This window comes from Ruditapes philippinarum, unplaced genomic scaffold (genome assembly GCF_026571515.1).
Source record: "Ruditapes philippinarum isolate M1 unplaced genomic scaffold, ASM2657151v2 ctg5386_1_1_1_1, whole genome shotgun sequence".
Taxonomy (NCBI): domain Eukaryota; kingdom Metazoa; phylum Mollusca; class Bivalvia; order Venerida; family Veneridae; genus Ruditapes; species Ruditapes philippinarum.
The window spans coordinates 47,196-169,672 of record NW_026860746.1 but is presented as its reverse complement, the minus strand read 5'-3'; the positions used below and the strand labels follow the sequence as shown (position 1 = coordinate 169,672).

General features: G+C 32.8%; 2 protein-coding genes and 1 pseudogene across 7 annotated transcripts; 2 read left to right on the top strand and 1 right to left on the bottom strand.

The window, feature by feature from the left end:
- Positions 1-13,592: 13,592 nt before the first annotated feature.
- LOC132713256 (vitamin K-dependent gamma-carboxylase-like) lies at positions 13,593-72,829 on the top strand. Of its 5 annotated transcripts, none has more exons than XM_060695766.1 (17): positions 13,593-13,616; positions 19,820-19,948; positions 30,898-31,091; positions 31,676-31,831; positions 37,753-37,918; positions 40,624-40,702; positions 42,343-42,449; positions 45,088-45,251; positions 45,992-46,170; positions 47,483-47,614; positions 50,831-50,962; positions 52,216-52,367; positions 55,655-55,833; positions 56,936-57,066; positions 60,615-60,762; positions 69,629-69,794; positions 71,397-72,829. In XM_060695766.1, the coding sequence occupies exons 3-17, from the start codon at positions 30,905-30,907 to the stop codon at positions 71,527-71,529; spliced, it is 2,211 nt and encodes a 736-aa protein (XP_060551749.1). In that variant the 5' UTR covers positions 13,593-13,616; positions 19,820-19,948; positions 30,898-30,904; the 3' UTR covers positions 71,530-72,829. The 5 variants fall into 5 exon arrangements, with proteins under 5 accessions (XP_060551749.1, XP_060551748.1, XP_060551747.1 ...); XM_060695765.1 differs by lacking the exon at positions 13,593-13,616 and adding an exon at positions 19,124-19,146; XM_060695764.1 differs by lacking the exon at positions 13,593-13,616 and adding an exon at positions 19,298-19,501.
- Positions 34,246-34,401, top strand: LOC132713257 (U2 spliceosomal RNA; annotated as a pseudogene).
- A 25,047-nt stretch (positions 72,830-97,876) lies between the features above and the next one.
- On the bottom strand, positions 97,877-110,342 carry LOC132713255 (transcription factor MafK-like). Of its 2 annotated transcripts, XR_009623423.1 has the most exons (3): positions 109,893-110,342; positions 101,071-103,001; positions 97,877-100,998 (listed from the first exon to the last, which is right to left on the bottom strand). XR_009623423.1 is itself a non-coding variant. In XM_060695762.1 (2 exons), the coding sequence occupies exons 1-2, from the start codon at positions 109,902-109,904 to the stop codon at positions 102,465-102,467; spliced, it is 549 nt and encodes a 182-aa protein (XP_060551745.1). In that variant the 5' UTR covers positions 109,905-110,342; the 3' UTR covers positions 97,877-102,464. The 2 variants fall into 2 exon arrangements, 1 of the variants encoding a protein (XP_060551745.1); XM_060695762.1 differs by having other exon boundaries at positions 97,877-103,001.
- Between the last annotated feature and the right edge of the window lie 12,135 nt (positions 110,343-122,477).

Sequence of the window (122,477 nt, the reverse complement as noted above, 5' to 3'; positions counted from 1 at the left end):
TAATGATGTCTATCAAGTTTGTTCAAATAAAAGCCCTGGGGTCAAAATTGGCCCCGTCCCGGGGTGTCATTAATTTATCCTGATATGTGTATAGCAAAAACTTAAAAAATCTTCTTTGAAAAAAACCCAAAATAGCTAGAGTTAGATATAAAAGCATGGAACATCTTTCAGTAAGTGTCTACCCAAGTTTGTTCAAATAAAAGCTCTGGGTCAAAACATGACCCCGCCCTTTGGGTGTCATTGTTTTTTAGATATATTTGTTATAGTAAAAACATAAAAAATCTTCTTTTAAAAAAACCCCCAATGAGCTAGAGCTTAGATATTTAGCATGAAACATCTTCTTATGGGGCCCTACCAAGTTTGTTCAAATAAAAGCCCTTGGTTAAAATGGCCCTGCCGGAGGGGGGGGGGGAAGGTCATTGTTTTTCATTATATGTGGTATAAAAACTAAACAACGTGAACATCTTCAAAGGGTGTCTTCCTTTGTTCAAATAAAAAGCCTTAGGGTTTAAAACTGGCCCCGCTGCGGGGCCACTTTACAGGTGAGGCGCTCCAGGGCCATCATGGCCCTCTTGTTTATTAAAAAGTGAAAATATGAAGCGTAAACTATTCCTTTTTCCCATCTATAACTACTCAAATATTTTCTACTTTAGTTTTGACATAATACATAATAGAAAATATACAACATGTACCACTTACAACAGGGTATTATGGTTATTATAGAATGAAAATTGTTTTGATATTTTTAGACTAACTTTTTTGAGAAAAAATTTCATGCTATTTCTTCAGTCATATCCCAAGTTTCTGTTCCCTTTCCTTTGCACTAGAAACTTGTCATTATTTTTTCATTTCTTTAATAGATTGTCCATATACTTAGACCCAACAACCTTTGGTCAAAGATCTTCAAGTAGAACCAGACTGAACTTGATCTTGACTCATAAATGACCTTGACCATTTAACGCTAAATTTTTTAATGTGCTTGAAATGTTTACTACTGTAAAAGCTTAACTATGTTTTTATGAACAGATTCATCACTCATACTTGAACATCAGACTACCTTTAGGACAATTGTCTTATATATATCAAACTAACATTTAACCTTGACACAACATTACCTCTCTGGCGTGTTCTGATCCCGGAGATGCTTTTGGTAGTTTAGTGAGATGGAATGTAGTCTAGTACTGGGAACTCGCCAGGAACGATGGTTAGGATCTACCCGTCGCCTATATGACTAAAAATATGTTGGAAAAGGCATAAATGAAACAAACAAACAAAAACAAAAAACATAACAAGACCTTCACCGTGAATGTCAAATTTTTTGTAAATTAACTTTTTAGAGTAAAGAACGGATTGTTTTAACACTAAAGAGCAACAATCCTTCAAGAAAAGACGTTTTAAGAAGATTTAATTAAGTTGATTTGATCCTTTTTTGCTTCTTCAACTTAAGTTCAATTTATTGAATTTTTTTAGAAAGTCATAACATTGTTATTCATTTATTTATGGATTTAATTTATACTATGGATAAAATAACTATTGAAAACTTGACATGTTTAATTAAAAAAAGGCCTTACCTTAATATGAATACAATGACAAAAACTGACATTGTGAATAATTCATATATGACCCTTGACATGAAATGTCCTTGACCATCAAGTTAAAATTATTAAATTTAGCTTAAATTGTCTCAACTCTCAACTTTGTCATGCAATTTACAGATTTGATTTAACTTAATAATACAATATAACTTATAACAACAATAATATTTAGACAAAACAGACATTTTGAAAAATAAAAAGAATGACCTTGACCTTTAAATGACATTGACCATTATGGTCAAATTATTGTATTTTGCTTAAATTTTCAACTTTGTTATTTATTTATGTTCTTGATTCATTCTTGGGTCAAATAAAAAACAAACAAAAGAAACAATACTTATGATAAAACTGGCATGATGAATATTCCATATTATGACTTTGAACTTTTAATGACTTTGATCTGTAAATGACCTTGACTTTTAAAGTCAAATATGAAATTTTTAGTTTATTTTTTACAAGAAAATTATGGGTTTTTTACATTTCTTTCCTCTTAAGTTTTTGATTTAGAAATAAGACTAAGTTGAGCATTACCTGCACTTGGCAATGGCTTTTTGTATGTAAAATTTATGTTAAAAGTGATATCCTTTACACTAGAATGAACTATTTATTATTCAAAGCTTGGTAAATCAAATACATAATTAAAAGCAGGTAAAGAATGGCTAGACTATAAATCCTTTTTGTCACCTTAAAAACCAATTCATAACAAGGGACCTGCTTTTTATTTTCCCATACTAAGCTTTAGTTAAATCTGTAATTTTCAAAATCTTAAGCTATATCAACTTAATTGAAGTCTAAATGGTAAAATTAATTATTATTCGGAAATCTTATGTTGTTTTTGATCAGAAGGGATTGCAATTTGTCATATATTAGAACATTAGAACACTGAATATTAAACTATTTCAAAACTGCTGAAAAACTATGCTCTCTAGATAATTATAGAACAGTATGATGTGATGCTATTAAAAAAAAAAAACATCAATTTTCAGTAAGTTTCTATTTAAGTTTCTATCTAATCAGGCACAGACACCAGTATGTACACTTATCATATAGATCAATAAAATTTAATGCAAGCTGTTTTGAAAAAAAATCATAATTCAACCTCCACACAAGATAACTTTATAGTTATCTTTTGTCCAAGATCATAATATCATTATAGATGTTGAAATATTAATTTTTTTCAAAACAGCGTATTTTAAATTTTATTGATATAACTGATAAGTTTATGTACTGAGATTGACAAATAAACAATTAACTACGATATTAAGCCTGCACACCTCAAGGGTCTGTGTAATCAAGGTCTCTCTATTTGTAAGGCTGTAAGAAATTATCTAAGATGGAAGATTAACATGAGTGGGGAGATGTAACAATTATCATATTTACAACTGTTCAATGATTCTTTTCACAAAACGAAGTGTATAAATTTAATTGTTTTTTATGACATGGTCAGGTTCTGGAGGAAAAAAATATTTCTTGTGGTTTATTCTCTTTGGCGTTTTAAAATGAGTTACTTCCCTTCTTATATACTCTTCTCAAAGGAGAATTTCACAAAAATCTGTCAAAAATTCCCGTCAAAATCTGGAGGTACTGTCCGGTAATTATCTTATTTCAATTATCCGAATTTAAGGTATAATATTTAATAACAATTCGTGTCCTTTACCTTAAGTATCAACAAATGTAGTAAATGTTCACATCTTTACTCGTGTCATGTCCTCTTTCGCCCGAATTTTAGCTTTAGGTAGATCACTAGTTCAATAAACATGTTGCAAGTGTGGTAAATTACTAAATAGATGTAACAGACTCATTGGTTTGATTAAGAGATCTTTTCAATTTATGAACAAGAAACTTTTTCTAACACTGTACAAAAGTCTGGTACGATCCATCATTGACTACAGGTGCATTGTTTGGTTCCCAAGTACGAAGAAAAATAGTCAACTCATAGAGAATATTCAGAATCAGAGACGTGCGACTAGTATACTTCCAGAGTTGAAAGGACTTTCTTATTCTGAAAGAACTTAATCTCCCAACGATGCTGTATAGGAGAAAATGGTACGATATGATTGAGTTGTATAAACTAATTAATGGTCTAGAAGATTTTGACTGTGAAAAGTTACTCTCGTTCAATGACAATCCCACTCGGGGGCACATATATAAACCCCGCTTTGTAAAATCTGTACGCTTAAATGCTTTTCCTGCTTGTGCAATCGACAACTGAAATGACCTGGACAAAAGGATAGTTTGTAGCACTAGTGTCGACTCCTTCAAGCGTAAATTGGATAAAGCATGGCAGAATCAAAGGTATGACCTGGAAGATATATATTCCTAGATGCATACTTTTCTGCGTGATTTTTTCAACCGGAAGCGGAACACCAAATATAAACATGAGATCGAGGGAGTCAACAAGCACATAAGTGCTTACGATACTCCAAGGAAACAGTAAACAACAATATGAAATAGAAAAACCTCGTCAGCTCGTTGCTTAATAATTTTTCATTTTTCGTGTCCGAGTTTAAATGTAAGTCATTTAAGATTGTATGTAAGGTAGAAGAAGAATGTTAATGTTTTCTAAATGCATGATGTGTAAAGAGTAGCAAAATAGCTTGTATTGTTACAGAACTTGACATTGTGTTTGTTCCACTGCGTGTCCTAGTAAAGCTCCATAGCGTTACGGCGACTAGGTGACCTTTTCGTAGTAATGGTATATAGGGATTTCGCTCAACCCAGAATAGTTGTTTTGGTTTTATTTTTTATTTTAATTTCAATTTTTTTTTATATGGGCACCAAGACTGGACGAGCACCTATGGACAGGAGAAGTACCATATGAAATTTCAAATGTTACTGTAGCCACATGAGCTTGACATTTTATAAATAATTGAAAAATAATATGAAATTAGGCAAAGCCTATGAATGGGGAAGTCATTAAAGATTCCTTTCATTTTTCTGTTTTAAAGGTGTCATTCGTATTTCATGCACCGCTTCCGTTTTCACTCGGAACACTCTACGTTTATTATTAATCTGGAAAGTTGAGACTTGTTCCGTAATCGGAATACACCGGCTATTATCACTGAAAATTTAATTGATAGGTATAGAATTCTATATATTTTCAATTGTTTTTATTTGATTTTCTTTTAAATATTCACATGTAGTCTATAGCCGGGCAAGCCAAAGAGCTGGCCCAGACTTTGACTTCCCCGTATAAGCAAATAATAAAAAAATAACAGCAAATAAACCAAATCAAATAAATATTTATTTATTGTCGGTATATATATAACATTTCACAAAACATATGAAGCTATGTGCATTTGACCGACATACCTCTCTATACTACAGTGTAACTTCTGAAAACCGAACACCTGTGGGACTAGCCAAAAAGTTCAGAATTTTGAAGTTTCCGGAATTCAGAAGTTCGGAATTATCTGAACAAGTAGAAACATTAGGTTAACATTGAATATCAGATGAAAAATATAGGAAGCTTATTAGATTCATAAAATGGCAAAATTATAGCGCCTTTAAAAAGTTATATCTACATTGTATATTGAATTTCATTATCACCTATAACTGAATTTGTTGATACAAAAGCATAATTTCATGTTGTACCAGCTATTAATAAACTTTATTTTTTATTCATCACAATATACTTCTCATTTTTTATTTTTCACACTTTAATAAAGTGTTTGACTTGCTTGACAGGTTGTGATTGTAATACGTGTCAAGATAAATGGTTTCTGCTAATTGGAAGATACTGACATTTTAAAGGTTTTAAAATCTCAATTATTATATTCCGTCAAACCTTTTTTCAATGTCCGGATTTTTGAAGTAAATTTGAATTGATATAACCCAAATTTTACCCAAAAATTGTTCGGAATTCAGAATTTAGAAGTTCCGGAATTCTGAGGTATTTATTACAAAGAAAACAGAAGGAGAAATTTCGGGACCCTGAAAAATGTTCGGATTTCAGAAGTTTCCGGATTTTAGAAGTTCCGGAATTCAGAAGTTACACTGTATAAATAAACACAAGGAATGCAACGCCATATGCACACTCAATACAAATTTTATCTCATTACACATGTGCATAATCAATGTCAACAAACAAAATACAAAATTATACCTTTTACAACAGCTGATATTTTATATCAAAGCATTACATAATAATCACAGTTGAACATCGTGTGGCCATGACTTACACTATACCCCTGTTCCCCCTCTACAACCTAAAACCCTTAAACATCATCCAAACATCATAAGTATTGACAAAAATAAATTTTATGAAAAAAAATTTTTTATGACTTTAAAAAATTATAAAATGTGATAATAATAGATATCATATGATTAAATATTTGTTAAAATGTCAACAAAATATTTTGTCTGGCACACCATGGACCAGACTTCACCCAAGTTGTCATATGTCGCCGGATTTTCTGAGTTTTGATGCATCCTGGATAAAAGTAGCCAAAGTACGGCCATATTAACTTCCCGGAGGTACATCAACAAAAGAAGGTGAAACTAGGAGACTAGCGGGAATACGCGATTAACACCGAAGCACGCAAAGGATTGTGGGTCTGAATCTGACTATCGTCTTTTTTCTGAGCTTCCTCTGTTGTATATTTATATCTGTGATTATATACATTAGAACATTTTGTGTTCAACTTCAGTTAGTTGATTTTCTTGATGTGTCAAAGTAAAATGATAGTCCTGATTTTCCTACTATAACTTTATTAAAATCTATGTAATATGAGTCGAAGTTTTATGTGTTGATTTTTTGGATGTGTCAAACTTTTTATGTGGTCAGTAAAATTATAATTCAAGAACATTTTACCATAAATAAGTCTAAGTTCATTGATTTATTTGGCACCTTAGATCTCAGGACATTTTTCCCACCTTTTCTGGCTGCCAAAATGATTTCAGATCAACTTGTATTACACAGTTGTGTGTTCTAAAAGCCTTTGTATTAAAAAGTGTAAAAATGTGCTCTGATTGTTACTATTCTAATTGCCATAGTTGTATTTAAAAATAAATAGTATAAATTAATTTTGCTTGAGAACTTCCTTGACCCAGTAATGTGTGATGATCACACATGGTGTATTGCTGGGTAAGTTTAAACCCTTTCCTTTTGTTATGCCTTTTGTAACTCGCTTGCTTGAAAATTTGTCATTAAATTGAGACTGATTCATGAATTGAAGTCCTGATATGTCAAAGTTTTATTGCAAGTCTCTTTAATTTTGACAGCTTGCAATGCATGACATTTTATTTTATTTTTTCTACTTCCGTTTTGAGCGGACGATAGCTGTCAAAAATGCCTGAATGTAAAATAAATGAACTCTATTAGGTATGTCATATTGTAAGGTAAATGTATGTCCCCCACATCTTTTTCAAATCCCCCACATTTTTCAATTGAGTGGGGGACAATCCCCCATAATTTTGAAATTCTAAATGCAACACTGGAATGCATGACATTTTATTCTCTATAATATCTTTCATTAAATCAATTCATGATTAATCAGATTGGACTTCCATAATGGCATTATTTAAGCAATGAATATGTTGTCAATAGTTTTGGTATTTATTGCCTGCAAGAATTATAACTGCTCAATGAATTCATATTTCATTATAATATGTTGGAGTTGTTCCCCTTTGATCACTTTAAGTGTTCAACATTGGCAAAAAAGAATAAAGTGATTGGACACATCAGTGAATATTTTAAAACATGAAATAGGGTCTCACAAAAAAGTCTACTGTGGACTGTACAGTATTTTATTAATTTTGTGTGACAAACAACATGATAAAAAATGATCCATGCTTAAATCTGAAAGAAAGTGTGCACTTCTTAGGTCTTCATATTTTCAGATTTCTCAGACAGAATGGCCTATTGTCTGATCAAGGTGTCATTTTATAGGATATTTATTTATCTTTTCAAATAACGTTATTTTTAACCTTTTTTGTGCTTTAGTGTATAATGCACCTAAAATACAGTTAAAGTTGAAAACTAAAAAAAACGTGAAATCAATAACAAAGAGGAAGATGTCTTGTGTTGATTTGTTGTAATTGGTTCAAAAGTGACAATAACCTTGCATTGATATTATGTGTATCACCTATTCTGCCTTACCATTTGCAAGGTATGTGGTTTAATTGGTATACCAATAAACCACAGTAAACCACAGTGCAAGGCTTCTGCTGTTACAATGTACCAGTGACAGTACAAATTTTAGCCATATACCTAGTACTTTTAGCGCCTTTATTACAGATCTTATATGCAAGCACTGTAAAATGCACAGAATTAAATTATTTTGTTGTGTAATCATACTTATTAGGTCCATTATCCTCTCATGATGTATAGTTTATATTATATATCAAGCGTCCCCCGATGATATGAAATGTGACTTGTAGCTATTTAAAGATTTGGTAAAAATAACCATCCAATGGGATAACAGTCCATGCATGATTGTCCTCATGATTATGCACCTTTGAGTTCTTAAATCTTGCATATGGCTTCAGCATATACAGTTATGCACCTTAGGGTTTGCTTGTGGAATGATTTAGTATTTGTATAGTTATTGCCCTTGACTTAGTAAAACTTTGCAATATTCAACTTGTGTCATGCATAAACTCAAAAAGTATGTAAACTAGTCAAGAAACTTTACAGGAATGTTGGTCAATGTGTAGTTGTGCGTCAGTTGCTTGTTTTTATCTTCTTTAAAACATACTTAAGGATATAAAAAACGAACTTGTCCTAATTATCTATGTTGTGAATAAGAATGCAAACATGAACAGTGTGACTTTAAGTAACAATTAATTTTTTGAAAGAATTAAATGATTGTAACATTGGCTATTAATTCTATTGACTTGGCAACACCTAATAAAATACAAAAATGTAAATTGGGAATAGCTTAAAAACAAATGCATCAGAAAGATAAAAATAAGTATAAGTTGTCTTCGTCTATTATAGATTAAACAACTTGCAGCGGCAATTCATAAAGGTTTTACTTCATGATTGTCGAGCCTGCTTATGTCCGTCCCGTTATGCTTGTCCTTCCTTCATTCTTATGTTGGCCCTCGAGCCGGCCGTGCCATGTATCCCTGCTGGCTACATTTGTTTCTCAAGAGCAAGTTTGGGATATGTCCAAATGTGGTGATTGTAAGCAGTTTGCTGATTGGCTGAAATCAAACTGATGTAAGCAGTTTGCTGATTGGCTGAAATCAAACTGATGTAAGCAGTTTGCTGATTGGCTGAAATCAAACTGATGATTGACAGCTGTCATTTATATCTAAACAAAGATATGCCAGTGAAAGAAGAAGTTAGAAATGAAAAGGGTTGAAATATTCAAGCAATTATTTTCAAGGAGACAAATAAAGGTCACAGCTCTATCATCAGCTACTGAATTTCCATAGATTTAATCATAAACTCTTCAATTGACATTCAAATGACTTTTTTTGTGTGTTATTGAAATATTTTCTGATTCTGTAATCACATTGAAACTGATTAGTTTTTTGGTTTAATACATGTAGCATTATTGGCTTTATTTGACAGCAATCCCATCTGTTTCCATAGTACCAGAATACTAAAATAACAGATATATGACATCTTGCCAGGAAATTAATATTCTAGAGGTATGGCTGCAACTGACACTGCATTTTTCAATGTCTAACATCTCCCGTGTTTTTGTCATTTAAACGCTTGTACATGTATTTATTATTGGCATTCTGGGATGTGATTCTGATATCTACATTTATGAAATTAAAGGTACATGTACACCTAAAAGAATGAATGTAATTTTTCCTATATAATTTTTAAGAAATAGACCTAATACAACAAAAATGGTAGAAAGTAGATAATGTCTGTATGATGCTGTGTCTGTGCATCTGTTTGTCCGGACGGTCATAAGGGCGTAAGTTGGGTACAGGGAGGATTGGATAATTGTAAATTATGTTCATTTTGATACTATTGTTTGTTACATGGGAATACATTGCAGTAATAGAAATACCTCAAAAATGTCCTCTTATGAACTTTGACCTCTCTCTGTGTGTTTGCCTGACTGTCTTTGATCTGGTACAGTCTTTATAAGAAAAACATGTTAATATATGTATATGATTATGTAAACATTATGTAAACATTAGTAAAATGTCCACAGCGACCCAACTTAATAGTAAACATATGACCACCAGGACCGTCTTGTTTTTGAAAAACAAAAATATTGCTTTGTCAACCTATTTTTTTAATGCTCCCAGAAAAATGTCGGGGGAGCATATAGTCGTCGAGTTGTCCGAGCAAACATTTTGGGTTTAGGGGCTATATAACAGTAAAGAGAACAAAAGAGAACAATAGGTTCATTCTGTGATCAAAGGGTTTATGGGCTAGTAGGCCCTTAAGAAAACAATGAAAATAACAAAGAAAATAGCCCCTAAACCCAAAATGTTGGAACGTCCGTCCGTCCGTATGTACGTAAGTCCCGAATTTCATGTCCGGCCCATAACTTTTTTTTATGCCATATGCATTTATTTACTTTTCCTTGGTGTATTTTAACATATTTTTGAAAAATAAAAATAATGCTTGTCAATTTTTTTTAACTGTATTTGGTCTTGGATGAAAATATTAAAATAAGAGAGAACTGTTGAATTAATTTTCCATATGTATTTATTTACTTTTCCTTGATGTATTTTAACATATTTTTACGTGCAAGTATTATAATTATACTAGATTTTTTTTTGTCAATAAGTTAATATTAAGCAAATTAAGCTATGTAAACATGATAACATTATTAAATGACCACAGCAAGCCAACTTAATTGTAAACATATGACCCCCAGGACAGTCTTGTTTTCGAATAACAAAAATATTGCTTTGTCAACTTTTTTTAACTGTATTTGGTCTTGGATGAAAACAAGAGAAAATTGGTGAATTTATTTGCCATATGCATTTAGTTACTTTTCCTATTGATGTATTTTAAAATATTTTTGAAAAATTAAAAAAATTGCTTTGTCAATTTTTTTTTTAACTGTATTTGGTCTTGGATGAAAATAAAAGAGAACTGTTGAATTAATTTTCCATATGCATTTATTTACTTTTCCTTGATTTATTTTAACATATTTTTATGTGCAAGTAATAATACACTAAGATTTTATATTATTAGTTTCTGATCGCCTAGTGTTATAGAGGTAGAATTCTCACCATTGTGTGCAGGCAATTGGTTCGAGTCTCGGTCTGAGTGTTTTATACTAGTGAAATATCCAATAATTTAATATCCAATATATGTATATTAAGCTTTCTTTATCTAGAAGTTAACCCGTTACTGCAGTAAGTTGACGATTTTATATGACCAATAATAACATTTTGTTCTACAATATTTTATTATCTGCTATATAAAATATAATCTGATCATGTATTACACACCATGTATAATTCTTTGGAGATTTGTTGTTATGTCTATTACTAAATACTATCAATTTTATTTAATTAATCATTGTATTACAAACCTTATTATACTGGAAGACCAATTCTTATTAACTTGAATGGACTGCATTTATAATAGGTTTTCTTCTCCAAAACTACAATACCCAGAGCTACGATTTTTGGCATTGAAGACATGATGAAGTTTAAATAATTTATGAACACTGTTAAAGGCCCATTATGCCTCAGAAATGCCATCTTTTTTATTTTTCAAAAACTTTTTAAGTTTGGTATCTTGTTACAGTTTCCAAATAAATACTTATTTGCCACATAGATGAACCATCTTTTGCTTTCTTTGCTCTGTTGGTATAATTATAGTGAATTAGCATTTTGTACAGAAGTCAAAAAACTATTTTGTTTACATTTTGCTACCTTTATAACACATTACTTCACGTTCAGCACTTCTTTCTCCATGTGCGAAAAATCTTACATGCTCTAAATCCAGTATTAAAACATAATTAAACACATTATTGTTTGACATTTCTTGACAATTACAAAGGATATGGATATCTGAGGCATAATGTGCCTTTAATGGATGTGAAACCTTAAGTAAATGACAAGAGACATTGTAATTACGTCTTAAGATATTTGTAGAAGGAAACCTGTTACAGCACAATGGGAGAGTCACACTGACTGGTGATTTATGAAATGCTACCACGGATGACATAACAAAATATGATTGATGATTATTATTATGTTTTCTTTGTGCGACTGATCCCCATGGGCATCCTAACTAATAGAACTTTTGTGACTGGTTGTGATTTACTTGTATGTTGAGGAGAATGATTCTAGTTATTTTGTTGTTGTTTGGTGTGTGAAACAAAAAAGAGTTGGTTGAAAATTAGAAAATGTAACAAAACTAGTTTATTATATAGTTAACATGTGTAAGAAGTAAATCCCAAAAGAAAAGCTTTGTGGAAATTAGAAAATTCTTCAAAAGCCATTTGTTGTTAGTGTCATGTGAAAGAGATATTTCTTAAAGTATTTTGTTAACAGGGCACATTACTGACACAAGACTCATTGCAAGGTTTACAATGTATTTATTGTGCCCCCACTTTAGGGGGGGGGCATTTAGATTTACCCTTGTCCGTCTGTCCATCTGTCTGGCTGTTCTTCTGTATGAATCCAGAGGTACTTGTGTGACTTGGGAGAACAATGGGTAACAGTAAATTTTCTTTGATCCTATTCATTCCGTTTTTACTTGTGTGTCTTTTTTTAGTGCCTTGTGTGACTAAAAATGGCCAAAAAGATCAAAGGAAAAGTCACATAAGTACCATTTTGTGAGTACGTCCATCCGTCAGTCCGTTCTCTTTTGTGTTGCACATAGCTCTAAAAGTACATGTATTTGACCTAGAGTCATGAACCTTTATAGAAATGTTGATCAGCATGTGTAGTTGTGCACCTGGGAATTTTCGTGTGGATATATTTAGTATTTTTACATACATTTTTATAATATTTTCAATTTCAATACAATTAAACATGTATGGTAGGTAGCAGAGGCTATCTATAGGGACAGCTTTCTGTCTTCTACCTGATATAAGTCAGATGCTGTTAAGTCATTATTCTGGTGAAAAAGTGCGCAAGGCGTTTTAGGGGAAAAAATTAGCCTATTTAGATTAAAATATACATGTACCTATTTTGGAATAGGAGAAACAGCCTTTATCCGACCGTAAAATACAGGGGGAAAAATAAGTGACTAGCCACATCATATAAGGAATTTACATAACTGTTACCCAGGTTACAGAGGGTTGCGAACCCACAATCTCTGGGTTTGAGAGACATATACCATAACCTCACCTTTAAATTATTCCCCTATACAAACAAATACTCTTTCAATTACAGCTAGACAGCTCAACATACATTTACTTTATAACCCTTTAACAAGAAAGATATATCCATAAGAGAAAAACAATGTCTGCAGGAACATGAGAAGTTAATTTAAAGTTTCTCCTGAAATAAGATAGATCGTGCTATAAAATCATGAAATATCACAGATAATGGTAGCAATGAAAGATTATATTAATTCTCACTGGTTTTCATTCCATATATAGAATAATAGAATTCAATCCTGTCGATTGATGTCAATTGCAAAACATCCGGTTGAAATGTTTCATGATAAAATTTGTTTCATCCTACAGAGTTTCAGGTTCAATTACCAAAATAGCCTTTCAATATCTATTTAACATTGTGTAATAATCTAGTGCCTGAAATAATGCCAGGAAAGAAGATGTTTTAATTTTAGTCCTAAGGTTCCTTATTATGTCTGAAATAACGCAAGTTAAAGCTAGCTAATAGTTTTGCCCTGCAGTTCGGGTCATGCCTGAAATAATGCAAGTGATAGTTTTGCCCTGCAGTTCTGCTCATGCCTGAAATAATGCTAGTGATTGCTGAAAGTTTTTGCCCTGCAGTTCTGCTTATGCCTGAAAAAATGTAAGCGATAGTTTTGCCCTGTAGTTCTACTCATGGCTGAAATAATGCAAGTAATAGTTGATAGTTTTGCCTTGCAGATCTGCTCATGCCTAAAATAATGCAAGTGAAAGCTGAAAGTTTTTGCCCTGCAGTTCTGCTCATACCTGAAGTAATGTAAGTGATAGTTTTGTCCTGGAGTTCTACACATGCCTGAAATAATGCAAGTAAAAGTTGATAGTTTTGCCCTTCAGTTCTGCTTCTGCCCGAAATAGTGCAAGTGATAGCTGATAGTTTTGCCCTGCAGTTCTGCTCATGCCTGAAATAATGCAAGTGATAGTTTTGCCCTGCAGTTCTGCTCGTGCCTGAAATAATGCAAGTGATAGGTTTGCCCTGCAGTTCTTGTCATGCCTGAAATAATGCAAGTGATAGCTGATAGTGTTTTCCTGCAGTTCTGTATCTGACTGAAATAAAGCAAGTGATAGCTGAGTTTTGCTCTGCAGTTCTGCAAATGCCTGAAATAATGCAACTGATAGTTTTGCCCTACATTTCTTCTCAGGCTTGAAATAATGGAAGTGATAGCTAATATTTTTGCCCTGGGGTTTTCTGCTTCTGCATGAAATCAAGCAAATGATGGCTGAAAAGTTTGCCCTGCAGTTCTGCTCATGCCTGAAATAATTATTATGCAAGAAGATGTTAATTTTGCCATGTAATTTTGCTTGATTTATTTTTTTCTTTAAATTCTGTAAAAACTTTAAGGTTTACATATTATTTTCAGTTTATTGCAAATGAGTGAATAATAAGAGCTAAATAAAGTAGAGTAAATACCTGGTTTTATTCCAATTTTCTCTTACTTATTTTATGCCCAAAAAGACATATCAGATTATGCTCCAGGTGATCTGCCCACTTTGCATACTTATCAAGAACTGCATATTTTTAGCTCACCTGACCACGAAGTGGTCATGGTGAGGTATAGTGATGGGGCTATGTCCGGCGTCCGTCGTCGTGCGTTGTGCGTCGTGCGTCGTGCGTCGTGCGTTGTGCGTCGTTCGTCGTCAACAATTGGGTTGTTAACAGTCTAGCAGTCACAGTTTTGATTGGATCATCATCAAACTTTGTCAGAATGTTTGTCTCAATGAAATACAGATCGAGTTCGAAGATGGGTTATCTCGGGTCAAAAACTAGGTCACAGGAGCTAAAAATAGAAAAAGCTTGTTAACACTCTAGAGGCTGCAGTTTTCATACAAATATTCTGGAAATTTGTCAGGAAGGTTGTTTTAATGATATCTAGGTCAAGTTCGAAGATGGGTCATCTCCGGTCAAAAACTAGGTCACAGGAGCTAAAAATAGAAAAAGCTTGTTAACACTCTAACAATTGGGTTGTTAACAGTCTAGCAGTCACAGTTTTGATTGGATCATCATCAAACTTTGTCAGAATGTTTGTCTCAATGAAATACAGATCGAGTTCGAAGATGGGTTATCTCGGGTCAAAAACTAGGTCACAGGAGCTAAAAATAGAAAAAGCTTGTTAACACTCTAGAGGCTGCAGTTTTCATCCAAATATTCTGGAAATTTGTCAGGAAGGTTGTTTTGATGATATCTAGGTCAAGTTCGAAGATGGGTCATCTCTGGTCAAAAACTAGGTCACGAGCTAAAAATAGAAAAAGCTTGTTAACACTCTAATAATTGGGTTGTTAACAGTCTAGCAGTCACAGTTTTGATTGGATCATCATCAAACTTTGTCAGAATGTTTGTCTCAATGAAATACAGATCGAGTTCGAAGATGGGTTATCTCGGGTCAAAAACTAGGTCACAGGAGCTAAAAATAGAAAAAGCTTGTTAACACTCTAGAGGCTGCAGTTTTCATCCAAATATTCTGGAAATTTGTCAGGAAGGTTGTTTTAATGATATCTAGGTCAAGTTCGAAGATGGGTCATCTCCGGTCAAAAACTAGGTCACAGGAGCTAAAAATAGAAAAAGCTTGTTAACACTCTAGTGGCTGCAGTTTTCATCCAAATATTTTGGAAATTTGTCAGGAAGGTTGTTTTGATGATATCTAGGTCAAGTTCGAAGATGGGTCATCTCCGGTCAAAAACTAGGTCACAGGAGCTAAAAATAGAAAAAGCTTGTTAACACTCTAGTGGCCGCAGTTTTCATCCAAATATTCTGGAAATTTGTCAGGAAAGTTGTTTTGATGGTTTCTAGGTCAAGTTCAAAGATGGGTCATCTCTGGTCAAAAACTAGGTCACAGGAGCTAAAAATAGAAAAAGCTTGTTAACACTCTATAGGCTGCAGTTTTCATCCAAATATTCTGGAAATTTGTCAGGAAGGTTGTTTAGATGATATCTAGGTCAAGTTTGAAGATGGATCATGTCTGGTCAAAAACTAGGTCACAGGAGCTAAAAATAGAAAAAGCTTGTTAACACTCTAGTGGCTGCAATTTTCATCCAAATATTTTGGAAATTTGTCAGGAAGGTTGTTTTGATTTTATCTAGGTCAAGTTCGAAGATGGGTCATGTCTGGTCAAAAACTAGGTCACAGGAGCTAAAAATAGAAAAAGCTTGTTAACACTCTATAGGTTGCAGTTTTCATCCAAATATTCTGGAAATTTGTCAGGAAGGTTGTTTAGATGATATCTAGGTCAAGTTTAAAGATGGATCATGTCTGGTCAAAAACAAGGTCACAGGAGCTAAAAATAGAAAAAGCTTGTTAACACTCTAGTGGCTGCAGTTTTCATCCAAATATTCTGGAAATTTGTCAGGAAGGTTGCTTTGATAATATCTAGGTCAAGTTCGAAGTTGGGTCATCTCCGGTCAAAAACTAGGTCACAGGAGCTAAAAATAGAAAAAGTTTGTTAACACTCTAGTGGCTGCAGTTTTCATCCAAATATTCTTGAAATTTGTCAGGAAGGTTGTTTTGATGATATCTAGGTCAAGTTGGAAGATGGATAATGTTCGGTCAAAAACTAGGTCACAGGAGCTAAAACTAGAAAAAGCTTGTTAACACTCTAGTGGCTGCAGTTCTCATCCAAATATTCTGGAAATTTGTCAGGAAGGTTGTTTTGATGATATCTAGGTCAAGTTGGAAGATGGGTCATGTCCGGTCAAAAACTAGGTCACAGGTGCTAAAAATAGAAAAAGCTTGTTAACACTCTAGTGGCTGCAGTTTTCATCCAAATATTTTGGAAATTTGTCAGGAAGGTTGTTTTGATGATTTTCAGGTCAAGTTCGAAGATGGGTTATCACCGGTCAAAAACTAGGTCACAGGAGCTAAAAATAGAAAAAGCTTGTTAACACTCTAGTGGCTGCAGTTTTGATTAAAATATTCTGGAAATTTGTCAGGAAGGTTGTTTTAATGATTTCTAGGTCAAGTTTGAAGATGGGTCATGTCTGGTCAAAAACTAGGTCACAGGAGCTAAAAATAGAAAAAGCTTGTTAACACTCTAATGGTTGCAGTTTTCATCCAAACATTCTGGAAATTTGTCAGAAAAGTTTTGTTTTGATGATTTCTAGGTCAAGTTCGAAGATGGGTCATCTCAGGTCAAAAACTAGGTCACAGGAGCTAAAAATAGAAAAAGCTTGTTAACACTCTAATGGCTGCAGTTTTCATCTAAATGTTCTGGAAATTTGTCAAGAAGGTTGTTTTGATGATATCTAAGTCAAGTTCGAAGATGGGTCATCTCCGGTCAAAAACTAGGTCACAGGAGCTAAAAATAGAAAAGCTTGTTAACACATTAGGGGCTGCAGTTTTCATCCAAATATTCTTGAAATTTGTCAGGAAGGTTGTTTTGATGATGTCTAGGTCAAGTTCGAAGATGGGTTATCTCCGGTCAAAAACTAGGTCACAGGAGCTAAACATAGAAAAAGCTTGTTAACACTCTAGTGGCTGCAGTATTGATTCAAATATTCTGGAAATTTGTCAGGAAGGTTGTTTTGATGATTTCTAGGTCAAGTTCGAAGATGGGCCATCTCAGGTCAAAAACTAGGTCACAGGAGCTAAAAATAGAAAAAGCTTGTTTACACTCTAGTGGCTGCAGTTTTTATTCAAATATTCAGGAAATTTGTCAAGAATGTTGTTTTGATGATTTCTGGGTCAAGTGCTTAGATTGGTCATGTCTGGTCAAAAACTAGGTCACAGGAGCTAAAAATAGAAAAATCTTTTTAACACTCTAGTGGCTGCAGTTTTGATCCAAATTTCCTGGAAATTGGTCAGGAAGGTTGTTTTGATGATTTCTAGGTCAAGTTTGAATATGGGTCGTGTCCAGTCAAAAATTAGGTCACATTGCCCAAATATGGAAAAATCTTTATAACACACTAGAGGTCACATGTTTGACTCAGTCGCATCAAACTTGGTCATGATGCTTGTTTAAGACATTGCTTGAATGCGGTTGTGTCAGGTGAGCGATCCAGGGCCATCATGGCCCTCTTGTTTGTATGTTTTTACCAACTATCTGTGCTTTAGCAAAGCCTCGTTTATTAAATGGCACTATATTTTTTATTTTGAGAAATTGGTAAGAAGGGTGTTGCTTTGGCGAAAAATGCATATATGTACACCCAAAGTCAAAGAGTTGGTTTTCATCACACACGGATATTTTGCATATAAGATTAGTATTAATTTAGTTATATTGATAAAAAAAATGTACCATAACATGGTGGTTTTAAAGCCAAATGTCTCCTGATTTATGCTAATTTTCATGAAAATGTTGAACAAAAAAGTAATTTACACATTGCAAACGTCTTTTTACAATCCATGTAAATTACTAAAAAAGCACAAAATATGCACAAATTGCCCCTACTGCCTTAGTCATACATTTTAACTGTAGAAACAAGGTGATAAATATTGCAAAATTCGTCATTAATCACATATAACATGCAAATTATTACTTGAATCTTGAATTCTTTCGCATTTCTTAAAATCTTAAACAATTTTCATTCCATTATACTTGTTTTTGTTCTGTGTCCCGAGTCCTGAAGGATTCCATTCCGGTGCTCCTGTGTGGCTTGAATTGTAATATCACTATTATGTTGCTGCTACCCTGTAGAGGATCATATAGGGATCACTTCTTCGACGTCTGTCCGTCCGTCTGTCACAAAATTTGTCTACACTACTCCTCAGAAACTACTGATGCAATTTCATCCAAACATTACAGGAATGATCAATACCAAGTCTAGTTTCGCATATACTCAGCATTTTCTTGTTCACTGATTTTTGTCAGTTATGGCCCTTTAATGATTTTTATTTTTAAAGTTTGTCCAGACTACTGGAGTCTCCTCTTAAACCACTAAAGCAATTTCATTTAAACTTTACAGGATTGATCTGTAGCTCAAACACTGGCACATATATTACACAGGTTTTCCGCTTGAATGATTTATGGCTGAGTTACAGCCTTTGAATAAAAATGGTTTTTCTTTTTTTGTGTTGCCAGTTACACAGAAGCTTGTCAGGATTACTTCTCAGAAATTACTGGTGCAATTTCATCCAAATTTTACAGGAATTATAAGTACTAAGTCTAGTTGTTCACAATATCGGTTTTTTTTTAAGGTTTTTGTCAGAGTTATGGCCCTTTAATTATTTTAATTTTTTAAATTTTTGTTTTACGAAGTCTCTTATACTTCTCATGCTATTTCAATGAATTTTTACAGGATTGATAGGTACCTCAAGTACTTGCATATATTAAATGGGAGGGCAGCTCTGCACAGGTTACACTGTAAGGCTTAGTATAAGTTGATTTTTGTACAATAATTATTGTTTTACTAGATTAACAGCTGTTGCTACAATTAATTATATAGTCTTCAGTTGTTGTATAAGTGCAGAATATTATCCTGTGCTTATAAAAGGATTTTAAAGGATTTTGTGTGCCAAGGAAAAATTAAACTTAATACACATTTGTACTTTTATATGAAAACATTATTTATCATTGAACTTAAAATGTATCTTTAAGTTTTGCTGTCTACGATAATAATTAAAATAAGTTAGTTTTGAATATGATACTTATTATGTCTGTTTGATTATTTATAATACAAAGATTAAATTCTGGGAGAAATGATGAAACCTATTCAAATGTAAGTAGAGATTCCTCGTTTTATGTTTGATAACAAATTCTGGTTTAATGTTTGATTAAAGAAGCAATATCAAATTCTGACTTCTAATTGGAAACCAGCATTCTACTTATAGACCTGAATGCCCAGTTTCAGCTATTTTAGTCATTATTGTATCTAAGTAATGTAGCATATAATTTGAGCTTTAATGATGTATGACATGGCAGGACAGGAATAAAATTGTTCTGAATAGGAAAAAAAAATATCATTGTCATCCATATCAATAGAGTGTCATTAGGGAAAATCCATTTACTTTATAGTTTTCTCATTTGTACATTAAAGGTTTCCAATCGCTTTTGCCCTGTTTGTAATGACTTCGGTTCTTACGTGACAGTTGCCGTCATGCAAAGACATCGGGACATTATTGTGTGGGATTTTCTCGACAGCGCAACGCTCTGACACAAAATACAGGTTTGTTAATTTATATCTTTTTTCTTCACTTGATAGTTTAATTAAATACAGCATTTTTTCTAATGAATAATTTTAATGATGACAGTGTCTTGTGTTTTATCATATTGCATCAAATTTTCGTGCCTGTTATGTTTAATTCTTTTTTTAATTTTTTTTATTTTTCTTATTTTTATTTTTAGTTTGTTAATTATTTTTTATATTCAATTTATTTTATAATCTAATTATTATTGTATTTAATATTTAAAATGATACATTGTTTTCTATATTTTTCATTACAATTGAGCAATCGATGGAAAATTATTAAAATATAAAGGATGATAATTATGTTATATAGAAATATGCGAGTTTGATTGAGAATTTTATTGGAAATGTTCAATTATTTAGCTTGTCTGTTCCAAAGAAAAAGTCAAGCTATTAATATGATCATTGGGTCATCGTTGTCATGCAAAATCTTTAATGCAGCCCATTATTCAAACATTTTAAAACTTTGAATCAACATGAAACTTGGAATGTTTGATTATCATTACATTAGGGACGGTTATTTAGATAAGGGATATTATCCTAAAAGCTATAATTATTTCGGAGTTTAATGTTCCTTTTTTTAACTTAGCATATTAATAAGAAATAAGTATTGATAGTTTTTCCCCCCATAACAGATGAGCCTCAATGCCAAATGTCATGCTCTTGTTTATAGCTCACCTTTTTCAAAGAAAAAATTCGAGCTATTGTTACAGTCAGGTTTCGTTCCTTCCAGAAACTTTAACATAGGCCATTATTTTTCAATTTCTGAATGGATTGTCTTCAAACTTGGACACAACAAATTAAGTAAGGTTGTAAAGAGGTTATCACTCGAAAAAAGACTTGCTCTAAATAGTTTGGTCACCCCCTTTAGCTCAGTAGGGTCAGAGCTATAGTTTATAGTCAAGAGGACACTGCGGTTTGATTCATGGCTTAAGTGGAATATCTTTATGACAATTGATCTCGGACATTGGGTTTAATGGTGATTTGTCTCTCACCTTTGATTAAGAAATCATATGAGATTAGTATATGGTAACTTATAAAGAAATTGTTAATTACTCAGGTTAGTTATAATCCAGGACAGATTGTTGCGTGGACAGGCCCTCAAGATATGACCCAAAGAATGCTTTTAAATCTGCGTAAAAACAAACAACAACCACAAAACTGAAGAGGTTGTACAATATTTGTAGTTCTTTGCTTAATTTTACCTCTAAATTTAACCTCTAAATTCATTTAAATTGCAATTTCCAAGTTCAACTGTTTGCTTCTTTATTACGCAGTTATTATTTTAAAACAAAACAATAGTTAGCAATACAGTTTAGGATAATGTTTTATTCCACAATTCACCTGGGTAAAGGCAAATAGACAATGTTGTCAAATGCACCATTAGGAAAAATAATTATTTTGTCTCGTAAACTATTATCATGTGTTTCGAGGGAAAAGTTTTGCTGACATTTCACTGTATTGTTATCGTAAGATGATGTAGAGTTCCCGACAATATCTGACGGTCCAGGTTACAAATATTTGGACTCAATTTGACAGATGAGTCGTCTTCTCAGGAAATGGTCGCACCATATCTGACCTTTTTGCTAATGGCTTCAGACAATATTGTTGACAGTGATTCTAAGTTATTGTTCATAGGTTTCAATTAATGTCCAGAGATGGAGTAAGAAATGTTCTCTGTGGATTAAAATGGACTCGCCATTAACCCATACACTTGACGTGCTTTCAATCTCCAACTGTCCATTGATAATTTATGATAAAAGGGAAAGCTTTACTGTACAGAAATGCTGTATAAATTAGGTAGTCTGGGTGCTTTCCTACCTGCTGGCTGCAACTTAATATACCCATGTCATCAGTTCAGACCAAGATCAGGTGACACATTTTCCTTATTCCGTCAATAGTTATTTCAAAGTTTTCCCAAAAATGCTGAATGGTTTTGTCCAGAATTAAAGATGGGCAAGTCCTTTAAAGATATTTTGCATGTTAATAATGAAATATTATAGTAAAGGCAAGTAAATTTTCATACTTGAAGCTTCCAAGTATTCAAAGAGCCATTGTGATAAATAGGACACTGAGTTTTATTGTCAGCATAATTCAGGTCAATGTTAATTATATGCATTAGTCACAAAAGATGTTTCAATGTAATGATAAGTTCAGAGCATAATTATCTTCTGCATGCCTGGAGGATTGGCACAAATGTTCACCATTATGAGAATTAGTGTTGCACAATTGAAGCAGGTCAAAGGTCAAGGTCACACTTACAGGTCAGAGGATGTCCATATTAAAACCTCTACATATATTAAGGAATTGTTTTATGTTTAACACGAAGAGGCATAGTGGTGTTCTCAAAATCCAGGTCCCTTAGGCCAACGTGAAGGTAACATGCAGATTTCCAAGGTGATATATAAGAAAATGAAAATGTGAGTATCGGTCCCTTAGGCCAACGTGAAGGTCACATGCAGATTTCCAAGGTAATAAATATATAAGAAAATGAAAATGTGAGTATTGATCATTTAGACATCATGGATTGTAGGATTATAATTGAAATGTTCAGTTTTAATAAGACTGAGTGTTTGTGATAGGCGTATTTTGTGACAAATAGGCACTCTTGTCTATTTACTCAGGCGCGCAATACTGTCCCCCCTCAAGGATCTATATTAACAATTAAATTAAATATTAATTTTTCTGTTTTTGCAATTACATTTTTTAATATGGGATATGTGTCCAATACATTTAGTTGTGTTTGTTAAAAGGTCGTTTCTCAGAAATTATATTTGTTTTTGAGTATGTTATCAAAATAGAAGGTATTTCATGTGACAGTGACAAAAGCAAAGATAAATTTAATTTGCTATATTGCTTCAAGCTGATGCATTGATAATATGCATGATATTTACACAATGTGATCACATATCATTTACAATTTGTATTTTCTCTAATATGAAAATTTCATCTAGAAATATATATTGATTTGGCTGCATGATAAAGTGTACTAAGCTTGATTTTATTATTTAAACCAGCGATGAGTTTACCTGTTTAGATGGCTGTCACAATAGATATTGATTGTTGTAATTAGCAATATGATAGATCGTCAACAGTTGATGTCACTATTGCAGTACTTTAATGATAACAACAGTTATAGACTTATATACCTATTGCAATACTTTAATGATTACAAAATTTATAAAGTGATATACCTATTGCAATACTATAATCATTATATAACAGTCTTGATATTCCTATTGCAATACTTATGATACTCATTGTAACAGTTATAAACTGATATACATTTTGCAATACTTTATTGATTGCAACAGTTTTGATATACCTATTGCAATACTATAATGATATGACAGTTATAAACTGATATACATATTGCAATACAATAATGATCACAACAGTAATAAATAGAGGATATTCAAGTTTTTTCTATAAATACATGATTTATTTTCATCGAGTGGTATGAAAATAAATATTTCATGAGTGGCGGTAGCCACGAGTGAAATATGGTAATTTTCATGCCACAAGATGAAAATAAATCATGTATTTATAGAAAAAACTTGAATTTTCTGTTTATTATATACATTTTTACTCTTTTTTGACATTAAAATTTGAAAGACTTTCCCTTAAATTTTGTGTACAGGCAGAATTTAAAAGAAAGTAGTCCGGCAAGACACCAGTGAAAATACGGAAAATATGTTTCACTGCAGTGAAAAATAAATTTTTACAGTGAAAATACGGAAAATGAAAATACGCATTTTATTTCATCAATATTTCTCAATATTTCATTTATAAGTATATAATAAACTGATTTACCTATTGCAATACTTTAATGATGTCATGAGTTATAAACTGATATACCTATTGCAATACTTTAATGATGTCACCAGTTATAAACTGATATACCTATTGGAATACTTTAATGATGTCACCAGTTATAAACTGATATACCTATTGCAATACTTTAATGATGACACCAGTTATAAACTGATATACCTATTGCAATACTTTAATGATGTCAACAGTTATAAACTGATATACCTATTGCAATACTTTAATGATGACACCAGTTACAAACTGATATACCTATTGCAATACTTAAATGATGTCACCAGTTATAAACTGATATACATATTGCAATACAATAATGATCACAACAGTAATAAACTGATTTACCTATTGCAATACTTTAATGATGACACCAGTTATAAACTGATATACCTATTGCAATACTTAAATGATGACACCAGTTATAAACTGATATACCTATTGCAATACTTAAATGATGACAACAGTTATAAACTGATATACCTATTGCAATACTTTCACAATATATCATTAGTTGTAGATATCACTATTGCTATACTATCACGAGTTATAGATATTTGTAGGTACAGAGTCATGAAAGATCATTTGCAGTAGGTAAACCTATTGCAATACTATAACAAATTATTGATAGTTGTAAGTGCAGTATTAACCAGCTGGCAGTGGATAAATCTACCCCTGCAACCAATGCAGACCAAAATTAGATGCTCATCTGTACCACTGATTATGGTGTCAGTACAAATTTTGAAAATTTCCCCTTAACTCTGAATGGATTTGTCCAGATTAAAAAATGGACAAGTCCATTTAGAATATTTAGTAGGTTAATGGTCAAAATGCCAGATTATCTTAAAAATTGAAGAAGAAATAAATGACATTGTTTCTCTGATTGTATTTTGGGAAGGGATTTGATTAATAGTTTGACAAAATTGATTGGCATATGGGAAAATTTTGTTATTCCACGTTGAGAGTTCTTAAAGTAAAAAGAGAAATTGACGCCCCATGTGGGGGATAAAATCAAGATCGTATAACTTCATTCTATTCATTGTAAGGAATTGTTACTAATTTCTGTAATAGAAAATGTATTTGGTGTCTTGATTTATTCATAATATAGACAGGGACTGAGTGAATAGATTAAGATTTTATTTGACAAATGATGACTTGTGCACAATAGATTATATATTGTCTTGTTGAGAGAGACTGGCTGAACAGTTAATCAGCGGTTTGCCACCAAGATTCTTAGTGATTTTTATTTCTCTTTGGCAATTATGTAATAGATAATCAAAGATATACTACGCCCTTCCTTGAGTAAAGTATTTTAATCACAGTAATTTATTGAAACCTATGAAATTCTTACTGAATATGTCTAGTTTGAATAAAAGAAGGAATAAACTAGGTATGGGAAGCTGTTTACCTTATTACAGGTAAAGTAAAGTTAGCCTTTTTTGCAGTATTTTTCACTATCTTTCTACTGCGTTACTAATGCAGTAAGGGCAAATTTTGCATATTTTGACTTTTTGTGGTAATTTTTATTGTCTGTAAGTGCTGTTTGAAATTTGAAAATTATTTACTTTGTTCACTTTGCAATATTTTACTTTTTAATACATTTTTAAAATTTTCATGAAAATCAGAATGAATCTGGAGGGGTGCTGCTTTAAGTCAAAACATGTTTATTTTATATTTACAAAAAACTGTGTAGCAGTTATTAATATTTTCTAATATCAAATTTGAGTATAGTATATATTTAATTTTGTGTGAATAATTTTTTTATCCTAATTTCTGCTACTGATTTAAGAGAAGTTGTAAAGAACTACTGGTGAAAACTTCATAACTTTATATGAATAACAAAAAAATGGATCACATGCAATCTGATCAAACTATACGGTCCTAGTGATTTCGTCCTGAAATACCTTACACTAGAAATGGATTATTCCATATTGAAAGCATGACAAGTTCATTATGTAAATTTAGGAGGGTATAAGGGATAAAGGATCAATATATCATGAAATGATAATCTTGAATAAAACTGATAAAGGAATTATTGCAATATAGGAAGTTGTAACACGGTTAAATACCATACTCTAAATTTAGCATATTATCTAAAAATACAGGTTTGATTTTTCAATGTTTGCAAAATTACAAGAAAGTAGGATAAAGATAACAAGTAAAGTATTTATAGTTGGGATTTTTAAAAAGGGAAGAAGATATTACTGTTATTAAGGTATGCTATGTCATTATGGTAGAATTATTAAATTAAAAAACATGATGTTTTAAATTTTTGTTTTTCATGAAATTAGTTGTTTTTATAAAAAAAAAATTCATGAAAATAGTTATTTTTTCTTAAATGTATTTGTTTCATCAATTTGATGTATAATTTAAGCCAACCTTGTTTCTTTATTTGTATAACATGACACGGAATGTTAGAATCTAGATAACATAATAAGGAGAATAATGGAGTTTAATAATATCATCTAGCACACCTGTTATATCAGTGCCAGTCAATATTGCATTTTGGAGTGAATCTGCTACCACACAGCGGGTTGGGGATTATAAGAATGGCGTCCGTCTGTCTGTCAGTCCGTTTGTAGCATTTTGGTGGCAACTCAGTTGTTGCACTTTGAACTTCTTGCCATAATGGTGCTTATTTGTGCCAAGTTAAATTAAAAATTGTTCAGTATTTTAAAAAGTTATAGAGAGGACACAGAAATGTTACACTGACAGACAGATGGACAGGCAGATGGAAACAGTTCCTATAATTTCCTTCCTGCTTTGAGCTGGAGAATAATATGGAATAATTTAAACCAGTCTAAGAATAAGTTTGGTCAACTTGCACAAATGTGCAGACTGGTTTGACTGTATAATGATGCTATTGTCTGCATAATTCAGGGTAAGAATTTCCCTATTTTCAATTGCAACTTTCTCCTGAACTGGCAAAATGAGATATTACTTTGAAAGTTTGAATGTACTAAATGTTTTGAATTTCAGCTTGAACTGGCTATGAACCTTTTTATTGAAATTGTGCAAATTGTGTAAATATCATACACCATTGTAAATTACCAATAGTCTCAGTTTGCATTTATATCAACATAATGCAATTTTTTGAATTTTTGGGTCATCTATGATGTGGTTTTCTCAGCTGCCGCGTACTCTGGGTTTTTTTTTTATTTATTTATTTTTTTTCAAAGAAAGAACATCAGAGATTTTTTTAAATGCTCTCTACTTAACAGCTTGCAAAAATATGAGTTTGAATTAAAAACACTAGCAATATTGAAAGTTTACTTGAATTTTGCAAACAAAAGTTTCAACTGTGTGGTCATTTAAACATTAAAGATTAGAGTTTGGCCAAACTGTGCCAATATGCAGACAGGGTCAGGCTCAGCTGTATAGTAAGACAATTTCTGTAAGTTTTAAAACCAGTCTAATAATAGATTTTGTTCAGATCAAGCAGTTTGTACAGGCTAGGCATTGTCTCCCTTTATTAAAAAACATCAGCAAAAGATAATATTAATGAATACAGCTAACATAGATCTGTTATTTCTTAAAGCATAACTATTCAAAGAATAGAGAAAGCTATTTATCACTCTGGCATCACACTTAGGTAAAGTTTTTGCATGCAAGTTGGTATCTCCAAAACTGCTAAAGGGAATGGATTGAAACTTGTTACACTTATGTGAGAATATAATAGAAGAATATAAAAGAAGGTAATTTTTCAAAGCCCAAAACTCTTAACATGAATTTGAACAGAATAGATTTGGCCTTTATTAAACTTAAAAAATTCTACCATTTATTACGTCATACTTCTGTCGGTCTCAAATTGGATGGGTGCCGGACCATATCATATAAATCAGTGCGCCTTTCGTACATGTAGCTCTTGTTTTACTACCAAGCACTAAGAATGGTTGAGTACAATGCCTAATTGACAGCTCTTGTTTTACTATCAAGCACTAAGAATGGTTTAGCACAATGCCTTATTGACAGCTCTTGTTTTACTATTAAGCTCTAAGAATGGTTGAGCACAATGCCTTATTGACAGCTCTTGTTTTACTATCAAGCACTGAGAATGGTTGAGCACAATGCCTTATTGACAGCTCTTGTTTTACTTTGTTTGTTTGGATTTTACGGCACGTCCACACATAAATGGCCATATCGTGCCGAATGCTAAAATAGGCTTAAACTTTTATGTAAAACGTTGTAAATAAAAATAAACAAGAAATATCTTTAAAAAAGATAATCGGCGTAAATTCAGTGCAAAATGTCTCATAGCTTTAGAATATTTTCAAAATTAATGATAATGACTGCAAAGGCCACAATCAGCTGACAACTTGTATTTTATTGTTAAATAATATTAACTTATATGTATCAGACCTTCATTTTGTAAAAGTACTTCTGTGCATAAAATGCTGCAATTATTAGGTCATGATAATAACACCAAAATCTTTTGTTGTTTATATCTTTTATTTATGAAAGAATACAAACTGTAATAAACAATCAATGGAACATATCAACTCTGAACTATATACTATTTATAATGCCTTCTTATCTATCTGGCAATGAAAATGAATAATTGAAGACTAAAATCAAAAGTTAAACATAACACTGATTATCAAGTGAGACAGTTTCAGATTGTGGTAGTCAATTGGGGTGTATTTCGGTAAATTTACCTACCGGTGTAAACAAACGCCGAATAACTATGAATAATTTAATTTGTTATTATTACGCACAGAAAATAATACTTAAAGTTTTGCGATAATGTTGCATTTTAAATATATTAATTATCGCAATTCATATCAGCTCTGGAGAATCTTTTTGTTGATCAAAAATACCGTTCATTTTCATAGAAAACAGAAAAGCTACGGCAAATAAAGTACGAGTGAGTAGTAATCGAATGTTTAAGTAAAGGCTGAAAAACAAAAAGTTGGGTTTGTTGTTAATATTATCAACAAAATAAATTGTACATGAAATCATATGTACTGTATATTTTTGTATTTTGATATATCTTTGTTTTGGTCATAACGTTGTGATATTTAGTTTACGATTGTATAAATATTTTTAATACAACTTTATTCTTAGAGACAAGTAAACTAAAGATTACGAATTTGTCCTTAAATTTCATAACAGCCAGTCTTTCCACCAATGAAAAACACCCTCTTTTAGCTGAAGATTTTGTAACTTACAATTTCATTTGTTAAAAATCTAGGTCAAAATCCATTTTAATACAGCTACGCCGAAAAAAGAGCCAATCAGATCTTTGAATACAAGTTGATCTCTTTCAAATAATCGATGATGTTTTTTGATGGAATTGTATTAAAGAGTTCTTTGAGTGAGTTTACATTATAAAATCTTGTTTTACTATCAAGCTCTAAGAATGGTTGAGCACAATGCCTTATTGACAGCTCTTGTTTTACTATCAAGCACTGAGAATGGTTGAGCACAATGCCTTATTGACAGCTCTTGTTTTACTATCAAACACTGAGAATGGTTGAGCACAATGCCTTATTGACAGCTCTTGTTTTACTATCAAGCACTAAGAATGGTTGAGCACAATGCCTTATTGACAGCTCTTGTTTTACTATCAAGCACTGAGAATGGTTGAGCACAATGCCTTATTGACAGCTCTTGTTTTACTATCAAGCACTGAGAATGGTTGAGCACAATGCCTTATTGACAGCTCTTGTTTTACTATCAAGCACTAAGAATGGTTGAGCACAATGCCTTATTGACAGCTCTTGTTTTACTATCAAGCACTAAGAATGGTTGAGCACAATGCCTTATTGACAGCTCTTGTTTTACTATCAAGCACTAAGAATGGTTGAGTACAATGCCTTATTGACAGCTCTTGTTTTACTATCAAGCTCTATGAATGGTTGAGCACAATGCCTTATTGACAGCTCTTGTTTTACTATCAAGCACTAAGAGTGGTTGAGCACAATGCCTTATTGACAGCTCTTGTTTTACTATCAAGCTCTAAGAATGGTTGAGCACAATGCCTTATTGACAGCTCTTGTTTTACTATCAAGCTCTAAGAATGGTTGAGCACAATGCCTTATTGACAGCTCTTGTTTTACTATCAAGCACTGAGATTATGGTTGAGCACAATGCCTTATTTACAGCTCTTGTTTTACTATCAAGCACTAAGAATGGTTGAGCACTATGCCTTATTTACAGCTCTTGTTTCAATGTCTTATTGACAGCTCTTGTTTCATTTACATTTTTCTCTCTAAATGTCTCTGTATTGATTGTTATAATTTGGTATGTAATTATCTTGATATTAATTATGATATGATATTATTTGCAGTGCAACATTGTGCTGTTCTACTTTTGCAGCTTAGTTATTTAATGGACATATATGATTATGAAAGCATCTAAACAGGTGTTAGTGCCACTCACAAATATTATAAATTATCTGTGAATCTGCATGGTAACATTACATAAAAGATTGTTCAATATATGGATTTTAGATTTGAAGTAGGTTGATTATTATTCTTTATATATAATTCATATTTGGATGAAAAAAAGGTAAGAAAAAGTTTATTTGAAGAAGTAATAAATATCAATTTTCATAGATATGGTTCAAGATTCCATTGTCAAATTATACCTCCACTTGTTTGCCTACTTTCTGCACATGTTTTAAATAAAGATAAGAAGAAAGTGCAGAAGTACAACACATCAACACCAGAGATGGTGTATGTTATTTATTTTCTACCAGTTTCGTTTTTTTATCAAACCTTTTAAATAAATTTAGTGAAATTGAATGAAATTAAATAAATTTGATAAAATTTAGATAAATTTAAATGATGTTACAAATGATCAGTGGAAATTGACTATGATATCTTAACTTTTGTCTTAACAAGGAAAGTGATGGGATCTAATTTGCTAGATTTTAGTTATTGAATAAGTATTTAACATTTGCCACAATGGAAATGAAAAACTATTTGAAATGTGAAATATTTTGTATGCAATTTTGTCAGTGCTTGTCTGGCATCTGGCTAGTTATTCAAAATTAGATATATATAATGATTCTTTCATGTTGGGAAGCTGACCAGTCAAGTTACTGAATAATACTGAGTGTTAATAAATACATGTTACGATGTAGTTGTAATAAATTTTAGGCTGAGAATGGGTAAACAGAAAGCAAGTAAAGATCAGACAGCTAGTGTTGTGGTGGACAAGCAGGATAGAGGTCAGATGTTTGAGTCTTTGTTTGGCTTCAAGACGTCAGATCTCACTAGCATGGACTCTTTGCTCAAACTGCTGTGTCGGCCCACAGATCCCTCTGGACTTGGAGTTATGCGCATGGTCTTTGGTAAGTTTTGGTATAGAAATTTTGTGTAATATTTGTCCTTCTTTTTAATTATCATATCAAAATATGATCTGTGTATGCTGAGGTATGTGGTCAAGGGCAACAAATCTTGTCTTTCATTTTTGTCAAGAGTTATGTAGAGATTTGACATGCATATATTGTAAACATTTATACTCGTGCAAACTTACAAAATAAATTATTTCATAAATGTATAGAAAATTTCAATGGTTTGAGTGTAATAATGATGTACATTTTTAAATGATAAAGGGAAACAATTTCTGTTTTTAAAGTGCCATCAGAGTTATGGCCCTTTTAGAGTAAAAGAGATTTTGCTGGTATATAAGATAATATTATTATAGACATGTTTATACATGTATATTGAGCTATGGATTAACTGAGGTCAGCAGTCACAAGATTTCAACCAATCCTTCACAGAATGCTTGTTATCATAGAGAGCATATAGTCAGGATATTGTGATTGGATCACATCTGGCAGAGTTACAGACCTTTATTTTTCGCATATGTAATATTGGCAGAAACTGTAATTTGTGACAATAAACTGTATGTAACTGGTTTTATATATTTCAGGATTACTAATGGTGTTTGATATATGGCAGGAACGTGGTCTAAGTAATGCAGTGGAGGAATTTGGTGACCCATTTCTCTGTAGATTTCCACTTTTTGACTTCCTGAAACCGTTACCCCTTGTCTGGATGTACATTGTCTACCTACTTATGTTTTTAGGTATGATACATATAATATGTACTTGATGAGTAATAATTATATACTTCATGCTTTTTTTGCAACTTTAATGTCCTAAGCTTTTTTTTTAAAATTCTCTGACATTGAAACAATTCTTTAAGCTTAATATATTTAATGTTTTTCTACTGTTTACAATATTTTCAAAGCTTGTCTGACGCAAAAAAAGGTCAGTGTTGAGATTTTGAGAATACCCGATGACTATTGTAGTCAGTTTTCTGTTCTTTTCTGCAATTCATTTTACTCACCTTATGGTAGAATTTGATCAGTCTAAATACTGTCATGGAGTTCACATTTTTTCATTGACTAAGTGGATTACATCATCGTATAAAATCAAAGGTAGGTTTATTATGTCGTATATAAAATCAAAGGTAGATTTATCACATCACCCTATAAAATCAAAGGTTGGTTTATCACATCATCATAAAATTATAAAATCAAAGGTTGTTTATTACATAATCATATAAAATCAAAGGTAGGTTTATTACATCATCATATAAAATCAAAGGTAGGTTTATTACATCATCATATAAAATCAAAGGTAGGTTTATTGTGTCATCATATAAAATCAAAGGTAGGTTTATTACATCATCATATAAAATCAAAGGTAGGTTTATCACATCATCCTATAAAATCAAATGTAGGTTTATCACATCATCCTATAAAATCAAAGGTAGGTTTATCACATCATCCTATAAAATCAAAGCTAGGTTTATTACATCATCATATAAAATCAAATATAGGTTTATTACATCATCATATAAAATCCAAGGTAGTTTTATCATATCATCCTATAAAATCAAATGTAGGTTCATTGTATCATCATATAAAATCAAAGGTAGGTTTATCACATCATCATATAAAATCAAATGTACGTTTATTACATCATCATATAAAATCCAAGGTAGGTTTATTACATCATCATATGAAATCAAATGTAGGTTTATCACATCATCATCATATAAAATCAAATGTAGGTTTATCACATCATCCTATAAAATCAAAGGTAGGTTTATCACATCATCCTATAAAATCAAAGGTAGGTTTATCACATCATCCTATAAAATCAAAGGTTGGTTTATCACATCATCCTATAAAATCAAAGGTAGGTTTATCACATCATCATATAAAATCAAAGGTTGGTTTATCACATCATCCTATAAAATCAAAGGTAGGTTTATCACATCATCATATAAAATCAAAGGTAGGTTTATCACATCATCCTATAAAATCAAAGGTAAGTTTATTACATCATCATATAAAATTAAATGTAGGTTTATTGTATCATCATGTAAAATCAAAGATAGGTTTATTACATCAACATATAAAATCAAATATAGGTTTATTACATCATCATTAAAATCCAAGGTAGTTTTATCATATCATCCTATAAAATCAAATGTAGGTTTATTACATCATCATATAAAATCAAATGTAGTTTTATCACATCATCATAAAAAATCAAATGTAGGTTTATTACATCATCATATAAAATCAAATGTAGGTTTATTACATCATCATATAAAATCAAATATAGGTTTATCACATCATCCTATAAAATCAAAGCTAGGTTTATTACATCATCATATAAAATCAAATATAGGTTTATTACATCATCATATAAAATCCAAGGTAGTTTTATCATATCATCCTATAAAATCAAATGTAGGTTCATTGTATCATCATATAAAATCAAAGGTAGGTTTATCACATCATCATATAAAATCAAATGTACGTTTATTACATCATCATATAAAATCAAAGGTTGTTTATTACATCATTATATAAAATCCAAGGTAGATTTATTACATCATCATATAAAATCAAAGGTAGGTTTATTACATCATCATATAAAATCCAAGGTAGGTTTATCACATCATCCTATACAATCAAAGGTAGGTTTATCACATCATAATATAAAATCAAAGGTTGTTTATTACATCATCATATAAAATCAAAGGTAGGTTTATTACATATAATATAAAATCAAAGGCAGGCTTATTACATCATCATATAAAATCCAAGGTAGGTTTATAACATCATCATAAAAAATCAAATGTAGGTTTATTACATCATCATATAATTATAAAATCAAAGGTAGGTTTATCACATCATCATATAAAATCAAAGGTAGGCTTACTATGTCTATATTAAATCAAAGTCAGGTTGATAATGTCATAATATAAATTCAAGGGTAGGTTTTTTATGTCCTTAATAAAATCAAAGGTAGGTTTAGTAATCATCATATAAAATAAAAATTTGTGTTCCAAAAATAGCCATGTTAGTTAGGGTCATGACTTGTGACATGTCTTGAGCCTGTACTCCATATTGAAAGCTATTTTTGTGCTTTAACAGGCAAATGGACCATCATTATACATATACTATCTAGCTGAGCTTGTATTGCTTGTCAACCTTTGGCTAAGATTAAATTGTAGTATCTGTTCTTATCAGCCTAATGTTCGATTTTTGGACACAGGTGAGATGTCAGGGATTTCCTTGGCTCTTGCCATTGGTTGGCCGGATACTGCAGTAACACCAGGACTGGCCTGCCTCCCTATGAGAGAAGAAAATACAATACCAATCAGCCAGACCGTCTCCGTGGTCGAGGGGTAAGAGTTGGTGACTTCTAATCCAGTTACCTCTCTGGCATGGATTCGATCCCCGGGAGATGCTTTGGTAGTTTAGCACGAAGGAAGGTAGACCAGTACTGGTGTAACTGTCCAGAAACAATGGTTAGGAAACTACCCGCCTATATGACTGAAATACTGTTGGGAAAACAATGAAAATAAACAAATGAATAAAATGAAACAAACAAACAAACAAAAAACACAAAAGCCAATTTCCTCAGTAAACATGACTTGTGTCTTAAATTTTGTTATCCCACACTTAAATGGGAGGGATATAGATGTCTGTCTTGCTATTTGTTCTTTTGTCCATCTGTGCCAACAAATTTTCATGGTGGATATGGTAACAATAGCTATTTTTGTAATTCCTTATGTGTAAAAATAACCCTATATTTCCATTCCTCAAGGGATTTTAACCAAACTTACTCCTAATGATAGTTATTGTTTAGAGTCCTGGCACACAATGCTAATCTATTTTTAGCTCACCAGAGCACATGCTCAACTTACGCTATTGTGATTACCCTGTGTCAGTTGTCAGTCATATGTTGTCCAGTGTGCATTGTGACCATTTTTAGTTCATCAACATCTCTTTGAAAACCACTTGGCCAAGGGAAATGAAACCGTACAGGAATGATCTTTGGATGGTCTTTTATAAAATTTGCTCAAATTTTTTCCAGTCTGCAGTAAAAAAAGTACACCATCAGATTTAAATTATCTAAAGACTTTAACTGACATATTTTTCTCTGCCATTTGGTACATGTAGATTTGGATGAAACTTAAAAGGAATGACTATTAGGTAGGCATTTTTAAAACTAATCGTTTTTGTCTGTTGAACAAGATGGCCACCAGAGCTAAAAATAGAAATAAGATTTAAGTGACATTATAGAGTCCTCCTTAAAGATCATGTAACACAATTTTTTTTATGGTTTTATATCATAAACATGATGCTCAAATTAAGATTTATCAATATTGTAAGTTCCAAAAAGCATTATTTATTAAGATATTACTGAATTTTCATATTTCATGTTAATAAATGGAGGTTATTGGAAATTTGTTTTCTTTAAAGTCTACATCACATTTTTCAATAAGAAATGAATGCAAATATTTTAATGATTACATATAATGTGCATAAATATTTGCAGTGCATATTTTACATATTCTTAGATGTTTGAATTGTTTTATAAGCATAATTATATACATATATAAAATTTCACTTAAGTGTGGTAACAACCTATGAGCCATACTTTTTGCTCAATAGTAGAGCGTTGGACTGTGAATCGGGCGATGCTGGTTCAATTCCCAGTGGCGCAGGTCATTTTCGTTGTGATTGATCATGATAGAGACAACTTTTTGTCTTTCAGTCAATAAAATTTTTCAACAGCTGATTTAAGTCAGCTGCTGTTAAGTCATGGTTTTGATGAAGAATGGGCACAGGGCATTTTAGGTGAAAATATAAAATTTTGGGGAAATTATACAAATTTTTAGGCTAGGCAAAACATTTATTTTGCTGTAAAATATAGGGGAAAAATCACTGTTTCCCATCAATAATTTTTCCCAGGAAACATCTAGTATTTATGGGTTCCTCACTCAAAACCAGCAGGCTATATTTATCATGTATAAGACTTTAAAATGTTGGTTCATTTTTAGCTCACCTGAGCACAAAGTGTGAGCTTTTGTCATCACTCTGCGTCCGTCGTGCGGCGTGCGTCGTGCGTCCTTCAAAAAATGGCGTCAAACTTTTCAAACAACATCTCCTCCTAAACCACATGGCTAATTGCAACCAAACTTTACAGAAATGATCCTTAGGTGGACCCCTTTCAAAGTTGTTCAAAAATTTAAATTCCATTAAAAACTCTGGTTGCCATGGCAACCAATAGGAAAAACTTAAAAAATCTTCTTTTAAAAAACCCTAAGAGCTAGAGCTTAGATATTTGGCATGAAACATCTTCTAATGAGTGTCTACCAAGTTTGTTCAAATCAAAGCCCTGGGGTCAAAATTGGCCCCGCCCCAGGGGGTCATTGATTTTCCCTATATGCATATAGTAAAAACTTAAAAAATCTTCTTTTAAAGAACTCAAAGAGCTAAAGCTAAGATATTTAGCATGAAACATGTTCTAATGGGTGTCTACCAAGTTTGTTCAAATAAAAGCCCTGGGGTCAAAATTGGCCCCACCCCGGGGGTCATTGATTTTCCTTATATGTGTATAGCTAAAACTTAAAAAATCTTCTTTGAAAAAACCCAAATAGCTGTAGTTTAGATATTAAGCATGAAACATCTTCTAGTGACTGTCTACAAAGTTTGTTCAAATAAAAGCCCTGGGGTCAAAATTGGCCCCGCCCCGGGGGTCATTGATTTTCCGTATATGTGTATAGCAAAAACTTAAAAATCTTCTTTGAAAAAACCCAAATAGCTAGAGTTTAGATATTAAGCATGAAACATCTTCTAGTGAGTGTCTACCAAAAGTGTTCAAATAAAAGCCCTTGGGTCAAAATTGGCCCCGCCCCAGGGGGTCTTTGGTTTTCCCTATATGCATATAGTAAAAACTTAAAAACTCTTCTTTTAAAGAACCCAAAGAGCTAGAGCTAAGATATTTAGCATGAAACATGTTCTAATGGGTGTCTACCAAGTTTGTTCAAATAAAGCCCTAGGGTCAAAATTGGCCCCGCTCCAGGGGGTCATTGATTTTCCTTATATGTGTGTAGTAAAAACTTAAAAACTCTTCTTTGAAAAAACCCAAATAGCTAGAGTTTAGATATTAAGCATGAAACATCTTCTAGTGAGTGTCTACAAAGTTTGTTCAAATAAAAGCCCTGGGGTCAAAATTGGACCCGCCCCGGGGGTCATTGATTTTCCTTATATGTGTATAGCAAAAACTTAAAAACTCTTCTTTGAAAAAACCCAAATAGCTAGAGTTTAGATATTAAGCCATGGGGGTCATAGATTTTCCTTATATGTGTATAGTACAAACTTAAAAAATCGTCTTTTAAAAAACCCAATGAGCTAGAGCTTAGATGTTTAGCATGAAACATCTTCTTATTGGTGTCTACCAAGTTTGTTTTAATAAAAGCCCCTGGATTAAAATTGGTCCTAACGGGGGGAGTAGATCATTGTTTTTCATTATATGTGTGTAGTAAAAACTTAACATTTTGAAACATCTTCTAATGGATGTCTTCCAAGTTTGTTCAAATAAAAGCCCTGGGGTTTAAACTGGCCCCGCTTCGGGTGCCTTTATACAGGTGAGCGACCTCAGGGCCATCATGGCCCTCTTGTTCTAATTTCAGGTGAAGTTGGTATCTTACTGGGCTTGTTTTACCGGTTAAGTTGTTTGGTATTTGTGATGACATATTGGTACCTTTTTCTCCTGGATAAAACAAGTTGGAACAATCACAGTTACCTGTTTGGTCTCATAGGAATTTTACTGTTGCTAACTGATGCTAACAGATATTGGTAAGTTAACCTTTTATGCCCCGGAAGGACAGCATATTAAAGTCGTTCCCTCTGTCTGAGCGTACCACAGCATTTGTGTCCAGACTAACTATGTCATGCATTGCAAGATTTCAAATTAACTTGGCACAAATGTCGACCACATCATTGTGATGTGTCGCGTCTAAGCCCGTGTCCCCTCCTCAAAGGTCAAGGTCACACTTAGAGTTTAAAGGTTCACATCCTCACAATTAGAGTTTAAAGTGAAAAAATTCTTAGGGGACAAGAACAAATTCAGTAGTTATATGACTCATTATTTATTGCATGTCACTGTAATAGAATATCACTTTCAAGGAAACAGTGATAGTTGAAGAACTCTTGTAGCACTGGACTCTTGTAGCACCGGACTCTATGATTGAAGAAATTGTTTAGCAAAGTGTGTCCTTAAAGCTGGATCCCTGCAGATTCATGCTAATTTTCATGAAAATTTTTAAAAATGTATTTAAATATAATTTTTTTTGAAGTTACCAAAGAAAGGAATTCTCACATTGCAAATGGCACCTACAGTCCACTTTAATTACCAAAAAGATGTCAAAATATGCAAAAATTGCCCTTACTGCCATAGTTACACATTAGAAATATGGTGAAAAATACCGCAAAATCAGCCAATAATCACACATAACAAATAAATTATTACTTGAATACTTTTCTTTAAATCTATGTGCATTTTTCTCAAGTTTGATTTTCTTGAAATATTTTTTGCATATCTTGAGGTATTCAGCTTTAAAGAGCTATTGTTGTATGGAACTAAATGGTTATAGAATTCTTTCAATAGAAGCATGAATTTTTAAAGTACATTATAAAGCTCTTTTTTGTGTCACCTCTACGGAGTAGTGGCGACATATAGGGATCACTTCTCCGTCGTCTGTCTGTCCGTCTGTCTGTCTGTCTGTCTGTCTATCTGTCCGTCCGTCCGTCACAAAACTTGTCCGGACTACTCCTCATAAACTACTGGTGCAATTTCATCCAAACTTTACAGGAATGATCAGTACCAAGTCTAGTTGTGCATATTGTCAGCATTTTCCGGTTCAATGATTTTTGTCAGAGTTATGGCCCTTTAATAATTTTTAATTTTAAAGTTTGTCCGGACTACTTCTCTTATACCACTAATGCAATTTCAATGAAACTTTACAGGATTGATCTGTAGCTCAAGTCCTTGCGCATATTGCACGGGTTTTCCGGTTGAATGATTTTTGGCCGAGTTATGGCCCTTTGATAAAAAGGTTTCTTTTTCTGTGTGTTGCCAGATACACAAAAGCTTGTCCGGACTACTCCTCATAAACTACTGGTGCAATTTCATCCAAACTTTACAGGAATGATCAGTACCAAGTCTTGTTGTGCATATTGTCAGCATTTTCCGGTTCAATGATTTTTGTCAGAGTTATGGCCCTTTAATAATTTTTAATTTTAAAGTTTGTCCGGACTACTTCTCTTATACCACTAATGCAATTTCAATGAAACTTTACAGGATTAATCTGTAGCTCAAGTCCTTGCGCATATTGCACGGGTTTTCCGGGTGAATGATTTTTGGCCGAGTTATGGCCCTTTGATAAAAAGGTTTCTTTTTCTGTGTGTTGCCAGATACACAAAAGCTTGTCCGGACTACTCCTCATAAACTACTGGTGCAATTTCATCCAAACTTTACAGGAATGATCAGTACCAAGTCTTGTTGTGCATGTTGTCAGCATTTTCCGGTTCAATGATTTTTGTTTGAGTTATGGCCCTTTAATAATTTTTATTTTTAAAGTTTGTCCGGACTACTTCTCTTATACCACTAATGCAATTTCAATGAAACTTTACAGGATTGATCTGTAGCTCAAGTCCTTGAGCATATTGCACGGGTTTTCTGGTTGAATGATTTTTGGCCGAGTTATGGCCCTTTGATAAAAAGGTGTTTTTTTCTGTGTGTTGCCAGATACGCAAAAGCTTGTCCGGACTACTCCTCATAAACTACTGGTGCAATTTTATCCAAACTTTACAGGAATGATCAGTACCAAGTTTAGTTGTGCACTGTCCGTCTGTCTGTCCGTCTGTCACAAAATTTGTCCAAACATGAAATTGGCCATCATGAGGCGACACATGTGATTACTGATCGCTCTTGTTTTTCTTATATAGCCCAAAGTTAATTTGTACCAAGTTTGGTGCTTTTCCCATTTTCTGAAGTAGAGGGGACTAATATGAGTTTTTTTAAGGAAATGCGTCATTCATGACTTTAAATCATTGTTAACATAAATAGGCAACAGCAAGCCTAGGTGGTAATGACGTAAGTGATTTTGTAAATAGATGTTTCGAAAAGAAGTTATTAATTATTCTTCACAGTTCTAAAAGATTTGATGATGTCATGAATGGGAGCGCATGTCTGTGACAAAAATCAGTAAAAATGACTTTAAACCCATAAAAGCATGAAACAAAGAAAATTCATCTTGCATGTAAGATTGAAATATATTTCACTCGTGAACACTGGTCTAGTTCTTATATTATTTTCACTTGTGGCTATGCCACTTGTTATATACACCACTCTTGAAAATATTACATCTGGTTTTAACTCTGTGAAATATATAACGATCTTAAATGCAAAACAAACATATATCCCCTCTATATTTTTTAAGGTCTTTCTACCTTAGTTTGTCACATGTATAATTGTATCAAAATTATGCTTATTATTACAGGTCACTGGATGGATTGTTGTTCAAAAGGAAAAGGCATACTCATGTACCTATGTGGAACTATGCTATTCTGAGATTCCAGGTATGAACATTAAAAATGGACAACTCTTGTAAAATTTGATAAAACACTTTGTCTTGACTTACCTCCCCTTGAAAGGTTACTTGTTATATTAAAGGTGTTAGATTTAGATTCAAAATTAAGTTTTTGTAAGTTTTCTATGTTAATGAATAGCACAGATAGGAATATATTGTTAAAACTTGCAGTATTCTGTAAAAATAGGAATATATTGTTAAAACTTGCAGTATTCTGTAAAAAATATATATCAGCATTTAAGTAACTGATAGCTAAGCTTATTTTCATAATGTAACACTTTCGTTTTTGATTTATATTTGCCATGTAGTACATTAGTATATTTCGTGGAACTCTTTTTATGATATTTCATATTATATGTATATTATTGTATATGTGACTGATGCCTCTAAGAGGCCCAGCATTTTCAATAAACTGTTCAAACTGTAAACAATTTACTAATTATTGGATACCAGGGTAACAAGTTTTGAATTTTTATCACTCACAGTTTGTTTGTTTGGAATTGTTTGAAGGTAAATTCTCACCACTGAGGCTTCAGTTGATACAGAATTATCTTGAGCTTGAATTTGCAGGAAGTTATAAGCTTAATAGACACACTGTCAACACACTAACACTTTAAAATGTTCTCTTTAGGGCAAGAATGTTTTGGTATTACATGGCTAAATCTTACAAAACATTCTGCTACACAGTGCTTTTTTTACCATCTGGGATTCACCTGCAGGACCTGTCTGTTAGATGTCAGCATTGGTTGTATCTGCTGCGGCCTTGGAAAGCTTCTGGGACAGCATGTTACTGTCCATATAGACCTGTACAAAATTTGTTTTTACTACTTTTAATCTGCACATTAAGCCTTAAATACCTTGTATAGTCTTCAAGTAGATAATGCTGCTCAAGAAAGGACCCTGTAATTTTATGGGTAGAAGAAGAATATTTTTGGCCTGAGAATCAATCCTGCAAAACAATATTGAAAAACAACTCACTACTTTACCAGTGAATACTTCAATCACAAAAGGTTACCTTACGTAAATGCTTTTTAATTGTTTTATGGTAAAGGTTACCTATAGTTGGAAAAGTCAAGTATGTTAGAGAGTAAGAAGTAAGTGAGAAAAAAACAGAACAAGTCTTAAGAGGAGTGTTATATTGCATTCTACATTTGAGCCGTGTCATGACAAAACAAACATAGTGCGTTTGCGACCAGCATGGATCCAAACCAGCCTGCTCATCGGAGCAGTCTGATCAGGATCCATGCTGTTTGCTATAAATTACTCTACTTGCAGTAGGGTTGGTAAGCGAACAGCATGGAGCCTGATCAGTCTGCGCATTCAGAAGAATGAACCTCACTTTTAATTATTCATATAAAATAATTGTACATGGTTTATAATCATTGTACATGGTTTAAACATATAAATTTAAGCTCGATTGCAGAACAACTTCATGCAACCTATATTAAAAAATCACTTCCGAGTCTGCATCCAGGAACTAACCAGTATTGGTGTCATATGAAAAAACATGGTCGTGACCTGATTTAGGCCTGAACCCATGATCCCTGGGTTGAAAGGCAGACACCTTGACCACTAGACCCCCGCTCCCTTTATCACATGATTATATACTTCGACAATTTCTATTTACAGATATTCATTGTGTACCTCATTGCTGGTCTAAAGAAAATGGATCTGGATTGGGTTTCTGGGTATTCCATGCATTCAATTGCTAGTCATTATGTGTTCGCACCTTTCAGGTAAAATTAAGTCATAAACTTTTAACTTTAGGAGGTTTGTGTAACAGATTAGCCCGGTTTTGAATTTTTAACAATCAAACAAAGTTTTTAAGGGATTTGAATATTAAATTGCAAAAACAAAGCTACCTAAGGTATAGTGCCTAGACTAGTCAGTCGGTCGGTCAGTCATACAGTCATGGATGTTCGGGCTGGCGTGGCTATCTACCTATGGCAAAGGAAAATACTGGATGTACAGACTTGCCTAGCTTTATACTGGTGGTAAAGGCAAATCACATCCGGTTTGATCATTTTAAAAGAGTTGAATTTCATGTTTTGGAAGAGTTATGCACCTCCAACCTATTCTTGATTTCCTACTTTTTGGATTTGAGGGGGGAAAACTTGTTTTAAAAACTATAACACTGATAAACTTTCTGGAAAAACATTTTGGAAGATCTCATATGTCTGACTGGATCGGACTGGACTGGACAGGACTGAAGTGGACTGGACCAGAACTGACAGACTGACTGACTGACAAGTATAGTCTCTCAATATTTTTTTTTTCAAAAAGAAGATATTTAAATGTTCCGATCAATTAAAAGTTGCGATTTTTCTAATCAATCCCATTCATGTATACAGGATGATTATAAGAGTTACGCCATTTTGTAGTGTGACTAGGCCCACTAAAGGCTTTTACAGCAGAGCGGTGTCTGCCTCTCAACACAGAGATCATGGGTTTGAGCCCTACTCTGGTCACTACCATGTTTCTTCATATGACACCAGTACTGGTTGGTTTCAGGAAGCAGACTCGAAAGTGATTAATATAAGTTGCAAGAACTTGTTTCGCAATCGAGCTAAAATAGATATGTTTAAACCAAAGGCTTTTACATATGTAAGCTTCATCACTTTGATATGGAAATCCTTTTCAAACAAGGTACCAGTGAAGGTAAATCACATTTTTAGCTCACCTGTCACAAAGTGACAGGGTGAGCTTTTGTGATAGCTTTTCGTCCGGCGTCCGTCCGTCCGTCCGTCCGTCCGTCGTCCGTCGTCCGTCCGTAAACTTTTGCTTTAAATGACATCTCCTCATTAACCACTGAGCCAATTTCATCCAAACTTCACAGGAATGTTCCTTTGGTGGTCACCTTTAAAAATTGTTCAAAGAATTTAATTCCATGCAGAACTCTGGTTGCCATGGCAACCGAAAGAAAAATCTTTAAATATCTTCTTTTAAACAACCCTAAGAGCTAGAGCTTAGATATTTGGCATGAAACAACTTCTAGTGGATGTCTACCAAGTTTGTTCAAATAAAAGCCCTGGGGTCAAAATTGGCCCCGCCCCAGGGGGTCATGGATTTTCCCTATATGCATATAGTAAAAACTTAAAAAATCTTTTTTTAAAGAACCCAAAGAGCTAGAGCTAAGATATTTGGCATGAAACATCTTCTAGTGAGTGTCTACCAAGTTTGTTCAAATAAAAAGCCCTAGGGTCAAAATTGGCCCCGCCCCGGGGGTCATTGATTTTCCCTATATGCATATAGTAAAACCTTAAAAAAATCTTCTTTTAAAGAACCATAAGAGCTAGAGCTTAGATATTTGGCATGAAACATCTTCTAGTGAATGTCTACCAAGTTTGTTCAAATAAAAGCCTGGGTCAAAATTGGCCCCGCCCCTGGGGTCATTGATTTTCCCTATATGCATATAGTAAAACCTTAAAAAATCTTCTTTTAAAGAACCGTAAGAGCTAGAGCTTAGATATTTGGCATGAAAACATCTTCTAGTGAATGTCTACCAAGTTTGTTCAAATAAAAACCCTGGGGTCAAAATTGGCCCCGCCCCAGGGTGTCATTGTTTTTCCCTATATGCATATAGTAAAAGCTTAAAAATCTTCTTTAAAGAACCCAAAGAGCTAGAGCTAAGATATTAAGCATGAAACATCTTCTAGTGAGTGTCTACCATGTTTGTTCAAATTAAAGCCCTCGGGTCAAAAATTGGCCCGGCCCTGGGGGGTCATTGATTTTCCCTATATGCATATAGTAAAAACTTAAAAAATCTTCTTTTAAAGAACCATAAGAGCTAGAGGTTAGATATTTGGCAAGAAACATCTTCTAGTGAATGTCTACCAAGTTTGTTCAAATAAAAGCCCTGGGGTCAAAATTGACCCGCCCCAGGGGGTCATAGATTTTCCCTAAATGCATATAGTAAAAACTTAAAAATTTTCTTTTAAAGAACCCAAAGAGCTAGAGCTAAGATATTTAGCATGAAACGTCTTCTTATGAGTGTCTACCAAGTTTGTTCAAATAAAATCCCTGGGGTCAAAATTGGCCCCGCCCCAGGGGGTCATTGATTTTCCTATATGCATATAGTAAAAACTTAAAAAATCTTCTTTTAAAGAACTCAAAGAGCTAGAGCTAAGATATTTAGCATGAAACATGTTCTAATGGGTGTCTACCCAAGTATGTTCAAATGAAAGCCCTGGGGTCAAAACTGGCCCCGCCCGGGGGGTCATTGATTTTCCTTATATGTGTATAGCAAAAACCAAGTCTGTTCAAATAAACAAATAAAAGCCCTTGGGTAAAAATTGGCCCGGGGGTGGGGGGGGGGCCTATATACAGGTGAGCGACCTCAGGGCCATCATGGCCCTCTTGTATTTTCTATTCTAGGCTGGTACTGAGCCAGGAACAAGTCAGCTTATATATTGTACACCTTGGTGGACTTTCTATTGACCTAGTCTCGGGATTTCTACTTCTGTTTGATAAGACCAGACCCATTGCTTTTGTATTTCTTGGAATGTTTCATCTAATGAACTCACAGCTGTTTAGTATAGGTAGGTTTGCTGAAGAAAATGTTCAACCTTACCTACCTAAATTCCTATAATGGAATTGTCCATATTTCAATCTGGACAAAACCATTCAATTCTTTTAGGGAAGGTTTCAAAATATTAAGTGACTGAAAAGTGAACAGTGCAGACCCTGATCGGATCCCCGAGATGTCATTGTGCATATTTAGTTATGCAGGAACATGAAAACTACGCACAATGATACAAAATCTTTGCAAACCTAGTTATAATAGCTGACCCTAGTACTACAAAAGGTGCATATGGTTGCTATGATATTATAATTTAATCTGCATTGTAAATGTGTGTGTTTATTAATATTTTTGCCATGGAATTATTCATACAATGGTATTAAATCATTTTCTTAAAAAGAAATTTTTGTTTCACTTCACTTAAATAAAAAAAACAAAAAAACAACCACCATACATATCTTAAAATGCCATTTATGAATGATACATGATACAGATGGGTCACCTACTAATCAACCTTATCAAGTCTTTGGTATTCAACAGTCACTGGTCTCCAAAGACATTCTATTGATCGATTATTGTCAACTATATTCTTAATACAAACATTGTTTTTTTATTTTCAAACAATTTTGAAAAGAGTTAAATGTAATGTCTATAAATCATTAAAATTGTCTCTGCAGGAAACCATTTTAATTTGTTTTTTTATATAGGATGAACTAATATTTCTATTGATGATACTTAAATTGATTAATTTATTTTCAGGTATGTTTCCATGGATGATGTTAGCAACAATGCCATTATTTTGCTATCCGGACTGGCCTAGAGGATTGTTACACAAGTTTCCCAATGTTATGAAAATAGTATTACCAGCAGATCTCAGTTTGCAGTCTAGCACACATTGTATATATGATAAGAAATCCATAAAACCTGATGAAAAACAGGTATTGTCACTTAGCACTCAGATTATCTTTAAGAATCATTGTAGAGTGAAAAACAAAAGCTTAGAAAAACATGTTTATATAATTATACATAAATATGAATTTTTTATCAAAACGCAATTTTTGTGACAGTTTTCCTAGCTAAATTTCAAAGCGACTTTCATATTTGAGCATGATTATTGTGCTCATGGTGAGCTTTTAGCCATCGGTAGACATCAGTCATCTACAATTATTTTAAATTGAATTCCATCTCCATATTAACCAGGTGGCGAAATCTAATAAAAATTACCTGGTGTTATACTTACATTGAGATTTTACAAAATTGTTCAAATGGTTCTAGTCCAGTGCATATCTGTGTCACAGAAGCTATGAATAAAGTTAATGATTGTGCTATCTTTCAAAATCTTCTTCTCCCAAACCACAAGATCTTAAGCTTAGATATTTAGTGCACAGTTTTTTTACTAATCCGAAACAAAACAAGATTTTGCAAATCGTACATGTACTTCCACTGAATCAGCAAACTGTTCCAACTTCAATCTGGGAAAAAGGTCCAAAAAAGATTAAGAAAAAATACTTCGGTGCAGGGTTAGCTTGTTTAGATTACAGTAAAAACGAGATCTACTTTCACCCATTTCTTATTTGAAAGTCACTGTTGTCCCCACTTTTTATTCTTTTTAAACATCTAAACACAAGTTTCCATCATTGGTAACTGTTGATCATGTTATGACCATGATGATGGGCGTTTTGTATATATAAAACTGTTAACATGTTTTTCTGATTTAGAAATATTTAGCAAATACATATGTCAGCAAAATATTAAGGCATTTTATTGATAGGACTGCTTATAATTATTTTATAGCCTTGTCTACAAACCTTCCAGACAACCCTCATACTTTACCTTCATTATAACTGTGTTAGCTTTCATTTGTAAGATAATTGCTGAAATAACTTAACAGATAAATTAAATACAAAATCGATCTGATTTACTCGTAGTCACTCTTTTTGGCTCAGAGATTTGCAGGTTCCCGTAAACTCGGAGTCACTCTTTTGTGTCTGAAAAATTTATCAATCACTCGGAGTCACTCTTTTTGGCTGGGAGAGTCCCGCAGAATGAGAGTCACTCTGAAAAATTTATCATCCACTCAATCATCCAAGTTTTGCTCTTTGCGAATACTCAATAATCACAGGAATTTGCATATTCATCATTGTCTGTATTACATCTTTTTATTTTATAGGGCATTCTTTTCTTGTAAAATAATAACCTATAAATTACTTTCTTCATTATTTTTAGTATCTTTCTATGTGCAAATTTCAGAAATCCTCATTACCTCAAGATAAAAATCCCCCACCAACTAGTCCGTCCAGATATCACAAAATAATGGTCGCCATGTTGTTTTCGTATGTCGGCACACAATGTGTTTTGCCCTACTCTCATGGTATAACTAAGGTAAGTCAATTATTTTGGTGTTTGGGTTATGTTTTGTACATGGGTTTTTAGGGGTTGGGGGAGGGGGGGTGTATTACTATTCAATTATCTGTCTGACATATATAAAAGATCCCATGTGATTTGCCATATTGTATATAGAGGATATTGCAGGAGTATAGATTTAATACTTGATTTATTGAACTCGTATTGGACTCCAATAATATGAATTTTAATTCAACTCATTAATAAATTAATTGAGTATTGAATTTACACAAATAAAATAATCTATTTATCACATATCCAAAATAAGAAAGGGTTACAGTTAAAAAGAGTCATTTTGCATTGACATGCCTAGTAGTGTGTAATACTAACATTAGTGGGTTTTACGCTATGTTTGTATAAAACACAAATGACAAGTTCAAGAGGCTAGCTTTATAACAATTGCTTAAAAAGAGTTAAAAACTTTTCTTATTTCATATGACAATGTATTAAGTTTTTTTTTCATGGGATTAAACTCATTGAAATAAATGAAAACAAATTGTTTAAATTTTAAAGGTGTTCTAAGGTAAGTCAATTGTTTTGGTGCCTGGGCTCTGTTTTCTATGTGGATGGGGTGTATGGGTTCTGTTTTATAGATAGATGTGGGGAAAGGGCTCTGATTTGCAGGTGGATGTGGTGTAAGGGTTCTGTTTTATAGATGGATGTGGTGTAAGGGTTCTGTTTTATAGATGGATGGGGTGTAAGGGTTCTGCTTTATAGATGGATGTGGTGTAAGGGTTCTGCTTTATAGATGGATGGGGTGTATGGGTTCTGTTTTATAGATGGATGTGGTGTAAGGGTTCTGATTTGTGGGTGTATGGGTTCTGTTTTATAGATGGATGTGGTGTAAGGGTTCTGATTTGTGGGTGTATGGGGTGTATGGGTTCTGTTTTATAGATGAATGTGGTGTAAGGGTTCTGATTTGTAGGTGTATTGGGTGTTTGGGTTCTGTTTTATAGATGGGTTGGATGTATAGGTTCTGATTTTCTAGGTGTATGGGGTGTATGGGTTCTGTTTTATAGATGGGTGGGATGTATGGGTTCTGATTTGTAGGTGTATGTGTTATGTCTTCCTACTGAGGTTATCTAAACCCGTCTTGTACCTCCCCAGGATGACATCTTGTTGCCATTACAAATTAAGTTGTAAATTCATAGGCTACTTTAAGATAAAAATGCTTAATGTAAATAATTTATATGTGCAAGAAAAAGAATCATTGGTCAACACAGACGCCAATATCTAGCTCTCGGGTAACTGTTTAGGGGAAACTTTGCAGAGCCATATTACTGTCATAAACAGTTTCCTTCCAGCTAGCTATGCCGGTCTGTACCAGCAGTTGTTGTAAAATCCTGATAATCTAACACATGCGTTATAAAAAGAAATACATGTACATAATAGTTATATAACAGGGAAAACAATTAAGTGATGTCATGTGATAATAACAGTAGTACAACAAAAGGGTTAAAAAGAATGTAAATGGTAAAAGAAAAAAAAAATGTTTTTTTTTTTCATGACAGGTTGTAAATGAGTGGATTTTGAAAGCACATTTGAATTTTGCATGAATTTTAGGTTATTTGACATTTAAGCAGGCTAAGACCATTGAACACATGACTTGTATGGATACATGTTTTAATATATGGTTATAGCTGTTGGCCACAGGGCTTGTTAGTCCCCTACCGGTTTACCGGAGGGGACTTTAGGTTTACCCTCCGTCCGTCTGTCCGTCCGTCAGTCCGTCCGTCTGTCTGTCCGTCCGTCCGTCAGTCCGTCCGTCCACAAAACTGGATCCCGCGATAACGCAAAAAGTACTGAAAATATTTTAATGAAACTTGATATATGGATAGATGGCAGTATGGAGATTATGCACGTCTTTTTCTTTTCTTCCTATGTTGAAAATTCTGGTTGCTATGGCAACAAATAGACTGAAAATATGGCAAATTTTACACATAACCTGGATCCCGCGATAACGCAAAAAGTACTGAAAATATTTTTATGAAACTTGATATATGGATAGATGGCAGTATGGAGATTATGCATGTCTTTTTCTTTTCTTCCTATGTTGAAAATTCTGGTTGCTATGGCAACAAATAGACTGAAAATATGGCAAATTTTACACATAACTTGGATCCAGTGATAACACAAAAAGTACTGAAAAATATGTTTATGAAACTTGACATATGGGTAGATGGCAGTATGGAAATTATGCACATCCTTTTTTATCTTCCTATGTTGAAAATTCTGGTTGCTATGGCAACAAATAGACTGAATTTCAAGATTTCTGATTCTAGTTTTTAAGTTTTTTCACTATAAGTTCTTTATTTCTTAAGGTATTTTCTTCAAACTTTAAATATAAGTTGCTTGTCATCAACCACATCATATGTGACAAGGTTTACAACTCTAGCACAAAATTTATCAGAATTACCTCCCTTGAACTTAAAATTTTCATGAAGAAAACATTGTTTTTTTTAATAACTTCTTTTTCTGAATGTATCTACCTCAAACTTCATATAAATGTTTCTTATTGTCACTCAACATTTGTGAGTGTTCAATACTATAGCAAGACTATTTCCAGAATTATGCCCCTTTTGAACTTAGACTTTTTTTTGAGAAATTGGTAATTTTTACTCCAACTTCTTCAATCATGATAGGATTTTAAAAATGTTATATTTTGATAACAGGGATGTTTAAAAAATAACTTTAGAGTGTCCTTCAGTCCGTCTGTCTGTACATAAAAACTGTTTCCTGTGATCACTTTTAAAGAACTTTTTCAACAAATTTACTTAAAATAGGAACCTAAGTGAATGGCCAATGGCCCTTCAGAATGTTGCTTGGGCTCTTACCGGTAGGGGACTTATGGATTGCTTGCAATACTATGATAATTGCTTGTTTATATTATTTAATGGTTATAATAGTTAGGCACAAAGATTGTATGGATATTTGTATTATTACAGGATTATAACCATTGGACACAGGGCTTGTATGGATATTTGTATCATTACTGGGTAATAAGCATCAGACACAGAACTTGTATGGATATTTGTATCATTACAGGATTATAACCATTGGATACAGGGCTTGTATGGATATTTGTATTATTACAGGATTATAACCATTGGACACAGGGCTTGTATGGATATTTGTATCATTACAGGAATATAATCATTGGACACAGGGCTTGTATGAATATTTGTATTATTACAGGGTTACAACCATTGGACACAGGGCTTGTATGGCTATTCCTGGGATATGATGGTACACACTTGGAATCTTCAACATCTTAAAATTACATATGTTGATAAACAAAGTGGGGAAGAAGGGTACCTGAATCCAAAGGTAACAGCATGCAATTTTCCCATATGTTGTTAGTATTGTTTTGTTGATGTAGTTTCTCTTGCTCAAACTCCTTTGTTACCAAACCCAATGTAAGATTGCATCCAAACCAATATGCTTTATTTACCAAGAGACGTGGGCATTTCAAAAAATAGACCAGTGCGATGACGTCACAGGAACAAGCATGGAAATTACCCGAAAATGTTTAACTATTTGTATTCTGCAATGTCATGATCTTTTATGCATCTCTTAAGACTTATTTCAGATTATCTAACTCATTTTATATAGGTACCATTTTGCTTTCACATGCATTTTGCTTTTTCTTGAGTCTTGGCTAAGATGAATGTCAACAGTATTCTAAGAAAACATTTGTCAAATCTCACTGAACTATTTCAAATTACCTCACCAATTTATAAAACATTATATGACTAGTGCCTCCTATTTTTAGCGATTTAGAGAAAGATTTGATTAATTTATTTGGTACTTAAAAGTCCTCAATAAGATCTATAAAAGTTTGTTATCAAACTAAAATTATACAACAAATGATTCCAAAATTTCATTCAAGTTTGATAATGGATTGATAATAGATAAGTTGACGCCGGTGACCCAGTGTAGTTTATATTTCTATAAATAGGTGAGACTTTGTGGGGACCCAAATTTGGCGCGAACTTAAATTAAATTAATTTCAGCCAAACTTCACAGGAATGTTCCTTTGATAGTCAACTTTAGAAATTGACCAAAGAATTTTTTCCATGCAGAACTCTAGTTGCCATGGCAACCGAAAGGAAAAACTTAAAAAATCTTCTTTTAAAAAACCAAAAGAGCTAGAGCTTAAATATTTGGCATGAAACATTGTCTAGTCAATGTTTACAAAGTTTGTTCAAATGAAACCCCTAAGGTCAAAATTGACCCCCGCCCCAGGGTGTCTTTGATTTTTCTTATATGCATATAGTAAAAACTTGTGGACAGTTCAATTTGCAGATAGGTCAAATGTTCGTTTTCCCTCTCTTTTTCTGTCATCTTAAAATTGTACTTCTGGGGTGAAAAGGCGCTACACTTTGACCTTTTGACCTATTTCTCAGGTGAGCAATCTCTTGGCCCTCTTTTTATTTTAAAAGTTTATACTTCTCCTATACTAAACAGGATTGATAGCTAGCTTAAGTACTTGCGGATATTAAATTCACGGCGGGTTTTCGGGTTGAACAATATTTTTTTCCAAAGCATAGGTTCTTACATTACTCTTGAATTTATTCTAGGCATGGGTTCTTGGTGGTCGCTGGAGTTCTCATCCAGACATGATTAAACAGTATGCTCATTGTGTTGAGGAAAGGCTAGCCACGTACAACATAACGGATATAGAGCTTCATGTTGATGTATGGAGGGCACTAAATGATAGATTTCAACAGAGGTAGGTACATTTACCAGTCTAAAGATGAGCCGTGTCACGACAAAACCAACATAGTGCGTTTGCGACCAGCATAGATCCAGACCAGCTTCCGCATACGCGCAGTCTGATCAGGATCCATGCTGTTCGCTTACCAACTCTATTTCAAGTAGAGAAACTGATAGCGAACAGCATGGATCCTGATCAGACTGCAGTGACCTTCGGTGGGAGAAAAGAAGAAAGGTCATTATAGACAGGGAGTCACTGTGGACAGTTTCTACATAATTTGGATATATGAACATATCATACCAATATTTTGTTGAAAAGCAGGATAGTACCATACTTAGGGTTTAATTATATTTTTTATTGATATTAAACACACCAAATATCATTTATAAAATACAAGACAGTATTAAAATTGCATGTATAATTGGTTTAGACTACACCATTACATTAGTATTTAAAAGTTGCATATTGATTAAAAATGTAATTTATATTGATAAATCTGTTTGTAAAAAAATGTTTAATTTCAATTTTACTAATGAGCTGTTAGAGATATTAATTTTGTATAATCAGCCTGTTTACTTTACGGAGTTCAATGTATTAATAAAATATAAGATACAAATCTTCACATAATTTCTACAGATAAGTGCTCCGGATAACATTTTAACAATCGAGGTTCGAACATAACCACACCTTTAAGACGTTGGGCATTGTTTATCTTTACTCGCAAAACACCGCAGCAATTATGTATATGCAGGTGTCTTTAATCATTCAATCTTTATTTCAAAAATTGATTGAATCTGTCGCCATTTTGTGTAATTGTCGCTATACAGGGGGTCACTAAGACAGTCTTTACTGTAGTCAGATACATTACAAAATGGCATCTGGAACCCACCTGGCGGGACACAAAATCTACTGCAGTGAGGAGCTTATGATTTAAAGACAAAAACCTAAACACTCAGCGGCAGACATTTTTCTTAAATCAACAGGAACATGTATATTTGAAACCAAGCAATAGATGATATGTCAATTGTCAAAATATACACAGTATTAAATTGATAAACAATTTTATGCAATTTTTGGATGATTTTAGTGAAAATTGTTGCAACGGTTTTCTTTTCTTTTTTTTTTTGGTCCAATATGCACAATAAAATTGATTGTATCTGGGAAACGGAGTGAGCAAATGATCTAAAAATTTGTACATGAGTTATTGGTTTAGACATACATCAAGTTATACAAAAATCTTGAAAAAATATTTTCAGTCCTTTCACATCAAAAAACCTCAGTTGAGTCCCTTTAAATACCAAAACAAAAAAATGAAATGAATAAGATAAAAATACAGAATTAAAACCAAAATTTTTTTAGTGATTTGAGTTAAATCTGTTTATGTGAAGAAAAATAAGTAAGACAAGATGACGGTATAAATCTGTTAATATTCACTAAAGTACTTAAGATAGGGCCTAAAAGTGATTCATTAACATATCTGTTTTAAGACAAAGGATGGAAAATTAATATCCGGACCCAGGCATTGTGTTAATCAATTATTAGAAATTATTCATTAGCGCATCTGTTTTAATACAAAGGATGGAAATTTAATATCCGGACCAAGGCATTGTGAATGTTAATCATTTATTAGAAATTATTCATTAGCGCACCTGTTTTAATACATAGGATGGAAATTTAATATCCGGACCATGGCATTGTTAGTGTTAATCATTCATGTCATGCAATTAGGGATTTTAAAATAATTTGGCATAAATCTTGAGGATGTGTCCAATCAAAAACACCATGGCTTTACCTCAAAGGCCAAGGACACACTTACAGTTTGAAGGTTCACATTCTCACAATGAAAGTTTTAAGGTACACATTTGTGTCCGGACTTGTTACATTGTCATGCATTGAAGGATTGTGCAAATACCAAAATCTTTAACATTCACAAAATTATTCATTTTACTCAGAAGTGAAGTTGACACTAGCTTGAATTTAATTTTCATAATTGTTGTTTTAAAAGTTGAGCATTGGTACTACATAAAGTGCCCAACACAAGGTGCTCTTGTTGTTTAATGTTTTTGATTAGTACTGAAGAATACAGTAAAGTTGCCTCCCTTTAATAACATCCAACATTTGTACTACACAGTGGAATATATTTTTTTTTAATATTTGATTTTTGGGGGTGGGGGACTCTGAATTGTGATTCTTTGAATAATCTTGTAATCTTGAGCTCGAGCATTCTCAAATAAATTACCAAATAACATTACACAATTCTGCAAAAAGCTGAAAAAATAACTGATGAGGATGCTTATGAATGCAAGTATCAATTTGAATGGTGGTAGAATGGCAAAAGCCTTAACATAGTCTTACTGTAATGCTTTCCCGCCCCCAAAAAATGCTAACATCGGCCAATATCGTAATAAATTGGTCATTTCCTGAATGTTATTTTTCACAATTTTTGGTATTCACTAATTTTTATAACCGGAATTTAGTACATAGGGATAAGGATGAGTGATTGTAAATGATCTAATGCCCAAGATTTTGAAAAAAATAATGTTTTGGAAATAACTGAGTTGCTAAAATAATGGACGATGTTATGATTTTTTTTGGCAGGAAAGCATTACAGTAAGACTACCTTAATATAGAGAAAACAAGAGGATGATACTGGGAGAGGAAAGCCTGAAATTATTAACTTGAAAATAAATGAGCCGCGTCACGACAAAACCAACATAATGGGTTTGCGACCAGCATGAATCCAGACCAGCCTGCGCATCCGCGCAGTCTGATCAGGATCCATGCTGTTCGCTAACAAACCCTATAACATGTAGGGAAACTGATAGCGAACAGCATGGATCCTTATCAGATTGCTCGGATGCGCAGGCTGGTCTGGATCCATGCTGGTGGCAAACCCATTATATTGGTTTTGTCTTGACGCGGCTCAAATGATAAGCACCAATAGATTTCTTGTCTGTAACTAGGAACTCCATTGTCAGAGGTTTGGCAATCAGAAACATCTGCACTGTTGGAAGTTGATCAATCTTAGGAAAACATTAGATTCTGGTAAAAAGACATCTCGAGAATTTAGTTTTGCAACACAGGAAGTGCCGAGAAATTTACTGGACTGACATTGTTGATGTCATTTTTTGTAATCTAAGCACCCCGTGACATATTTGTATACCATACACAGGTTCTTTTATACTACCCGTGTCTTATCACAGCATGGGGGAGTATACATCTTTGTCACAGATATTCTGATGTTTAGGAATAATTTCTGAAATTTATTTGTTCATCAGTTTCAAAAATTGATTTATTTTCAGATCTGTTGATCCTCGTGTAAACCTACTTGAAGCGCCATGGGGAGTTTTTACTGAAACTCCATGGATCTTACCATTGTTAGTTGACCTCTCTGACTGGAGGGGCAAACTTAGCGAGATTGAAAAAGATATATTTGAACGTGATAGTGACACAGATGTTGTTTTTGTTGCAGATTTTCCTGGTAATTAACTTCATTTTTATATACACTTGTTGATGGTAATTACTTGCTTTTTAACCATGTCATTGTAGATATTTGTTATTCAAATTTAACTGACTCGATCAATTTTGAATATTGAGGCAGTCATTCTTGGTTTTTATCTCAAAGTCACGAACGTACAACAAACACTGTTTTATAAGCTGTGAGGCAGCCCAAAATACTTTTTAGGCTGTCATTTTGGCCTCCAGCCAAGTTTTTATGACAACCCTGAACTTTTATATCTTGTATGTTTTTTTTTAACTTACAAGATTGGATTAAAGTAAAAGGCAAAGTGTTACATGAGTCCCTTTACCTGCTGAATGTCTGTATATTTATTCTACTTGCATTTTTGAAACTTTCCATTATTAATAAAATGAATATCAAGATAAAAAATTGAATATAGTGTAGGGTCTGGTCAGACTACACGGATGTGCGGTCTGGCCTGGCTCTATTCTGGTTGCAATGGCTGATCACTTTTTGGTATGGCTTGAAGGGGAAAAGGAAGTAAATACAGTACATGTACTACTTCTTACCTTCCCTGTCTAATTATAAATCAAGGGAGAGTAATCTATTACTCCCTTTCAAAAGTAGCAGTTTCTTCCCTTTTATTTCTTGTACAGTTTCTTGTACAGAATGTTACAGTATTTACATCATCAAATGGCTGACCAGAATTTGTTTTTACGGCTGTAGAATTTTAGAATTTAATATTAAAGTATCTTATTCATAGCAGTACATTAGGAGCATCTGTGGCAGAATGTTTATGGTCATTGACTGCAAACCACTTGCCCCACACTGCTGTGGGTTCGAATCCTGACAGGGACTTTGAATTATTTCATGTGAGGAAGCTCTCAAGCTAGCTTATGGAATGTTAGTGGTTCCTATCAGGTACCTGTTTGTGCCTGAAATAATGCATGAAGGGGCACCTCAGGTCTTCCACCACCAGTAAAATTCATAATTACCAAAATCAGCCATGTTGAATTATGGCAGTTTGTTAAAATTATACTATATTATATAAATAAAATAAGAAGAGAGATTGATGATTTATTTTTGTATAAAAAAAGTCTTCCTATCTTGTTTTTTTAATCAGGACTATATCTTGAAAATTACGTACAAGAGGACCTGGGAAACACAAGTATTACAGTGTTAAAGGGAGAGGTTCTTGTTGAGCTTGTGGATCGACAGAAAAATGTTACACTGCAAGAGGGTAAAAAAATGCAGGTACATATTACATATTAATTATTAAATGCTTTCTTTGAAGTATGAATAAAAAAGCAAGTACTTTCTAATAACAATAAGTTAAAAAATGAAGGTTCTTTCTTTAAATTTCTGATAATTTGTGATATTTTGGAAGGCTGGTGTCTGCTTAGAAGCTGTAGGATAAATTTGCATTTAAATTTCAATATTTTAATTCTTAAATCCATTAGCCAAAGCTAAAGATAGCAAAATTTTGTCCAGCTTTCACAAGTCAAGATGCTGATGGCATTTCAATAAAAACAGCACAGGAGTGTTCAGTACCATCCCTAGTTGTGCATAATGTCAGCATGTTTCACTTCGCTGCACAAAATGAATGCCAGAGCTAAAAATAGAAAAGTCCTGTCCTGCTATCACAGGTCAAACTGCTGGCAGGTTTCCACCAAAATTCACAGGATACATAATTTTGGGACATTATGTTTTTGTGACAAAATCCCTTCATAGTTTCACTATCAGTTGTAAAGACTTTTGACAGGTTATATGGCCTAGAAGAAAATGGTTATAAGCTTATATTATTGAAACAGCTTGGTGATATGGCAACAAAGTAGCCTCTTTTCTGGGGTGCCAGCAAAGCCAAAGTACAACAAAGTTTTCACTTTGTCCTATTGTCATGTTTTTATTTAGCCTTCTGCAAAGTAAAAATATGACAAAGCAGAAATCAATCACCATATGGTGATCTAAATTATGGTTTGTATAGCAAATAACCGTAAATCCAGTAAAACCCTTTACCCACTTAAGCTTTAGAATGGAATTGTCCAGGTTCTTTTTTTGAACAGTCCATTATTAATTTTTTCAGATATTAAAATGAAAATTTATTTTAAATCAGTCAGTAGTGTCGTGCCTGGTCAGACAGCATACATGAAGATACTATAGGCCTTATTGACTTTGTGGTAGAAGCAAAGGTAGAAGCAAAGGCAAATCAATTTCGGCTTGCAAATGTTTATAAAATGGGTACGGGTATTACATATTAATCATTTGAATTAAATTTGTTCATAAATTAGAAGCAGTTGTTGTTATAGGTAATCACTACTGTCTGATGAAAACTAGCAGTGCGTTTTTAGCTTGACATTTTAAAGAATTTATGGCAAGATATTGTACTCATCCAGGTGTTTGCAGCACCATCACACCATGGTTACGTTAATGCATGCAAGTAGGTATCTCTAAAATTGCTGAAGGAAATGGGTTGAAACTTCAGACAGTTGTTCATTGTGATATTATCTTTCATGATGGGCACATGTCCTGTAACTCAGTTACCTTTAAAAAGAGTTACTTCCCTTTTTAGCTCACCTGAGCTTGCTCAGGGTGAGCTATTAGGATCGGTGAATGTCCGTCGTCCGTCGTACGTCCACAATTGCTTGTAAACACACTAGTCCTCAGACTTATGACTCAATCATCATCAAACTTTGTCAGGATGCTTGTTTAGTCAATTGCTCAGATGAGTTCGAAACTGGGTCATTTCGGATGGAAAACTAGGTCAAAGGAGCTAAAAATAGAAAAACCTTGTGAACACTCTAGTGGTCACATTTTTGACCCAATCATCATCAACCTTTGTCAGAATGCTTGTTTAGATTATTGCTTGGATGAGTTCGAACATGGGTCATCTCCGATGAAAATCTAGGTCACAGGAGCTATAAATAGAAAAACCTTTTGAACACTCTAGTGGTCACATTTTTTACCTAATCATAACTTTGTCAGGATGCTTGTTTAGATAATTGCTTTGATGAGTTTGCACATGGTTTATCTCCGATGAAAAACTAGGTCACAGGAGCTATAAATAGAAAAACCTTGTGAACACTCTAGTGGTCACATTTTTGACCCAATTATTAAGAAACCTTGTCAGGATGCTTGTTTAGTCAATTGTTTGGATGAGTTCGAACATGGGTTATCTCGGGTGGAAAACTAGGTCACAGGAGCTAAAAATTGAAAAACCTTGCGAACAGTCTAGTGGTCACATTTTTGACCCAATCATCATCAAACTTTGTCAGAATGCTTGTCTAGTCGATGCTTGGATAAGTTTGAACATGATTTATCTCGGATGGAAAACTAGGTCACAGGAGCTAAAAATAGAAAAACCCTGTGAACACTCTAGTGTCACATTTTTGACTCAATTATCATCAAACTTGGTCAGGATGCTTGTCTAGGTAATTGCTCGAATGTCAAGCTTGAATATGGGTCACCTGGGGTCAAAAACTAGGTCACACTGCTCAAATATGGAAAATCCTTGTTAACACTAGTGGTCACATTTTTGACACACCTGTCATGAAACTTGGTCAGAACGCTTGTCTAGGTAATTGTGCGGATGAGTTTGACGGGTCAGGTGAGCGATCTAGGGCCATCTTGGCCCTCTTGTTTTACTGTTCAGCTCTGAGAATTGTTGTGGGTGCTGTCCATAAACAGCTCTTATTTTTTTAACAAACTTGCATTATTATTAAGTTTAGAAAATAAAACTATGATCAAGAGTTTTAAGAGATGAAAGACTGTTGTTCTTTCGAAGAACTGGTCATTTTTATACAGAGTAAAATTGTTGCCTGTTCTGTGAAATAAAAAAGAATTAAAAAGAAAAGATAAAAAATGGATGTGGATGTAATTGTTTGTCAACATCTTGCAAGTATGGCTAATAAGTTAATAACATGTTGCTGTTCCTTTGGTTATTGATCTATCGGCCATCTTTTTTTGTTTGTCATCATTATATAATATCATGTAATATTTAGAAAAGACTAAAGCTATACCATTTTTCTCAACAAATAAGTTTTCTTTGTCATCAATATAACATAATTATGATGCCTGTATTCACTTAGAGTATATCTTTATATGGCCGCTATACATGTCTAAATTACATTGAAGATAAAAAAAAATTCTATGCACTTTAAATTAAAACCCCTTGTTTTATACATAAAACTATATAGGATACTGAAAAAATATATTTTTTGAACCCATGGTGAATAAAGTAATGAAACTACACAAATATAATAGAAGATTATTGTATTTATCACATTGCCAAAATAACAATTTTCAGTCAAAAAGAATCACTTAAATAGACACACTTATATTGATTTACCATCATTTTAGACCCATTTCTTTATGTTTGGTGAAAATAATTCACTCTACTTTATGTAAAGGGAAAAAGTCACTTTTCTCCTGTTTTCTTGTCTAGTTTGAACACTGGATTAAATTGTCAGAGGACTATAAGATATTATTACAAGGAAACAGACTTTCTTTAAGTATTCTGTGTAAGTGATGTATAAAACATGCTTGCATAAACACCATGATAACAGTTTATTACACATATTCTATTCTAAAAGCTATTGAATTCAAAATATCGATGTATCATTGATATTCAGCTTTAGGTATATCAATACAAAATCCTCCCGCTGCAATGACGGCCCGAATTGTTATGTCTCAAAAATAGCAAAATGTTTGGTGGTCACATTCATACCATACCTTGAGTGTTGAACTTGAACTGTTATTTGTGTTGCATTACTTGGGAAGTTAATTATTGTCTGCTTACATTTCAGTTACCTGCGCATGAGTTTCACAACATTCATACAGTGTCGAATACCCCCTCGTGCTACATGTATATATTTGTTAATACAACAGATGTAGAGTTCAAACAAATGGTCTCAAAATATGAACAGATAATGAATGGAACCTTCAAGGGATCAGGTAAATACAGTAATGATTACAGTGTAACTTCGGAATTCCGGAACTTCTAAAATCCTGAAACATCTGAAATCTGATTATTTTTCAGGGTCCCAAAATTTCTCCTTTTGTTTTCTATGTAATGAAAACCTGTGAATTACGAACTTCTTAATTCTGAATTCGAACTTTTTTGGCTAGTCCCACAGGTGTTGGGTTTACAGAGGTTACACTGTACATTAAAATCAGTATAATTATGTATTGTCAGAAAATATAAATCTGCCCATTTTGCATACATTATCTGGTGGTGGATGGTTGTTTGCAATATTTAAAGCATTATCACTAAGCATGAAAATTGTCATTACCACAAAATTTTGGCTAACCTCTGGTGTTACAAACTTAAAGCAACACCTCACCTGCTGGAACTAAGAGATGCATAGATTCCAGTGATTCTGACCCATTTATTCAGCACTTTTCAGACCCATTTAGTCGGCACTTATGATTATGCAAGGTTAAACGGTGGCTGCAATTCTGGTGCCACAAACCATTTAGTCAACCCCCTCTGTCACAAGGGGCAAAATAGTATGTTCAAGCCACATATAATGTATATAGGCAACCCCTCTGCCACAAGGGGCAAAATAGTATGTTCAAGTCACATATAATGTATCAAAATGGATAGGTTAAAATTTTCTGACCATACTTCTACTGATAATAATTGGGCAGTTTTGATGTTTGATTAAATATCATAGTGATTCTAATTGAAATCCTTTCTACAGATATTTAATGGCACTTTTTATGACCAGGCAAATACCATAGTGATTCTAATTGATGTCCTATCTACAGATATTTAATGGCACCTTCTTGTGACCAGAAAAATACCTTAGTGATTCTAATGGATGTCCTTTCTACAGATATTTAATGGCACCTTCTTGTGACCAGGCAAAATTCCATAGTGATTCTAATTGATATCCTTTATACAGATATTTGATGGCACATTTTTATGACCAGGAAAATACCATAGTGATTCTAATGGATGTCCTTTCTACAGATACTTAATGACCAGGAAAATACCATAGTGATTCTAATGGATGTCCTTTCTACAGATACTTAATGACCAGGAAAATACCATAGTGATTCCAATTGATGTCCTCTCTACAGATATTTAATGGCATCTTCTTGTGACCAGGCAAATACCATAGTGATTCTAATGGATGTCCTTTCTACAGATATTTAATGGCATCTTCTTGTGACCAGGCAAATGCCATAGTGATTCTAATGGATGTCCTTTCTACAGATATTTAATGGCATCTTCTTGTGACCAGGCAAATACCATAGTAATTCTAATTAATGTTCTTTCTAAAGATATTTAATGGCATCTTCTTATGACCAGGCAAATGCCATAGTGATTCTAATGGATGTCCTTTCTACAGATATTTAATGGCATCTTCTTGTGACCAGGCAAATGCCATAGTGATTCTAATGGATGTCCTTTCTACAGATATTTAATGGCATCTTCTTGTGACCAGGCAAATACCATAGTGATTCTAATGGATGTCCTTTCTACAGATATTTAATGGCATCTTCTTGTGACCAGGCAAATACCATAGTGATTCTAATTGATGTCCTTACTACAGATATTTAATGGCATCTTCTTGTGACCAGGCAAATGCCATAGTGATTCTAATTGATGTCCTCTCTACAGATATTTAATGGCACATTTTTATGACCAGGCAAATACCATAGTGATTCTAATGGATGTCCTTTCTACAGATATTTAATGGCATCTTCTTGTGACCAGGCAAATGCCATAGTGATTCTAATGGATGTCCTTTCTACAGATATTTAATGGCATCTTCTTGTGACCAGGCAAATACCATAGTGATTCTAATTGATATCCTTTATACAGATATTTAATGGCACATTTTTATGACCAGGAAAATACCATAGTGATTCTAATTGATGTCCTCTCTACAGATATTTAATGGCATCTTCTTGTGACCAGGCAAATGCCATAGTGATTCTAATGGATGTCCTTTCTACAGATATCTAATGGCATCTTCTTGTGACCAGGCAAATATTATAGTGATTCTAATTGATGTCCTCTCTACAGATATTTAATGGCACCTTCTTGTGACCAGGCAAATGTCATAGTGATTCTAATGGATGTCCTTTCTACAGATATTTAATGGCATCTTCTTGTGACCAGGCAAATGCCATAGTGATTCTAATGGATGTCCTTTCTACAGATATTTAATGGCATCTTCTTGTGACCAGGCAAATGCCATAGTGATTCTAATTGATGTCCTTTCTACAGATATTTAATGGCATCTTCTTGTGACCAGGCAAATACCATAGTGATTCTAATGGATGTCCTTTCTACAGATATTTAATGGCATCTTCTTGTGACCAGGCAAATGCCATAGTGATTCTAATTGATGTCCTTACTACAGATATTTAATGGCATCTTCTTGTGACCAGGCAAATGCCATAGTGATTCTAATTGATGTCCTCTCTACAGATATTTAATGGCACATTTTTATGACCAGGCAAATACCATAGTGATTCTAATGGATGTCCTTTCTACAGATATTTAATGGCATCTTCTTGTGACCAGGCAAATGCCATAGTGATTCTAATGGATGTCCTTTCTACAGATATTTAATGGCATCTTCTTGTGACCAGGCAAATGCCATAGTGATTCTAATTGATGTCCTTACTACAGATATTTAATGGCATCTTCTTGTGACCAGGCAAATACCATAGTGATTCTAATTGATGTCCTTTCTACAGATATTTAATGGCATCTTCTTGTGACCAGGCAAATGCCATAGTGATTCTAATTGATGTCCTTACTACAGATATTTAATGGCATCTTCTTGTGACTAGGCAAATGCCATAGTGATTCTAATTGATGTCCTCTCTACAGATATTTAATGGCACATTTTTATGACCAGGCAAATACCATAGTGATTCTAATGGATGTCCTTTCTACAGATATTTAATGGCATCTTCTTGTGACCAGGCAAATGCCATAGTGATTCTAATGGATGTCCTTTCTACAGATTTTTAATGGCATCTTCTTGTGACCAGGCAAATACCATAGTGATTCTAATGGATGTCCTTTCTAGATGTCCTTTCTACAGATATTTAATGGCATCTTCTTGTGACCAGGCAAATGCCATAGTGATTCTAATGGATGTCCTTTCTACAGATATTTAATGGCATCTTCTTGTGACCAGGCAAATACCATAGTGATTCTAATGGATGTCCTTTCTACAGATATTTAATGGCATCTTCTTGTGACCAGGCAAATACCATAGTGATTCTAATTGATGTCCTTACTACAGATATTTAATGGCATCTTCTTGTGACCAGGCAAATGCCATAGTGATTCTAATTGATGTCCTCTCTACAGATATTTAATGGCACATTTTAATGAACAGGCAAATACCATAGTGATTCTAATTGATGTCCTTTCTACAGATATTTAATGGCACCTTCTTATGACCAGGCAAATACCATAGTGATTCTAATGGATGTCCTTTCTACAGATATTTAATGGCATCTTCTTGTGACCAGGCAAATACCATAGTGATTCTAATGGATGTCCTTACTACAGATATTTAATGGCATCTTCTTGTGACCAGGCAAATGCCATAGTGATTCTAATGGATGTCCTTTCTACAGATATTTAATGGCATCTTCTTGTGACCAGGCAAATACCATAGTGATTCTAATTGATGTCCTTTCTACAGATATTTAATGGCACCTTCTTATGACCAGGCAAATACCATAGTAATTCTAATTGATGTCCTTTCTACAGATATTTAATGGCACCTTCTTATGACCAGGCAAATACCATAGTAATTCTAATTGAAATCCTTTCTACAGATATTTAATGGCACCTTCTTATGACCAGGCAAATACAATAGTAATTCTAATTGAAATCCTTTCTACAGATATTTAATGGCACCTTCTTATGACCAGGCAAATGCCATAGTGATTCTAATGGATGTCCTTTCTACAGATATTTAATGTCACCTTCTTATGACCAGGCAAATACCATAGTGATTCTAATGGATGTCCTTTCTACAGATATTTAATGGCATCTTCTTGTGACCAGGCAAATGCCATAGTGATTCTAATGGATGTCCTCTCTACAGATATTTAATGTCACCTTCTTATGACCAGGCAAATGCCATAGTGATTCTATTTGATGACTATTTTCAAATCCTCCAAACTTGTTTCTTAGCTCATTAGAAGAAAAATGCTCATAAGAGTTTTTGTAATAGCATTATGTCCCACAGTCATGATTCTGTTTTGCATTATTGTCCGCAACTTCTTAAGGTAGTACACCTCTTATGCATTATTTCACTTTGAAGAGTATTCAAATAGGCTAGAATCACTGTCAAGTGCATTGAAACTGAGGGGTGTGGGTTCATTAACCCCAGAAGGGGAACTTTTTTTTTCTTTTTTTTTACTTTTTAACATTTTTTATGTTTCTCTCAGATCCCTTATGGAAGAAAAAAGTCTTTGATTTTAATTACATAATTATAATAGGTATTTATTTGCTAAAAAATACCAAATTTAATGGCAAAAATGATACCAGATATTTTCAAAGTTTAATAAAATAAAAACTACACGGTAAAAGTATTTTATATTTTGCAAGACCAACCAGTATACATGTAAGAAAATTTATACAAACTTTGAACACAGCCCCTCATTTTGGTAAACTTTAGGGATATTTTGAATAAGGCTTTTTACATAGGGAAATGGTCAAATAAGTGTTTAAAGTGGGTGGGGTACGTTACATTTTTATACATATTTAAAACATTTTGTTTAGAAACAATAATTTTGCTCATTTAATTTGTTACCTGAATGTCATTATTTGTTCTTAACAATAAGCAATAGGAAAACATGTCCCATAATGATGATTTTATAGATTATTTAGAGTTTCCTCTGAAAAAAGCCCTTCTAATGGCAAAATTTTAGTTCAGAAAAATGTCCATAACTCATAAACCACACGTTAAATTTTGTTTAAATTTTGCATACAGGTGACATTTAAGGCATATTGTCAATTTTACAGTTTCTTATAGTGCCCGTTAGGGGTGTGCTACCTTAAAACAACATCTCCCCCTGAATGTCTCGCAGTTTATAAAGACTTTTATAATACTACAAGTTTGTAGTATGGCTTTTTATTGGATAATAGTAATATTTACATGTATATAAAGTATACATATATATGGCTGCTGTTGGTTTATGAAGTAATTTCATATTTTTCACATATAAAGGAAGTTTGCTGTATTGTAAGTTTGCAAACAACCATGTAACCTCTCAAAAAATCTTTTTAACTAATAATATAGAAAAACAAGTATGTCTGTATGTAGAAAAACTGCTTTGCTCAGAGCATTGATATTTGGCATGTAGCATTTCCTAGTGGACTTCTAGAAAAGCTATCTGAATTATCCATTAAACTACCTGCTTTTATATTAAAGAATATTATGACATTTACTAGCAGTAGATCTGAGGTGAGTGATCTATGGCCATGATGGTCCTCTTGTTTAGTTCCTAGTATTCAATGGTTTCTTCATTATTGTAATTCTCCTTAGAGAAACTAATTTGAAAATTTCAAATCAATGAAAAAATAAATTGTTCCTTTGAAAAGAATTCTCTGTTTAAATCAGTTTATAATTGGAAATTGAAAAGTATTTTTAGAGAAATTTAGGGTAATATCTTGTATGATTCATGATCGTATTACAGTATTTCTTAGAATTTGCCGACTCGGCAGTCATATTGTAATAGATGATGACTCAGGTTTACAATTTTGCTGACTCTGCACATTTATTGATCTGCAATGTCGCTCGGTGATTGTGTGTCTCGTATAAAGCAGCATGCCTATAGATGAGTTAGCAAATTTACAAATTGAAGGAAAGTAAAGAATGTATTTACTCTTAACCTGCTGAATTTGTGAAATGGACTTGCCCAGCTTTGAATTTGGATCAGTCCATTTAAACTTTTAGGGATTTCAATAGCAAAATACAAAAACGTGTGCTTCCAACACAGTAAAGAGCCTGGTCAGAGTGCATATGTCTATATGCACTCAGGTCTAGTTGTGTACTTGTGGCAAACGCTTGTTAATTTCCGGAGAATATAAATATATTCCTAATCCAAGTATGTTTTGCTTGTTATATGCAAAATATGACCTAAATTAAAGTAACTATTTTATACCAAAAAATGTACCCAGTTACTGATGGAGTCAGGTCTGTTTCTACTTATTATGATATGTTTTTTGGCAATTTCTCTGGAAAGAAAATGCCTTAAGATGAATTGAATCACAGTTGATATGTCCCTTTTAACATTTTAAACAGTTTTATCTCCAATTTTTCAGTTAAAAAAGTGGTATACATGTTAATTGTCATAAAAGAAAATCATTTCAAAAAGGCAGATAACTCCTAAAAAAAAAATGTATTGTTATGCCCCTTTTTTGTGTTGCTGCTATGGAGCTGTCTGCTGGCAGGTCTTGCTTTAAATGAAAATTAGGATGAATCTGGTATCATCTTGCTTTAACTGAATGTACTGGTTTGTGTGACTCAGAGGTTTGTGAACAATTTCATAGACAATGAATGGAAATAGATAGTTTCTCATGCAATTGACCTACATAAGATTTTAGAATAAAGCAAAAATGAATGAGATATAATGTTCATGTTATAATTCTTGTTTCTGTAGAAATAGGGTTTATATAACAGGGAGGCATTTTCTGTTGTTGTTCTTGATGTTGTAATGGTCTTTTTTCAAATTAAATGCAGAAGTATATTTTGTTTAAAAAAAATACTAATAGAATAGGTCTACTTCTTATTTTCATTGTCTTATGTGTCAGCACTGCAGATGTGATAATTCTGACCTTATTTCTAACGTAATATCACCAGGCTTCAGTGACATAGTGAGTTGAGGTTACTGATATTAAATCTCTTACTATAACTAACCATTGTGAGTCTGAATCTCGTGAATTCCTTATCCAGTCTCATGTGAGGAAGTTATCCATTCATGTAAGCAAGTTGTCCAGTCATGTAGGGAAAGATATTTATTCATGTGAGGAAGTTATCTGGTCATGTGAGCAAGTTGTCCAGTCATGTAGGGAAAGGTATCAAGTCATGTGAGGAATGATCCAGTCATGTGGAAAGTTGCCGTGTTTTCTATGTAGTAACAGTATGATCTCAAACAAAAAAGAAAGGGAAAATTGTTAAGTGCTATGTTTGATAAAAGTAGACCTTACCTGCAAGTCAATCTTTTCATTAACAGCTTATAAAGCCTTTAAAATGCTTTTTCTCAAATGAGCCGTGTAATGACAAAACCAATGTAATACGTTTGCGACCAGCATGGATCCAGACCAGCCTGCGCATCTGCGCAGTCTGATCAGGATCCATGCTGTTCGCTTACAAACCCTATGACGTAGAGAAACTGATAGCGAACAGCAAGGATCCTGATCAGACTGCGCACTGATGCGCAGGCTGGTCTGGATCCATGCTGGTCACAAACCCATTATGTTGGTTTTGTAATGGCATGGCTCAATTTTGTTTCTTTTGCTTTTTGGCAATTTGTACAGTTGAAGCGAATTAGTATTTTGTATGGAATTTCAAAACAAAACAAAAATCATTTTGTTTATGTTTGCTTTTAATTCATTATTTAAACAATATAAGATATATATTTTCACCTAGAAAACAATGTATTTATTTCTGAGGCATATAATGTGCCTTTATCTAAAAATTTATATAAGTTACTTGCAGATGACTTAAAGGAAATTGGTCTATAATGGAAGGCCTGTACATACATATTACCATAAATTATAGTATTTAGTTTGTGGAATGTTGGTTGTTCTACTAAGGTGCCCGTTTCAGCCAGAAATATCATACAGAGGGGCACCTGAGGTCCGCCACCAGTAAAACTGGAAAGTCATCATATGACCTATACTGTGTTGATGCGACGAGAAATTCCAGTTTAAAAAAAAAAATGTATTCAGTATCATACATGAAAACAAACCATGAAAAACATTATTATTCATCATATAAATGTTCAAACTAAATCACTTAAAACTCAATCAACCTTTTAAAGAAATATCTTAATAAGAATATCCAAATGATACATTTCTATTGTTTTTATCAATATTTGAAGCCCATTGTAGACCAATCCACTTTAATCTTAATTTTGAGAGCAGACGACAATGAAATTGTCATAGTAACCATTGTAAGCAATGGTATTGATAGGATTTCCTGCAGCAGAAATAAAGTTTTAATATTGATATTTCATTCTTTTATCAAGCAAAGTTAAGAAAATTTATGAGATATGCATTTAATGTCATCATAATATTATATCCAAGTTTATATTTTATCTATTATCCTTAACTGAAAACAATCAGTCCTAAATTCCTAACCCTAAACATTTACACATTTTAGAAACAGACACAAATGCTGAAAACAAGTATCAAACGTTTGCACTTTGTGTGCAAGTATTTAAGGCTAATTTGGTTGCTCCACAAAAGGAAATTGGAGAACTTTGAAAATTTACCAAATAAAGAATATTATTTTGGTCAGAGACAAAATAGTTATTATTGGAAGATTTAGGTGAAATTCCAAGTCTAATGTGATATTCAAATGACCTCAGTGATGATCACGTCAGCCATAATCAAAGTCTTGTCTGGATGGCATCATCATACAATAATTGTATTTGATAAAAATACAATTTTCAATTTACTTCTGAGTATATTTCTTAATTCATATTTTCTGTTTTTAGTGCCATTGCTGATCTATGTGAGAATTTCAAATTTATATTTTAGGTTTTTTGACCCTATAAGCATGGGAAGGGTTAATTTATAACAGCTTAATTTATCTATTTGTAGATAAGGAAGCTGTAAGAATCAAGCATGAGGTTGAAGTCGGTGCCAATCACCATCTGTTTGCTCAATATATCAGCGAGAAGGAGAGGACGGAGGAAGAACAACGAATGTCATACATTCAAAAGTGGCGGAACTTTGTCTCGTATAAATACAGCATGCTGTCAAGAAGGTATCTTTAAATGTTTTACTAAAACGTTCTGGCCCTATGTTCTTTAAAAAAAGATATGGATCAAATGATCAATCCTGGTTTTATTTTCATTGTTATATAAATTTTAAACTGGAATTGATTGCATTTTGCTAGAATTAAATGGTACATAAACAAAATGTAAGACATAGCTGAATTGCACAGAAAAAACACTGTTTTGGAATGAATTCGACAAATAACAAAACAAATACAAAAAATGATTTGATTCAAATAAGGATCAATTTTAGGATCAAGATCAATATTTTGATCATGTGTAAAATGCCCATATCTTGTAAAATAACAATAAATTTATTCTAAAAATTTTACAAGCATGCTCAATTTCAAGTCCAATTTTTGCAAGTTAATATTGAATTTGTAATCTTTGAAGATAAAACAATGGGAAATATTTCAGTTTTAAAATTTGATATTGATATTGATCCTGATCCTAAATAAATCTTAGTGAACACAGGGCCAGGGCTTCAGTGGCACATACAATTTTCACTTGCTGAAGAATTTTGTACTGTATAAATTTATAAACTCCTGATGAGCTGCATTGTCTGCTTAATTGTGCCAATATAATTTAATGATTGATCATTCATATGTAATTGAAATTCAAAGATTGAGGAATTCAATTGGTGTGGCCAAGTGGTTAACTGCTGACTAGTATAATGCAAGGATTGCTGACCACCGATTTTTCTTTGAGCAAGAAACTTTACATTTATTGCTTAGTACTGGTTGGTTCCAGGACGGATTTGAGACTGTTTCAATAAGCTTATACCTTCCAACACAATCAAACTAGAATAAATTTGTATAAACGATAAACTTACGATGTGCTATGTGATCAGAAATAGCATTAGCTGAATGATATATTATTGTCATCTGATATGAGCATGAAGAGTCCAATAATTTGATATTTTTATTGATGGTATATGTATTTAGTATCCTACAAGACAGCAAACCACAAAAGACTTATATATGACTATTGTCAAGGTCAAGGTCAGTCTGTGGTTTATATAACAAGGCCAAAAATGTTAACAAATAAATGCTTCCTATTCATGTAGGTCAGTTTTAATTACATTTCAAAATGTTCACCTTAACTAGGCAATGTACATAATCTATGTCCCCCTTGTACCAGCTCAAGGTCATATTTAATACAGCCAATTATGAGACAATTTCATGTCCAATCTATAAATCTATACCCATGCAAGGTATATATATATTCTTCAAACTTGGCTCAAATTTACACCTGAAGAAAGAAATAGGCAGAACCTATCTCAGTTTTGTGCAAAGTCAAGGTCAAGGTCAATTTTGTATCTGCTGTCTATAAATCATATACCTCTTGAAGGATTGTCTTGAAACTGGAACAAGGAAATGTGTAGAACCCATGACTCCCGTGTGCAAGTTCAAGGTCAATGTCACGCTTAAAGGTTAAAGGTCAAACAACCAATTTCAATCAATTGTCAGACAATTTCATGTCTGATCTATAAATTCTTTACTTTTTTAAGGATTTTCTTTAAGTAAACTTGGAATTTTTACGTTTTATCTTACTATTTATGTTAATAAATTTGGTGTCTCTTTCTATTTCAGTGTAAAGTTCACAGTAGGTGCTGTAAGGAGTTTAATGACAGGTGTTCCATTTGAAGATTTTCTAAATGCCACATTCACGGAAGAGATGGCAAAACAAGGTGCACACCACACAGAACAATCAAATGTCTACTGATTGTGCTCACTCTTAATTTTGGAACAATCAAATGTTTACGGAATTGTGTACCTGTTTAGCACTATCAAATCTGTACTGAAATGTGAACCACTTTGGAACTATTAAATCTGTACTGAAATGCCTACCAATTTGGAACTATAAAATCTGTACTGAAATGTGTACCAATTTGGAACTATTAAATCTGTACTGAAATGTGTACCAATTTGGAACTATTAAATTTGTACTGAAATGTGTACCAATTTGGAACTATTAAATTTGTACCGAAATGTGTACCAATTTGGAACTATTAAATATGTACTGGCTTGAGATCTCATTTAGGATCAGTCATGTGTTTACTCAATTGTCCCAGTTAGGATCAGTCATGTGTTTACTCAATTGTCTCAGTTAGGATCAGTCATGTGTTTACTCAATTGTCCCATCATATAAAAAAACACTAAGTGGAGTCCCTTTAACAAAATTCTTCTATGAAATGACAAAGGCTAGAGTTTAGATATTTTGGCATCGGGTCAAATACCCCCCCCCCCCCCCCCCCATTCACACACAACATGGGTCATGTAAAAAGAGCTGCAGCTATGAATTTTGGAAAATATGGAAAGTTTCTGATGATGTAGATTTGAACTCTGGTAATAGTGGACTAAGATTTTGTCCCATTGATCTACTTTTTTACCCAGTGACCTGTTTGTATTGATAGCAACTGCATTGGAATTCAGATTTGGACTTTGATATTGATCAGTTGTCCTAATTTTTTTACCCAGTGACATACTTTTCAGCTCACCTGATCATTATTTGTCTTGTACAGACAGTGTTTCTCAGGTGAGCCATATAGAGACTTATTAGCCCTCTAGTTTGTCTTTATAAGGATGGAAAATATGTCAAAAATGACTTATGTGTGTTTGTTTAGATAATTTCCATTTAAAGCTGCATGCCTCCAGATGAACCAAAATATTTTTTAAAAATGTACTAGATTTTAAAAAATATTCACAATTCAAGAAATAATTTACATGTTATATGTAATTTATGACTGAATTTGCAGTATTTATTAACATATTTCTACTGCGTGACTAACACAGTTGGGGCTATTTTTGTATATTCTTACTTATTTTTAGTATTTTTTTTAGATTTTTAGTGCTGTTTACAGTGTTTTAAATACTTCCTTTGTTCACTTGAAAACTTGTTAAGACAAATGATTGAAAATGGGAGAATGCATGAACAAAATGTATAAATATTACATGAAAAATTGGTATAAATAATACTACATGTAGTATATTTTAATTGATGAAATAAAGTTAAAATGCTTTGATTCAGTTGTGTTTGTTTGTTAAAGGCCCATTAAGCCTCAGACAAATATTTTATCATATTTAATTTCTCTGTTTCTCATCAACTTTCTATTTTTAGTATCTCGTTACAGTTTTCAAGGAATTTTTCATTGGCCAAAAAGATTAACTATCTTTCTGCTCTTTGCAATTGGTATAATTATATTGATTTAGTATTTTGTATGGAAGTCAAAATACTACCTTGTTTACATTTTTCTACCTTTACAACACATCACTGCAAATTCTTCAGTTACTTGCTTCAATTGTTTAACATCTGCCATGATCTTATTCTATTATTTCATCATTATTAAAGCTGCCTGTCTCCAGATGAGTGAAAATATTTTGAGAAAATTAAATAATGAGAAAAATATACACAGAATTTAAGAAAAAATTTAGATTAAAATAATAATTTATATGGTATGTGCAATAAAGGACTGATTTGTCAGTATTAAGTATTAATCACCATATTTTTTACTGCATTACTTAAATGAAGTAAGGGCAATTTTTGCTTATTTTGACCTCTTATTATTAATTTACGTGGATTGAAATGTGTAAATAATTTTCTTTGTTAACTTCACAATATTTAACTGCTAAATACATTTTTTCAATTTTCTTGAAAATTAGCATGAATCTTGAGACATGTTGCTGTAAACACTTGTTTAACTTTTTAAAGAAGAAAATAATTTTTGGTTTCCTAAGCATGTAAGTGACTTTAAATTATTAAATGCTAATGTTTAAAGGGACTCCATCACGTTTTTTTTTTTTTTAGTTTTTTTAACAAGACGGAACTGGAAATATTTTTCTGAGATTATTATACCATTTAATGAAGGTCTAGCTTCCGTTGTTGGAACTGTCCATTATCAATTTTAGGGATATCAAGATTTTAGGGAAGGTCTGCTGAATAACATCCTCGGTAACTCATGCAATTGATTTTTGCATGCCAGTATTAAATATATATGGAATATGTACTGTGAGGTTAGCTCAATAGGTAGAGGGTCAGACTGTGAATTGGGCGACCTGTGTTTTAATCCCAGACGGTGAAAATTACTTTCGTTGTGACTGATCATAAAATCCTTTCTATGTCATTCGCACTGTACCTCTGCTTTGGCATGTACAGAAGTTACAGTTCCTTGCGAAAGTGAAGGTATTTAGTACTGGTAAACGGCAGGAGCAATGTGGGGTATGAACTGTGTTCTGGTAAGTTCAATAATGTAGCTCCCTGTTGCGATCCGGTGGGTAAAGTACCAACACCGGTAAGGTTAAATAATTAACACATCGTATGTAGAATCATAGAAAAAACGTTATATAACTCTGGTATATTATGTCGATCAGGATACATGTTAATTAATAATATATTGAAGGCTATACTCATTGTCATGTCTGTATTTCTTCCTATATGTCTGAAAAACATCCTATAGATGAAAAGTCATTTATCAAATAATATTCTGTTCTGTTTTTCAGATACAAATGTAGAATTTTACAACCGCCAGTTATTTTATTAAAATATTTATTAACAAAAACATCATTCTTTCAAAAAGGTTCTGTGTTTTAGATTTAAAGGCCCATTACGTCACAGAAACACGTTTATTTTTATTTCTCAAAAGCTTTTTATGGTGTGTAAGAGTTTCCCAAAGAGGGTTAATCGTTAGCTAATTAATTTAAACCACACTTTGCTTCTTTGTTTGCGTTTTAGCACTTAGCACAGTTATAATGGTTAAGTATTTTGTATGGAAGTTAAAAAGATACTTTGTTTATATTTTGCTTCTTTAATGACAAATAATTTCCAATTCATAGCTACTTTCTCGCTGCTTTTCCCAGATAATAAGTATCTAATTGTAATTCAAGCTTCAATGATATAAAACTCGAGTTTGCCCTTTCTAAAAATGGAAAAATTCACTCAATTCTAAGGCATAGTGGCCTTTCAAGAATTTTTTATGGTGTTGATTTATTGAGACTGATCTTGATTACCTTTGATATTTAATACAGTTAGTTTTAATTAATTTTTTTATTAAAATGTAAACCTGGAATATATTGTACGTCATTTATTAAAATACTTTCATGTTGAAGATATTGACAGCCTAGATTATTGACTAACCGGGAAGTAACTTGCCAGACCAACAATATGGCCTCATATAAACGGACGTATGCGTATATTACCCGATTTTACGAATTTATAATACAGCATACTTCCTTTCTTTGAGAGTAAAAAAAAAGAAAATTGATTCGTCGCGTACGTATCATTTAAATAAATTTTACGCTTATCCAATCAAAAGCGACGTTGCAAACGTGTAGTTTTACAATAGAACAAGAGATAGCATCATTCATATAACGCTGCCCTGACAACATCTTGTCAAACTGATCCAGCGGAATGGCATCCTCTCATATACCGGTGCTAGAAACGGGAGAGTGTCGTCCATAAAACATGTGACATAAATATCGTCATCATAGTGCCGTGACTGGGTTACGCCTATTCAAAATATAAGGAGTTAACCCGTTACTGCTCTAAGGTGACAATATATGCTCTAGACAAATCGCAGCCCAAATCTTGTCAAACAGAACCACTGGAATGACTGATGCACGGGGACTTAAAAAACAGGAGAGCGTGACAAAGGGCAGGGCATGAAAGGAAATTAAAGCAAACCATCGGGGCAACCATAAAATATTACATGTGAAATGCGGAAGCCATCAAACGCTATTCTACTAATCGTGTTTTAAGCGTTTTGTTTTTGCTTTGTTTTAGCTTACCTGAGCACAAAGTGAAAATGGAGTGAGGAAATGCTCTAAATTTTGGCACGCAAGTTATTGGTACAATGGTACACAAGTCAAATGGTACACAAGTCCCCCAAAACCTGTTTCAAACAAATTCATACATAAAAAGACCCCTCATCTCGGAATGTTTCTTTAAAAAAAAATTATCTCGGCCTTACGGCCTCGACATTTTTTTTTAGCAGAAACACCCCTTGATGTCGCCCGAGCCAGTGTTATATCCTTGTATACTAACTTGTTTCATATACTTTACTATTACTTACGGTGTTGCTGCCAAAACAAATGATCACTGCTTTCAGACGAGCTTGACTGAATGATAGGTTTTACAACTGGGACTGGGGGCTGACACACGTTCGATAAGCATAGCCGACATGCAAAAGCGGCTTTTGAATGATATTTTAGTCAAAAATTCTCAGTGGAGTCCCTGTTAAGTATGCAATGTTAATTAAGAAAGGTGTGAGTTTTTTTTTTTTGGTTACAACATGTACATAAAGATGATTTTGAGCGGGCATGTCCAAATCTCAAAACTGATTTATTGTTGCGCAATAAGTATAGGCACAAAAAAAAACACATTAAATGGCATTCTCTTGATATATTAAACGATGAATCAGTATAAGGTACGTTTAGTTATACTGGCTACTGGTTAACAAAGGAATGAGTAAAAGTTAACCTTTTTCAAGGAAACATATTTCATATTATCACCTTAAAGTACGTCAGAGGATACAGCGTCCGGTGCCAATTTAATATGTTCTATAAAAAGGGATTACTACGTACATGTAGGGGATAAAAAAAGCCTTATTAGGAGTTTGTATCTCCTATACGTAGGACTTTATGTAATTTACATTTTGCTACATTTACGGTCAATAATTTCTCATTCAGCTCTATTTTATTCAGGTGATAAGCATTTAACATATTCTAAAACTATTGTTTAAACGTTATAAAAACTCATGTTTGCCCCTTACAAAAGACGTCAAATTTATCCTTTTTTTAGTCATAATGTGCTTTTAATAGTGTGTTTCAGTTCCTCATATTGTCTTTTCAGATTCATTAAAGAACATCAAATTCAATTATACATTATAATTTTTTTAGTTGAAAGATATTTTTATATTTCATGATTTCCTGACACAAATAAAACAAATATACAAGGATCAATGTATTCAGCAAAAACTAAATTTGAATTGATTTTTGGGTATTAAATTTCAACCGCTTGCATGAACAACTTTAGTATGAAATATCTCTTCTGTAAGCTGGAAATGAAATTTAAAAAAAAGCAAACATTAATTGAATAAAAATATTTGTACAAACGCACGTATATTAATAAATAAGAACTATTTAAAATAAATTTTATCATTTTTTTTTTTTTAATTTTGGTTTCCAGGGGAGTAAACTGTATCGTACTGTGATTTAACTTGATTGAGTGCTTTCCCTTTAATTAGATTTTGTTATCGTATGGGAAATGACAATAGCGGCAGCGTCTGACCTCGTAGTTTCTGTCGCAGTAATCAACCTTACGGAAAAAGCTGGTCTATGGTCAGCACTGGTATAGAATCTACCGGTAATCACATGTATATGTCTTAGAGGTAAATATAACACATATTAGTTTTGAACCTTGTAATGTGTAATGGTTGTAATTCGGAAAAAAAAAACCTTTTTTATAAGTTTACAATAAAATATCTTAAGTAATCAACACTTTTACGAGTGCACGATATTGGTTCAAATGAGAGATCATTATCTAACGTTCTGCAGTTGTGAACCTGTTCATATACATTGTATGTGATATGGCTAATAATGAACAACAACTAATTAAAATTTAGGGTAAATCCCAAAGTTAAAATAAAACCAAAGTGGAGATAATCCATGAAAGATATAAATAGCCATATTTTTGAACGTGATAAAAAATAAAACGAATGAATATCTGAAGTAAAAAAGGCACAAAAGAAAAATAACATTTTTACACAATTTTTTTTAGTTTAAAGACGAATAAGTTTTTGAAATATTCGTGTCAGGGTTATAAACCATATACCATATAACCATTTGGTGTGGTAGATGATATAAAAAATAACATCTTTCCATCTGGAATAAAGTATGAAAAACTAGATCATCAAGGAAGGGCGGCGTTCAATGAACGCAACCCCCACATGACCTTGCAACACAGGACCACCGGCAAGGAGCCCAGCAGCGCACCAAACAAAAACAGGACAGGGCACCCTGTCCAAGGCAAAGCACGGACGGTGTGTTACTCTATTCAAGCATAAGAGGAAATGATAGTTATGGAATAAAAAACATTCATCGTTTAAGGGAAAAACTTCAAAAGAAATACTGGTTGAATAGCGAACAGTGCAGACCATAATGACCAGACGGATCTTGGTCTGCACTGTTCACATGGGCGGCAGCGACCTTAGTGTTAAATATTAAGATTTTCAAAATGTACTGGAATAAAAGGACATCTCCGAGAGGACAAATGAGAAAAACCTTCTGAGTTTCTGATAACTGAATGTAAACCCCTTTTCATGCTAATGAATGCATGTGGATGTTTTACCAACATACATGTAATACTAATTACCACATCCCCTGGTTGCCATTTTTGATGGTCATACCTAAAATATTGTTTGCTTAAGTTCCAAAAAAATCTACCATCTCCATGTAACTTGGTAAACAAATGTTAAATGTCGAAAAAATTATCTCCCTTGTTAAAAAAAGATAGAAAATATATATTAACTTAAATATTGAAGAATTTTGAATACTTTCTTCTTTTAGAATGTATTAAAATGGCCAAAACAGTTCCTTGTTAAAAAAAAACACTTCAATTTAACAACTTCTCTTGCGTAATTTAAGAAGTTAAAAAAATAAGTCCTTTAGACTGCACATAACTTTTCATGCATTGAATATTTATGGCTAAAACAGGATTCCATACTTCTGAGTGACTACCATTGCCTCACCCCCGGGAAGGAGGGGCGTGGGAGTGGGGGAGGGAGAGTGAAGAAAATGAGCCAAACTTTAACCTTCCGTCCCTATCTATATATTTGGGTTAAATTATATGGTGGTTTTGTTGCGATACCAAAATGGACGGGGATATATGTCAAGGCCGATACACCGTTGCTTTATCCTAGAATATACTGGGTTTTACCCTAGGACGGTGTTTCTGAAGTTCAAACTTCTCGCCATTCCCAGGGATAGGATAGGGAACGATGGCAGTGGTGGTGTTGGTAGTTTACCCTCCGGATCACGACAGGGGGCACATTGAGTTTACCAGAGCAGGATAGGGAACTATGCAGTTGATTTAATAGTGCATTAGAGGCAATAACCTAATAAATATACGACGTGTTTCTTCTTGCAACTTTAGAGTGTTAAAACATAAACATTAATTAGAGTGAATTAGTACATCTGTATAATTATGAAAACATGACTGTAGGCTAAATGTATCCCGGATACTCTAACGTATTAAATCAGATAAAGTTATGATGATCATCATTGAGTCGTGATATTATGTTACTCCACCCAGTTTAAAAGGCTGTTTTAATTGGAATTAATTAACAGACACTCAACCAATCTCTATGAGGCAATTCTACGCAAGTCTCCTCAAAATTACAAATACTGTAGGCAAAAATCTCAAATTGTATGTTATATAAACATTTGTTGTTGTTTTTTAAACTGTTATTTTTTTAACTCTCAACTTTTATGAAACAATATTTCGGTCCAGGTTAACTTTTTATCTTTACCTTTCAACTTTGAGTAATGGATATGCCTTGCTTTGATTTGGAAAAAGTACATTTGAAATTTACGGGACTTCACTAGCAAATCACAAAAATAGAGTAACGGATGTGCAGGCAGGCATCGGTCTTTACTGGTGGCAAATGCTGCTCACTTTTGGTTCGAGCATGTTAAGCAAGGGTTCAGTGTGCCAAACATAATTTATATGTACTTAATTAATAATAATAACTTCCGCATATAATAGCGGCATAAACATTAATAAAAAAAAATTTCCATTCAAGCCTTTTAGTGCTTCAGAACAAGTCGAGCTATCGAATTTATACACTTTTACGACAACTATATTAATGTAGTATTTTCCTGACCAGTGACTGTTTATGAGATACATCTAGTGATAAAGGTTGTCGTTTTGTTTGGGCAGACGACCGATTGTTCGATTCCATGTCCCGTCATACCTATGACGCCTTCAACATTTCGTCAATTTTGATAAATAAATAAAATAACATTACACATACTAGTATATAGATGTTAGATGTAGTCAGGTTGTAGCGCCTCTTATTAGTTTTGAAAATAATTGCAAAAGGCTGGGTCTGATCCTCAAAAACCAGGCGCAGTGGCCCGGTGGCAACACTAGCTTGCTACAAATCGTTTTCCCGGTTACTCCAGGGTCTTTCAAATAAAATTTTATTGGAAAGACTTGAAACTTGAAAAATTGATCGAACGCCTATTTCTACCTATTTCTACGTACAAAGCATATTCATTGGCGTTATCCATTATTTAAAAGACAACATTAACATTAGTGAGTGAAAATACATGCCAATACATCATGGAATTAAAAGTATAAAAATGTGTTGGTGGAACAATATAACGCTAAAGAAATGAATATTTACAGAAAAATTATTATATGCGACAATATTCTTATCACAATTTAATTTACTTTCACAATACACTTCCACAAAACAGTTTCTTTCACAATTCACTTTCACAAAACACTTTCTTTCACAATACACTTTCACAAAACACTTTCTTTCACAATACACTTTCACAATTCACTTTCACAAAACACTTTCTTTCACAATTCACTTTCACAAAACACTTTTTTTCACAATACACTTCCACAAAACACTTTCTTTCACAGTACACTTTCACAAACACTTTCTTTCTCAATACACTTTCACAGTTTAAATCTGACCGTAAAGAAGTCCTGCTTATTTTTTTTTAGAATGGTTAAGGTACGAGGTAGAGAAGAAACTGCCTGAATACTCCCAGTTAGATCTCTTGCGCGTTTTTGTTTTAAGTTGCAATGAAGCACCCGAAAAAGGTATATTAATTAAGTTACGGGTGACATGTTAGTAAATATTGCATATTAAATTAATATTATTTTAGGTTTACAGACACGCCCCCAACTTGAAAAAATACACACTCTAAATATGTTTAAAACAGAAACGAAAACATTTTTACTTTTTGACAGGGATAGCATAACTTTTATACCGTGTAAATAATTGTTTTAGAGCATGTTAGATGCGTATCCCCTGTAGTAAAAAAGTGCTGAATATAATATACTTTGTCATAAAAGTATAAAGAAATGTAAATAATGAAGTATTTTGACTTTCTTACAAAATACTAAATCACTATATAATTGTACTAATTTGCCCAAAAAAGCTGAAGATAAATCTTTTTTTTTGAAAATAAAAAAATCATTTCTGGTGCATAATTGGCGTTTAAATGACCTGTTCTGTGGATAATTAAAAATTAACATGCTTCTTTCAATATAACAACTTTAATAAAGAAAAAAAAACTTCTCAAGTGGGGAACACCCCATGGCTACACGTCATCATCAAAGCAGGAAGAGGCTATATTTTGGAAAATTTAAAACTTTTACAAAAAATTCAAATTTTCATGCAGTCATTGTAGAAATGTTTTTGTAGAATTTTAAATGTTAATTTTTCTGTATCATAGGCTTGTTTTCATTTTTGTATAGGTTAAAAGAAGAAGAAAACAATTTCTAATAAGGATGGGTTTGTTGTTTTGCTGCCTTTTCGGAAAGCATAATAGGAAGAAAGCTTGCTATTCAAAAACAGGAAGTATGTCCGGTTGATAATTTTCTCAATATCCAAAAGATGGTGATGTACTAGGTTACATTTTTGATAATTGCAATTAACATGTATTTTGGATGTATTCTGTAAATCTTGTAATCCACTAAGGTATATAAAAATGAGAGGTATCTTTCCAAATTTTTCCAAAAAATAAAAAGAAACAACAAACTGTACTGAAATGTAAAGGTGGAATCCTGTACGTTCCTGGACTGGTCTGTTGTTTTTTTATGTTTCATACTGCTCGTGAGTGGGTCATTTAACAATTCCCTGATATCTGCTAGCACAATATAATTATGTGAATTTATTTTATAATTCCGACATATTTAAACTCAAAATATGGACAGTGGTAAAGAAATCACTTCATACATCAATACACCTAATTATATTTCTAATTGGTCATTCCTTAAAATGTTAAGCTTTTCTTGCATATTGTTCTAAATTTATAATCTTTACCATGAAAAAAAATATCGAAACCATTTTTGTTTATATTAAAATCAACCGTTTCGTGACTGAAATATTAAAAATACAAGGCAGCAAGAATGTTCTACAATATAAAATTCAATCAGTATTAAAGTTCTAATTAGAAAAAAAACGCTATAAATTTTGCCGAGAACGTGGCTCAATTTCTTCTCTAAATTTATTTTCGTTTATAATACTATCAGATTTGCCCACTTATTATTAATACTTTCGAGTTATGCTAAAATTTATTCTGTAACATACGTTACAGGATCGGAACTATCAGACAAAAAACGTTTCCCGCCACTTATTTTCGTCTGCCTGTGCTTTCTATCGTTGACGAAGATTATCGTCAGCGAAATGTTTTCAACTGCGTCTTTCAATAAATACGCTCATTTTATATGCACCTTTTACTTTAACCTTGAAAATACGTCTCGTGGTTATCTTATGTTTATTTTGAACACGGTAAAACAGTCCTATATTCAAATAACTGACCTTGAATTTTCGTTGAATATATTAAATTCGCCACCACATTTTACGTGCCAGAGAAACTTTATAAAGTCTACATGCAGTCTCAACATATTAAAACATGTAAGATTGTGTCTTCCTGACTATCCTTCCCGCGTCACATCCGTCCGTTTGCTCGTACGAGTTTAGACCTGCTGGCTTGCACGTCCATCTGCCTGTACATTTTTGTAACTTTGCATGACTTAAAATTTGTTGAAATGCAACATACTTCACATTGTACTCTCGGGAAAATATAATTTTATACAATACGAAGTAATGCGCAGAACATGGGTAATTTGTAACTTGAGCACAAGAATGATTGAATTTTCTATTCAGGTTTTATTGTTTTTGTTTTTTTTCTTCAGTTTTTCATGGCTCATTTTAAATAAGGGCCAATCAGCTAGTTAAACACAATAGAAAACCTTTATTGGACTCTTATCTTTCCTGAAATAAAAAGTCGGGGATTGCTATTTTCACCTTTTTGATTGGGAAGATTTGCTTAAAAAATCTCGTTGGAGAAAGGAAACGCCCATTTTTCTAGTACTTTGGAGTATAGGTGTCAGGATCCATTGATTATGCTGATTGGTTAAACCGATCTTCTTCAATGTTACCATCCGAAATATATAATTATTATTTATTAGTATTGGCCATTCTTAAGAAACAACAAACATGAGTTTAATAACATTTAAATAATGGTTCAGGGGTATATTAGATGCGTATCGCCCGGAGAAAGTAGCACTAAATGTGAATGTTTATTTGTCATAAAAGTAGAAAAGTGTAAACAGAGTAGTATTTTGACTTCCGTACAAAATACTAAATCACTACAACTGAAAGCAGGTTCCGAAGCAAAATACTGATCAGGTAATTTGCCAATTTCCGATTCTCGAACAAGAAATAGTGATATTTATAGTGAATACACCAATATTAGTAACATTATGTACCTTGTTTGTTTGTTTGTTTGGTTGGGAAAGTGCTGGGAAAAAAAACAAACACACTCAATGAACTTTAGTTCTCATAATTTACATTGTACTAACCACATTAGCCTCGGTAAAATTTAAGATCGGGTTTATATGTTAATACTCTAAGCTTTTAAATGAGCGTTTCCTTATCAAAATTTCCCAATCGAATGGAAAGGGGAATCCCCGACTTCCAGTTCGAAATACCATGATGCCATGCGCGTGCTGTCACTCCCAGGAAATACGTTATTTAGAAGTAGGCCCTTTGTGTTTAAAAATAATAATCAAAATTGATTTCACTTTCCAAATAATATGTGATAACTATAAAGGGCCCATTATGGCTCAGAAATGTTATAATTTTTTATTTCCCAAAATCTTTTAATTTTTGGTATCTTGTCAGAGTTTCCATTTTTTTTCTTTTTTTACTTTTATACATAAAATGTCTTTGACTTATTTTACTCTGTCTGCAAATAATATATTTAGTGTATTAGTATTTTGTAAGGAAGTGAAAATACTACTTTGTTTACATGTTGATACCTTTACGACACATAACTGCACGTTCAGCACTACTTCCTTCAGTTGTTGAACATCTCAATCCATTATAAAAACATTATTAAACATTTAAAATTAAGAATTAAAAAAAATATGGATTAAGATGATACTATCGGATCTCTAGTCTTATCAAGTCATTTTTTATGTTATTTGTTGTACGCCTAATTGAGCCGCGCCATGACAAAACCAACATAATGGGTTGGCGACCAGCATGGATCCAGACAAGTCTGCGCATTCGCGCAGTCTGGTCAGGATCCGTGCTGTTCGCTTACAAACCCTATTACAAGTAGAGAAACTGATAGCGAACAGCATGGATACTGATCAGACTGCGCGGATGCGCAGGCTGGTCTGGATCCATGCTGGTCGCAAACCCATGATGTTTGTTTTGTCATGGCGCGGCTCAATTTATTAATTCTCTTCATTGTCTTTATAAAGGCTCAGAGGTTTTGATGTCAATGAACGTTTCTCATTTTTTTAGCCTTGCTCAATGTTATCAATTGTTTTACTACGGTCCATAAGGGCATTTGCGTTGAAACAAAACAATGAAGGAAAATCTCAACAACTGGCGCATACGAAAAGAATATCAACGGCTAAACTAGAATGTTTTAAAATATATACGCTTTAAAAACTTTAGTCTTTTAGATGTTTTGATAATGATGATGATGATGCTGATGATGATAATGGTGATGATGATGATGATGATGATTATTATTATTTTAATTATTGTTGTTATTATTATTATTATTGTTGTTGTTGTTATTATTATTATTATTTAACAGGATTTATCCTATTAATCTGTGTAGCGGTTGCGCCTGTAAAAAGGCCAATTTTCTTTTCGTCAATGCTGGCCATACAAGCAAAATCCCAATTTATCCATTTAGAAAGAAAGAAATTTGTAAAAGAATAATATTTAATCTGTGTTTATAACTAAATTAGTAAATTTGCTTGTTTTGCTTAGTGAATTCCGCGAATTTTTGAAGTTTGTCGTTCAAATTTGTGGTATTTTCGCTTTTTAATGGGAATGGGTCAAAGTGTCACATTCTTCATACTGACATTTCAAGATTGCTTATAATTTGATTTAAATATTGTAAACCTGAAACTAAGTTGCCACAAAATATCTTAAAATAGAATACAACTAAGTCCAACGCTTGTTTATCATTCGGTATGACGAAGAGAAATGTAAGAGATATTCTCCCAAATACATATTTTTAAGAAATTTGTCCTGGTTTGAATTTTGAAATGCAACCGCATCTTCTCGGCCCTTTCCGCCAATCTTCTGTTAAGGACCTCGAACACCAATTGCAACTTTTCGGCCATTTCTACAAATCTTTCAGATAAGGATTAATTACCCCGTTCAAGAGGCGACCCTAGTTTGTTATTACATACCCGATACATGGGACCTCGCCTTTGAATTTCTCATCCGTAAGACCTTAGTGTTGCTTGAAGATGAACGGAGGATTAAACCTGCAACTCCTTTATTAATGGTCTATCACGTAACCACTGGACCACGGTTTTGCTCCAATGTAAAGGTAGTATGCATGTTGTCTATGCTAAATAAGGGTCAATCCAAAATGTAGCTTTCGCTAGTGAGTACAGTTAAAGAGTTGATTTTAAAGCACACAGTTGTGATAAATTACCTCTGAGCAATTTCCACAGAGTATAAGCTAAAGAAATGAATTTTAAGCCGAAAGTAGGTCACTGTCTCGCGGTCAATGAGAACCTAATGATGCTTATTAATGTAAGTTTGCTATCGACCGAGATAGACACTTGTGTGAATTGAACTTGTGAGCCTTCATCCTAACTAAAACCAAAAAATAATCAATTTGAGCCGTGTCATGACAAAACCAACATAGTGCGTTTGCGACCAGCATGGATCCAGACCAGCCTGCGCATGTTGGTTTTGTCGTGACACGGCTTATTTGGATAAATCTCAACACATACACTAATAATACAAACCATTATTGAAAATGTAATTTATTTGGTTGTTAAGGCGTTTTCTCGGTAAGAATGGTGTCACGTGTTTCATCAGCACCCGAAGTGTCTATGGTAGTTGCTCTGGCATATAATCTAACATTTTTGGCTTTTCCAGTAAAGGACCTATGGTTATCGACAAGATGATCCGAATGTCATATCGTCGTGTGCTTTCTAAATGCAGAGAATATTGCTCTCTAAAGTTAAAGGCTGCAAACCCACAAGATTATTTATACACGAAAAAGGGTCGAAAACAGTATGATTTTGTTGGAATATAATGAGTACATGTATAACATCATACTTCTCTATTGACCATTAACTTGCTATGATTCTATAATTAACAGATCTGTCCAGGTTCGAGTTTGAAACAGTCCATTCAAAGTTTAAGGGATTTTCAAAAAATCAAAATACAAAAATTGAGCTACCAGAAGTATAGAGCCTGGTCAGACTGCACGGATATCCAGGCATGTCTGGCTCTAGCTATTCTGCTAGCAAAGGCTGATCACTATAGGTTCCAGCAGGTTAGGGGTTGAAAAGTGGAGACAGTGGAAAAATGTCATTAAGGATTTTCCTCAATGACGTCAATGGTACTAGTGACGAGTTCAGTAAGTTTAAGAAAGGGAGAAGTCGGTCAACGATATAAAGGTAGATAAGATGAACCACGAAGACTTTAGATTTGAGCAGAATTTACAAAAATAAAATCGGAACCGTGATGAGAACTCACAGTCCGATAATCTTCCGATTTAACCAAGTAGTGTTCAATTAGCGAGGTGTTCCGAATGTGCTCTAAGGAATTGGTTGAACGCTTTATTCTGATGTTTACTGTAAAGCTAAAAGGCGAGGTTTGCGTGAAAATCCAAGGATGAGGGGTTCCGTTGCACATCAGCCTGTTTCTGGTGAATTTTACACAACAACAACATGTATAATATGTTACATGTTTTTAAAAACATTCAAAAGAATACGCGCTCAAAATGGTAATATTAATACAAATTGAAAAATAAGGCATTTCCTGATGATCAAAATAAAAAGCCCAAACTAGAATAAACTCGGCTATTTTTGAAATTATCCGAAGTTTTACGGAAAAGGCCGAGACGATGCGATTGAGAAGATTCGGCATTCGGAACTGCTATTCGGCTATTCGGCTATTATCTATAATTATAACCTTATCCGAAGACTGACGGAAAGGGCCGAGTGTAGTAGACTAGCTCATTCGCCCCTCAGCTCATTCGCCCCTCAGCCCAATCCGCTCCATAAATGATATCTATTTTACCTGTTGGTACCGTATGTTTTACATTAAATTGAATCAGATATGATCTTAACAGCAAGGGAGACACATTATTGGTTGCACTAAAACTAATATCGATTTTTACCTCTGACACGTTGCACGTGCATTGATTCAAACTGCTCTGTAAAAATAAAACTTCAAAGGTCTCGTGTAAGTTCGATGATATTCTAATTGCTTAATTACTAATAGAAACTGAAGATACTTGAAAATCGCGGTAGGTGGATTAAATATAAACTGTTTAACTGATACAAAACACATTAAAAATTCTGATCACATGTAAATGTTCTTTTTTTTTTACTTTAAAAAAATCGGCTCGTAGCTTGTGTTGAAGTTATTTTTTTAAGTATTCATATACAATGGACAGTAATTATAATGCCGCACCTATGTTAGTTAACAAAATTTTTAAAACTTGGAAACTTGTTCAATCAAATTAAAAATGCTAATATTTTTTTTTTTTGTATCTTACAATCCCTTTCTTTAAAAATAGCATGGTTACCACGGGGTTAAAAGTTGCATTCCGCACGGTTTCCGCGGTTTTTCTACAAAATAAACGAGCATGTACTTTGAAGTATGACGTGTCACCGTATAATACAACATTAAACAGTTGTAATCGATAGATAGATTTTATATAAATTATGAATAACGCAGACGATCAGTTGTTTACGCTGTTACTATATACACACTACTGGGACAGTAATTTGCCAGCTGGCAAAATATGTAAATCTTTAAAACTAAAGTTGGCAGGTATTCTTGTTTAACCTACATTGTAATTTAATTTCGAATTTGTAAATATATGAATAAATATTTTATATGAAAAAAATAATAGTTTAACTGTCCATAATTATTACACCGCTGTCCATATTACACCGCTGTACCCATTACAATAAATAAATCAAAAGAAACCATACAGTTTTCTATCTTTGCTGTAAACAACCATGTACAGTATTTGTACATTTTTTAATCATATATTAAAATAAGTACTTAAACATGTACAGTAAGTTACGCATTGTCAATAATTAAGCTGTCTTCATTTATGATTCTTATCAATAGCGTATAATTATTTCAAAATTTAATTTAAATCTTAAAACACGGTAAAGTAAGATATTGTATATATAGTTTGATAACCGCGGTATGAACATATCTGCGGATGTTTCAAAATTAAAAAAGAAAAAAACATTTTACTGTTTGAATGTTGAATTTTGCGAAAGCCGGTGCTCGGGGGCTTGGACAGTATAGAGCTTGCAATTTCCAGTACCGAAAAGGCTTGATCAAACCGAGCTTGCAACATTTTCAATTTTGTTGTTAATATAAATTATATATTATATACCGTTTTTCTCTCATTTAATTGAGTGTATGCATGTATTTAAAGGAACAACTCAGACTATTAAAAACCATTATTAAATTATGAGTGTTACCGTTCATCAATCAAAAGTAACGATTTATATAACTTTAAAAACCGTATATTGATAAACAACCTGGGGTTAGTCGTTTTGCGAGTTTATATGTATACATGTACCATCTTTTTTTTTAATTTTGCGCAAATAAATAGAAAATATGACATTTCATAAAGGTATATAAAGTTTCGTTTTAAAATTTTGCTTCCTGTAATATCGCAAAAAATGTAGGTTTTTTTTTATATCCGAAACGGAAAGTTACGTGTTTATGTTTGAAAGTAAACAAGATAAAAATAGAACTTAGCAGCACATAGCAAATGGGTGAAACATGTCCCAAGCCGTAAGATTTTTTTTTACATTATCTTATCGGCTCTAAATAAGAAGCAATATAATCAAAACTTACAATAAACAATTCGTTACCAGACCTGTCACAAAGGTATTTCAAAATTCAATATACATTAGGACCTCCGCTGATAAAAATTGATGAAATAGCCACAAATATTCAATTACTCATTGGCAATTATTTCACAAGAAGTGCAAACGTTGCGCTTTTTTTTTACGCGAGCGTAGCGGTATGTCCCAGCTAGCATTTTTGTTCCAACATATCATTTATTTGTTTATAAACTTTATTTGTCCAGATATTTTAAGTGAAAAAATAGCGGGAACTCCAAGTCACTTTGACTGATTGGTATATTCCACATCGGTGCCGCTAATTTACCATCTTAGAAAGATACTAAGCGGACACGCTGCGTGGTAAAGTACAACTCCAACTAACGCGAACTAATTCTACTATCCTTAAAGTCAATAAATTCCACAAAAATAAGTTGCTGATGGCAACAATACATACGTTAGCACGCTTGAGTTCAATAAGTGAAAATGTCATTCCAGAAAATATTTAAGTACATCAAAAATTAGGGGATAGATAAGGTTAAAAAACAACAATTTTGCGTCATTCAATTTTGTTTTGGATTAATTTTCCGCTAATTAACACAAGACTTAGTAGTGTTATCCGTGATGCGATGCATTTCAACAACAACAACTGAAAGGTGCACCCACGCAAACATTGTATACTTATGCAACCTTTAAATAGACAAACAGAAAAGAAGAGATTAAGTTTAAATAAATTTTAGAAATGTTCTTTACTGTACTTTATGCATGTTCTGACATGCATAAGCTTTAAGAATTTGAATATAATTGACCAATGATAATAGAATTTGAAAAAAAAAAATCCTGTCATAAATGCCTGTATTAGGACAAACAGGAAAAATAATGGTATTCATCTTCCAGTTCATGCATCGTACAATGTTTACATAATCTTATCAATGTTATATTTTCCCAGTTTCGATACTTGGACTCGCGATATCTAAATGCGATTCTACATCAAAGTTACGTAATTTTCAAAAACAAAACTTTTCTTAAAAAGTGTGTGTACGGCGAAGGTTGACCAGTCTTATACATAATTTGTATATTACAAAGAATACAAATCATACCCGAAATAATAAAATAGTAAAGTGGAACTCGTTGTTGTTGTTGTGCTTATTTTTAAAAGTCCTCTTTTTACTGTAACTACAGACGATTTTTTATGTTTTAAATGTAATCATTTGCTTGTATAAGTACAGTTAAACGATTAAAGAAAGTTTAAATTAAGTCCTGTTCGCTTCGGTTTAAGAAAAATAAATATTACAAATGTTTGAAACACTGGCCAAACCAGCAACAGAAACGTTTAAGGCACATTATGCCTCAGAAACGAATATTTTTTGTTTTGACTTGAGTTTTATAACGGTTTAACAATGATATTAGAGTATGTTAGATATTTATCACCTGAAGAAAGTAACACTGAACGATTGCAATTATTTGTCATAAAATAGCAATCTGTAAACAAAGTAGTATTTGACTTCCGTACAAAATGCTGACCCATAATTATAACTGTTCTTATTACTAAAAGGCAACAGATGCAAAATATTCTTCAGGTAATTCGACAATGAGTAAATTTTGGAATAACAAAAAAAATCCTTTCTGATGCATAATGAGCCTTTAAACGTTTTCATGACTTAAATTTCATTTTACAGGCCCCATTTCCTACCCGCCTTGATTTACTTATACGTATCCAAGTCGCGGAAAAAACTGCTTAGCTTGCACATTCTTCGTTGCGTTATTGTCAAACCGATAGATATTGTGACCAGTAAATAAATCGATAGATGTGTTGACGTCATTGCTTATGCTAATTAAAGCAGGCGAAAAAAGCGATGCCACAGTTATATTTTTTCTCAATTAATCATATATAGGAACATGCTACACGTCAATTGGCGCTCCCATTATTGTGTATATATCATATTATGTCACTATATCATTTACTGACGTTTCTCTCAAGGAATATTTTAGTACAATGTACTAATCGTTTGGATGGGTGGGTAGCCACTTCACGTTTGTAAATGGTTAATATTACGTCATCGTTAATAACTTAAATGTATTTTCCAAATTTTCGAAAAAATCTGTCAATATTTTAATAAGGTACATTCGCTATATACATGTACAAAATATGACACAATGTTATCGTACATTTTCACGCAAATACCACTACCTTTTAAAAATTGTGCAAGCGTAACAAAAAAATTAATATAGCAGCATTTGAAAGTTAGGTATATTAAACAAAAGTCAAGTAAAGTTTTAAATAGTTCGCAACGCATTTAACCTTTTCATCACATATTTTACCTTGCCCTTTCATTGATATTTGACTGTCACGTGCTATGCCTTGCCTTTTTCTTTTCATAAATATATGTCCGCCACGCATTTGTCCTTGCCTTTTCATATACAAATGTTTGTCGGTCCGCCAAGCACATAGCCTTGCCTTTTCATTTATAATAAAAGGGTTGCAAGCTCTGTGGTATTTTCTGATCTGTGTATTTTCCTGTATAAGTTTATTCTGATATACTATAATTCATCTTGCATGGCACCGAGTTGCAGCGACTGCGTTTAGATTTTTTTGCTATGACAGTTTTAGTTTGATACATACGGAAATTTGCATGACATTTATGTACATTTGTTTTATGACAGCCACACTTTATCCTTGCATATTGTGGCTAATTCCTTTAGAGAGAATGTTAAAATCACTAAAAATACTGAAAAAAAAACATGAGTTGCCTTGACTTGGATTTGAACCCCAGACCTCTTGGTTCCTAAACGAGCGTGTAACCCCTGGACCACGGGGAAGTTATAAGAAAATAGCCTGAAGCAAACCACATTATTCTAAATTAGGGTTTGTAATCCTTATTTATTTGTTCACGGTAAACCTGTTGTTAAGAAATTAAGGATAGACGCAAAGAACTAATCCCCGTGATGTTAGAGGCTAGAAAGGCAGGTAAAAAAGCCGTTTTGGTTAGAGATAAATTATACATCAATAACATCATATATACAGGTGACGGTTCTCAATAGGAAAGCAGAGAAAAGTATGACACGTTAAGCATTGTTTCTTGGAACATAGAAGGTTTAAATACATGTATAAGTGACGATGACTTTTTGAATTTTGTTTTGGATTATGATGTAATCTTTTTAAGTGAAACATGGCAAAAAACTATCGAAAACTTTTCATTAAATGGATATTCATCAATTTCTGTTCCAAGACATGAGAGTATAGGTTCAAGAAGAGGACACGGTGGTGTTTGTCTTTTTTATAAAAATAGTTTAAGTAACGGAATTTCTTTAATTGAAAGTGATAACTCTGGTTTTATATGGATCAAGTTATGTAAAGATGTTTTTGCGTTTGATAATGATCTATACATATGTTTTGTGTATATACCACCTAGTAATTCTGTGTATTTTTTGTCTCATGAAATAGGATTTTTTTAATTATTAGAAAGTAAAATTAGGAAATTCCAAGCATTGGGTAAAGTGTCAGTCATTGGTGATTTAAACTCTAGGTGCGGAGAGCGTATTGATTTTTTGCAAAATTCTTGTGATTTTGAAAAATATATAACAGTATTAGAAAATAATGAATTTGACAGTATGACATATAACCTCCCTGATCAATCTATGATCAGTATATTCAACAGTTTTATTCTGAACTTCGTAACTCACCAAAACTAGAAACATATTGTTTAATAAAAACAGATTTTTGTACAGAGAAATATTTTTCAAGTATCACTAATACAAATCACATGCAGAATTGCATTTTCTAGGCTAAGATGTTCCGCTCACAATCTACTTATTGAAGAGGGAAGGCATAGAAATATTGACAGAAGACTTAGAATATGTACAAAATGTAATATGAGTATAGTATTGAAAACGAATATCATTTTTTACTAGTTTGCCCTTTTTATAGAGAAATAAGAAACGCATATTTGCCGAAATATTATTGTCATTGGCCTAATTTGAACAAATTTAAAACTTTATTATCTAGTACTCAGAGTAGCATTTTAAACAAAACCTCAAGATATATATATTTAGCTAATGTTAAAAGAAATATGTAATGACCATATTGCATTTTTTCATCATTTTTTTAAAATGAGTTTGTAATTATTGTTATAGCTTGTTAACAACTTCCTGCATTGTGTTGATATTGTAAAATAATACAAAAGAATTAAATAAGACTAATGTCATTTATTGACTAATCAATTATTAAATGTATGTATTATCTACAACTGTAACTTTATAATAACATACTTTTCTCAATTGTACATTATATCCGCCATACAGTTGTGTATTGGCGATGAACATTGTATATGTTTATGCCAAATAAATATTGAATTGAATTGAATTGTTTAGCACTGATATAAATAATTTAGCAAAAATCTTCCCGCCCAAACAGTACGACATGCATATAATAATTCAATGCATGCTGAAGTGTGGCTAAAATATCTCTTTTTACGTGATAAAAATTGATTATCGATCGTCGACTGCCTAAATTCGTTCTTGTCCAAGAGTCAACAACCTTACTTTAAATGTTCAAATAATTCGAAGATTTACGGAAATAGTCGAGCAATTTTCATTGATTAAAATGATATTCATCCGCGTAATTTGTAATTGTGCATTTATTGACAATTCTATAAGCCAAAGCCACTATGCGTTATAATTCGCTGGATACTTGTAACAAAATAAAAATATTTCTTTTTTTTTACATCGCTAGTTTATGCTGTTTTGAGAACTACTTTTTGTTGTTAGGATGTTCCTGAGATTGAATGTCAGCAATGATATAACAGAATGCTACACTCAAAAAGGATTGAAACGAAAGAAAAACATATACGTAGGTAAGGCATGATAAAAAGACTTAAAAGGGTTTGGCGAGAGTCCGTTCAATTTTAAACATTTCAATAAAATGATTTTCTTTTATATTGTTATCATCAATATTTGAAATACTTTTGTAAATGAGAACGTTGTACCATTGTAGATCAATCCACTTTAAAAGTATGCATTCCCTTTTTCAGTGCAAGAATATTATTATAGTCAAAGATGACAAAACTCTTGGTTCGCCAGAAAAATGTTTAATAAGTCTATTGACCCCCCACCCACACACACACGCCTCACCATACACACCTACCTAAAACAGCCAGATAGCTGAATGTGATTAAGAAAAATAACAAGGTAAAAAGGCCTTTAAGGCTTTTAGAAAGTTCGTCAATGTTGACGCCATTGCCATATGACGGAATTTTATTGAGATTATATAGTTCATGCAGAATTCAGATAAATGTCTCGGAGTGACATTTACCGTTCATATATAATGCGTCGATGTAAAATGATATATAGCTCTTTAAGGAAGAAATCAAACATATTTGCAGAGATTTCGTCATTGTCCACTTATCACCATACGTCATTACAGCCTTGCGATTGCGTAGAGAAAAAAAATCGATATCTGAATTTGTATCTTCTTTACTTAGAATTCTGAGATGTTACTATTATAAACCTCTTATTTATATACATTTACAGTTACTGGAGGATATTTAATAAGAATCAGATTATCAAAATTTAGTATAAACTGTCAACGAGCGCATCTTTTCCTACTGAAGACTTATTATAATTAATGTCTTTAACTTCATAGGGCCTTATATTAATTTGCTCAGCTGATCGGGTATGCTAGAAAGTATGGTGTCTGATTTGGTACACTTTGCGCGTTGTGTTGTCGATAGCGACAACACAAACCTACATCGTATCTGACATTGCGACAATACGCCGCGCGACAACGCGCCCTTTGGTGCCCTACGTTAGCGACAGGACGACTAGACGACAGTGAAACAACGCGCCGTTTGGCGCTTTGTCGTGCTGTCGCTAGCGACATTACAAAAGTGGTCCAAATCAGCCATCATAGGAAAGTACACTGTATAACCTTTTTCATTATACCAAAATAAGTCTAGTTTATTAGAATATCCAAGTGACAAATAATGCAAGTTTTAAAGTGGTTTGTAAATGTTTGTTGTAGTGGTGTGTGTGTAGAGACAAAAGGGTGTGCGTGTGTTTTGGGTTGTTTTCTGTGATTTTGTGCTTTGTTTTAATCACATTATTGGTTTGGTCAGTTACTGGGGTTTTATTGAGTTGTACGGTCTATTTAAAGGTCTGTAAGTTCTTTTGATGGTCAAATGTCTACGTTCTTGAAATGGTTAGCATGGTTTAAGTGTTGTTTTTTTAAATGTTTTCTTACGCTTTAATTGGCTTGTAGGATTTTTAATGGTTTACACAGTTTTAACTGTTTTGAACAGTTTTAATTATTTTGTACGTATTTTAATGGTTTGTATGATAGTATGCACGGGATTTCAATAACTTCTTCTTGTAAGTGTGCGCGCGCGTGCGTGCGTTGGTTGTGCTCACTTTTCAGTGAGAGCGACTGTAACTTTAAGTTTGTTTTAAGGGTGTTTTATTTTCTTTCATTTAATTGTGTAGAAATTGTGTAGAAATAACAATTTGATTTAAAAAAATGATATTATATCGTCTAGGAAAATACATTCCTTTCGATTTAGTAAAATCAGTGTGTATATTCAAACTTTCATTCCAGAGTAGATATGTACATTTTCCCCTAAGCATGGCTTTAATTGCAGATATGGTCAAAAGGTATAACAATGTGACAGTTTCTATTTACTTCGGATCAGTAAAAAAACGATACTGCACAAGTGCCTAGAGTTGCGGTTAGACTGTACTAAAATCCCAGATGGACTTTAACCTCCTGCATTCTTATTCCTTCAACTCATCAGTTGTTTGTAGCTATATATTTACTACATCTTTTTCTGAATCTCAGGTGTTAAAAAATTAAAGCAGTTTGAGCGCGTTTGGTTCCATTTAATGTTCCATTTTAATAAAAAAAATTACGGTCCCATTTTATATAACATTTCCAATACTTTACACAGTTACCTGTTAAACCAGGTAAATCAAAAATCGCGCTGATTCAGCGCGTTGATATTCCAAACAAAGATGGCCTTATAAAACGCAGTTACACCGCTATTTTACGTTCGGTACAAAGCAGCGATTGTGACAAGTTTACATTTTTTGTGACAATAAGGGGAGCAGCGGCGCGTGACATTCTTGTCTTGTTTTTTTTCTTACCTCATACGACGTTGACCTGTCAACCGCGGTTAAAACAGATACATCGCATGTTAGTAAATTCTAAATATAGATTTATATCGCCTGAACAAAGCGGTAGTGAAATTGCGCAGTTGGCTAAAATGTTGTTACTATTTACCGGGCGGATATAAACAAATGTTTTCGGTGAAGGTAGTGGCAACGTATCAAATACACTCGTAAGGTAAAGGGGAATTTCGTACAGGAAGTTGCAAAATCAGCTTTATATTTACGAAAGGTCGATTTAGTTGTTTTTGCGAAATGCGCAGTATTTTAAACTACGGTTACCAAGCCTTCTTTCTCTTTGCTGAGAAATCATCAGCAGAGATTGACTAATACAGGCCGAATGTGTGTTGTAAAGTTTAGAAATATTGTTAGGTGTGTCAAATTTGAACTCTTTGTCAATGCGATGTCCCTTTACACTTAACATGTTCAATAGCGTTAACGCCCAGTTATTAAACGAACTTTTAATGCAGTCTATTTTTGCATCAGGACGTGACGCATTGAAACGGGCGTTCTTTTATTTGTATGTATAGCCGTTAAAATTCGTATTAAAGAAAACAGAAAGGTATGGTTTCAGAGAAACTTAGCCAGGTTCGAGATCTTATTGGACCATAGTTAAAAAATTTATTTAGGATTTTTTTCCGCATTTTCATAGGTTTATTTTTACAAACCAATACATTTATATTAAAGTACCTACTTAGTATGTAAAAATGTTTATAACCAAATTCACCAATAATTCATTTACAGTTGAGATATCCGAGTTTAAAACCACCTCCATATAGCAACCACAATTTTTGAGGACGTCTTGTCATCTAACCTTTAATTACAGATTTATATCAATTAAATGTCCTGTTTTACGTTAGATTTAGTGCTGGGATTTAAAACAAAACATACAAGGGCCATCACTGAGCAGGGGTCACTCTTAACTTTTTTCAAACACATCGGAAGAATATTGTTGTGAAGGGGTTTCAAAGAAACATGGCAAAATTCAATAACATGACCTTTCGTGGTAAGAGAAACTTTAAGGTCAAGGACAGACTTAAATATTTAACATGTTGGTTTTGAATAAGTGTTAAGAATAAATCAAATCTGCAAATAAATAAGAAAGTGATCACAATTTAAGTTAAATTCTTAATGACCTTCTGAGTCAATGTAAAGTTTTAGTTGAAGTCTTCTTGAAGGTCTTGAAGACCATCTATAAATTAACAATGGTTATAGGCAATTACATTAAAAATCAAAAGAGCAAAATTAAACATTTGACCTTTGGAGGTCAAGGTCATTATAAGTATTGTTCCAGGTCATTTATGAGTCAATGTCTTTAATGGTCAAGGTCAGTCTGTTCTATTTAAGGGATTGTCCACAGCATTGTGTCCAAGAATGAAGTTTTCAGACAGCAATGTCAAGGACACACCAGGTCTGTATTTTAATAAAATGTTACGTTTTAGCCAAGGGTTTTGTAACTTCCTTAGAAAGTGGGGCTTGGAATGGGGAGAGAAATACATTTATTACCGCAATCTAGTTCCTTTTAACACTTATCACGCTAAATATCTTATATGAACTGGCCCATCTTTCAATCTGGACAAAACCATCGTTTTTATGGTATATTTCAAAATAAGAATATTATACTACATGCAGCTCATGATCAGATGACACGGATTTTGCTGGCTAATTTTGGTCTGCATGGGTTGCGTAGGTAGATTCAATTGCATACAGAAGACTTCGTGTTATTTTGTGTACATTTTCGGCCAGACAGATAACCCACCTTCAATGCTGTCATAACAAAGTCCATAAGATAACAAAATTATATTGCATTCACATATTTTATTTCATTTTCATCAATGTATTGTTCGATACAATATCAAACTGGTCACAACATCATCTCAAAAATACAGGAACATGAATAACTTTTACAATGATTAACACAAACATATGAACAGACAAAAACAGATAAATCTTTATAGCTCATAAAATAAAAAATAATAATAAAAAAAAATTCAAAACAATGATAAATTTTTGACAAGAGATAAATTAAGCTTCACCCAAGGTAATGGCAACAAGCCTTTAAAATGTTTTGAAGATATTTAAACAAATTTCCCTAACAAAAATCTGTATACACACCGTTTTAACAACAATATTAAAAGCACTTCTTTCAATCAAGACAATATTCAAAGAATTCAGAAAATAGAAAACCATAAAGGATATTAATTAAATAAACAGCTTTATTAATCATTATCATACATATTTTCCTTAATAAGACTGTAAGATTTGTAACTTAAGCAATTTTAACAAGCACTTTTTCATATAAAATCATTTCTCGAAAATAGAAACTTCTTACGTGTATCTAACTTCAAAGTAAACTTCTCTATAATTTGATATCTAACTAGATATGATGAATAATTTATCCGCTTTTGGCGACTCAGCTGTTTAAAGATAGAATCTTTATCTCTTTAAAAAGAAAATTAATCTTAAATAACTCTGTCTATAATTAGGAAATTATTTCACAGAACAGTATTTTTAACCTTCCTATTCAATTGTGAAACTCATTGCTTAGAAAAAGTTTATTTTTCTTGTCTATTTTTCGCACTTACATCATAGGTTAAATATATGTGTATTCTGAAATTCTTGAAAAAATCTAATGAAGGGAATTCATTCTGCCAAAGTGTGATGAATCAGAAAACAATACTTTTTAATAAATGATTGGGAGAAAAAAAATCTGTTTTAAGCATAAAGTCAAACATGTTTTAATTAAACGCAAAAAATGAATCAAACTACATGTTCTTTACGCAAAGAATGAGCCTTTTGATTTAGCACCCACATTTTATGTATAAATAAAAACCTTACACATAGTTAACAAGGTTGCAAAAAGCACAACCCTGTTCGACGACGCATCAAAAATATATCTCCAACGATCGATGAATAAATATGCACGATGGATGATGACTCAATTGCAGTGTGTTAATGATACATACAAGTTATAAATGACATTTCACAGCGTAATTTGTAAAAAAAAATTGTTTTTTGGTATCTTAACAATCTTTCCAGGAAAAACAGTGAAAAAATTAAAAATCTAATTTAGCTTTAAGGAAGATGGAAAAGAAAAAAAAAAGCTTGAAATTATCCTAAATTTGTCACAAATTTAAGGGGATTTCCATCTTGTGATTGTGACATAACATATCCCTTGAGGCTATTAATTAAACGATCCACACAAAAATAAAATTAAATGATCCACACAAAAATAAAATATGTACGAAAAAAGTTTTTTTTTTAGTGATTTGCAAACTTAAAGATCATTTGTATATTTCAAACATGAATTTGTATGTGTTGAATTCTTTATACCATGGATAATCCTAAGAAAATTAAAAGTATGTCAGTGATAAAAGAACAGTCTATTGTTCTTTTGGAAAGAAAAAACAACAACAAATAAAAAAAAAACAAAGATAAATGCGCTATTTAAAGAACGGCATGAGTGTAATATTTACATATCACATACAGATGGAATGTCAAAAATGTACACTGAATTTAACTATATTAATCACAAAATAAAACAATTGTACATCAACATACTGGAAATTAGACCTTGGTTGAAATGTTGCTGATTTCCTATTAAACTTTAATAAGCCTCATTCTTAAAAAAAAAGAGAATTCTTTAATACAAAACACAAAACTTTATTAAGTCCTAAACAACATGTACTTTCAGCAAATTTTGATTGTCATTTAAATTGTATGAATGTAACTTTATGACTCGATGCCAAATTCTACTCGGACTATAGTAAGTCAACAAACATGGCTGCTGAAACTGTCTTTTTTAATTAAAAACGTAAAATTTAAGCCACAAAAACAGCAAAATTCTCACCAAGGTCTTCTGCAAATCTTAGGAATGAGAACTGAAAAGAACAATGTCAAACATGAAAAAATAGCACTTATTTAACACCAGTACAAAGTACTGCGTTTCGTAAATAGTAATAACAATTTCCTTGAATATCACGTATTATTAAACATTCTTCATAACCAAACCCCTGATCTTAAACAATATACTTGATGCATACATGTACATTCTTTTATTGATATATCATGTATACACTTATTATGAAGTCATAGCATTCTTTGGGGGCATTTTTACTTCATAGCCTATGACAATGATTGAATAACAATTAATTCATATAATTCATAGAAATAATTCACTGTGACAATCATTAGTTCACAAGAAGCAAGCAAAATGGACCTAACAAATTTTTTTTAAAGTGCACCCGTAAACAAAAACAACAAACTATTGAACAACTGATTTACAAAAGTGTGTGGAACTTGATAATCAAATTTATGTACAATTCCTTCAAACTTTATGTTTCAGGTCTCCAAATTCTTAAAAATCTTTCCATAAAAATCTTAATACTTAAATTGTTTCACATCTACCTAGGTCAAGGTCATCACAATACCAAATCATCAAAATTCAAAATAGCACTAAAAACAACAACTGTCACTTGTCTCAAAACACCGATGTGAAAATATAGTGCTGATGTCAAATATACTGAAAATAAAACATTAGGATATTTAAAGCATGTGAAAACATTTAGTCAGTGCTTGTGTACTATATAGATATCAACCAAAACAATCAACAATATCCAAAGGGAAAAGAGCATGCATTTACAAACATTTAGTTTAAAAAAAAAAAAAAAAAAAACAGGAAAATTCCATCTTTGGAGTTTCTATTAGTTATCATATGATCTTATTCTTTGTTAAACAAAGCTGGTGTAGTTTGACCTATCCTGTTGTTGTAATATTAATGCTGGTACAAAATGATCTATTCTGTTGTTGTTATAATGAAGCAGGTATAAATTAACCTATCCTGTTGTTCTTACCAAATGAAGCTTCATGTACTGATGTAGTATAGTTTGATATATCCTGTTAAAGCAGGTATAAATTGACCTATCCTGTTGTTCTTACATGTACTGATGTAGTATAGTTTGACATATCCTGTTAAAGCAGGTATAAATTGACCTATCCTGTCGTTCTTACCAAATGAAGCTAGTGCAGTTTGACCTATGACATATCCTGTTGTTCTTACTAAATGAAACTGGTGTAATTTGACCTATTTTGTTGTTCTTAATAAATAAAGCTAGTGTAGTATGTTACCTAAACATTTCTTGTTCTCATTTTAAGTATCATTGGTGTTATTAAACCTATCAACCTGATTTTTTTTTAAAAATGACTGAATTTTGACAATCTTTCAGTTGTTTTGTTAAATGTATGAAACAGGTAAAAGTCAACAATTTATCCTTGAAATAAATACTATACTAAAGATATTTATAACTCCAAGGACTGACCATCAACCTGTTACATAAATAAATGTGTTTACGTTTATAAATCAGACTTAAACAAGATATTCACCAATGTTCCCTTAAGCTGTTTCGGTTAAGATTTTTTTCCCCTTAAAACTAGTTGTATATAGCAATAATACCACACAATCTGTCAAGTCGTAATTTATGACTGATCGTTTAGCTATCTTAATCATGTAAAAAAAATCTATAGTGAATTTTAAACGTGAAATTTGCATCGTAGTTGGTAAACAAACGGCATGTAGGTAAGACTGAAAGATAAAATCATGTGCATTAATATTAAAATAATTGTTTGTTGTTTTATCTGCAATTATATAGTCAACTGCCCCGACAACGTCCCGATTCAATCTTGTCTTTGCAATAATCACAACCGAATGCTTTTTAATAACCTAGATCACTGTTTCGTTGTCAACATAAAATGTGTTGATGTACTATGGCGATGATGAAACTTTAATGGGATGCTACAGAAATGCACAAGTTTTGAGGTATAAAGTATGTTCGTCTATGAATTCATCAATGAGCATTGTGTGACGATTTTAAATGATTTTAGGCGATAAGATGATTTTATGAAGTATATGTATTTTAAAATGCAATAACTTCCATGTCAAGTTTATATGATATATATAGCACATTCTTGCAGATTTTTTTTCACACAAGTTTGTAACACATGTGTCTTAGAATTAGAGATGTAGCACATTTGTTCAGTTCCGAGCATACTTTTATACTGAGTATACATGACACCAGTGCCCAGTTTTTTCTTTCTCCTGATGTAACACGTCAAGTTTTTGTACACTTTTTATCAGAATGCGCAAAAACTGGGTCTATGTCATGCTTTGTTTCAAAGTTTGATTATCAAATGAACACTTCGTTGTTTTGTTGCCAATATGGCGAACATCGCATGCGTCACCAATGGCAACTTGTCTTGGGGGGAAATGGGTATAAACCATACCCATATGGTAGAATGAGTCCTTTGAACGTAGGATACTAAGAATGATAAATCTATGGATGGAATATGATGAAGTTTGTAGTAGTCCCTCTTCAAAACGCAAGAAATGGCTACAGCCGCGGCTCCGTTTTAACAATAACAGAATCATGATGCATAGATTCTGAATATTTTGGGTAGCCGTGGTGGCTGTATGATTGCTGTGAGACCTGTGGCAATATTGTCTGTGTTGGGGGTGAGTCATGACGTATAGAGTTACCGAGATACAACGGTTGAGCTGTAACAACGTGTATTTTGTTTGCTTCTGCAAATCTCTGAAGAGCATCATATCTGTTTTTCAAAGCACTTAGTTCCATTCTTACAATGTCATTTTCCCTTTGTAGACGTTCAACTTCACTTCTGAGACCATCTTTTTCCACTTCCAACACCTCTTTTTGCGATATTCTCTTTTCCCTACAATTGGCCGCGTACCCACGATTTTTAAGAGTTCTCCGACGCTGTTTCAACTTGATCACTTCATCGCGCGTCAGACCTTTGAGCATGCGATTTAGCTCTTTAACAGACAATGCAATCAGCTCTTCATCGGAGACAGACTTGTGGCTTGGGGGTTGCATGTGAATACCCTCCGACTTTATCTGCGACAGGAAAATCTGAAAATATATAAACATGTACATTTTATAATTTATTATTTTATTATGTGAAGTAATAACCAAATCCTTTAATATTTGCTCATTTCCTTTTTTCACTGTCACCTTCCTGCATGGTGTAGTGTATTGAAAAGTCATCAAAGTAACAACAGTCTTAAATGATTAAAGAAAAGAACAATGTACCCACTGTAAGAGGTTAAAAGTAAGTAGATATTAAACTCTTTTCCTCGTCAGCTATTCGATTATATAATACAAGTGATGACTGAGTTATAGCGTACAAACAGTTTCCTCAATGCATGAACTGAAAACAATAAGGAAAATCTTGGAAAATTTTTGAATGCTCTATAGTTCACAAGAAAGATCTAAAGAAAATGCAAGAATTCAGTTTTTGAACAGCCAATGGCAGGTTGATCATGACTTTTTAAGTTCTATTTTACTTTTTAACATGTGACTTATCTATGAATAATTAATTAACATTAGTTTATTTAGTGCATCCCCTTCTCCAGGCATTACTGAATTTACCCACAAGAATTTTTATTAAAATATATTCTACATTCTATTACTGTACACACGTAAAATATACATAAATAATCTATTGCGTCTTAAAATTTCAAATTACAATAACATTTTAAACATACTTGACCTAGTTTACCTATACCAACAAGATAGCTCAATAGTGTATCAAATACATGCCTTTACAAGGTAAAATTTGCTGACCTAAGCTAAAACTGTGTCTCAATAAGAATGGTTTACTGTGGATAAAACTTATTCAGATGTACGTTGACTGATATTGTACAAAGATAACCTGATAGTATCTTAATAATAATATTAACCCAACTACATGTAAATTGCCTTTGAGACATTTGAAAATTATTAAAACAATTAGTTAAACGTTTCATTTGTGATTGAAACACAAAAGTTTGATGTTACTGGTTTAAATAAATATCTTTAAATCTCTTTGTCAATTGAACTCAATTTGTACTAAATAGACTACTTACATAATCAAGTCAGTTAATTGGAGGATCATTAATATTAATAAACGTTCATGTATATATTAAATATTACACTGAATAAAAACAACTCGACTGAAGTGTGAAAATCAATACTGAAAGTTCTAATTTGGTACATGCAGCATCGATCCGTATTGAAAAGGGCGCAAATGAAAAGGGCGCATAATTATACATGATTAATTTGCACAACTGAACGCCCGCCACCAGCATGAAACAATGTGCATGCATGTCCTTACATAAAAATCTTAACGTTCAATAAACAGATTGGCTGCAACAGGTTCAAACATTGTCTATAGACTTCCCAATAATCCCAGAGCCCTTTTATTGACAATTCAATGAATAACCTTGCTTCAATGCTGATGAGTCATCATCCCCTGTGAAAACTGCACCAATCAATAATGTTAAAGGAAAAAACATTTCATTGTTGCTTTTTTTTACTGCAAAATAACTGCTTTAATTAAAACAGATTATTCTGGCCAATGGTATGTTTTCCTACTAATTATGAAAATTGTGACCTTAACTGAAACATTTCCTGGTGCATGCGAGTTTTTGTGTGTCCTTCATAACGATATTCCTTTAAAATGTTCAATATTCATTTTTGTATTAATTAATGGACTTTCTTAGATGAAACTTGACAAATAAATTTTTTAATTATAGCCGAATAGGTCGGAGGCGATTATTATTTTAAATAAAATATTCATAAGAATTTTCCAACATTGTGAGTTTGTGACACACCTATCTAAACTAGTCGTATTCTGTTGAATAATAAGCCTTTCTTTACTAGAGAATTTTTATCATTCTGCAAAAAGTGAAATCGTTTCGTAAGCAGTATTGAAAATAGATTTTGTGCTACGATTTCCAGTGAATCATTTTTATCCTACATGTAAATTACAATAAACGCAAAACATATATTTTACACGATGATATTCATCAAATTATATTACAATAGCAAGCGATAATTTACTGTTTTTTTGTTTGTTTTTTTTTTTAATGATGTGCAAAATTTATTCCTTTTTGATCCTTTTTTATTGTTATTCAAACCTTTTTTCCTCTGTCAGCCATAATGACAAAATCTAGTATGGCAATTTAATAATAAACAATTTGAAACATATTGGCATGATTGATTGAAAAGAAACATATGGCCATCTCATCAGCTGATAAACTAGGCAAAAAAACGATAAAAATATGTCATAGCGCCACTGACACGTTAGAGCTGATGTGTCCTCACCGTGTACTACTAGCAACCACCTGTTACACTGCAATAATCTTGGAAATCTGTTCACATCAGCAACACGCGGCAGGCTGACTCATCAATTGCCAGATCAATAACTCTGCCAATACAATGTCTCGGGACACCAGTCGACTTAACCGATGACTCATTCGAGCAACATCATCAAAATTGCCTGTATTAGGAAGACTGGTAGAAGAAAGAAAAAACCCAATGCCGAAACAACTGTCTGCTACATGTTGCTAGTCATAGATTACTCATTTCAGCTCAGAGACATGCAACAAATTGTCTTGTAGGAGAAATAGGGGACACAAATTAAACCACTTGTGGAATCCACTGACAAGAGTGGAACACTGATCAATAAAACTGCTGAGTCATCAGGAGCTTGAATGTGAAATCATCTCTCAACAGAATGTCTGACTTCTACATTGCTATTTAATGACAATATACCCTGCATTATTCAGCCTTAGCATTGGTATGGATTTTTGAAGAAAAAAAAAATCACAAACTTAATTTAAGGTCTTTACTTAAAATGTTAAAATTGCTGGTTAAGGATATATTTATGTATATATTGTTTTGTACTCATTATAGTGGTATTGTGGTCACATTGTATATATGTGTTTTTTTGGGGGGAAAAAAGCATTTCTACATTGTAGTGATTCTTTTTGTAAGTTTTCGGGGGTTCTTTTTTTGTTTTTTTGTCATACACTATACAGGGCATTTTTTCCTTCTATAGCAGGGGCCGTTATAGGGCTGCTTCCCCAAAGAAAAATTCTTTCAAATCATGCAGTTTTCCCCAAAAATTGAATTTACATCAAGTTTTTTCTTTTCCTTTTGCTATTATTCCATGTAATTTTTCCAAAAATTAAGGACAGGGCTGCTTCCTCAACCTGTGAAAAAAGCCCTGCTATACTTATAGTGTAGAAAGTTAAATATACAGACACTTTACCATTAATTGTCTTGAACTTAGTTGGTCAAAAGGTATACAAAAATTATTACAGAAAAGGATGAAACCATCAAACATGATGAAAATTTAATGCGATAATTTTTCAGACAACTTGACACCTTACTATCTTTTTTCTCTTCAATGTAAAACGTTAGTTCTATATTTTCTTAATCAATGACATAATGATTCCTGTTTCAAACTGGGTGTGTCTCCCATGATGACATTCTTTACCATCAAAACAACTAAAATGTCATTTGAATCTAAATACGCTCTCTTGGTTTCTAATTTAGATCATTTCTGCGACCACAATAGACCGCAATTTACTCTATAATAATCTCAGTTTCACAAGAGACAGCTTATGAATGGGTGAATGACGTCAGCACAGCTTTTCTCAAGCCATTTCTACTATGATGTCAAATATGTTTTCCTGGAAAATCGACACTATTAAAGCATTTACAATCTAGGAAGAGCGTCATTTGATGAGATTCCGTATTTAGCTCTGAACTGCAGAAAATAGCTTGTGGTTTCCATATACAGCATTAATAATGTCAATTTTAGAAACTCTCTCAAAGAAATAGTCAATATAGTTGTCTGAAATAGCATAACATAGACGGATAAAACTACAAGGAAAAAAAGACATAAGAGTAATCTTTGTATTCTCGGCAATAAGATTAGTATTAATTTAGAGCTATTAATATATTTCTGTGCGTAGGGAAAAAACGGATTGGTAAAATAAATTTATAGAGAAAAGGAGAACTAAATACAGCAGCATTTAAGATGAAGTGCAAATGAACTCTAAATTGGTAACAAATTAAACAGCTGATCGCGTCAATGGAATAGTAAATTTTAACAGAAACGTTACAGTACTATATCTAATCAATAAAATAATGTATTTTAAGGCTGATATTAAAGTTTTTAGCACGGATATAAAAAATATGGCATTTTTTACTGGGCTAAATAACCAGAGCTAAATATACAAAAACACCTTAAAACCGAAATCTTTGGCTGAATCTTTTTTTTCAAATTCACACCCATAATGATATGACTGTTCTTTTTAAATTTAGAAATTCAAATTTCACCTCACAATTTGTGATTTACTATTATTATAACATTACCAGTATGTTCTAAATGTTAACCTTCTAAAATTCAGTACATATTTAAATCAAGTTTCAACTCATACAAATGCAGTACAGTATAAATTATATAAATTATAATAATGATATATATCTATATATATATAATTTATATTATTAAATAAGTTGCTTATTTAATTAATCAGTAAACACAAGTCACGACTATGGTAAATCTATTTTTAGAATAAACATTATCTGTATTCTGTATAGTTACTGAACAGCGCAATAGTCTATTTATAGCTACCGCCTAATGTTTACGTTGGTGACTCCTTAGCAAACAGTGCTTCCGTGTAAATATTTCGGTTCTTATTATTAAATTCAAATGCTTATATCAACTTTTTCATGTAAAACAGGTCAAGTTTAACACTGGTACACCTCCAATAAAAATATATATCATGGTCTTTAAGGTAGAATAAACAGATTAAGATTTTTGGTTAACAATTCAAACATAACAGAATGCAGTGTATTTATTTATAACTGGGTTACTTTGGTTTATTTTTTTCTATAACCGCAAGGAAAATTATTTATAGTGCTTAGTCAGGACTTGAATAAAAAAAGTTCAAGGAAGACAGAAACCCAGTTAAACGAAATAACTGAGATTGAGATTAAAGAAACTAAATGTCTATTCACACCTGTCTCATTTCTTCCATTTAATCATTACTGAAATATTATCAAGAAATTGAAACACTTGCATTTATTGCTGAGTAAGGACAAAATTAGAAAGGCAGTTGTTTGGTAGGAAAGATTGTTGTTTAGTGCTGAGACACTTCAAAGGCTGCTGTTTAGTGCTGAGAAAAGCTGATCTAATATGCATTACAATAGACTTATCATTATGACAAAGATCTAGATCTATCAAAGTAGAATTATTAAATTATGACCAACAGCTTTGAATTAGAGCCTTTTTTTATTAACCTATAAATTTATGCCATTTTACTCCCTAGAAACTTCCACGAGAGACAAATTAATCTGTCACATGTAAAAAATGGAATAAAGAAATGTTTCTTTGGTGGAGGGGATTTTTTTTTCAGAAGTGAGGGTGAGATGCGCAGGCTGGTCTGGATCCATGCTGGTCATAAACCCATTATGTTGGATCTGTCATGGCACGGCTCATAGTCATAAGATTCCTTCCCAAAATAAAAAAAAAAACAAAAGGCCCAAAATAAAGGAAGTATGAAAAGAAAATGTTAGAAATTATTATCAGAATAAGTTTAAATTAATATCTTTTTCATTTTTAATAACATAATTCAGGAAATGAATATTTTAAGACATCAAATGCTTCAGATATATTTCATGTAAATGTAAAAAAAAGCTCTTACTTTTGAAACTAGTTTTTGAAATGACAAGATTCAAATTTTACATGTTAATTAAGCCTTTTCATTAAATTTTGAAGGCTAATTTCTTTGTTAGTATTTTCTTTATATATATAAGAAGGCTATTGTCCCAGTTCTTGTTCATAGTTTAATATAAATGTTACACAATTCTGACTTCTGTGTCCTTATGAATTTTAAACAAATATTACAACTTTAGTTATTGAAAATGAATTATAAATTAAAGAACTTTCCTGTAAATAACTGAAAATCAAAACAGCTAACTTTACTAATAATTGTAGTACCACATGTAACTAAGTTTGTTTTTTCGGGGTTTTCTGTTTTCATGTTGCCATTAGCATTAAGATTTAGGAACTTAAAAACTTTTTTTAACTTTTCAATCTTTTAGTTACTTAAGAACAATCTCTGGCCGCTGATCTTGGTCACAGTTGACAGGCTTAAAGTTATAGTTTAATACTGAGGAATGGTCAACAAGGGGAAAAGCAGACAAGCAATTAATTTATAAATGAATCCAATGAATGTGAACAATTTATGTATACAGTACTGTACTTACTATTATTTTGATTTAACTTTATTTTGCCAAACAGTAGTAACTGTTAGAAACATTGAATTTAACAGAATAAATGGGATTAATGAATTTGGTCCAATTTAAAATTCACCAATTAGGCCCTAAAAGTATTTAGTACATAATCAATTGTTTCTGACTCACTCAGAGTCAGCTAAAAGATATTTAACCCAAAATTTAAGGTAGGGCCAAAATTAATAACTTTATTAGTTTATATATAAACATCAATAAGTATTATTATTTAATAATGTTTACAGGTTTTATAATTTACATGATACTTTAATTCTTCATTTCTTTTAACATTTCATATTCTTTTACTGAGTATTATACAGTTTCATACACTTGATCCTTTTTCCCATGGGCGCATTGTCTATTCAAATCGACGTAAAATAAATTGGCAATCAACAGGTCACGTGCTTCAACAAAATATTTAGTAGATAAACACGAAATACACGAAACTTTTACGTCTTTCTTATATAAACTTTGTAAAGATTATATAAAGTTTTGACAGTGTATGATTTTAACAATATCAACAATTTTCATCAAAATATTAACGTTTAGAAACACAAATAAACGAAGAAAAAGTTAAAAACTAAATGTAAACAAAGAGACGTACTCCACGCCGCTCTTTTCTAAATTTAGTACACAATGAAACTGACCCAAATATTGTATTCATAAACATACCTTTTTACTCATTTTTGTATATCCAAAATCACTGAAAGAATCCAATATATTTGTTCTGTAACTCTACCAACTATATTATGTCTTTAACCCTCTGAAATTCAGTTTATAACCACCAGTTGAATGTGTAGAAAACTGCTTATTACGTAGTTTGTCGTGTGCTTGTACACTATACCGACCGTTGCTTGATTTGCGCCACAGAGCACTATGTATTGACGCAGTAAAACTTGATGAGTCAGCTGTACTGAGTGGCAGTCGATATTTCAATCCAATACCTTTATGAATCAAAATATTTAAGTTTAATAGTTACCACACATATATACAATTCCTTAGATACGACTTCAATAAAGATTGTCAGGTACACTATATCTACTTAGGAAAGAAACATTTGTTTCATTTTGACAAATATCGTTGTGTATTCAGTTTTAATATCTGTGTACTTCGTCTCGCGCGCAACAGGTTTAGCCAATCAGAAACGGCTTTACATATTGTAGAACCGCCCAATATTGCATCAACAAACAATGAAATACTGCGTCGTAGTAAATTTACTTTCCCACGTAGTATCCAACAGAGGGCGTGAGAGTATATAGATTCGCGCCAGAAGGCTACGGCGTAGCTAATTGTAAATGTTACAGAGCAAAAAATATATTCAGATAATAAATAAAACAAAACAGCATTTATAGAATTCCACATCTGTGTTAGATTGAAATGATAACGGTACAATTTCGGATTATTCGGAAATGAAAATTTTCTTTTACTTTCTGTGATTTGATTTTTTGCGACTTTAATCTACTGTACTGTAGATCTACTTCGTCCTGTAAGTACTAGATCGTCTTACTGCACACATATTGTTGTAAATATTGTTGCACATCTAACACCAAGAAGACCATAAAATATACAGTATATAGATATAATCTAGTTCAGACGGCTAAGTTCGAATCCTGAACAACGTCAGTACTGTAGAGTCTATGCCTGTGGTCACCCATCTTTCAAGTTAATTAGTCCGGCATACATTCGCATTTACATATAATATATACAGAGATTTACTTTTTGTTAGCATGTCTGTCTGTAAATGGGAAATGAACTCCGGCAGCATCTGTATTAAGGCAACTTTTGAAACTGTTTATATAACACAAACATAGATCCTAGTCCTAATGCAATGCCAATAAAGCGAACTCATTATGTCAGTCATTACGCTATGTCCTCATTAAGTTGTTGTTTTTGTTGTTGTTTGTTTTTTTTTGGCCAAAGGAATGAAAATAAATTTAATTCATGATAATATTATCATTATTTTATTTTCGGTATAAGTACGCATATGCACGGAATGAAAAGTTATAATGACAGCTTTTGTAAGGTTCTTGGTTTAAAGGCTCATTATATGATTATAATTTTATTTCTGTAAAGCCTTTTTATATTTGTTGTGTCATTATTATATAGTGTCTAAAACTACTGAACCAGAGATGTATGTAACAATGTCTCTGACTCTTTTAGACAATTAGTACAACTATATTAGTATTTTGTATGGAAGCCAAAATACTATTTTTATTTATATTTTGCTACTTTTTTGACAAATAATTTCGCTTAAAGAGCCAATCGCAACTTTTCGGTCCTTTCATTAGAAAATAGCCAAGATGTTCCGATTGGTTTATGGGCAAGTTTGCACGTGCTCTATACTGACTTCAATGGTGATTACTGCAATGCACTACTGCATGGAGTACCTCATTTGAACTGCAAGTCGTTCAAAAGTACAGTTGCCCGCATCGTTTTAAATTCAGCCTACTAGATTTATACCATATGTCTAAACTTTGTTTTTATTTTGAGTACGTTGCACATTTATTGTTACAAAGTTGTCTTTTATATTTTAATGGTACTGTCAATTGCTATTTAGTTATCAGTTTATATCACTGTAAAGCGCATTTGAACGTGTATATGAAAATGACGCTCTATATAAGTTTGGTACATAATAATAATAATAATAATAATAATAATAATAATAATAATAATAATAATAATAATAATAATAATAATGTTAATAACAATAATAATAATAATAATAATGATGATGATGATGATTATGATGGCGATGATGACGATGATGACGACGATGACGATGAGGAGGAAATCTCAAGATTTTTTTTTTACATATATTTTGATATTGAATTCTCTTAACTTAAAATGGACTGCAGGACAAATTATTACACAAATTCGGCTGGTTACAAGAGTTAAGAAATATACGAGTGGTTTCAGGCCCCTCTTTCCTACTATTACGTTAGGTCACAAAACATGTATTGTTTAACCTAAGCCATACTGTTTAATTATTTTATGTTTTTTTGCAGCTGAATCAGTATCAATGATGTAAGATATCTTCCAAGGCTCAACCCGGGGATCGTGGCTTCCAGTCTACATCGGTTACAATTGCGACTCTACCTGCTTATAGTTTGCCCAGTAGATCATTAAAGGAATTCAATATCAAAGTACAATCAAAGCACAGAAGGCGCTGAATTTGTTTGGGTCTCAGAATGTCAGAAAGGTGAAGGTTGTGAGATTGTAAAACAATTTGTTTTTGTATAGTGCCACCAATGCTTTCCAGCGTTTTAATAGTAGTAGATTGGCTATAAGACTATATATTTTATAATTGCAACACTTATATTCAATCCAATGTTTATTTGACTTAAACAATTTGAAAAAAAAATGAGTTGCCTTAACTGGGATTTGAACTCGAGACCTCTCGCTTCCTAAGTGAATGCGCAAACCCCTCGGCCACGGCGAATTTATATGTAAACGGCCTGAAGAAAACCATATTATTCTAAATTATGGTTTGTAACGACGCTAACTTGTGTAAATAATCATGGCGCTTACTATAAGCATGTATATCTTTAAAGAATAAAACAATATTAGAAATCTTCGACCATTCGGGAATTATTTTGCTTGAAAATTAATGCGCCTGTCATGTGACCATATTTACGCAGTGATCTCCCCTGAATTTTTCGGCCTTTGTGTTACATATAAAGGGAAGTAACCGCTTCAAAAAAGCGGACTACTTTCGGCATTTGCAATTAACAGCATTAGAGTCTGAAATTTCGCTACCATTATTTGTTTGTTCTGACAACCCAAACCAACAAAAATAGCTACCAGCAGGGATAGCAAACCTGCAGATAAAACCTTGGTTAAGGTTTACAGATAAAACCTTCGGAAATACCTACAGATAAAACCTTGGTTAAGGTTTACAGATAAAACCTTCGGAAATACTTCCAGATAAAACATTGGTTAAGGTTTACAGATAAAACCTTCGGAAATACTTCCAGATAAAACCTTGGTTAAGGTTTACACATAAAACCTTCGGAAATACTTACAGATAAAACCTTCAGAAATACTTACAGATAAAACCTTCGTCAATGTTTACAGATAAAACTTTTGTCAAATGTTTACAGATAAACCTTGATTAAGTTTTGCAATAAAACATTGGTCAAGTTTTGCAGATGAAACCTTGATTAAGATTTTGGTAAAGTTTAATCAAGGTCCAATCCACCAGGGAGCTTCAAATATGAATGCATGCAGAATATATATTGCGGAAAAACCCACAAACAACAACAACAAAAAACAGAAAAAAGAAACATGATGATGCCACATTAATTAAAATCCGATCAGTTTAACTACGGTGGCATAGAAGGAACATCAGAAATATTTTATCGATCAAGTGCGCACGCGATAGCTACTACGTCCGCACACGATAGCTACAACGTGTGCACGCGATAGCTACTACATGCGCACGCGATAGCCCCTATGTTGGTGAATCATTACGTGCGAGCGTAGTAGCTATCGCGCACGCAAGTAATAGCTTGTACGTGCGCATGTAGCAGCTATCGCGTACGCACGTGTTAGCTATCGAATGCGTACGTAGTAGCTATCGCGTGCGCGCGTAGTAGATAAAATATTTCTGATGGCCCCTTTATGCCATCGTTGTTTAGCAGTGTTTAAAGTTCGCAGTACATTGTCTAATACTGGTATACTGACTGGAATACAAAAATGTTATTGACTTGGCATAGGTAAAATGAAATTTCCTTTTCTTCAGTTATTCTCTGTATTCGTCGGCTTGATAAATTCAAATGTGGGTTAATTTCGACTGAAGATGCACTCCATGCCCGTTGGCCTAAAACAGTAATGTCTGTCATAATGGTTGCTAAAGTGATAGAAATAGTTAATTATAAGTAGAAATAGTTAATTATAAGTCTTTAGATACAAAAAAAAATGGGCAAAAACCTAATGGCGTTGGTATCTCATTAAGGGCAGTTAATACCATTCACTTGAAAATGAGAGATGGATTACCCATTTGCTGACATATGAGCAATAAAAGACTCGAGTGCAATACACTCAGTTGTTCAATAAACAGTATCCAAATTACCATGCACGGTCTTGGCATTGTCGTCAGTGGTGACTAAACATGGGCTGATTTTTATGGGCTAAAACGGAAACACTTAAACAAGATTTGGGCTACAAAACTCTGGAAACAGGCCATGGATTGCAACAAGGGTCATTTACTTTACAACTCAGGGTCCCGCCTTTCAGGTTGCTGTTCCTAGAGGCAAATCTGTTAATGCGAAATTTTAGAAGGAAAACTAAACAAATGCTTTCAAACACAGGTTATCGGCGTGGGACCAAGCCCTACCCCAAGGTACCATCCCCAAGGACCCACTTTACTACCCAAATATACAAATATACTACAAAATCAAACAATTCTATCAAAAATATAATACTGATACTATATACATAGTTTATAGTATCAGTATTATATTTTTTGATAGAATTGTTTGATTTTGTATTGACATGTATTTTGAATGTGTTGAAGTATATTTGGGTAGTATAGTGGGTCCTGGGGGGTGGTACCTTGGGGGTAGGGCTTGGTCTCACGCCGATAACCTGTGCTTTCAAAAACCAAGATACGCGATAGGTTTGACCAATGTCATGAAGGTGCATGACAACGCGTCATCGCAAGCAGAAAAACGTCATGGTACTGCGTACTCACCTGATCTTGGCGAGCTAAAAAATGCCTTTCAGGCCGAAAAGTTGTTTAGTACGGAATGCCGTTAGGGCCATCGCATATGAATGTGTTGATCGGAAACGCGATAGTCGATAGTACGATGGTGAAAACGCGAAATCACGAAACTACGATGGTGAAAAGGCGAAATTACGATGATGAAAACGCGATAGTACGATGATGAAAACGCGACAGTACGATACTACGATGATGAAAACGCGATAAACTATCGTGTTTTCACCATCGTACTGTCGCGTTTTCACCATCGTAGTTTCGTGATTTCGCGTTTTCATCATCGTACTGTCGAGTATCACGTTTCAGATAAAACAATTCAAAGGCGATGACCCTAACGGCATTCCGGAATGCCGTTAGGGCCATCGCCTATGAATGTGTTGACCTGAAACGCGATAGTCGATAGTACGATGGTGAAAACGCGAAATCACGAAACTACGATGATGAAAACGCGATAGTACGATGATGAAAACGCGATAGAACGATGATGAAAACGCGATAGTACGATGATGAAAACACGACAGTACGATGGTGAAAACGCGATAGTACGATGATGAAAACACGACAGTACGATGATGAAAACGCGATAGAACGATGGTGAAAACGCGACAGTACGATGATGAAAACGCGAAATCACGATATAACGATGGTGAAAACGCGGAAGTACGATGATGAAAACACGGTAGTTAATTCTATTATCATCATCGTACTGTCGTATTATCGCGTTTTCGTTATCGTACTGTCGTGTTTTCATCATCGTACTGTCGCGTTTTCACCATGGTGGTTTCGTGATTTCGCGTTTTCATCATCGTACTTTCGAGTATCGTGTTTCAGATCAAACCATTCATAGGCGATGGCCCTAACGGCATTCCGTAGTTCAGCGCATACACATCGGTTCTGCAATATTCCAGTGTTAAAATTCTAAAGTATAAAAAAATGACTTCAAAGGTTGGATCTGGAGACTGAAACTTTGTATGTCTGTTGGAGGTGAATATTTTGAGGGAACCAATTTAGAAAAAATCTATGAACATTCATTTTAGAACACTCCTTATGCACTTACCTACCTGCAAACTGTTGTCTTTAGAGTCAACGCATACGATAGGGATACACTATCGTCAAGGAAAGACAATTTACATCGTTTTTCTACCGAACGCGCCACGAGTAGCTACCCCTTTGTCCTTCATTGAACCTACACTGGACATTTATTATTACGGTTGCTCCAAAAGTTTTTTTAATAAAATTACTTTAAGGACTGCATATGATACTCATCATTTTTGTATGTATATCGTCTGTTTATTTGTGTGTATTTGAGTTTATTTATACTCGCCACCGTTTGTGTACTCTAGTCATTTTAGCGGACAGAGCAAGTTACAGACACAAAAAGATAAGATTCTCCTGGTTCTTTAGCGCGCCAAGTGTTTAGGTGCATATACGGGACGTCGATTTCAAGTCTCATCCGAAAGTCTGTTTAGTAATTTTAGTTGGCCATCCCGGGAATCGAACCCACAATGTCGAGATTACAAGTCTAGCGCTTCAACCGATTCAGCTATTCGTGTTATTTTAGATGATCGTTTTAAATAGCACTTGTACGTTAAAAATTGTCTGTCTTGAAATAAATCGCGTTGTTTTTCTATGACTACCCAGGTACATTTACTTTTTGTTACATCACAAGAAAACTTTGAAAACGATTTTTAATTGAAGTGTGAGACATTGTAACAGGGCATAAAAACTTGATTTTTTATATTTATGTGTTACCTTTTTTAAAATTATGCCCTTAAAGATGTAAAGGTATAAATTATCAACGAGGCTGAGTTCGTTCAATACTTTAAATTGAAATGTCCATCAGTGTATGATCTCAGTATATTACTATATTAATATAAGAGGTTAAAGTCACATCACAACTTCACATCGAGCACTTGTTTAAGCACCAATCAATATATAAACAGTATCAAATTAAGAAGATCAAGCCCAATTATGGATTGGACTCAAATGACACTCAATGACTCATACAAAAATACTCTCAGTCTTGTGGTGTTACTGCAACATACTCAATCCAAAATCCACAATCCTTTTTAAGAATTAATAATCAAGTTATCATTATAAATAACTGAAAATGACAACTCAGAAAACGGCGGGAACAATTACACGCATGACTAACTCATAAAAACAGACAAGGGAAATCACTCATACAGATTTCAATCAATAAACTACAACTGATTATTTCCCTTTGGTTACAAATGCGCGGCACATTATTCCACATAAACGAATGTATTCTTTCCTTTTTTAGAATGGCCAAACACGAGCTTTTTCATTAAATGTTAAAATAATGGCTTTCGAGCACTTATCACATGACGAAAGTAGCGCTTCAAATGTGAAATTATTTGCAGTAAAAGTATCAAATGCAATCAAAGTAGTGTTTTTGAAAAAGTTGAGCTACAATGGGTTTTAAGTTGTGATTGACGATGGGATAGGAGGACTGAAATTTCTGTATATTTCATACAAGGGGTCACAGGGGCATTAGATTTTTAGGCATTACATTATTGTATACCCTTCCAGATAAAGAATTATAAAAACAAGATCAAGTTTAAGAATACCTTTAATGATTTTTGCAATGTGGTTATTTACATATTTACAACATAAAATAAATATCTGTAGCATCAATTTAAACAATAATCGTTAATTTATACTTAAATATCACAAAGGCAAAAGATAACTTGAAAAATATACATATATAGTAATATTATTGCCATAGTATAATATTTGTGTGGAAGTTATAAAACAGCAAGCATTTTTTTTAAGAGAAAAAGGTGAGATTTCTTCATAAAATAACAGCAGTCATGCATATAAAACTATATGAACGTCACAATTATCCAATGAAAAATGACGTTACAAACATGCAGTATTATAAGAATCTATACAATGCCAAACTGTGTAATAGCGATATATTGTAACCCTTTAGTAATCTGTTCATTTTTTGTAATGGATTTGCAAAACTTTCAATATTGAACAGTCCATTAAAAGTTTATGGGATTTAAATGCGAAAATTACAAAAAATATGCATCCAACTGGGTTGGCTCTATGTAAGTGACAAAAACAATTCTCTTGCTATTGCAAAAGGTCAAAGGTTAGCAATCTTTCAAAAATCATATGTATATAAGTTATGTAAGATTTCTTTCTCTTTTGATACCCTGCCTAGATTTACAGCGCCAAAACATAAGTTCTTCACACTTTTATTGAATGAATAAAATTTGTAATGAATAATATACATAAAAGGTAAATCATAATTATTCAACTGAAGTAATTGATCCAGAAACACCTCTCTAATGCCTATTAGTTGACAGAAAAATCTGATTAAAAACTGTGACATAATAACTAAGATTTTTCCAAAGAAAAGGCCTCATCACCTGTGATATGCTGATATTGCAAATTTTACAACAAACATAATATTATGCTAAATAAGATTTAAGCCACTTTAAAGTGACATTATGCCCATCTAAAGGTATATAGTGAGTGAACAGATGAGATTCAAAAAAATTTCATTATGCCATAATCCCTTTTGATTTAATGATTTACTTCGCATTTACAATAAAAAAACCACCAGATTCAAACGAAATTTCAGTAAATACATTTAGAATTTACCTGTAACGTTCAATTTATAAAAAGAGTGGGGCAGTCTTTTTATATTTTAGGCAGATTTTAAATTTTATCTTTAACATTTTCCAATATAATCTGTTGGTCAGACATCATTTAAACAGTCAATATTTTGAAATATAAAGTCAATTCAGCTCAACTTGACAATGAAAATATGAGCATAATGTCACTTTAAAATAGCATACAACAATTTAGCAAGTAACCTTGTATAATAAGTTTTTTTTAAATATATAATTAATTGGTTAAACAAAAAGTGTTAGTATTTAAAACACATAAATGCTTAAATACCTATTTTATCATCTTAGAGAAAAGTCAGTTAAAAAAAATCCTGAATTTCAAAAATTTTACCTTAGAGCTCAAGATCATTTAAAGGTCAGTCAAACTGGAGCTCTTGTGGTCAAGTATGAATTCATTTTTACAAAATAGCTTTGTGACATTATGCTGGCAATGCAATGACAACACTCACTTTGAATGGCAATACTCATAACTACCTTGAAACAATATAGAATTACACTGACTGTATAAAACTATCATTCATTCATTATCATTCTGGTGAAACATAAGTGCTGTTCTCTGTGTCTATTGTTAGAAGTCAATTATAGAATTGAAAACAACTAAATAATATGGCATAAGTTCAGACATATGTTAATACACTTATGTATAACTAGAATATATGTCAATAGAATGGAAATACATGTACACTGGAAATACAATGGCAAGAAATCATTGAAAATGTGATAAATTTTAAGGGGAAAGTACTCATGTTAGCACTAGTAGATCATCTTAAATACAGGCAATGTAAGTGTTAAAATTACAATGTTCGCCACTTAAATACAGGAGGCAATGTAAGTGTTAAAATTACAATGTTCGCCACTTAAATACAGGAGGCAATGTAAGTGTTAAAATTACAATGTTCGCCATTAAATACAGGAGGCAATGTAAGCGTTAAAATAACAATGTTCGCCACTTAAATACAGGAGGCAATGTAAGTGTTAAATAACAATGTTTGCCACTTAAATACAGGAGGCAATGTAAGTGTTAAATAACAATTTTCACCACTTAAATACAGGAGGCAATGTAAGTGTTAAAATTACAATATTTGCCACAAGTCATCGGTGCAAGAGAAAATATTATTATAAACTCTTTTATCAAAATGACTATATTTGAGATTTTTTGGCAACAGGTATTTAGGTGAAAAGATTTCAAAAGTATAACTGAAATAGAAAAACTATAAATAAAATTTGTAAAAATTCAGAATTCAAATTCGAGGGGAATTATAGTAAGAATAAAGGAAGTACACCACGTATATACTGTTTTCTCCAAATAGCCTTCTATTTTCTTGACAGTATATTGCTTGGTTTATTCATTAATAAGGTGTTTTGTGTTGTCAGTGTAAATTATATTTTTCTCAAATACCCCCGTACATATCAATTTTGCTGTCAGTACCTTGGCATGGTTCTGGTTAAGATGGTTGACTTCAAACCACTTGTCCCTTACATTGTTGGTTGGCATCATGCCACAGATTCTGGTTTCTTTCATGTGGAGAGGATATCCAGCTAGCTTGTGGAAAAATGTTGGTGGTTCTACTCAGGTGCCCATTTGTGCCTGAAATAATGCATGGAGGGCCGGGCACCTGAGGTCTTTCTCCACAAGTAAAGCTGGAAAGTTGCCATATAACATTTACAATAAGTGCAACATGAAACCCTGGTGTGTCCTAAAACTCAGCCAAATCTAATAAATAAATTTATAAAAGTTAAAACCTATCCTAGCATTGACGTCAACTATTTCACAGTTTTTACAGAAATCTTGCGGAGTGCCACACTTTCCTTAATTTTATTTTAATTAGGCATATTCACCAAATAACAAATTCCTTGTAACGTAGTAAAACAAAACCACGGCAACATTAACGTAAGATTTTCCAATACTGCCTTGTGCAAACAATAATGAAATAAAATCAGAAATAACCGCAATATCATAAACAATTTCTACATCTTCAGAGAAAATATTTTGCAAATAATTTAATAAAATTAAGATGTACAATGAAAACAACCCTTAAAAATTCTTTATACAAATTAAGCATTTTTACTAAAGGAACTCCATTGAGGTTCAAAAATCTAAAATATGAAGTTTGAAATTCTTACATAGATTAACTGGCGCACTTAAACCAGAAACATAGACAAAAGATAATAAGAAATGTAATTTAAAATTGACTTTTTATGCCATTCTTAGTCTGATTTGAGTTAAAAGTGTTATTGTTGTTTTGATTAATTTTGCACGATGAATATTACTATTCTGGAAAAACAAATGTAGGGAATAATATGATATTTTGCACAAAAGTTATGGGTAAACATCAAATGATGCAAAAATCTCAAAAAAAGTATTTCCTTTCTTATTATATCAAAATAACCTCAGTGGAGTCCCTTTAATAAGACTGTTGGTTAACAGCAAACATCTATTGGTCAAGATAATAATGATGATTATTATTATGATGATGATGATATGATGATGATGATGAAGATTATGATAATTATGATTATGATAAAAAAAACTACATACTGAGCAATGATATGTTATCAAATGCTTAACAATAATTATTTCAAAAAAAATGTTTCATTGTTGCGTACATGATTCATATAATGAAAAACATGATTAACAAACAGATTTTTTAAAAATATTATGATAAAATTTCACTTGGTCTATTAATGAGGTGTAAAGTCATTTAATAAATGGAATAAGAAAAAATGTCAACAAACAAGCCCCTGATGAACTATTATAAATTATGAAATATTAAAAAATGCCAATTTTTTTTTATAAATTAACAGACTTTTAATGTGACAAGTGAAAGTCCCACACAAAAATCATTCGTGTTCCATGTTTGTTTATACAAATCAAACATTCCAGCCTTTAAGGAATACAAATGGCAGAAAAGTGGTTTAATACAAGCACCATAAGTAAGAACTTATTTTTCAATCCATTATTTGAAGCCAGTACTTTTTGTATTGCAATTCAACACACAAAGTATTGCAATTCAAGGTACAAAGTATTGCAATTCAATGTTCCAAGTATTGCAGTTCAATGTACAAAGTATTGCAATTTAATGTGCAAAGTATTGCAGTTCAATGTACAAAGTATTGTTATTTAATGTATGAAGTATAGCAGTTCAATGTACAAAGTATTGCAATTCAAAGTAAAAAAAATGCAAATTAATGAACACTATATTTCAGATCAATGTGCAAAGTACTGTAATTTAATGTATGAAATATTGCAGTTCAATATATATAGTATTTCAGATCAATGTACAAAGTATTGAAATTTAATGTACCAAGTATTGCAATTCAATATGCTTAAACAAATTGAGAAAGATTTTTTTAGGAACTTCGAGTCAGAGCAGTTACTTTTTAACCTTTTAGTACATGTACATTCACTTTATCATGAACCTATGTTAATAAAGATTCACCAGCAAATAAATGAATATGCCGGAATCCTTCCCTTAATAACTTGTCATAGTTACATCACATCAAATTTCTATTCAAGGTACTTAAAGGATTGGTTTACCTTGTTTCTCAATGTGAACTAGAAAAAAGATGCCAGCAGAATGCTCAATTCTCACAGATAGCATGAAATCCGAGGAAAAAATCCTTCCTACAGAAAGCATGAAGTCCAAGGAAAAAATTCTTCCCATAGAATCTGACAGAATGAAGTCCAAGGAAAAAAGATTCCCACAGAATGCTCAATTTCTACAAATATCATAATTTTCTCAAAAAGCAAGATGATTAAATTCCACGAAAGGAAAGCAAAGTGTCTAAAGGATGCTAGATTCCCTCAGATATCAAATATCACAGGGAAGTAATGAATGTATTCTAGACTTTATGAGGTTACATCTTTCATGT

Bases quoted from the DNA above. Each gene is read 5' to 3' on its own strand.
- LOC132713256 (XM_060695763.1), top strand. The intron at 47,615-50,830 runs GTAAGTCAATTA...GTATTATTACAG, and splicing joins ACTCTCATGGTATAACTAAG to GGTTACAACCATTGGACACA. The intron at 69,795-71,396 runs GTATCTTTAAAT...TTTCTATTTCAG, and splicing joins TACAGCATGCTGTCAAGAAG to TGTAAAGTTCACAGTAGGTG.